The sequence below is a fragment of the Gymnodraco acuticeps genome, unplaced genomic scaffold (assembly GCF_902827175.1).
Source record: "Gymnodraco acuticeps unplaced genomic scaffold, fGymAcu1.1, whole genome shotgun sequence".
In the NCBI taxonomy this organism is placed as follows: Eukaryota; Metazoa; Chordata; class Actinopteri; order Perciformes; family Bathydraconidae; genus Gymnodraco; species Gymnodraco acuticeps.
In genome coordinates, this window is record NW_022991286.1 from 2,119,152 (window position 1) to 2,263,330 (window position 144,179).

The following is a 144,179-nucleotide window of genomic DNA, read 5'->3' on the forward strand; positions in this document are numbered from 1 at the left end:
TTAATTTTCCTCTGTTTTTTAATGTACTCTATATTTAAATGCTACAGAAGTATGGAAAGTTGAGTGAGAGAAAAGGGAATACATGGTGATTCAGGTATTTTTTCTAAGTACCTTTTATATCTACTCTCACTGTCCTCTCATTACTTCTCAGACTTCTCAACAAATTAGCACATTTTAACATGAAATGCCAGAATAAGATGCCAAACATTATATGCTACCTGCTTAGCATCAGCATTTAAGTAATAACAGTGTGATCAGGTTTGCATGCTGGCCTTAGCTTCCAAGCATATAGTTCTGGACTTTTACCATCAGAATTTGCCATGTTAGCATTCTAAAGTGTTCTAATGTGGCGTCAACACAAGGGCGTTCGAGGCTGATGGAAATTACAATAGTTTTACAGGTATGTGGTCATAATTCAAGGTATTGGACACATTGCAATTCAGACTTGATGATGGCACACAACAAAAAGATAACCATGGTCAGTAGGATGAACCACACAAAGTTTCAATACAGTCCATCAAAAGTTCTTTGGATACTTCTAGATCGTCGAAGAAGTGATAGACTGACCAACCAGCAGCTAAATACATTAACAGTAAAATTATACCTCAGGTCCTTCACCTGTGAACATTTGAATAAATAGATTCATGTCCAGATGCTGTACAACTCTTGTCAACACGGTAAGTTGTCAAACTTATAAGTGAAAGAGGTAACTAAAAACATAATCATTTTATGCTGAAGAAAGACATGCACCAGCAAAAGGGAGTTTACCGACTTGGCAACCCGAAAGCTGTTCTAAGAAATGTCTTATTATTTATATTGGCATACTGATCAAATGTTGGCCATTTAGTACTGGTCCATTTCTGAATGTTTAAAGCAGTTCTACTTATGTTTTCTATTAGTGAGTGATACATAATTCATTCAAAGATAAATGTAGAAGAGTCTAGCCTTTGTTTTTTGTAATGGCTGAGCCTTTTTCAGTACTAAAATATATAAATATTATATTGGTGATGGATTCAAGTTCAGGTCAAAGGATAAAGGCATTTTGTGTAGCAATATTCTTTGGAGAACATGTCGAGTTCACTGGAAAAGAACATGCAGACCACTTTATAATGAATCACATGATGTCACGCAGAAGGGGAGAGAGAGGTGTCTAAATGAAGTCAGCTGTCCAAATACAAGTTAATGGTGCTCCATATCTCATCCACATGGTACTGAAAAAGAACACCCTCTATTAGAAACACAAAACAAATCAGAAACATGCACGCACACACTTACAGTACAGAAACACACAAACATGCCTACACACAGTATGTGTGTGCTAATAGACACCTAATTAGCAAAATATTCACTCTGGGACTGAGCCACAGTGTGAAGAATTGACATGACATCAGCTCCACTTCATTTCTTTCACATCCTGAACAAATAAACAACCAATAGTTAAACGCCAATCACTTGACAGAGAATATTGTTTGGCCTTGCTGAGTTTTTGTCCATGGAAACATTGTGAAGTGCAAAACATCCACCCTCAAGAACTACAATTACCATAAACTATGTTGCTAATGTTGGCCCATACACATGGAAAAATAGCTGGTCAATCAGTATGATTCCGCTCCAAAATGATGGATGTGATACAGCTTAACTTATTACATGTTGCATGCTGCAAAAAAAGTATTAGCATCACATTTTCAGGACGATATCTCAAACCATTCAGCTTTTGGGTTTTGCTTTTAATGGTTTCAAAAGTCCGTATTTGTCAAACCTTAACTCACGACAAAGGCTTGGTTGTTCCTGGTAATGCGCCATAGCTTACACTAACAGTTGTCCCCCCCTGCTCTTGTAAAAATTTATTTTTTACGTAGCCATGAGTCTCTGGGGACCATGGGACTAGAGCAGGTTGTTACTGGACACTGTCCATGCCTCTATCCCCCAACAGCTGTGAAAACCTGCTGCTGCCTCACATCTGGCAGCATCAGCAAGCTGCGGCCGCTGTGACGTGGACCGGTGTGAGGTCACTGCTGCTGTCACCGAGAGTCACCCACCACCCAGCTGTCAATCACAGTCCAGGTGCAGTGTGTGATTGTGTGCGTGTGTGTATGTACTTATGTAATGTAAGTATGAAATTGTTAAAGAGGGCCTAATATGCTTTTTGGGTTTTTCCCTTTCCTGTTGTGTGTTATATAGGTTTGTGTGCATGTAAATGGTCTGCAAAGGCTTGAATCCCTGTGTAACCTCCAGAGGGTGTTTCTCTCCCACACACTCTCCCCCTTGCCGTAAATGCCTTCATTGGACTCCTTTGTTTACTTACGTACAACTTGTGGCCCCACGCAAAGTTATGTGACAAGGCCCTCTGACGCGAACGTCGTCGTCGACGGGGGGGGTGTGTGGTGCTAGTGGAGCACACGCGTGAACTGTGAGCGCCGGAGCCTCGCAGCGGCGAAACTGCGGCGCGCCTAATTGAGGCTCATTTGCGATTCAGATGAGGCTCCCTCCGCAAAATGAGGTTGTCTTTGCGAGGCAGCCTTTCCCCTCGTCCATCCTCTCCTGTTTTTGGTGTTGCTTCTGGAACGATAACCTATAAAGTGCCATGGTTTTTGGAACCTTTGAGCGTCTCTCCTTGTTTTCCTGTTGTGGCCAATGGGCCGGTCATAACAACTGGGGGTTCGTCTATCGTGAGTAGGAACCGGGAGTTAGTTGGGTTGTTGTGGTGTTAGCTGTATCTGAATTAGCCTGTGTTTGTGGCTAATTAGCCTGAGTTTATTCTGGGGGAGGTGCTGCCGTACAAGGCAGTCACCATGGAAATTCCTCGGGTATGGGAGCGTGGTCTGGTCGTCCATTGAGATCTGCTGGGCAAGAGAGAGGGTATGTACGTGGTGCACATGAACCTGACAATGTGTGCAATTATTGTCATAAGCAAGGGCACCGGAGAAAGGACTGCTATGCATTTAGGGCTAACGCTGAGCAGGCAGGGACTAGTAGTAGTCCCACGCCAGCAATGTTCGTGGCACCTGTCGCTGAGCAGGTGACTGGGTGTTTAGACAGTGAGTTGAAATCACAGGGGTCTAACCCAGAACTGCAGTCTTATTTGCCTTTCATGACTGAGGGTTTTGTTTATCTGGTAGGGAGCGATGAGAAGGTGCATATAAAAATATTACGCGACACCGGATCATTTGATTCGTTCATCTTAGCATCTGCCTTACCGTTTTCAGAGGACACATACATGGGGTTGTTCATTCCGACACTTGGAATGGGATTGGATGTTCTTCAGGTACCTCTCCATAAAATGATGCTGTTTTCGGATCTGTTTCAGGGTGAAGTAGCCGTTGGCGTTCGCTTAGGGAGAATGTTCTGATTGGAAACTGGGTACCTCAGTGGGAGTATTTAGCTGGTGAACCTGTTTACCAGATCGGGGTGTCTTCCAGGTTCCGGAGCAAGGAAGGAGAAAAATGTAACACGCTATAGTTAGCTGAACTAGTCAGTGACTTATTTTTATTTATTTCGTTGTTGTGGGCACTATGTTCTTTGTAAGGTATTTCGTTTGTGTAGGTGGCATAAGGGGGGTTCATTTAGGTGACAGGGTTCCATTAGGGCCTGGGGCCTGTGAGTGTGCAGGTGTGTTGCAGGTCCTGCGATGGGGTGGAGCTGAAGAGGCCAATCAGCGGGTTCGGGGACACCTAGCCGGAGGCGAGGTGCTATTTAAGCCCAGCTGCCCGGAGTCACATTGCCGTCATGACTCTCTCCAAGCCTGCTGCAGAAGGACTCCCACCGTGATCCTTTCCCCTCGCCCATCCTCTCCTGTTTTTGGTGTTGCTTCTGGAACGATAACCTATAAAGTGCCGTGGTTTTTGGAACCTTTGAGCGTCTCTCCTTGTTTTCCTGTTGTGGCCAACCGGCCGGTCATAACATTATATTTTTGTTGTGTTGTGTTTTGACAGCTAAAACATCATGATGTATGACTTCCTGTTGTTGTTTTTTATGAAACAAGCATACATTATAAAAAATCCATCTATTATCTCAAAATGATAATACTAGCTATTAAACTTAAATGTGACACTAATTACTAAATAACTTTAATTTACACTATAAGATGAACTGGATTCAACTTCCAACTCTACACCCCTGATTGTGTATGTGTATGAGTGACATGTGTGCACCATGTGTATGACTGGGGTTTCGGGGCATGTGTGTGTGACTGTGTGTGTGTACAGTATGTGTGTGTATGTCAGATTGAGGGAGAAATGAGAGACGGGGGGAGAGAAAATAAATCCCCCCTCGAGGCCAGACCCATCACATTAGTTAGTAACCACACAGCATGTTGGCCAACACTAACAGCTGCAATGCCTCGCTGACTTTAATGCTCAGTGAGACACCAGCATCCAACCACCACACCCAACATCTACTGCCTCCACCTCTCCCTCGGTCCATCTTTCTCACATTTTCAATCTGAACGTTCCAGGTAACGCAACACTAACAAGGCACACATGGATCCAGAGTGCTTGTTTTTTTCCGCATTGTCGCTTAGCGCTAACGGCGTCATCCACATTTACCCTGACAGGTCTGAGCTCTCCAAATATAGATGCAATACGTACGCTGCATTTGCACGCTTTTCCGGGTTGAAGTCAATTATGTCATAATGTTGTTGCCAATATGCTGGAAGCTGAGCACAGGACCTGAGCTAGAGCAGATGTTCTGCATTAGCATCTCAGCTAGCTAGCACTCCCATTAGGGCAAATACACTGTTTTTGAAGGGCCACACGGTTGTGTGCACTCAAAGAAGTACAGAACATGTCTTTTTACTTTACATTACATTTGTGCAGTGTATTATGTAACTAAAGACACGATACATTTGATATCTATTTGGATGGTGATCATTGTGGCGTAAAGAGTGCACAGTACAGCTCCAGGCTCATTATTACTGTCTATACTGATTCATAAGAAAAACTCCCTTTGCTTATGAATTTACATAATGCATATATATATATGTATATACATACACGAAATAGCTGGCTTCATGGGCCAAACACTGAAAGAAAAACCTCCTCCCCGCCTCTTGGACATTTCATTGTCATAGTGAGAAATTTCTCAGCACTTTGGCCGATGTATTGACCAGAATGGATGGGGACAATCAAGTCAAACAGAAGAGGAATGTTAATCTCATGAGAGAAATACTACAATGACCAATCATATAATCGGATTAATAGGGGGCAGGAAAGTGCTGCCCCGTATTAGCCCCTCGGTCTGAGCACGAACAAACGCACAACTGTTTGGAGACGTTATCATCAAAATGATATGCGTCCTCTATTCATCCACTGGCTTGTTGTCATGTGGCTTGAGCCAAAGCAAAGCATTGAAGAAATCTTCAGTGTGGGCCAAAGCAGGAACCTTTCAAGTGATCTTGAAAAGTACCTCTATGAATAATTCTCTGAAACTTTTAAATTTGAATATTCACTTGAGTTGCATGTGTTGAAAACGGGCTGCAGCACGATTCAACTGCTAACGTCTTCCAAATGTGCTGTGACATCTGAAAGATGACATCATGAATGCATAAACCATTTTGTGCTGGAGCGCTCGACACTGGAAAGTCCCTCTGTTTCTGGTGAGATCTGAAAGCAATGATCACAACACAGCGTAACACTCGCCTCTGACCTCAGCTACCTCCAGAGAGGTTTACCAATCACACAGGCAGGTTCCCACAAATCTGGATCTGTGTGTGCTTGGCTGTCTTGTGCGTGCTTGTGTTTTTACATGAACATTGGTGTGTGGACATACATGTATGTGTGTGAAAACCGTGTGTGTGTGTTCCCACCAAGCGGTCCTTGAGACGGCAACAGGTGCAGCTGATTAACTAATCCCCCTCTCTCTTAGAGGAATTTTGCAAGAGGAAAAACTCCATTCCACTCCTCTCCCAGTGGGAACATTTGCTTTTCGTCCATTTGGCTTTGGTCCAGATAGAAGAGAGATCTCAGCTGTTCTCTGGTTAGACACTTCTTCTCCATCAGCCTCCTGTACTCAGTAATGGAGTCCGTAATTGGTTTGTGAGCAGTTGTCACGCTGAGGATATTGAAGCTTTTCAATAAACCTGAGAATGACATATTTCAACAGGATGTGGTTTATGGTGCTTCGCTATCAATACCAACCCTTGTAATTGTAAAAACGTTTGTGCAATACACTCAACCAGATTTATTCAAATGTGTTTTTTGAAAGTCTGTTACAGATTTTTGGGATTGGATCCTGTGATCCAGCATGACGTGGTAATAAGAGTTCTATGGCTATGGAAGCACTTTCGCATCAATTAGAGTTAGATTTCCCTTTTACTGTAAGTCCCGTAGCAGGGAAATTTACAGTTGTAAAATTGGCAATGTTTTACAAATTTAACTTGTTCTACTTACAATAATAATAGTAAAACTAAGGCTATAATTAATATAATTCCTGTAATATATCACACTATGAAATTCCTTTAAGAATAACAAAAGGCTAGATGAGAACAGGGAAATGAATGGCTCTGCTGATAATTAGGGATGCACGATATTGGTTTTTTGAAACCGATACCGATACCGATAACTACCTGCTTCTCAAGACCGATACCGATAACCGATAATAAAAAAATCTTTACGCCACTAATTATTTTAACGCGATTAACGCATGTGTATTTTTTTTCCTCGGCCGCCCCGTAGTTTCAGAGCGCATCGAGTTTAAAATACCATCTCCAAGCTGATGCTGACAGCCCCGCTCCTGTCGCCCGCTTGCGGCAGACCACACTTCCACGCTCACCGGCAGGCACCGACTGGCTATCTGGAGGACCGGGAAGGTGTGTGTATGTGTGGCCCGAGCGAGCGAGAGAGAGACCTTACGTGCATTGTTGTTGTTAGCATCTGGTGCTAACTAGCTGCGCTAACGGATATACGGAGCTGTTTAAATGAAAACAGAGGATTGACATTTCGCCACAACTGCGCCGAGCAGTTGACTTTATGCAGGCAGCCAGACAGTGGGACATTGTACGAAAAGTGTGCGCAACATGATTGCAGCGTCCAGGCAGCTCCGGTTCGAGCATATGCCTTGAGTTGCGTCACAGCCAGGCATGAGTTAGGGAGCGCTGGATTTGTGAAAAACTCCCCTCTTCCTAAACCACTAATACCACAGTACTGGCAAAACGGGAGGAGCCGAGTGAAAAACAAGCGCCCCTCATCCCAATCCACCCACACCGCAGTATTTTTTTCTTTTTTTTTACCCAAAAAATATATTGTATATTATCGGGGCTATTAATACTGGTATCGGGTTTATCGGGATGACGTCATAATTCCTAATATCGGACCGATAATTATCGGCCCGATAATTATCGTGCATCCCTACTGATAATCTCTGTTCTGGGAATTACTAGACTAGCAGGGTTCCTCGACATACAAATGGATGTTAAATTAACCTACAGCCCTCATAAATCAAAGGGTATGTAAGGGGGAGTTTATTTTCTCCTCTTCTGTTTCCTTCTTCTTCCCTTGGCATAATAATGCCTCTCCTAGTTTCTCCCTCCCACTCCTTCCTCCCTCTACTTCTTCCTTACTTGTCCTAGTACAACTGGCGGTGATATTGTTACCTAAATCCAGCTGTGGCTCAAGAACACTCCCTCTGTTAAATATAATATAAACATGTTCTTGTAATTGCAGCACTGGCAACCAAATGATAGCAATATGCTTTCTTCACAGTGATTAGCTTTAGCAGGGAGAACAAGGAACGATGAAGTGGTCCTGTTGGCAACATATGCAGTGTTGATATGTTTAAGAGTCCGAAACTGCAACTTTCCCAGGGAAAACCGTCCACTGAGGTTTTATTGGAGTATTTAACAAAAGAAACCATGTCAGATCTCCCTCAGTTTAGCTTAATCAGTATCAGCTGTTTCTTTTTGTACGTGCCATATAAAGGATAGCGTATCATCAGCATATCATTGTCAGTCCAATTGTTAAACATGGATATGTTTGATGTAAACATGATGACAGAGACAAATGGTAGAATAAAAGCTGCAATAATTGATTTTTTATGAGCATGGGGCTCAAGATCAAGTTGAAAGACACAACCATAACATAGTGTTCAAGTCATATATAGACCTTTTGCATGCACATGTGCTGGATTGGTTTGACTCGGCGTGTCAGCCCAGCACAGCAGGGATTGGAGTCTAGGACTTTTAAAAGTTGGCTAAGGAGGTGGGTCGTCATCCCAGGCATGGATGGTCCATCGCAGGCGTGACTCAACAATATTTATCGCGTGTAACTGGTTCGAAAAAGAGAGGCATGGAAATATCCAGCAGTGAAACCACAACTTATGTTTTTTTTCCAAGGGCCTGAGTCACATAAGCAATATGCATGCACAGATCTTAGGGTCCTGAATTCAAATTGTGAAAAATAAGTTCCACCAGATTTAGTTAATACACCCATTATTTAAATGAGTCAGATAGACCTGGTGTCACTAGATAACCTACCGTATTTTCCGGACTATAAGTCGCGTTTTTTTTACCTGTCTTGGTGGTCCTGTGACTTATTCTCACAATCCTAATGTCATGTCACGTTTTTAGTTTAGTCTGTCTTGTTTTGGGTGTTATTTTGCTGTTCTGTTCCCACCAGTGTCTTGTTATCCTGTCGTTGGTTTCCCTCAAATCAAATCAAATCAAGTTTTATTTATACAGCACATTTATAAACTATTTTTGGTCGAGCCAAAGTGCTGTACATATAATAAAAATAGCCTACAGTAGAGACACTTTACAGCAAATACAATAGCACAGATTGTTCAGAATATCAGTATGAGAAAAAACGACACCCTCTATCCTTAGACCCTCACATCGTACAAGGAAAAACTTCCAGAGAAAACCCACAGTTTAAGGGGAAAACATGGGAGAAACCTCAGGGAGAGCAACAGAGGAGGGATCCCTCTCCCAGGACGGACAGACGTGCAATAGATGCTGTGTGTAAATCGAAGAGATAATACATTTTACAGCATAGGTAGTGCTGTCTGATTGTCTAATTGTGTTCACCTGTTGCCCTTGTGTTTCTGCCTCCCCTGCCCGGCTGTTTCTTGTCTCGTGATTACCCCTCCCTGTATTTAGTCTCTTCCTGTGTTCCTCTGTCGGTTCATTGTTTGTTTGTCCTCCCTTCACGTTATGTTTATTGGTTGTCTCGCCGGTCTTCCTCTATGTTTCTCACGGTCAGTTTTTGTGTAGTTGTTTTCTGTTACCGTTTCAAGTTATGCCATGTTTTGTTAATCAGCTTTTAAATAAAGCTCGCTTTTGTTTCAAGACCTTTTTCTGTTTTTTGTAGTCTGTATTTGGGTCCTACCTTTTTCCACGATTCCTAACAGAATAAACCGACCAACAATGGACCCAGATGATTTTTATTTGTATTTGGACTTGGTCTCCCTAGAGTACACTCTTCAGTGTCATTATGCTGAATGGAGTAGAACCTCGGCTAAAAGGGACAAAGAGGCTGTCCTCAAAAAGGCTCAAATGGAGGCAATAGAGTCTGGATGCAGACCGCAGCAAGGAGGCGGATCCTAAAGGGGGCGGATCCTATAGGGGGCGTTTCCTAAAGTGTTATGAACCCCGCCCCCCACGTATTTCTTAAAGGTATATGACGCTCTGTTTCTCATTTATTTTAATGCTTTGAATGAATCATAAACGAACTTTGAAAAATAATAATTATAATTAATTTGCATAAAGAATGAAGAGTATACAACCCACAGAGAAGACACATTCATAAATTGTAGGCATATCATTTTTTACTGTTTGTGCAGTGGTAGTAATTATTATTCAAATCAACCAACTACCTTTTATGGAAGATATTGCTGTATATCATTTAACAACATGAGTAGAGGTTTCTGTACACCTAAAATACTGAAGTTGAAGTTACTGTCCTGATGTGTATCATTCATTTGTTCATGTTGTGTCTGGTGGTAAGATTAATTAATTAATTAACGTATTTATTATTTTTGAAACATTACAATACACATCAAATACTAAACATGAAATGTATAGTACATACCAATACATTGTACAAAGGAAAATATACAGTACATACAAAGAGGAAAGTCTTCATTAAACATAAACATTTTATTGGGTGTTCTAATTCAGCAACCACAAAATATGTGCCCAGATTTAATTATCTCTGACTTCATCAACCAAAAGATCAATTTTGATATTTAACATGACATACTCAGAAAGAAAAACACACTGTCTGCCTTATACAACTTTTGTTGGTCATCTTTGAATATCATCCAAGTTTTGTAGATGGACAATTTTGCTATTATTAGTATAAGGTTTACACTAGGCTATATATGTCACTATGGGGTGTGTTAAGACCCAGAATGATATTTGGCTATTTCTGTGTAAATTTCACTTTGAACAGAGATAAGGGCAGCAACTTGAGTTGACTGCTAAAGTTTCAAATGTTCTCTTTAGTTCAGTTTCCATTGTCGCATAAGACTGATCCAGATCCTGAATGTTTTCCTATCTGACCATGGCTGTCCTCTGTCTCCTGCTATCTGTATATTTTGCGCAGTCTATCTCTGCTCACGCTGTTGCGTCGGCGTGTTCTCCTGCGTGTTGGCCATGTGTTACACTGGAACCAGACACCGCAAATACTTCAGCCGAGCACGTACGAACTGCGCATGCGTGAGTGGCAATAACTCTCCTTACCAGCAGGCGGCGGTAGTGTGTATTCATCATTCAAAATAGGCAACAACCGGAAAACAGAGAAGAAGAACAGACTACGTGATATAAACAAACAACGAATAGCTGTGCGTTAGCTTCACCTTAGCATGTGTTCTTTGCAGGTGTTTGTTGAGGTTTTATTATGACTGATTTTAGTAAGTAACGAAGTAACGAGTGTCGGGGCAATGTTAGTAACTGTAGTGTGATTACTGAATTATAAAAGTAGCGCGTTACTCTACTCCGTTACCGACAAAACTAATATTATTACAGTAATGCGTTATTTGTAACGCGTTACACCCAACTCTGAACATAAGTATCATTCAAACGAGCTACGCCATTACCCTCTCAACAACAAATAAATTATTATTATTAACAGACAGAACATCGTGACTAGGAACTCTCAAGTAAACACGTGTTTAGTTTAAATAAAGCCTCTCATTTTTGGTATAGAGCTTTGAAATAGGGCTTTGAATTTGAAACATTAAGGCTTCTACACAATTTCTGAACACACGATGGCAGCAGTTAATGCAGAAAAAAAAGAAAAGGCACAGTAAACCTGAGAGTCATTCACATCCCTAGAATGCGTGGGGGGCGGGGTTCATAACCCTTTAGGAAACGCCCCCTATAGGATCCGCCCCCTTTAGGATCCGCCTCCTTGCTGCGGTCTGCATCCAGACCCATCTCAATGGAGGTGGACAACGTGCCATGGTTGAGAAGCTTGTTACCTGAGTTTCTCAGAGTTTTTTCTCGAAGCCCTGAGTGCCAGTCTCCATTCTCTGACCCTTTCTTGGGATCCCGCCTGGCGTTTGGAGGTCCACAGAGCCTCCAAAAGACCTCTAAAAGACGCAAGGTCAGGAAGCCAGCTCGTACTCAGGTACCGGTCCCAGCAGCCATGGTCCCTGCTCCAGTACCGGTCCACACAGCCATGGTACCGTGCTCCAGTACCATCCCACACAGCCATGGTTCCGTGTTCCGGTTCCTTGCCCAGCAGCCATGGTTCCGGCTCCAGTGCCGGCCCATGCAGCCATGGTCCCTGCTCCAGAACCGGCCCATACAGCCATGGTTCCGGCTCCAGTTCCAGCCATGGTTCCGGCTCAAGTACCGGGCCCAGCAGCCATGGTCCCGACTCCGGCTCCTCGTCACCTGTTGACTCTCCGGCCGACGCCAGCTCCCCGAGTCCTGTCGGCGTACCGGCCGACGCCAGCTCCCAGTGTCCTGTCGGCGTACCGACCGTCTCAAGTCACCTCTCCAGTTCCCTCTCAAGTCTCCTCTCGAGTCTCCTCTCAAGTTCCTTCTCAAGTCCCCTCTCGAGTCCCTTCTCAAGTCCCCTCTCGAGTCACCTCTCGAGTCCCCTTTCAAGTCACTTCTCAAGTCCCCTCTCAAGTCCCCTCTCAAGTCTCTTCTCGAGTCACCTCTCAAGTCACCTCTCAAGTCTCCTCTCGAGTCCCCTCTCAAGTCACCTCTCAAGTCTCCTCTCGAGTCACCTCTCAAGTCTCCTCTCGAGTTCCCTCTCAAGTGCCCTCTCGAGTCCCCTTTCAAGTCACTTCTCAAGTCCCCTCTCGAGTCCCCTCTCAAGTTCCTTCTCAGGTCCCCTCTTGAGTAGGGTTGGGTACCGAGAACCGGTTCGGGTTCGGAACCGGTTCCAACATTTCGATTCCAACGGCATCATTTAGACATGTGAATTTCGGTTCCGCTTTTCGATGCCTGAGGAAATGTTTCTCGCCGCTCTCCGTAGCCTACTGTATGACTGCGGCGGGGCGGGAAAATGTAGCGTTGTACCCTGTACCCATAGATATATATAAACATGTGTTTATATCATAGGTTTATATATATATATCTATGGTTGTACCTACACTTCCTACAGCTTAACCTGAGACCAGGGCCGGCCCGTCGCACTGGCGTTATAGATGTTCGCCTAGGGCACCAGATCTGTGGAGGCGCTGGCTGACAGCTCTGGGAGCGAAAAAAAAAATGTTGACCGTTGGTTCTCATCCTAATTTTCGGCCTTGATGTAACAACATTCATAATTAAGTAAATGTAACACCCTTTTCATCCCGGTTACACTTTTCATTTGCCCTGTACAATGGGCGCTGTAAGTGATGAAAATGGGGGATGTTGGCTTATCTGGCACCCGCAGCTCACAGCCAAAGTGGGAGCGAGCGTGGGAGCGAGCGAGGGAGAAAGGGAGGGTGCACCAGTACGCGCTGTTGTTATTAGCATCTGGTGCTAGCTGCTCTAACGGAAGAAGAAGATGTTTCTACAATGATGTGGAGGGAGAGTCCTCTCCATTCAGACTGAGTGGCTGATAACTACAGCTCAGTGAGGTAAAGGACTCTTGAGTGTTTTGATAGTTCACTTTAGTCTAAGTTATCTCAGTGGGTCTCAAACGTTTTGATCACAATTTATGTAAACACATATTTCCAAGGCACTCTTTTAGAATTATTGGGATAAAACAGGTTTGAAATCATTCCAATGTATACTATAGGACAGTAAACCAGACATATCGTTTTAAACTGGAGAGATAAAAAAATATGCATAAATAAAATAGTAAAATAAGATATGAATGAACAACAAAAATAAAATACGTTACATGTATTTGTTATTGGCTATGGTAGGTTATTGGTTATGTTCACATACTTATTTAATTATTCAAATGTAAACCGATCTTTTTCATATGGGTGTTTGGAGTTGTACCCCCTAGATCTAGTCTCTAGTAATTCTGATTCAGATTTAAGCATTTTACTTCAAAATGTTCAAACATTTCTTCCCGGTATGCCTGAGAAGGCAGATATGCTTGTTTTTCTCAACAAGAACTGTTTTTAAATGGGGGGGGGGGGTTCCTTTAAAAGTTGGACTGTTACACTGTTGTAGCTTCAGTGGTTCTCAGGTTACAGTTACATAGCAGTGAATATAAACAGACTGATTAATGTGAATATTACTGTAAACTAACCTGTGTAAAAGTTTCTCGAATAAATGTAATTTTTTTGGTGGAAGAAGCATGTATCATTTTTTTACCCTGCCCCTCAAAGAATCGGAATTGAGAACCGTTAAGAACCGGAATCGAAAAGTAGAATCGGAATCGGAATCAGAATCGTGGAAATTCAAACGATACCCAACCCTACTCTTGAGTCTCTTCTCGAGTCCCCTCTCAAGTCTCCTCTCAAGTCTCCTCTCGAGTCCCCTCTCAAGTTCCTTCTCAGGTCCCCTCTCGAGTTCCCTCTCAAGTTCCTTCTCAGGTCCCCTTTCGAGTCTCTTCTCGAGTCCCCTCTCAAGTCACCTCTCAAGTCTCCTCTCGAGTTCCCTCTCAAGTCTCCTCTTGAGTCTCCTCTCGAGTCCCCTCTCAAGTTCCTTCTCAGGTCCCCTCTCGAGTCCCCTCTCAAGTTCCTTCTCAGGTCCCCTCTCGAGTCCCCTCTCAAGTTCCTTCTCAGGTCCCCTCTCGAGTCTCCTCTCGAGTTCCCTCAAGTTCCCTGTCGAGTCCTCTTTCAAGTCATCTCTCGAGTTCCCCTTCAAGTCACCTCTCAAGTCTCCTCTCAATTCTCCTCTCGAGTTCCCTCTCAAGTCCCCTTTCAAGTCACCTCTCGAGTCCCCTCTCAAGTCCCTACCCAATGTCCTGGTCCGTTGGAGGTTCTGCGAGGCCCCGCCTTAAATGGAGTGTGATTTCCGCCAAAGTAGAATTCCAAGTATGCTGGACATTGGAACAGTCCTTCGGCTGCACTCTATGACGTAGTATGCTTGAAATAGTGGCTCTGGAGCAGCCTTCCTCAATATTGAGAAACACCCCATGGATGTATCAAGCCCCCAGGAAGTGCTCCGGACTCTGAGGAAAAAAATGTGTGTCCAAACGGGGTACTACAATTTCCGTATCAGTCCGTGACGTCACCCGGCCCAGAAATACTTTTTCCCATTGACTAACATGGGGAATGAGACGTCTGCAAATCAGCGGATATTTTTTTAACTGAATAAACTACCCAGTATGAATTATAGCCCTTATTAGTATCATTAGGTCCTTAAAGCTGTAAAATGCACTAAAAGCCGAATCTAGATTTATTTTCTCTCTCCAGTCATTCTAGTGAGCCGTGAGTGGGAGCTTGGGGGGCGGGGCTTAAGGGGCGCATACTCTATGAGCACACATACGGGTTCTTCTGCTCTGACAGCCAGGCATGACGGGTAATCTGTGACGTTTCGCTCTCTCAGAAGTTGGGCCATTTTGGGATGTATAATAAGAACGGGGAGGATGCGTCACGTAACTTTCCAGGATGTTTTGGGATGGATCGAAACAGCATGGGCTTCAGTGACGACCGACACCATCCTGTCGGCATTCAGAAAGGTCTAATCGGAGCTGATTCTGATGGAGAGTCTGAGGACAGCCCGGAGCAGGACATGCTACTTCATCGACACCTCTGTGTCGCTGTTAAACACTTCCACCAGAGATGGTGGAAGTGTTTAAACAGCACAGGCAAATTACACAAACAGTTTTAGAGATAATTCTATAAGTTTGTCACCACAAGGACCTCTGTGACCCTTAACATAGTTATTTAAATAGAAAGCCAAAGAAAGTGGACTTAGGATGTGATCTTAAGGACATTTCACTCATTCAGTGGTCAGGTTAGATGGTAAGGTTCAAATCAATGGGAGTAGGCCTACTATGGCGCATTTCCACTGCAGCGGGTAGCCCCGTTTAAGCGTCCTTAACCGTCCTCAAGCGGCCAGGCCAGTTTTTGGTGGCCTTTCCATATAGCCTAGCACCGGCTAGCGGGTACTTTTTCCCTCTTTTTCCGGCCCCATAAAATCGTGGTTCTATCAGGCCAGGGCCAGGGCTGAACTAGTGACGTCAACACTCTCGACTGCTGAGAGAATCGTCACAAGATCGCGCGCGAGATCATCATTCCCTAGCGTCGCATATCTAGAAGCAAGCTTGCAGCATTTTTATAAACAGCATTTTTGTAAACGGAGGAGCTACAAAAATGGCAACGTCGAAGAAAAGCACACCGTGGTCGACCGAGGAGGTGACGACGTTCCTAAATCTCATTGGGGATGATAAAATCCAGCGGGAGCTCGACGGAACAACTCGAAATGTGAAAGTGTTCCAGGATGTCTCTGCACAGATGTCCGAACGCGGATTTTCGAGGACTTTCCTGCAGTATAGGGAAAAACTCAAAAATATGAAGAGTGAATATCGCCAAGTAAAGGACAACAATAACACGAGTGGTGCGGGTAGGAAACAATGGAAGTGGTTCGACTTGTTGGACCAGATTTACGGCCATAGACCGGCCAACGTTGGGAGGGAGGGAGGCCTGGTCTCTGCAACGGCTTTACTGGAGTCCCTGCAAGGTACGCTCACTTCTAACAAAGAAGTCTATTTTATCCTTACATTAATGTTCGACAACCCATGCTTTTATGGAGCCCCGAAGAGCTACATAGCTAGCTAAGGCAGATAGCCTAGGCAGATAGCCTTAGCTAGAGCTATTGTTTGCTAACACCATATGTGCCATTGTTTACGTTCAGTTTTTCTTTTCTATAGTTGTTGTTGCTATTTAGTATTGTGCTGCAGTAGTTTGTGGAATTAACAAGTCATTTTGCTGTTCTAGATGATTACATTGGGACTCGTGAGGAGGAACATTCCCGAACAACGGGTGATGGCAGTGTTCCGTCCACAACATCGTCATCGAATCCAGAACGGACCCCAGCTCGACCACAGACACCAGCCGAAGAACCGACACCAACTCAACCACCAACGCCGAGTGCCATCACGACACCGCAGCGTGTGGTTCGAGGTAAGAAATAGAAATGGCAAAACGACTGGAATTGTGTTTTGTTTTTTTAAACCTTGGATCATCCATCGTCAGTAATTAAAATAAGCTATACCACTGTGTGGAAATGCTCTGTTACAAGTAAAGTCTTAGCGAGTAAGCACCTAGTACAGTTGTGTGTGACATCCTATCATATACATATATTCATTATCAACAGGCTGGACATAATGTAATTCACTTTCACAATCATTGTAAACATCTAGGGCCAGAACTTTCTTTAGTTCACCTTACTGTTGTTCTGTTTATACATGTTATTCTTATATCCTTGTGTGACCTGTACCTGTCCTGTGTGTTTTCCTTATTGCTAATTATTATCTTATTGTCACCCAGGCAAGAGGAAACGAGGAGGAAAGGATCGGGCCCAGCAGAAACGGCACCATGAACAGCACATGGCCCAGCAGGAACGGCACTTGGACTGGGCCAAAGCGTCTGCTGAGCGGAGATGGGAGTTGGATGCGGCCTTGAGAAGGGAGGAGGCCGCTCAAGCAGAGACCTTCAACCTAGCCTTCCTGCGCACTCTTGGCGAGGTGCTAGGGGGACTGGACAGCCGACGTGGCGCGTCTCCTCTGTGATACTTCAAATAACCTTAATAGTTATTGTACATATTATATATTTTTTATCTAGTTATTTTTTAAATGCAACATTTGTACTTTCTTGTTTATTTATTGTCTTTAAAATGTTCATTTTATATTTATTTTTACAATGTCATCTATATTTATGCTGGCTACAATACAGTTTTACATTTTTTATTTGTATTGTTTAATGGCATGCCTTTTTGATACAACATTTTTTCTGTATTTTTATACAGCCATCAATAAAGTACTTCTTTGACTTATCTTATCTCTTGTTGATAATGAATTGCACCCAACAGAAAAAAATCAGATTCACATAATCTTGATTTAGAGAAGATATAAACATACATGAATTTATAAAGCAATAACAAACACCATCAGTTAGGAAAAAGCCCCTTAGTTTTAAGAGATTTAAAGCAAGAAATTGAGTTTGCTAGCTTGAGGTCCTCCTCTAAAACATTATTACATGTTTATTTTGTAATAGTATTAAGAATACATGATAAATACATAATACATGTAGTAGAAATTGCTCAATTGTAATACCCTCGTTCTACTAGACTCAAACAACACATTCCTTATATATTTCAAAGACGAGAGAACAAAAGAAGAAACCTATAACCCATTCAAGCAAGCTTTTAACATGTCTAGAAGAAAGATTGAGGTTATATTTTAATATATTATTTTATGTTGTGGATACTTTAGCCTCCATCCATGTTTACAATTGTCCACACTATTTTACACTTGCATTTATGAATATAGTTTTGCTGTGTTTTACACTTTAGTATTTATGTTTATAGTTAGCTTTGATATTCGCTTAATTTATTAGAAAGATTTTCTTTTCATGATCTGATATTTCCTCAAATGTTCTTATTATGGGGCAGTACTTACTGGTGCTTGAAATTCAAATATTTACTAAATATTCAATTCAGATAACAACATTTGTTTAAAACATTTGACAAAAAAGATGTATTTATGTTCAATACAATGAATACAATACAATGAATACAATACAATGCATATTTAGGTATTCAGGTAGCGTTCTCCACTTCGAGCGTTAGAACTATTAACGAAGCACTTTTATACTAATAAAGGACTGGCTTATCTAAAGCCAGTTGAGAAGCACTTGAAATGTTTGGCTCTATGAAACCTGATGTACTTATATGATTCTGTTTTCTTCAAGGTTGTGTCTTCCTGGTCGAATGTACTTATTGTAAGTCGCTTTGGATAAAAGCGTCAGCTAAATGCAATGTAATGTAATGTAGCGCATCAAACCCTCTCTGATGTCAGTGCCCTCCTCCTCTGCACCTTGTGTGATCCATCAATAGCACCTACACACTGTGGGAGCCCCCACCGGTTCTCAGTGTAGGCAGCCATTTCTGCAAACTTCTGCCGCGCCCCGTCTCAGGTCAACTATTTTCATTTCCTCGCTCCTCGGTCTCATCGGAAGTTGATTTGTCTGCGCCATCTTGAGTACCGTCCCATGGCTCTTATTTCTGCCGGAGGACCGAGGATCGAGGAGCGATAATGGAGGAGCGATAACCGAGGAACCACCAGACCATCCTCCGATGAAATCCTCAGACACTCGCCCCGCCCCCTTACTGTGTATCGCTCACTGATTGGACGATGCAGTGCATGTACTGATCTGATGCTTCTTGACATGAGAGCAAATGCGCCACGGCCTCGGACGGCCAGCGAGGCAGCCCGAGGCCTGAGCGAGGACGCTTACGGCCTGTCCACACTACAGCTTCAAAAAAAGCTTGGAGCTGGGCGTGTCTGAAGCTTGGGGATTTTATTCGAGCAACGCGACCAACAACCAATCACATGAATCTCCCGCCCCCGACATACAAAGCAAAAAACCCGGGGATTTTATGCGAGCAATATATATATAAACTCCCCAAACAGGCGAAAACCTACCAGTTTCACCCACTGTCTCTGCCACCTCCCTCTTCTTCCGGTTTGTATCCCGGTAGGTGAAGAGGGTCTGGTCATACAAAACCGGGTGATTTGCTACGGCGATAATTAGTTTCTCCTCCATCTTTTTTTGAAATATAGAAATGCTTAGACGCGGTTTGATTGGCTAGGGCTTGAGCTGTCAGATTTTCAGAAATGGGATTTGATTGGCTGGCGCTGGCTGCTCCGGCGTCAGAAGTTGAACATTGTTCAACTTCTGACGCCGGAGACGGACCGCTATGCTACCCACAATTCAGTTCGGCGAAAAGCGAGGCAACGTGACGTCACCCCATTCAAAGTGAATGGGCAGACGCGTTGGAAACCGTTTTTGAAGCTGTCGAAGCTGTAGTGTGGACGGGCCTTAGGGACGCTTAAACGGGGCTACCCCGCTGCAGTGGAAATGTGCCACTAGATGGATTACATTATAGACTTTCCTATTTCCACCTTGATGTGCAATAAATCGTAAGATACAGCCTTTTTCAAACCATTTCTTAGTGAGGGTATTTCTTGTCAGGGACTTGCACAGTGAGAACTGAGCTGAGTCTTGTCATGAGATTGTATATTGGAGTTTTTGTCTGGTCTCGCCTGTCTTCCCATCTTTCAGTAGAACTGACACAACTTCTCAGATGAGTGGTGAAATGTCTTCAAGCTTAAAACAGCAAGTCCACATGCACATACAGTATACAACGTGGATGACTGAAACCTAAAGACACCAGTGGCATTGTTACAGCTTGTGTTTCTTGACATGAAGCTTTTTTTCCCATAGCCTCTGTCTTTTCAGTTGCAAAGAGAACATTGTTTCTGGCTGATGTTAGCTTCAGGCTTTTAGTTGACATGATTTGCTGCCAATAAACAAGCCAGCATTGTGTGACTATTTTTGCTTAATAATGTGCAGTTTGTGTACTGCTAGAAGCTGTACTTTTAGCAACAAGAAACGAGAAAGATGTGCAATATATGGAAACAGTGGTATGCATTGATTCCAAAAACCATAGAGCATTCTCAGTTTTATTATCTTTCATCTGCTTTTGCGCTTGAATGGCAGAGTACTTTTCTAGCTGGACACATGTTGCAAATATTAAATGAGATAACTACGATTTCTTTCCATATATTTTAAAGGACAAATGCAAAGAGGAAAAGTTGTTTTCCCTCACTGAAAGCCAGCAATGGTGTTTTTTAAATGAATGCCAGAACTGACAACACTCATTTTATTTCTACATTTAGTTCAACTGCGTGTTAATCACAGGTATGACGTTGGCATGGTGATAAGAGCCGAAAAGTATAATTTCACTGACTGACAAACAGGAATATATCTTCTTCTTTTTTTACTTGCTAAGCACAGGAGTTACAAATAACAGTAATTATGTCTCTGTGCTTTTTGTTATGAAAATGGCTGCTGCTTGATGGCAAGCTACCTAGTTTGTTGGGGGACGGGACAATACACCATTTATATAAACCTCTTACATCAGGCCATTAGAGTTGTGTGTAACTGATAACATTATTAACAGCTACACACTGATTTACAAATACATTGGAGAGGCAGCTCTACCCATCCATCTTGTCCATGGTTATTACTATAATAATAATAATAATACATTTTATTTGGGGGGTGCCTTTCATAGCACCCAAGGACACATTACACTAAGGCAGTGCTTCTCAAAGTGTGGTCCGCGGACCACTGGTGGTCCGTGAGTATATTGGTAAAATTTCACATTTGAAATAAGGCAAGGCAAGGCAAGTTTATTTATATAGCACTTTTCAACACAAGGCAATTCAAAGTGCTTTACAAAAAATGAAAGACATTAAGAAAATAAATAAATACATTTAAGTTTTCCGCACTCTCGTGGGAATATCTCCGCAATGGAGCAAGCTTATATTTCACTTTCGATTGCATGATATAGCCCAGCGCAACACCTTCATCACACATGTTGCTACTTGTTTGTACAATTTTCAGGTGATTTGTAATCTTTTCTAGAAAAGATTTTGGATATTTGTGGAGTTAAGTGTTTTTTTTATTGGTTAAGTGGTCCTTGGTATGAAAAAGTTTGAGAAACACTGCCCAAAGGGCATAGGGTAATATAGGGGAAATTAAAACAGTGGATTTAATGAAATGTCAGCCGGGGTAAAACAAGACAAACAACAGGAAATGGACTACAAAAAGACACATGGTACAGTTTATAATGAGAATGCCAGTTTGAACAGGTGGGTTTTGAGTTGGGTTTTGAATGTCGTTATGGACTCAGACTGTTGGATATGTAGTGGCAGGGAGTTCAAGAGTCTGGGAGCCGAGCAGCTGAAAGCTTGAGCCCCCATGGTTTTGAGGCGAGAGCTTGGGATGGTGAGAAGTCCTACGGAGGAAGAGCGGAGGGTACGGGAGGGGGTGTACTCCTGAAGGAGGTCGGTGATGTAGATGGGCTAGGTTGTGGAGAGCTTTATATATGAGTAGAAGGTTTTTGTATTCAATACGATAGCGTACAGTATGCCAGTGTAGTTGAGTGAGAATGGGGGTGATGTGGTTGGATGAGTTGGTGCGGGTGATGATCCGGGCAGCAGAGTTCTGGATTATTTGCAGTCTATTGAGGAGTTTGATGGGAAGGCCATTCAGAAGTGCATTGCAGTAATCAATCCGGGATGTCTCAGAGTGACAGCGGCAGTGATTTACTGATGCTGAAAGGTCCTAAATGTATTCCTGACCTCTGAGTCTGTTGCTCCAAAGATGCCTTCAGGTCCTCGAGGTGATGTTATCTGAATGAACTGTAGAATATAAGATGGCTTTACAATGGCAACTACATTTTGAGTGAGTAAGACGTTAACATTTATGGCAGTTGTCAGAACACAGTAAGTGAGTAAAAGGAAAATGACACGAGATTAGAGGTTAGCCGCTTAGGGTTCTGACAGCTAACACCTCTGGTACATTTTTTATTGTTTTAATTATTTTTTTGTTTTTTGCAACTTTCAAAGTTTTCCACTTTCAAAAGTACCAATATCAATCTACTGCTACTGTGTGTCTTGCACACAGACATTTTAATTAAATACAGAATTTTGTAATGGCATGATGAGAAAATCAGTGTTTAAAGGATAGAAATACTGCTGGCGGACATCAACCCACGACCCTGCTAGGTATGCCAAAGGAGATGAGAAGACACACAGTAATGCATTCAACATCTGATGGAGCCACCCACATAACACACTTTACGTCACCTTGTCATTGATGTCAAGTTTGGAGCCGACAAGTGTTCAACACTGACTTCCGCAGATTATTTATCTGCTCAAGATCTCACTCAGGTTATCTTACATTCATATCAAGCCAACATGCTGTTGCTGCCATCAGAAACATAAATCATATCTCAAGTTGATAAGACAATATTTCCTGCTGATTACACATTTTGAAATAAAAAGGACCATGCCATGACACCTTTTGTGTTTACGTAATCACCAATAGATACTGTATTGACAAAGTCAATGATCATTTAAATGAAAGTCATGTTGAAATACCAGTTGCAGTGCATATCAGGTTACATTAAGCTGTCTAAGTCTAGCTGTGTTTACTCTTTAGGAAAAACCTACATCATCATGGGTTCAACAGATGCATTTTTAAGGACTTTTCCAAACAAAATGCTTTTTGGAAGACTCCTTTCTGAAGTTGGAACTGGGGGAGGCTGCATGCCACATTCTTTGCGAACAGACATCTGCATAAGAATACAGAATTGTGTCGGTGAAGAAGACAATATGTTTGTATTGGGAATGTTGTGGTTTGCATAATTTCATCTTTTACTTCAGTTCACAACCATTAATACTTTTCAGGAGAAACTGTCCAAAAGTGTGCAAGTAAGTTACATTTGTATTGCCACATTTCACAAATCGCTCATCTGTACAACACCCTCTATCTTTGACCCTCGATAATGGTAAAACAAAACCTTTAATGGGTAAAAAAAAAGTAGGAGAATTTGGAGAGGTCCCTCTCCAAGGACAGACAGACATGCAATAGTTGTCACTTGTGCATAATAGACAACGTAAAATCACAGTATGCATGACAAAATGATTTATAGATTGATAGATCATGAATAAAAAATTATCAAAAAGACATCAAGAAACTGCCAGGAGCTACTGAACAGATAGGACACGAGCAACATAACCTCATTCCACCATTGTGACCTAGAAAGACCACACAAAGACACAAGTGCAAAGTTCAAGCACTCTTTTAAAACAGGAGATAGGAGAAAGGGGACAAACACATAGAAAAAGAACAAGAGAACGGCAACAAGGGAGAGACAGAGAGAGGAGGGGGCTGAGTCTCCAGGAGGAAAAAGATCCAGATCCAAACATCTGGAATGAGGCCCCGACAGCCAAGAGAGAGAGAAGTCCCAGGACAGCTGATGGTCCGGCACAGAAAAAAAAGAGAGAAGAGTGGACAAAAAGGAGAAACTAGGAAGAGAAGGAGAGATGGGCCACAAAACCCCTGAAGATTAGACAGATGCATTCATTTTCACAACTTTACAGTACTCTCGTTGGTAGGCCTTATTCATTGAGACTGAGAACAACCTACCAGAAGCTAACATTGGTGTAAATCATCTTGTTCTGGTAACACTAGGGTTCTTGGTTGGTGAATTCAGGAAATCACACAGTTAGGGTTAATGCTAATTCAAAAAAAGGGTGTCCATGTAATGCCGGGCTAATCATGTCAGATTCAGAATTCAGAACCAGGATATAACGTTACATCCAGTTTTTGCACAGTACACAAAGCAGGCCTTTGATTTAATAATTTGGCATCATCCACCTTTACAAGCACATACAACTCAGAGTCATCACGGTAGGTAAAGAGGGAAAAGCAGAGAACCAACAACAGAGCCCTGGGGTACAACATCTTCATTTTGTTATGTTTTGGTTGTATTTTCTAGTGCGTTTAGGAGTATATGTTTATTAATTGTATCAAAGTTGTTGAATTTAATGTCACTGCTGGCTATGCTAGCTTTTCTGATCTCTGTCTGCTTTATTATTGGCTTATTTGCTGATATGGACGACAGACATGTCTCTCCAGAAGTGAAACCCTAACTGCGAAGGTGGAACAGTTAACAAAAAGCTAGCCTACTGTTTGGGCTAAGCTAGTTTCTTGCTAGGCTCCGTGCTCAGCTACCTGGGAAGCACCTACAGTAATGCTAACATTTGTATCCAAAATAAAAAGTAGCAAGTGTTATATATGATAAAGATTTATCAGAGATACAAGTAGAAAATCATCATTAGAAAGAGTGAAGGGATTTCAAACATAAAGATTAAAACAGCTGTTGTTGATCACATTTTAATGTGCATCTTTTGTTCTTTTGCCCTTCGACTTGTGTCATATAACCTAGTTTGTTATAAACAGCTTACTAGTGCCTGGTACATCTAATTATACAGAATATGAGTCAGGGCACTTTAAGTAGAAAAGTTGAAAGAAAAGTTCAGCACTTGATCTTATATGGAATTGTGTTTTCTGCATCATCACAGAAGCAATTGCCACCTACTCTCCCAGAGGATAAGATGAGATTTAACTTAATCATTTTTTGTTTAGAGAGAAGCAGATGGGCTACTTACTGGGAGATGAGAAAACTCTTGTGTTTTGCATAAATCACAACCAGAGAGATCGAAGTTGTGAATGATTAGATCTCAGAGAGCAGCTGGGGCCTGAAGGTTAGTAAGTGTAGCAATTGTTGTACTGGGAAAGAAAGCAAAAAGGAAAAAGACAGAGGGATACACAGAGAGGTTATCCATTAAAATGCTAAATAACATGCAGGCAGAAAGACAGGCAGGCGCTAACCATCTTGAAATCCAATCATGGCTGACTGCAAAATAGTTCAGCAATCCTCTTGTGATAATCTTGTTGAACTCAGTATCTGTCCATTTTCAATCTCAATCAAACAACTCTTATTTTAGCAAATTAAACCTATAACGAGGTTTGTAACAAGAAGATTGGCATTTCTCCTCATTATTACTTAAAAATATATAGTACGAATAAAGAGCACATGGCAGTTACGGGTTATGAATAATGTAATTTGCATCCTTGTAAATCCTATTCAGTTTAACAATCGGTGCAAGTTCAAACTTTTGGACTGCCAGATCAACCCGATCTACCATTTGTCCGTGTACAAAAGTGGATTAACACTGTCAAGTTTTAAAATATTCCTATTGTACTTTGATGGAGCTGATTACCACTTATCATACGAATCATAACAGCAAAATAGACCTCATGTGACCTGCACTATAAATAAACAGAATCACCATTTTGTATACATATGTTTACTGCATTGTAATGGTGCGTTCACACCATAAGCGAAGATAATTAAATGTAAAGTCCATGCAAAGACGCATATAGACACAAATGGGTGCTGGGCGGTGCGAATAATGTGATGATGAATGGGAAGAGTTACATTTGTTAACACAGATTCTGCTTCTACTGATAATTGTATGGACAGTTAGAGCAGAAAAAACTAATGGGAACATAACATTTATATTTTTAACAAAATGAATTTGGTGACATCAACTCGCTAACAGAAATGGAGGAACATAAGCATTCCCTTGGATTTATGCCTGACCATCAAAAGAAGGTTTCTAGAACCAGTACACTCTATTGTGGTTAAAACCAACTCCTGAGACAAAGCAGGCAACTATAGAGTAGGTTTTTTATAAACGTTTTCATTGAAAACACCTGCTGACCAAGGCCGGAAACAACGCTATAAGAGTGGTAAGTTGGAATCAAAAATGTTGCGGAAGGAAAGCTAAACAATAAGCTCTATTTAAAGCTCTATAAAGCCATGGGTAGGTATTAATACAAGCAACCCCTTTCACACTTACAGAGGGTTTCACAATACAATTTAATGCAAAATTAAATAAAAAATGTCAACACTTGTAATGTAGATCATTAAGGTAATATTATAAAGATGACAATTACACAAGACATACTGTAGCCTATATATAACAACATGCTACAATAGAGACTTTCTTGTGGTCTTTGAAAAATACAATCCTTAACATGTGTTATATTTAAAAAAAGAATGTTCTCTATATGTGACTGGAACATCACAGAGACAGATTGCTGCTAATTTTTCCACTCAGACCGCCTCGTTGGACTGTGTGTAAACATCACCTCCAGAAGGCTGGGATCAGACTGTAGCCTGAGGGGTCACACAGGGCTCAAGCCTTTGATCATCCACTAATACGAAGATCACACAGTCAGCTGCCAGCAGAGTCTGGAGCTGCAGGTAGTCCTATAAACAAAGAAACCCAGTCAAAACAGATCCATATAAGACCAGGAGAGGCCGGTTCACCTCAGCTACTGATGCAGGGCTGAGGTCAGTTCTGCTCCATAACATCCCAAGCAAATTCATTCAAGTACAAATGACATGATTATAGATTACAGTGTAATCTGTTACTGTCCAATGAATGGTGAAACCTTAGTATTATAAATATATAAAAGGAGAATATAATGAAGACATTTTCTCTCAGTTTATCGCTTTACTTTTCCCTCTTTCTGTACTCTTGGCTGTAGTCTTTCTCTGAATGCATTTTGTACCTTTAAAATCTGTTTTATTGAGCTGGTAGACCACTGGAGAACAACAAAGTGGTATTTTCTAATGTGTTCTGCAAAAAACCTGCTTTTAAGATCATATGCAAAAAAGGAATGGTCATAAATATACTATGGAGCAGACGTACATATTGTATTTAATCTTTGTTTAGTTTTTTGTGTTCAGCTTTAGTTTCTGCTAACTTGGTTAAGGTTGATCAAAATATATTAAGTGATGCTCAGTTTTTTCTGACTTGATAACTTCATATTGCCATTAAAACTCCAGAGAGTTTGCTAGGCATGATGTATAAATGTTATTCATTATTGAATTGGTCATATCAAAAACGACAGTATGTAACTTACATGTTATGGAAATGTCCAGTTTGTAGAGAGACATCTTTCAATTGGTTCACTTTTAGTTGATTGAGTTCAGTGACCTTTAGAGCCCTTCCTGCCATTGTATGTTGTATGTGATTGTCAGCCCCTCCCTTGATTGCTGCCACCTGTGTGCCATTACCATACTGTACATATAGTCCTCATCTCCCTTTGTCCTGTGCCAGTTCGTCTTGTTTCTTGTGTCGTCAACAGAGCTAGCGTTGGAACCAAGAATCTTTGTAGTGATATTCCACAGCCAAGTTTAGTTAGTTCCATGTTTTTGCCCGTTTGCTTTTCTGTATTTTGCCTCTTTATTAGTGATGTTATTGTTGAACTTTGTTTAAAAGTAAAGACATGTTTGATTTTGCAACCTCGTCTCAGTCGTGCATTTGAGTTCCACTACTGTCACGTTCCTAACATGGATAGCTTCTATTTTACACCTGTGTTATTAATAACCCTCTACAATATTGTTGCTTTATTTCAAACTATATTTCCCCTAAAAAACAACCTTTCCCTATAGCAAAATATTTGGCTTTCTTAAAGAGAATAGTCATTTTTTCCTTCTATTACCTCCCCTGGCAGATATACAGCAGCAATGAAGGATTATTTGTACGAATGAATATTAAAAGGTATCAAACTTATTGATTTATTGATGTTGCAATGCTTTATGATACAACTTGCTTGTCATAAAATGGTGATTCATGAGGTGTATTGACTTTGACCTCAGCGTTGTGCATCAGGTCAGATCTCTTCACGGCCCCCAGCCCACAATTAAAGGAGAGCATTTTAGGAAAGGATTTTAACGGCCCCTTTTAGGTGTGTGTGTGTGTGTGTGTGTGTGTGTGTGTGTGTGTGTGTGTGTGTGTGTGTGTGTGTGTGTGTGTGTGTGTGTGTGTGTGTGTGTGTGTGTTTGAGAAAGAAAGATAATGTGTGTGTTCCTCTTTGCAGATATTCCAATGTGATGAGCAGACTGTTCATTTGAAGTTCACACAGCATCACCGGAGCCAAAGAGCATACTTAATTGTCTAAGTTCTGAAGGCGTGTTGATGTGTACGCCATGTGTGTGGTTGTGTTTGTGGCTCACCACCAGCACTGCAACTGAGTGTGAAGGTGTGTCTCACCAGTCCCGTGTGTGTGCTTTCGTTGCCAGCATTGTAAAGGTCTGTGGAATGACAGTTTCACACGCACTATTCTTTTGGCATGAAACCATGTTATATTTCCTATTGCTCAGTAAATCAACAAATCATGCAACACAGAGAACTCTACAGACAATAATGTAAGTGATGGTGAACAATGAAGGCAATATAATGAAAATATGAATACCGTTTACATGGCAAGGCAGATACGTACCAGATAATAACAGACATATTAAAAAATGATTATTTTTCTGAGAAGATCAAGTTTCTTAACAAAAACAGACAATGTTTATATGACTTAGATTACTTTAAATTAATTAGAAGAAATATACTTTGCATTTGTCTCAGTCCCATGTCTGTGTAGTGAAGCCAAGAGGTGGTTACCCGAGCTTAGCGTAAAGTCTGGAAACAGCTAGCCTTTCTTTGGCCAACTTCAATAAACACCTAGAGTGCCTCTAAAGCTCCCATTAAAAATGTATCTTGTTTAACCAGTACACAAACACATTTTAAAAAGGACAATTTCCTATGTTGTGAGTGGATTTTCTTGTGTTGTGGACAACAACTGTTGTTGTGGAGGACAAGCTAGCTGTTTATCCATGTTGCCAAATTTGACTGATGGCAAAAAACCCAATCAGAGCTTGGCCACTTTTGGGGATGTGGGAATGGCATGGGAAATACGTTACATGTCTTTACCGGGGCCACTTTTGGTCCCATGCTTATTCTTCAGAAAACTGTTTTTTTTACTTCCAGTCATTTCTGTATTTTTTATCACAGAGCTACGTCATTATTTTTAAGGTAAAAACAACATTCATGCTGTAACTTGGAATGATCTACAATGTGGTCATTTCCAGGTTGTCAGTCTAGGTCAAGATGGGCTTAATCAACTCTTAATCAATCATATAACATCCAAACTAGGCCTATATCCTAAATGTTTGTGGTGTGGGAAGAGCCTTGATATAAAAGATGCCCAAAATATCTACGACCACCCCCATTGTTGTTGTACTTGACCCACTGAATAAAAGGTTGTCTAATCTGGCAGCACTGTAGAAGTAGCTTCAGGAAGAACTGCTTCTGGAAGGCCTTCTGTGAAGTTGTAGGCATCTGCGGTTACGCTAGGATTATAAAAGACTAAAGTCAGCATGCTAACATGCTCATGATGCTAACTTTATAATCTTACACAGGAATAATGTTTACCATCTCAGATCTATATGTTAGCATGCTAGCAATTGTTAATTAAATATAGCTGATGTACAATGAATGTCATTTGTTTTCAAGGTATTTTCACATTTGTGTGAGTTGTCCATCTCATTACACATTACATTACATTGCATTTAGCTGACACTTTTATCCAAAGCGACTTACAATAAGTGCATTCGACCAGGAAGATACAAACTTGAAGAAAACAGAATCATATAAGTACATCAGGCTTCATAGAGCCAAAACATGTTACAACATGTTAACCTAATTATATATTTCAGTCTTGACCAAAGTGGTGCTGACAAACCGACAGACTGATTCAATTGATTATGTTCCAGTCATGCTGCTAGCTAAGCTAATGGAAAACATTAAACATGATTTAGTTTTGTGGATATTGAGTGTATATTCTAGAAAAACAAATACAAAATATGATGTCCTTAATTATTGTTTGATACTTTCATTAAAGATCTTTCCTCATTTGTTGATTAAAGCTGTATTTCCGTGGATATATGTTTTCTTAAAATGTCCTTGCCGTTGCAAATGAGTAGAATGAACACACTTTCTAGAAGACAGCGTTGCTTCTTTCCAGTCTTTTCACTGAAACGGTTGCTGTTAAGTGGAATACAGCCTAAATGAATGTTCTTGTAGAAATATTGTTGGCAGTTTTAATTTCGGCTGAACACTGCTTGCATGTCATTGTTTCCCCACCTCTTTAATTCACCATGACCTCACTGGCTGTAACAAAGTATATGGGATAGAATCCAGAACAAGCAGTACTGTTAAAATCCCCTTTTAAAACGTTTGGTGTGGTTTGACAAATGAAGGCTTATTTCCCCATTCTCAAACAATAACAAATACAGAGAACACAGCCAATTATACAGGCAGTTGTAACGAATTAGGAAGGGGAGGATTGTGGGTGCAATTACAGCTGTGGTGGTTGTTTTGACTGCTCAGCGATTTAGCTGGATTGCAGCCAGCGAGGCGGAGAGCTGGTTACCAGTAAACAACTGGCTGGACTGGGAGTTAACCCCTCCAGCTGTTGTTGCTCTTCTCTTAACATGTTCCCTCCATATTCCTCTACCGGACCAAAACTCATTAATTTACATGATTTAATACAATTGTGTCGCATACAAACTGATGCATTACTTCAGCAGAATTTGTAATGGCAGTGATACTAGCAGTAAACGTTATTATTATTCATATTAAAAAAGAACACAGAATTGACTGCTTCATCCACAGCCTCCCTTTGCTCTCAGAGCAGTAACAGGTGGATCCCTGTTAGCTTAGCATGTAGCGCCTCCTTGTGGTCACTCTGAAAGTAGACCCTAAATCAGCTGTTTGGCTGTGTTGCCATCTAGAGGTGAAGGATTAACAAAGCCCGAACATTCCTATGAAATGCCCTAAATAAATAGCCAATGCCTTACATTTGTTTTATTATAATTGTGTGTGAGAGATTTAGAAATAAAGTGAAATGAATATTTCTGGATGTAATGACCAAAATACCATGAATATATCCAAATGGCAAATGGACAACACCCTACAGCTTAAACACTTTAATGCACATGCATTTGAAGATTAATTATGCATAAAACTTTAATTTAGATTTAATTATATGACATTGTAAAGCTTATGTAAGACACTTGACTGTGTTCAAAAGATGCTGTGAAAGAAAAGTGTTCGAGCCTATGAGCCACAAGAGGGCAGAGTATTGCAGCACAGTGTCCCCTTACTATTATTGAACCTTTACCAATATTTATTTTATCAATCTGATTGTCTGAAAAGTAAGTGAGATGACATATAACAGCTGCATTTTCACCTCCAGAACTCCAGAAAAAGGGACATTTGTAGACATAACACGAGTCTTAGAAATGTTCCTATGAAAAAGAGCTTCTAATTCAGGTGTCTCTGCTTCTCATTTTAGCAGAGAAAAGAACACAACACGTTCACTCCAAAAAGGACAAAAAGTTCTTGTTTCTGTCCTCGTTTATGTGTTACAGGTGTCTGTGTGTGCGTGTGTGAGCAGCCATTTCTAAGAATTTGCATAAACTGATTTCATTAGCTTGTACAGATTGATTTGAAAAAGGCAACTCAGCTGTTTCGTCTGGCTGTTCAGAGATGAATTTAACATGTTTTTTGTGTTTTTGTTACAACACATTAAAACCAAAATGGGGAATTCATCCAAATATCCTAGTGGCATATTTTGAAGAGCAGTTAATGAGGCCTCCAAAAAATAGACGTCAGGTCAGTGAAAATACGTTCTTTGGGTTGAGTCTGAGGTTTTGTCCTCTGAAAAGCAGTCAGCTCTAACTTATATGTCCTCAGAGCTGCAGGCCTGTGTGTGTGTCTGCATTTTATTATGTGAGAAAAGAAAAGTAAACAAGAGTTTGACAGGGAGCAGAGGTGGACAACAGCCAGAGACCAAAGTGTGTGGGGGGGGTGGTGAGGGGAGAGGATTGCATAACCTGTTGAAGAAGAAGAACATGTGGTTTCCATGTCAATCAGCCCGGCCGCAGACTGACGCTGACGTGAAAGATCTTAATTAATTTACTGCCCACAAAAACGGTCTGTATGCTGCCTGTCAGTCGGGCACGTGCAGTCATTTTTTATAACTAAGTGGGAACTTCTGTTTAATTGTTTCTCGATTTTTTTTGTATGCTGATGATCTAGTTATATTTCCAGAGCACATTGAGTTGTGTTTCAACAAGTGAGTTACATTATCACTCAATATTTGTACTGCTTCGTGTCTTTTCGTTTGTATTCACCAAATTACAGTGACAGTTTTTTGACAGCTCACACCAAAACATTCAGAGAAATGACACTACAGTAAAAAAAAGAAGGGATTTTGGATTCGTGGTACACTTTCCATGTAAGATTTATAATTAACTTGCATACTTTCAATAATCGTACCACTTGAATTTGAAATTGAGTGGCTTCAGTGGCATGACTGCATACAAGACAATGCATGTTTATATAATCAACACAAGTATGATTAAAACAAATAGATAAAAACATATCAAATGTAATACAATTTAATAAAATGTAATTCAATAATTATAATACAAAATATTATTATTATGTCATTAGATGATCTCTTACAGGAAGTAATAAAGAAGCTTAAAATGGGATGGATTGTCACCATAGCAATCTGTGACTTGCTCTTGACTATGTCAGCACCCCCCCCCCCCTCCTCCATGTCTGGGTGCAGTTCAGGCTTGGAATTTCGTCATTTTAGGGGCAAGGCCATTTGGCCTTCCCGTTCACATTTTTTTTAAGGGCACAAAGGCCACATGACAGGGCACAAAGGCCACATGACAGGGCACAAAGGCCGTTTGGTTAAATTACGCTGGTCAATCAACATGACTGAAAAGTGTAGCACTAACGTCAACACCAGTCGTTTTACAAATGGCTGAATAGCAATAGTGTTTCTTAAACGTATACTTTAAGTTCAGCCATAAACCACATAAGTCAGTCATGTATTATATCAAAACCGCTTAGCAAGAAAAATACTAGATTCAAAGGTGACAGCTATCTGCTAGCTTGTAGAAGCAACACTAGATGTAGACCCCTTGAAGGGAAGACGTTAGCGCTATCCAAACTAGCTAGCTATCGCTAGTTTTCATGACAACATGTAACGAGTCGACTTTAAATAGGCTAATACAATGGTAATTACCTATCAATAATACTTTCTATAAACACGTAAATGTTAAGTCCTTTCAAATACTATCACATACTTCAGTTAAATCATATCAAAACAGCTTGGTCCGCTTGCTTACCTGTGCTTGTCTTGCTCCCGCGGCTGAGGAGGAGGAGGCTGTCGGGCCCCTTCAGGCATTTCTGACGGAACAATCACAGCAGAGCAATCGCTCTGATCCACAGGCACGGGCATAGCCGCGGGAAGTAGGGGTGCTGTTGGCGAGTGGTGTACATTTGAAAAACTGAGTGACCACCTAAATACAAATGATTAAACTACATAAAATAGTTATGATTTTACTTAAAATAAAATTAGCTGTATACAGTAGCATATCATAGTCATAGTATATATTTGTATATATCAGGTGGCTTGAATTTATTTTCCAAATAAGTAAAATCCGAGTCATCTAGGTCGTAGGTCTTGGGAGAGTGACGTAATTGACGCGACACACACACTGCAGAGTGACAACTTTCTAGAATGGCGCAAAAAAGGATTTTGGATTTTTTTCTCCAACAAACAACCCAATAAAAAGAGTGGACCACCAGCTACTCCTCAGCCCACCACCTCTACAACTAGAGTAATATATATATATATATATAAATTATCCATTATCTCATTACATTTGCGCATATTTTAACACATTTCAGGAACCGAAATCTGAACTTTGGATAAAGCCAGGTTCAACATTTTCGTTTCATTTTGTAGTCATATTAGCATCTAAGGCTTTCACCGAAGGGATTTTGGATATCTCTCTTTATCACTCCATAAATCAGAAAATATTGTCAACAGCCCTAAAATATCAATTTTCGCCATGTTTCTAGGTATACAATCTTATATAATTCAGGCTATGAATGATATATGAACAAACCCTTCTGTAAAAGCCTTCATAATATTGATAGGAATATAACTGGAAGGTTTGGTGTATGTAAGTGCAACTGAAGTGGAAATTTCGGACTCAGAGTAGGAGAAAAAACTCATTTTGAGAAAACGAACTTTAAAGATTGCAGTGAGGCGCTAGCTAAACCCTCTGTTCTTTGGATGACAGCTTGCGCATCGACGCACTCCGTGAAGGTATTTCATGTTCGGGGTCATTTGTGTTTTGTATAACCTTGCTTCGTTTTTTTCGCCGTTCTTTTGCCATTTTGAGATTTACATTTCTAGTGGAAAGCTAACCAGGAAGTGTTTTAGCACACCACGTGATGCATCTGAACGAATCACCTTGTCAGAAATTGACACCAGCCAATGAGATTTCGTTTCTTGGTTTAAAGACCCCTTTGTGCTTTCACAATTGGTTGCTGATACAAAGGAAATTACCATATTTGGATCCGATGAGATCATTGTGCAGGAGAGACGGAGCTTTTCCAACGATGACATTGTGCAAACAGTGATCGCGGTACTTTATGTTACGTTAGAAATGCTAACTTTTGGTGAATTTAGGAGAAATATACAGATGCAAATAGACAAACTATAGTAAAATGAACACTTAAATGTGTATTTTGTACGTTTTCCTTCCAAAAGCCTGAAAGAAAACATGTTATGGAATCAAAATAGCACAACATCTCAAAATTGACCAGTGCATGAAAAACGATGTTTTTGCCTGCCGTGTCTCGCCTTTAACAAACAATTTATGCGGCTCGTATCGCTGACAGCCGGGCCCGGCCCGGCACCGCCTTTTTAAAAAAAAATTAAACGGCTCCATCCCCACTTTTGGCAGCACCCCCTGAGCAAAATGACTTCCCGCGGCTATGGGCACGGGACTATCCTACTGCGCACACTAGTATGACTTCACTAGCGTTGTTTACACTGGAACTTTTGACAGGGGCACAAAGGCCACTTTGGCCGTGAATTGCATTTTTTTTCACAGGGCATCACGGCCAAAGTGCGGGGCAACGACGGCCATGGCCGTCGTGGCCGTCGTGAAATTCCCACCCTGGTGCAGTTGCTACGGCGACCCTGAGAGTCGGTCTGGTCATGTGTGTGTAACGGCGGCAGGCCTGGCCTCTCTCCAACACAGTCCAAAAACACAAAGAGTGTTCAGCCGAGGGCATCCTGCCGCTGCGGACCGAGGAGAAGTCGATCCAGTGATCCAGGAATGATGCACATCTTTCAGACTTTGTCTTCAGGAATGAGAGGACAGTGCTGATGCTAGTGTTGTGTCATCCATGATGCCACCAGGCGCCTCCTTAACCACAATCACATTAAAGACGTCTGGGAATCTCATAATTACATTTTATTTCCATTGGAAATTGCATTTATTCATTTAATTGTGCAATATTGCTTTGGCGAATTATAGTACTTCTTTATTTAAAAGCAGTTATGGATCCCAGAGGTCTCCTGCTACCGAATGGTGGCCGGCCAAACCACTAAACAAACATTTCAGTTAACATTTAATGTAGAGGGATGCTTTTGAGGGTTTTCCACACTGATGAATAAAATGCAGGGAAAACACAGAATACTTTTTTTTGCAAATAAATGGTGCTTTATTTGAAGATAATAAAGAACATCACATGTTTAAATCACTTGATTTGTAAACAAGTGTCGGCCTAAGACGGATATAACTGTTGCCTTGTGTCATTGAGAACTCTGATCAGTAAGATCCATCTCTGTATAATATTCCAGGATTGATTATTTGCATAAGTCTGTTAACAATGAGATGTATGACAAGATGCAGTCATAATATGAGTACCAGTATGGTGAAATACTAACAGTCAAAAAGTCAAATGTGGAATATTTTTACTCCATTTGAATAGAATTGCCAAGTGAGTAAACAACTAGCAGATACATTGGTTGGACGAGAAAGCATGGTCAGATTCTCCATCCGGTTGCAATTATCCGCGAAGAAGAAGAAACTAAATAGAGTCAATAGTAATAAGACTACAAGTCTACAGCTATGTTAGCAGGCTGTATATCTAGGCACAGCATTGCTTGAGGCACATGCTAACATGCTTACAATGTCGATGCTGGTGTTAAGCAGGAATGTTTACCATGTTCACTGTTTGAGTTTAGCATGTTAGTATGCTAACATTAAGTAAACAAGCTTTGGCTGAAGAGAATGTCATTAGTTTTGCAGGTTCTAAACCAAAGTATTGACACATTTTGTATCAGATGGGGGCGCTCATCGAAGTTAGAGGACCTTATCATATCTAAATGACTTAAGTCTAGTAAATAAAATCTGGATCTGAACTTGAATCTGGATCTGAACTTGTATGAAACTTTGCCAAGGACTGACGTCCCATGCCAATTGGTCGTTGGTCAAGTTGGAGCCATGGTGACCATATGGCGCCCATGTTTTTGCGTTATGTCCTGCACCACCCTAACTTTTTGCCCTGGCATGCTTTGCCACTTCGACATATTGAATCAACAGCAGAACCTGCTGGCAACATCTATAATTCTGATTGTGCGTATTGCATAAGCGAATCAGTGAGCAACTAGAGAAAGAAACAAGAGAAACACTAGCGTCATCATTCAAGACACATACAGAGGCTCTTTTCAGTTTTCATCCTCATCTCATCTGCTTATTATTATACATGAACATTTTCACTGGAATGTAGCTGTAGTGAGACAAACGCTGCTTTATTGAATGTATGAATCCAAATACTGCAGTCGCTTTACCGCACCTTTGTGACGAAAAGGGAGCTGAGCCAGAAGGCAAAGCTCTCTGTCTACCGGGCCATTTTCGTTTCTACCCTCACCTATGGTCATGAAGGATGGGTCATGACCGAAAGAACGAGATGGCGGATACAAGCGGTCGAGATGGGTTTTCTCCGCAGGGTGGCTGGTGTCTCCCTTAGGGATAAGGTGAGAAGTTTGGTCATCAGGGAGGGACTCGGAGTTGAACCGCTCCTCCTTCACGTCGAAAGGAGCCAGTTGAGGTGGTTCGGGCACCTAGTTAGGATGCCACCTGGGCGCCTCCCTAGGGAGGTGTTCCAGGCACGTCCAGCTGGGAAGAGACCAAGGGGTAGACCTAGGACCAGGTGGATGGATTATATCTCTTCGCTGGCCTGGGAGCGCCTTGGGATCCCCCAGTCAGAGCTGGTTGATGTTGCCAGGGAAAATAAAGTTTGGGGCTCTCTGCTGGAACTGCTACCCCCGCGACCCGACCACGGATAAGCGGGAGAAGATGGATGGATGGATGAATCCAAACAGCTCTACACTCTATGTTTCTTTTGTTTGTGGCTTTAGTCACGTTGTGTTCGAATGCGTCTTTTTGGCCAACAGTCAGATACTACTTCTTGGTGTGTGCCTTAAGAGACTTTTATATTTGACGTTAAGAAATATAATTTATTCAATGTACATTTTCTTTAAGAATATAAATAATATCATGCAGGGATCACATTCATATCCCTCTGCGCTTCACTAATCTAAAGTGTTGCTTACAGTTCTATGTGTAAATCTGATTTAAGAGGATTCTTCTGCACTGCAAAGCCACCCTCCAAACCCTCAGCTCAGCTTTTGTTGTTAGAGAATTGGAGCTTACCAGGAACTGTTCCAAGAAATGGGTCTGATCTTGATTATGGGGTATTTAAAGGTCTTCATCCACACTTTATTTGTTGTTGTTGTTGTTGTTGGACGTGAACCACAAGTCGGCAGGCTGTAGCAAATGCGCGGAGAGATGATAGGGTATTTTGAATGGGGTCCATACAGACGGGTAAGAAAATAATAATATGAAATGTATAAATGACCACGAGGAGGCTCAGTATATTTCTGGTGAACCTCCAGACAGTTAAAACAAGCCTGGGATACATTTAAAGTGAAATCTCATAAAAGATAACAGAGCAACTCACCAGCCTCTTGTAAACTGCATCACCCACCGCAAGCCAAGAAAATAATGAGTGTAGTTGAAGGTTTAATAACTCATGTTTGGTATCTTTATTGTTTTTGCAAATATGTTCAGGAACACCCAGCAACGACTGTGAAACAATACGTGCTAGCAAATGGAGTTTCACAGTGTACAACACAATGCCACGTGTCCACAAGTGACAGAGGAGATGAACACCAGACACGGGACAGAAGGGTGAGAAAGAGTGTAAAGGTGAAAGAGAACAGGCTTACAGCTTACAGTTTCACCGTATAACGTATACCTATATACTATGCTTACTCAAATATACTTCTCAACAACAGATAATATCTATATGGTCAGTGTTTATAAAACATTGGCAGCTTTAAGTAACATTTGGCATAAATATGTAACGTTCCAAAGACAAACAGCACTGTGCATTTTTAACATAAGTAATGTGACATCTATAAAGCAGAAAAGTACGGAAGCATGTTGCTGCCATTCAAATTAAAATAAGTATTCGTTTTTGGTCACTTCTCGAGCAGAATTTTCCTAGTTATGTTAAGAAATGTTTCATTATTTTGACAACTTTTAATCTATTGCTACATACCAATTATTTTTTTCACGCTGTAACATGTTTTTTATCTTGCTATATAAATAAATGTTCAGTATTACATAAAATGCTCCATTAGGGCTAAACACGTTTCTTCTTATAACATAATAAGTTGGTATAATGTTGTAAAAAAGAGATATTGCAATCAGTCATTCTAAAAGTGTTTTATGTATTAAAAGTAATTTTTGAGAACTTCCACAAAGCTTATTTTCTAGATGTAGAAAAACGTTCATCACGTTGACATTGGTCATATTGTGGAAGTTCTCAAAAATTACTTTGGTGAACTTATGGATATAGCTGCGCGTAACAGTAGTGGATGAAAATGCATAAATGAATTTTCTTATGCAGATTTTCTGAAAATTCAGTGAAATATATTTAAATATGCACAACATTTAGAATGGAGTACTTGATGGGTGTTGTAGTTTTTTGTATACTTGCAAAGCATTGTTTATTCTAACTTTGTATTATACTGTGCATTGGCCGTCTCATCCCAGGCATTAAATACAACATAACCAAATATAATTTACTCACTGTCAATATTTCAAGTCAAAGCAGGCGACACCGTCCATAATATGGGCATTGCTTTGATTTCTCATTACAACCATGTACCAACTTATGTTATAACAAGCAAAAGTGATAAAGTAAAGACCAAGATCTCATTATCAGAAATATGCAATGTTAAATACAAGCATGATTATGTGTTGTGTCTCACATGGCAACATACATAGGATTCCTTCATGACAACACATGTCAGCAAGCAAAAAGAAAATCTTCTAAACAAATAACTGTAACATCTTTATGCAAATGTGATACATGATTTTTTTTAAAAAGGTTTTATTACAGAGAGCTGTAGCTTAGTGCTTATGTCCTACAGAGGCTGCAGGACAGGCAAAACAAACGTTATCAAGTCGCCTTGTGAGGCAAGATCCAGTTAAAAGCACTTCATAAACGAGGACGCACCTCTCTGTCAGTGCAGACACCTCGGAAAAGTCATAATTTAGTAAATCAAACAAATAAATAGGGCAATAAATAGGCTGAATCACAAGATTACACAACGGGAAGGAAACAAATTGGACCATGATACGAGTGCAAAACAGTGGAATGCAAAACTTGTTTTTTACTTCCAAGATGGAATGCAACATTTGTGGAACCTGGCATCAGAACTCCACATGATTGAACTGGATATGCAGATTCAGTCCCAGGAGACTTATTTGATATTTGAGAAAGTACTGCATATCTTAATATCAGCCTGACCAATCTGAACTCTGTACTCGTAAAAATTAAACACAAAATGATGCAGCTTTATAATGTACATAACAACCTGTCCAAATTCAAGACATAACATTTTGGAACCTTAAAATGTTTCCAGAAAAGGTTAACTCTCGATGATCCTTCTGGCCAGCTGCAACTGAAGAATGTTAAGACAGCCTGTGATAAGACATTATGGTTACACTGTAATTGATATAAAGGATAACCTGTATTGTAACATACTTTGGATATTCGTCAGCAAACTACAACAGTTTATTGTTCATTGTCTCTATCCAACTGAGAAATGAAGTGCTGATTGTTTGTGTAACCACCATGAAGGCAGTAAGACGGTAAGGCATATTTACAAAGTGCAAAAACCTTCTACAATATGTTGAACATTTCTCTTTACCGGGTGGTTACACCATTCAAACTTTTCACAAGGTTTCTAAGTTGAGCAGATAATGACCACAGTTATCAAACTGTATGACTTTGAAGAGCAAAGGTGGATGTTTGGAATGAGTAATTGAATATATCCACAACAGAATCTGTTTAATCCAGCCCATCTGTTTGCAGGGATCGACTGACTGATAGAACTGTATTTGCAGGACTTTGTATTAACCAGGAAAAAATAAATGATCCTTTTCCACTTTTGGAAAAGCTGCGGCAAATGACTCACCAATCAGGTGGATAAATTAAATGTGAGATGCAAAAATAACCATATAACTGCCGATCAGATCCAAAATGTACTTGTCTCTTGTCTCTAATAGCCAGAAGGGGGCAACTTCCCTGCCTATAAAAACAAGTATGAATGTATAGAAGTCTATGAAAATCGACCCTACTTCTCACTTGATTTATTAACTTAGTAATCATTCTCGTTTAAGGTCTATAGTCTCAATCACTAGTTTCAAGTCTTCTTCAACAATGCATGATGTTCACTTTATAAGTGATGGTCACAATAAGGGTATAATAAGACATTTGTTTTAGGGCCGGGCAAGTTGCTCCCATGATGTTGTCCGGTTTGGGTGTTGTCCGTGTTTCTGTCTTACAACTTCAACCCATTTATTGTTTGTTCCGTTAACTGTAACCTTTTTTGGCATTTAAATGTTATTTTAGCGTTTAGTTGTACCTAGCTCACACCCCTTCGTGTGACTGATGGTTCCAGAAAGCCAATATGCCAACAGCCAAAATGGAAAACGTAAGGCTTGAATACCGTAGCAAACAAACCATTGGTTTAACATCACGGGGACAACATCGACTGACATGAGGTATTTCATTTTGGGTATACACAGACATTTCTGGACTGGATAGCATGGATTTATAGAACTAAAAGTTAAGGGGAGAAAAAGTGAGGGAACTCCAGCAGTTCAATGTTCGCGTTGAGTGGACCAAAACCAATCCTAAATCCTTCAAATACCGGTTTAGTGGAGCCCAGTTCTTATATAATTCAGACATTAACTGCACATATCATTCTCAGAGGGACCTGTTAAAGAACTGTGACGCATTGTGAAGCCAGTCAAATATCTTATGGTCAACTCTTCACTACACCACAGTATGTACTTTTCCTACACCTGGGGAAGTAAAGAACAAAACCCTGCCAGATACATGCAATCCCTCAGGAAGGCTCAGATTTAGGATGTATAGATCACATTAAGTCATAATGACATGTCTGTCTTGATACAGAGCCAGTAGGATATTGTGGAATGGTTCAACAGAGAATAGAAATAGAGCATTTTGAGATTTAATTTGGGGGTGAAAAGCAAATCCTCCTTCTCGAGATTAGAGCAAATCTTTTTTACCCCAAAACTGCGAGAGGGAATGAGGGCAGAGCGCAAAGACCATCTGAAGTGAGTTTCACTAAAGCCAGAGAGTTTAGCGAGCAGGAAAAGGCCTGATGTAGAGATTGGAAAAGGCTTTGCCACATGTTTAGATCTGACCAGTACTTCAGAGCTGTTCTGAGATCAAACACAAACCAGGTGTTTCAATGGAATCAAAGCCGTTTCATCTGCAGTTTGTGCTATTGTGTATGTATACAGCCTTGTATGACGATGCATCAACACATAATTAAAGTCAGGCCTGAGGAAACTTCAAAGATTAAAGAGGGGACAGAGAGTATTTGGTCGACCAGAAACATTCACTGACACTCTCAGTCTTGCAGAACGTTAGCAGAACAGGAGCGGTCAACATTGGTGAAAGATCAGTCCAGATGATGGAGGTTTCATCTGGGTGTGTTGGTGTTCCTCTCATGCCAGCAGCTTCTCGGGGTTCTTGGAGAGACTGTGCAGGAGGCTCCTCTGGAAGCCCTCCATGGGTATTTCAGGAACCAGGAACTCCAACAGAAGATCAAATAGGCAGAAGACCAGATGTCTGAGAGAAAATAGCACTAGCAGTCAGCATCTTTTCTTTTGGCTCAGTTGACCATACAGGATTAATTCCAAATAGGATACGTTTTATTAGGATGACGTAATCTATGAGAGTAAAAACTAAGGTGACTTTCATTTTGAAGTTGTTCTTAATTTAGATGTTGTTTTAGATGATTTCAAGTTGAGGAAGGGTTAAATGAATCCTTGCTGATGCAACTCAGCATTCATTTGAACGAGACTTGGTTAGGAGACGCTATGCTATGATAGCTGATGTTAGGCCCTTTGTTTAGACTTGGCGCTCTGTAACCTCTTTGAGTTACAAACTTCCTCTCACTGGACATAATTCAATAAGGCATATACCTGTCTAAATAAGCTGAATTCACATTTAATGATATACATAAATAAGGTCATACGGTTCAGAAGGCTCAACTGACATCTCCCAAGAGCACAATGTGCTCCATAATCAATATCAAATGGAACAAGTTTATAATAAGTACGGTATGAGTTCTTATACCGCTCTCTGTCTTGCAGACACCATGAATGAGAAACCTTAATCAAATACAAATGTAAATGTTTTTTTTATTTAAAACATTATATGGGAAAAGTTACGATTTGTAACTGTTTGGTTTTGTTCATTGCATCCTGATGTCTGTCTGGGTTTGTGTGTAACAAATAAAAACACCACATGACAGTTTGTTTCTACATCTGTAAACCTTTATCCCCTCCAGCTGTTTATTCAACTTTTTGTTGTTTAGTGAATAAATCAGTCCACACTTCATGATTGCGTTTTCCTGTTCTGCTTATTTACAGAAACTGTAAATCATGCTTTGGGGGTTTGTTCTGCTAGATTTGGGATTGACCTTAAACTCAATTTTGTGTTAGAGAATCTACATCATTGACTGAGATAAGAATCTGAGAAGTAGGGGTGCAGAGTGACCACCCAGCGTTTCTTTCCCCTTCTCCATGCATCCCCAAAGCACTGATGCCCTGGGTAAATTTGCCTAAACTGTAAATGGTGATTGGCTGTAATAAAGAGGCCATTGAGTGTATAGTGTAATTAACCTGTTAATGTAGGGGTTTTGAAGAGAGTCCAGCGCAGTCTCCCAGCTCAGTTTGTACTTGTTTGAGCCCAACATGTCAGAGACCAGATCTAAAGACACAAAGACAAAAATGATTATTTATCACAGTGTAACCAGCTGTTTGTTGCCTGCGTCCTTCCCTTGTATAGGGAGGAACTAGTTGTATAGTTAGAATAAAGCAAAACAATTTCTAGAGCACGGCTGATACTTGAGTTTTGAGGCTTATACTGAAATTTGAGAATATTACATATAGTCTACGAAACAGTTTCTTATTTACCTCAAACATGTCTTTCAAGAAAAAGGTTTTTGATCATTATTAGCCTTCAAATACCCGATCATCATAAACAATATCAACGAAATTATCGATAATCTGAAATGGTGCAATAATACTGGCCTTGAAATTAATTGGTCTGGTACTAAAATACAAATGTTTGGGTGTACATGTACCTGGTAGGAGGCTCATCAGACAGTGTAAGGCTTGTTGCCTGGTGCTGTCCTTCTGTTGCTGGCTGCGTTCAAGTTGAGGGGCAGTGGGCAGGGCTCCTCCTGGCCACACAGACTCCTGGATGACCTGCAGGTACACCACCCAATATGCAGTGGCTGTCAGGTTGGCTACGCTCACATCCAGCCATCTGAAATTCACAAACACACAACAGCGGTCCAGAGTTAGAACAGTTGATGAGAAGTGTCTAGAAATGGCCACTTTCGAAGTCAGACATTTTTTTATGGGGTTCAACATCCTTGTTTTATCCAATTTTGGGATATATTTGCATTTTTTTCTCTAAAAATACGATCAGTAGTATTTAAACTTTACTGCAAACGTTATCCATCAGTGCACTTGCTAGAAGGGCATAGTCAGTTCAACCCCTAAAATGATGAACCGTTGTTTGGATCAATCAGCCACCGTTCATTAACATCATTTTTGTTGTAAATAGATTGATAGGCTTTCTCTATATATACCCAACAGTCTTCGTAGTCAATCTGATGACTCGTCAATTTGTTCGATCAGTGCACCCTTAGAAGCTAGCATTTTCAGATGTGCATTTTAAGATGTGTTGCGCTATTCAGTGTTGCTATCAGACTTAACACTGTCCCACAGAAAAAAAGGATTGGTTTTCTGGCAGTTTTTGGACTTATGTCGATGGTAAAAATATATCTTATGAAAACTGCTAATTCAGCCAAGCTCAGGAGGATAATTTCATCTCTTGTATAACCTTTATTCGTAGAAATTGTGTGCAACAGTTAACAGAAAGCCAACCAGTTATGTTAAGAAAACAACAGTAGAAAGTAAATAAAGAGAAGCTCTTGGAGATGAATTACTGGGCCAGCTAGAACGTTAGCGGTTAGCTCTTCAGATACCGCAGGTCACAAACAAGCACAAAGAACTTGTTTACAGTTGGTTAACTTCTTGACTTTAAGGTCACTCAGTCGGTCAGTCAATGTGGTGTGACCTTGCCATTTTGCCTGACCTCACCATTTCTCAATGATCCTGGTCTCAGACCGGCCAATCCCATCAACTTAACCCATGCCTCATTGCATTCCCACGCGGATTTAAAAAAAAAAAAAAATGCATCACAGGGGTCCAGCCTGGCGCAGTCTCACACTGGAAGTGATCTCAAACTGAGGCCATCACCCTCAAGCCTGCTATATAACTGGTGGATTTAAGGTCTTGTGATGAGTACATTCGATAGGCTCTGTGTAGCTCGGAAACGTTGACCCTGTGGTTTTGACCTGACCTTTGTCATGCCAAGATTTACCATCTGGGGGTTGAAAACACAGCCAGTCACAACCCAGACTGGATGAGGAGGTTATTAAAAGCACAAAGTAAAAGCTAAAAACAACATCTCGATGTAGCTCAAGTATTCAAGCATTGTACAGGTCTGGAACATCAATCTGAGGGAGGTACTAGTCATTTGGAATTAGTCAAAATAAAAACAAAGTTTGTATATATAAAATGAGGGTGTTCAAGACCAATACATCTTGAAAAATATCATTTAAAGTATTATAAAAAGATTCATAGGGCTAACGGACCCTAAAAACGTAACACCATGCAGATGCTGTTAAGCAACTATGTCCAAACCTCAGAGCTCTGTTAAAAAAAACAGGGACCTCCCTCTGGTCCTAATGTTCTGCTTCTTTTGCTCACTTCATGTGGTCCCAAATTAAGTTATTTCATTAGCTTGTTCTGGCCAGTTACCACGCTGCTGGGCTACTCTAAGAGAAGGATGGACAAGTTATGCCAGCCAGAATTTTAGGTTTCACTACTTTACACTTTTTTTGTTGTTCCATAGTGTTTTATAACAGCACAAGGGGTGCCAAATATGTAAAGTATTTTCTGATCCTTAAGTTGTTCAACTGCGGCGGAAAAACAGACGCGGGAGACATTTTCTCAGATAATGATGTATTCATTTATGTTCCGGGAAAAACAGATCACAACTTCAGCCCCAACAAACACAAAACAGGCAATTAGCAGGGCTCAGAACTCGTCAGATGTTTAGTCTCATTTGCGACTCAAGCACTCGGTGCACTTGGTGTTTTGATTTTACGGATAAAGAGTTGTTGAGGTAACAGGTCTATGTAAGTGACCACAGGTGGACCAACTATTGGTCATACAGCTAATGCTAACTGGACACTTTCTGTACGATGTGGTCAAATGAAAGTGCTAATGTTATCGATTTGGGATTTCCAAAACAGTTGTAAAAAAAAAAACGTTTTATCAGAAATCATAGGCTGTAAAACTCAAATAGTTCAAACGTTGACTTTAATCAAATGTAATTTGCCAAAAGGTTTCACGTAATTTTTTTAGGTTAGATAAAAGCAAAACACTTATGTTGTACTTAATATTTTTGCTTTTAACTAACCTAATACATGTATGTGGACAAAATAAAAGTAATTAAAGCCAAGTTTCAATTTCTTTGTAAAGATTCTTCAGTCTGTAGCCAGTCAACCACTGAAGCTAAACACTTATTCGAAATGCACAAATATTAGACAGACATGTATTCAAATGAGTTGAGTTTGTGTGGGTTTAAAATAACTTAAAGGGAAACAAATTAGGTTATAAATTCTTCCCTCACACATACACAAACACATTGTTGCAGATTACATGAGTATGTTGTCCACTGAAGTCTAGCCTCAGCCCCAGTAACAGTGTATTTTGGTCGAGGCTGGTTAAAGCTCAGCAGGTGGACAATGAAGATTGTCTGTTCACCAGCTCATACCAGTCAGAGACAAGCTCACTAAATCACTGGGTTATGACTGGCAACTGCAAACAGGAACATATGGAAACAGAGACCTACAGTCACTGACAGCATAATAAAGAGCTGAAGTAGCAAAATATTATTTGGACATTTACAGTTTGTCAGGGATTTAACCGTCTCTTAAGAGCTACAACTGTACATCCTTAAAACACCTGATGGTTACATGGAGTTACAGGAGAAAAGTGTTGATCATTCTTTAATGGGCTTGAAGGGCCAGTGACTGCCACACATTCATTTGAATGTTTTGGATTTGGACCGGAAGCAACTTTTCTAGTTTTACACTTTGGATATCCTTGAACAAAACAAGTCATGGGGCCAATTTTCCTGCATGTAATTGTACACAAATGTTGAGACATCATGCATTTGAGGGTATTCTCCTTAAAGGTTTCCTGCAGTGCAATTGTTGTGGTACCATGATAAAAAAGAAGAAAGAAGGAAAGCTAGAAGTGTACAGCGGGGCAACCAATGCAACCAGTCTGCCATAGTCAAGGTTGATAAAGACTCTGTGTAAAATGAAGACAATGAAAGCAAGTGCAATCACAGCTACACACAGTTTCAATCTGTCAAGACAGAAGATAAACTATCGGAGTAAATCATTGCGCTAATACAGAAAATCAGAGAAATCCGTCTCAACTGAATTGACCCTATCACACAATCGTCACGTAGCAAGCAAACAAGTGGACCTCGAGTTGAGATTGTTTTGTCAGCTGTGGTTTCAAAGGTCAAGAATGAGCTGCAAGCTTAAATTAAATTGTGTTAATCGTACAATGAATGGCAGGGAACATTTACACCTATAAATGGTCTAATAAAAAGGTATCCAATGGAGTTTTAGACTTCTAGTAACCTGTTTAGTTTGTTTAGTGCATGAGGAGGCATTTGCACACACACTTGGGACAAATTCCAGACACTTGCTCACCAACGCAGTGGTCAAGAGGAGGCGTTAACGTGCCAAGGTGTGCAGCAATCTGACAGCAAAGAAGGAGAAGAAGAAGACTGGGAGCTATTTAACATGGATATATCGCACCGGGTTTTGAAATGGTAAATTACGAAGGTACAAGTACATATATGGGCTGATTGACAGATAATTGCAGATTTTGCTCAGAACTGATGTAACATCATTTGAATAAGGATACTTTTTAGGGAATCTTCTACACCTGTAGTTTTTAAATGCCAAACACACTCCCAATATAGCATCTTGCATCACTCGGTGTCTTAGCTACTGTATAAACACATACAATGCAATGTGAAATTAACTTCAAAACTTCCGTCATGCTATGCAAAAAATGATTAGAATTGTCCCGAGTAGAAAACACTTCAAAAAATAAAAACATTACTCTCCAGAAGCTCTTGCTTAACACATGAGAACAATAACTTTGTGTGTGGTTAAATGTGGACAACATGAAAGTGTTTTGAAGACCTTAAAAAAAGAAAGCAAAGCAGATAAAAAATAGTGTTTGGTACCCATAAATTGTGTCTGTGTTAATGGCTGGAATGATGCACTATGTTCCTATAAATAACCCGCTGGTTAAAGACAGAGTGTCCCAATCTAGCTTCACACTTCAGTCTAAATTAACACGCTGACACAGTCTGGTCTGTGATCAGATTTAATTGAGGTCACGCAGTCCGCGGACTGCTCCAAGTTTCCATCGGCTGAGACCCATCAAAACATAATCAAGATAATGAAATAAGAAAATACCAAATTCTAGGCAGGAACACCTGGCAGCAACTTATCAAGGCCAAGCAGAAACTATTTATTATAATACTCATAGTTAAAGATATTAAGATGTTAAGTTAGGATCACAAATGTGCAACCTCTACTGCTGCATAACATTCCCGAGTGATAGCCAAAGCCAAATTGGGAATCAGATCAAATCCCCATTTTTTGGGATCTAAAAGTGGTCACATATAGCTTACTGGCTTACAGCATTTACTGTAAGAGGATCTCATATCGGCCACCAGCAGATCAGAGGAATAGTGTTAAATCATTGGTGCGCGCATGTGCATGCTCCAGCCCGTGCAAATGATCAACAAAGCAGGCAGCCACTCATGGAAAAACAAGTTCCATAGTGCTACTAGAGGTTTAGAACTATGCAGGGTTCATTTAACAGTTATCTGCACTGCTGTAAATCCAAACATTATAGAATCAATTGCTAGTAAGTTACTTTATTTTTTTAAAAGACAGACTCTCCAGGCAGAATGTGAAGTAAAAAAACAGCCAATAAATGAATAAACATGGTTATGGTCTACTGTATGTTAGTGCATTACAGCTCTCACACAGGCCTGTCAGTTATCCTAAATGACCTCCATATGGTTTTTCGCTGCAGGCTTTTGGTTTGAAGTTCTGTTTTAACAGAACCTGAAATGTATGTGAAAATATTAAATCCCAGGAAAAAGGCATTCTTTAAATGTGATAACTTAGTCTGTGAGCATCATACATTAAATACCTTTTAATGTTTAACTGACTAAAAAGTTCTGTGTGGTTCCTAGTAAAACATGGATGACATAAAACTCACCTACATTATTGAAAATACAGAGTTGTACTGATAGGGTTAAAAACATAAGGTCAGGGATTGTATGAATTGTATCGTTTCCAAATCTGCTTACCAAATCATTTTTTTAATCAAATCTACGTTTCGTTTCCAAATCGTGAAAAAAATACCAGAGGTCAAATGCTCAAATAAGAAAAAATATAGATATTTTGAGTGTTAACTAGCCATCTACAAAGTGAGTTTAATTATATTTACTGGTATTTGTGTCACGTACACAGGTCCTGCCAGATAGCTAGGTAGCGCCTTGCAGATACTGTCGATTCAAAAATGTTATTGGGTACTTTTGGATTAGCTTCTAATTTGGTACAGAGTTTCGCTTACCAACCCTAAAGATACCACATCTAAACTGGGCACATTAAGCTCTTTACTTCTTACACCATGTCTAGTCTTGGGTCTAAGCATGAGCCATTTCTAAAGGTGACATTTTACACAGAATTCCATATGGAAGAAAGTGACCAATAAGTATGAATTTCTAAATCTGTAACATGAACCTGATTTATCTGTGACCTCACTTCTTAGGTAAGTGTATGACGGCTGGGAAACCATACTGTTTACCCTGGTTCCCATTAAGACTTCCATTGTCAGTAAATGGTCTTACATCAGAGAGATGAACAGCAGGAGCACATGGAGATAATGAATACAGTTTGCATCCCCACATTACATTACATTGCATTTAGCTGACGCTTTTATCCAAAGCGACTTACAATAAGTGTGTTCGACCAATAAGATACAAACTTGAAGAAAACAGAATCATATAAGTACATCAGGTTTCATAGAGCCAAAACATTTCAAGTGCTACTCAACTGGCTTTAGATAAGCCAGTCCTTTATTAGTATATAAGTGCTTTGTTAGTAATTCTATCGCTCGAAGTGGAGTCGAAAGAGATGAGTTTTCAGTCCACATATGAGATCATTTGTCTGTAGCCTGTGAGCAATAAGGAGAAATCAAAAGTCATGATGTGGACACGGCTGTGTGGCAGACAGGAGTCATGTGGAAATTATCTTTGTGCAAGACCGTGACCAAAGATCTCCTGGGGAAATGGTCAGCGCAGAGTTTCTTCATAGGAACACACCATCACGTTTCATGAGCATAGAAGCTGTGCTGTAAGCACGGCTTCATTGGCTAAGACTAAAGGCCAATTTTGTCCTATTTTTTGTATCTTGAGTCTTCAGATCGGGAAATGAAATTAGCTTTCCCCAAGCGCAAAACGCAGATAAATTGTTAGGCCATCCTTCACTTTGGCAAGTAATTTGGCAATGGATAGAGAAACACATGTTGATTGTCTTGATACCTATATCCAGTGGCGTTTTTATATGTACAAAAGTGGTGGGGCACAAAAAACTTAGATGTCTATAAGCTTCTGCAGTGAGGTTCATGGCTGGTGAGGCACTGGCACTGACTCTTCAGGTTTACAAATATTATATTTTGACCTAAATCAAAATATAATATTATTTTCAAAAGCTTTTTTTGTCGGATGCTTCAATTAATTTTAAACAGACAGTTCAACAAAAGGATACCCAAAAAATGTGATTTTTATCATTTAAATATTGAATTGTTCTCTCTTAGTAAGATCCCATTTTCAATAAAATTGCAGTCTTACCTTGACTTGAAGATGAAGTCCATTTCCCTATCCTTCTGGACAAAAATCTCTATTATGTGGATATTATCCGGCTGAACAAAACGTGCATTTATCTAACCGCTACGTTTCCCACAGACCTTATTTGGAGCTGTTTTCTAAAATCCTATGGAGAAATCTCATTACTTTTTTGTTGAGGGAAGCCATGCGCAGCTTACTTCCGGGTTTTAGGACGCCTCACTGCAGCTCTCTCGTCTCCTCTTCACACACCACACTTTTCGCGGCACACGTACTTACAGCCAATCAGCTCTGAATTATGTGAGATGACGTATGGTGGGGATGGCAGCTCTATGCCCCTATGGTCATTATTTTGTTGCCACACACATTAAATAGGAAAATATTCTGAGCATGCGCAGTGTAGTTTTTACAGTCACTATTGACTTAGACAGTGAGAGGGAGGGGCAGGATCGGGTTTTGTCCCACATGGCTCTAAACAGCTCAATAGGCACACACTGTAGACACTAATTAGAAGAACACAGACTAAAACAGCAATGTACAGACGAATCAGATGATTAAACATAATCTTAAAATATATTTTATATTTTTTTTTGCATTTTTTTGTAATCATTATTTGTAATACTTTCTGCTGACACTAGGTGGGGCTGTGCCCCACCTGCCCCTAATGACCAGTCGCCACTGCCTATAGCCAATGTAAAAACTACAGATCTAAGGGAATATAGTCCATGTTTCTTCTAAGAGAAACTTGCTCGTCATGGCAAATATAAAGTCAGTGCCAGCTACTCACCAAAACCTGCTCTGTTCAATTTAAGAAGCAGGGATAACATTAGAGGCCATTCCATGTGATGAAGTGTTAATTATCCAGCATTTACAGCCAAGCTTTACTTAGAACAGTCATGGATATAGAAAGAAGAAGTGACTAAGATACAAATCACTACCTGTTTATATACAACTTGCACTATTTGAGAATATAGTAGCATGATGGTGTTTAAAGTCTTTAATAAACAAAATGACATGTGTTGATGGTGTTTTCAAGGGTGATGGAAGGTGGGATTTACATTTCGATGGTGTTTTAAAGCCCACCAGACCAACAATCATCTCTAAAAGTGTGAGAAACGCTATTCAACACAAGTTATCAGGAAAATTAAGACAGACATGCCACTAAGTCTAGTTTAAATAACATTTAAAGGGATTTCCTGATTGGTAAAATGATGATGTTTAATTTCCTCGTTAACCACCTAGGGCTGCTCCACTGAAAAGGTTCACATATTAACTCAACAAATAAATATGATCTTTTAACTTTGGCTTTTTTACTTTTCAATGAGATCATGTATATTTCTTGAAAAGACAAGGCTGGGTTGAGAGAATTGAGATTAAAGTTTGACATGCTAAGAATGACCAGGCTGATGTTGAGAGGGCATTGTTATTGACCTATTCTAACTAAGATGTGTGCTAGTTTAGTCATGAATATGAATATTCGCATAGATAAATACTTACATTGGAAAAGTGATTTTTATGGGTATTTGATATTTGAAATGTGAGGTTTATTACAGGCAATCTGAAAGTGTAAAATATATATATTATATATATAAGTATACATTGTCAATAAAGATTCAAAAACCATAGAATCATTGAACAAGTAGAAGACCAATACAGACAGAAAACCCATCCTTTCTATTTATCTTTACGCTCGATTTTCACTTTGAAAACAGCTTGAAGCACCATGTGAAGTAGGCCGAACCCGGACACAATCTGTATAAAACTGTCAAAACTCTGCCCAACCCATCCGTCTTATATCGTATCCACACTCTCGTGTACTGTACACATCAACCAAGGAAGAGCACAAACAGATGCAAAAGGCACGATGAGACCATTAGACCTAACACTAGTGGGCAGTGACAAGGCAAATATAATTACAGGAAGGTGGGTTTCTTCATCCTTCAACAGCCCACACAGTATTACTCATACTACAGAAATATCCATTCCTGCAGAATTTCCCTATCTAAGGACCAGACTTCCAGTTGTGAGGAACACAGATGTCGGCAGTGGGAACAGTTGTTTTCACTGTGTGATGTGTCTGCTCCCAGTGAGGCGTACACCTCAGTGCAGCCCTCCGGCACATTGCTCATCACATCAGCGCCTCCATTCAGGACATGGTGCCGTCTTACAGCCGCCCGCCCCTCTGTCTACAGTCAGCTCTGTTTCTCTGTGTATGTTTGAGTGTGCAGGTCTGGTTTTATAGGGACTATCATGGCGCCGTGTTCCCCATGGCTGGTCAAAACACAGACATGTGACGTTACAGACCTGAGCCAGAATCTAATCCCATATGGCCCACAGAGGTTTGCATTAACACCGTCTGGGTACCACACGTCACATCTTAGCACATGCTTAATGAGATAGGTCAGTGCATGAAAACATCAAGACACACACACGGGTCAATGTTCTTGCCTATGCTACACTAACATCCTTCGAACTTGCTGTCATCACCATTGCAGTCTTATGGCAATCACCGAAGAGATTACTTTTCCTTTTGGCCCATGCAACCACACACGGATTTAGACCCTGCACACACACACATACACACACACACGCACACACACACACGCACATGCACACGCACACGCACATTCACAAACAGAGTGCTTTTGACCAATTAGAGCTGACAAATGCCAAGTAATTCTATATGAGGGATTGTGGTCTGGTAAAGTTTTAGACTGTGTACAGCATTATTACTACCATGAAAACCACCAGTACTTTTCCAGCTACCCTTGTCAGAGAAATATTTTTCTAACTCACATTTAACTAATGTTTTGCTCTCTGCCTGGGGGATTGATGAGATTTAAATTGATCAAAAAACAAATTAAATGATCATTAACACACAAGTACGGATCTTGTCAGGACAAGTTTCCTAAGTTTGTCGGTTCTATCAGCATGAAGTTTAACAAACTTCACCCTCTTCACTGGCATTTAGTTATGTGAACAGCAGTTATCATAAAGAAAATAAATGTATATTACAGCTGTGGTTTTAAAAAAAATCTGAACAGTCTAGCAGTGCTGTACACAGAGTGGCCGACCCAAGACTGCTGGGTGAAAAACAAGCAGCTCACAGGAGAGGAGAGCCAGCTTCTCCCTGTGGTAATGATTACTGTGTTAGTGCTGCCAGGAAACAGATGTTTACAGTGCAGGTGACATACTGAGATCCTTTGGAGGAAAATACCCTCGAGCATTGCCCTTGAGTTTCCAAAGATACACAAGTAGTAGGCGTAGAGAGGAGGCAGTGCCAACCCAGGATGAGCTCAGAGGAAGATCCCTGACAACTCCAAATATGACATCCTCCTACTCCTTTAAGTCATCTGGACTGACTGGTAATACTTCTTACACAGTTTGTGAAACCTACCTGAGCTAGTTTTCCAGCTAAATGTCGTTCATTTACATAACTGACAGATTATTTTTTTTTAGACATTATTGCTAGTTTACAGCTAAATATTTGTCAAATAAATATCATGTATTTCTGTGAAAGAAAGGATAAACTGTAGATATTCTATTGTGCATGATTTTCCACTTTTCAAATCGGGACAAAACTGTTTTTGTGTCTCCGTCCCGTGGAAGTTTACTGACATTTGAGCGTTGGCATTGACACATTTTGTGGTGCAATACTGAGAATGTCATACTTTATATCACACAAACATCGCCAAAGGACATTTTCCCCCTCTTTCAGCAAGGCATCATAGCAATACATGAAATCATTATTCTAAGATGTCTTGTTTTTGCTGTATTATGATTGTTCTTTCAAATGTCGACTCACAAGAAGAGAAAAGTAACTTTTTGTATGAAACAAAAATATGAATGTGTTAACACTGCAGAAACATTGCAATTTTAAAAAGCCACCACATATATTCATGCTAATTTCTTTGCATTAGCATGTTCCTCTAGCTGTGACAACACATGTAGTCTTATGGCGCATTTCCACTGCAGCGGGTAGCCCCGTTTAAGCGTCCTTAACCGTCCTCAAGCGGCCAGGCCAGTTTTTGGTGGCCTTTCCATATAGCCTAGCTAGTACTAGCGGGTACTTTTTCCCTCTTTTTCCGGCCCCATAAAATCGTGGTTCTATCAGACCAGGGCCAGGGCTGAACTAGTGACGTCAACACTCTCGACTGCTGATTGGCCAGAGAGAATCGTCACAAGATCGCGCGCGAGTTCATCCCTAGCGTCGCATATATATTTAGAAGCAAGCTTGCAGCATTTTTATAAACAGCATTTTGTAAACGGATGAGCTACAAAAATGGCTACGTCTAATAAGAAAAGCACACCGTGGTCGACCGAGGAGGTGACGACCAGAGATGGGGTCGTTACTAAAAAAAAGAAAACATATTACATATTACTTTTTTTTAAAAAGTAATATATTACACTACTTCGTTACTTTCTAGATAAAGTAACTCGTTACTTTACTCGTTACTTTACTCGTTACTTTACTCGTTACTTTACTCGCAGGGCCCGCCCCTCCCTACAGGCAGATCACGCAGACTGCGGCGCACCTACAGTGTAAGCGCGCCACAGTTTTGCCTCTGCGAGACTCCACTTGCCCCCCCAATTACTATTGCTTTAAGGAAGACATAACACAAGTCTTTCTTTTGATATGCTCTAAAATAGGCTACCAGCCACACAACAAGCTAACAGTCTGTGAAACGTCAAGACACTAATTAAACCAGTTCAAGACGCATTATTCTTATCATTCTTTATGAGCGCATAACGGTAAGGTATCTAATTACTTATTTATTTAGTATTCCATAACTTAGTAACAGAGATGGTCAAACTAAAGTGGTAGAGACATGGCAGAATTCCTACAATGAAGCGGGGCATTGAACTGTTCACCCGTGAGAGGGCGATCAACAAAAGAGAGCGAGCGGCCCCGTTGAGGGAGTTTACAGATGAAAAGACTCAGCCATGTTTATGCAGCACTGCACGTGGAGATGTGGTCTCGCAAATCGCGCAGATTACATAGGCCTACATGTATATAAACCTGCGGCGGAAACCCCTCTAGTCTGTCAGTGAGTGTGATTATTTTATAAAAGTAACGAAGTAACGCGTGTCGGGGCAATGTTAGTAACTGTAGTGTGATTACTGAATCATAAAAGTAACGCGTTACACTGCTCCGTTACCAACGGAAGTAATATTATTACAGTAACGCGTTACTTTGTAACGCGTTACACCCAACTCTGGTGACGACGTTCCTACATCTCATTGGGGATGATCAAATCCAGCGGGAGCTCGACGGAACAACTCGAAATGTGAACAAAAACAAAGCCGATCGCCCCGCCTACACTGCGTTGCTACCCCAGGTCCTAAACTGTAATGGCAATGCGCCACGGCCTCGGACGGCCAGCGAGGCAGCCCGAGGCCTGAGCGAGGACGCTTAGGGACGCTTAAACGGGGCTACCCCGTTGCAGTGGAAATGCGCCATTAGCCTCAAAAAGATCCTCACTTAAAGTCCTCAGATAGAGTCCAGTTACCCTTACAAGCTCATGGGTCTGAAGGAGTGATTCAATGAACTACAGGGCTCAACTCCAACAATGAAACTGACACAATCAATGGCAACCAAGCTAAAAGAGGAAGAAAGATACTTCGATGACTTGGCAGGAAATCAATAACATGTGACGCAAGAGAATCCAAAAAAATCGTAAAACATCAGCTGAGCTGGCGCACAACTATGCATGTGTTGTAGTGGGATTTATTTGAGTTACCATCTATGGTAAACACTGACAAGCTTAACCAGGTCCCATTGGAGCTAAAATAAGCCTACAGACAGTTTTCGACAGACAAGATGTCATTGCACAAGTATGTCCCGGGAGACAGAAGACGAACTCTGGAGCCACATCTCGGGTCCCCGGGCTCAGGTGAGCGGGGAAAACAGACACCAGAGATGTGAAGGGTCGCTTATCAAGTTCATCATGCAAACATCCGTACGGTGTTCAAGCACACGACACTTGTTCTTCATCTAACCTTCCCAAGAGTGTGGATAATAATGAGACATAATATCCTTCATGTCCTGGGGAGGGAGGATTTTGTCATCCTTTCAACTCGCTGACACTAAATAAGGATAAATGAACACAGAGGCTGGCAAGCTTGAGCTGATGGCACCCAGGGGCCCGGGGATAAGTATGTTTCATAACCTTGACGAAAAGTGACCTAAGTATTTGACCTATTATGTTCCCTTGAGAGGATTACATAGGTCTGTAAGAATTGGAAAGCAACTGCAGACTACTATTAGCCTGTAATAGAAGACAATATTTATTCTTCAGAAACGCTTGTAGATGTAAAAAGGGAATAATTCCTCTAGCGAACGTGATAGTGCCATGACACAGGGCACACGTCCAACTGAAACACAGGGTGAGATAGAAACCACTTACAGACTGATCCCACTTTACGGGGTGAGTCTGAATTTGTCTCCTCTCAGGGACAGCCTGTCCAGGGTCGTCACACTGACTCCACTCAACAGAGCCTGATAGATAGCCCAGCTCCATTATGTAACAGCCTCTTTCCATCCAACACTCCCTCCTCTTCTTCCCACCAATACCAGATCTGTCTTGTGTAGCCCACCCGTCTGACCACCAGCACACTGGGCCTGAGAGTGAATTCCTGCTGACAGGAGAAGCTTGGAGCTCCCAGCAGGGTGTTCTGTTTACACCACACGCCTGGCCCCGGGACCCATATGTCAAGGAACAGGAAAACGGCGAAGGATATAACCTCCTCACTGTGGAAACAAGCAGCAGTGTCAAGAACAATCCAGAGTGGATGGTTTTTAGACGAATCCAAATACCTAAATCCCTGGATTCCCCACATCATTGAGAATAATAGGGTCTTTAGAGTATTCATACTGCATACTGCATGAGGTTTTCTGTTATGTAAGGACATGACAAAAAAATCAACTCTGGAAGCCAGACATACGTGCCAAATTATACACAATGTCCAAAAGAATACATTCAGGGAACGCTTACTAAAGTAATAACTATCGAAGATGTATAATAGTCTTCAAAGCCAGACACGTATGACTGTTTTCTTCTACTGTTAATACCTCAAACTAAATATCTGCTGATACATATTTGCAGATGTAGTAATTTCAGACCACTGTGCCTTTACCAATTAGTTGTAATACTCTTTCTTTCTCTCTAGTGGAGATGGCAGCATGCATCAAACTTGGATGAACTTAAGCTGGGTCTAAATTGTACTGACAGGAGAATGTGGAACTAAGTACATTACAATTGACTTTCATATTCCTCTAAATGTGACAATCATTTACTTTCATTTTTTGAGATGCAACTTTTTTTTCATATCATTAACAAAACCAATCGTAGCGCAAGGTTTTCTAACCAATGTTTTCTGCATCTTTTACCTGTATTTCCTAGTCTTTTTCATTTGGAGTTTTTTGCTCAATTGTCAAAGAGATCACATCCTATCTCTTACTGAGTGACAACTGTATATATAAATAATACATGTTATAGATGTGTTCTATTGTAATTGAAAATTGCAATATTGATGCGTTTGATTAATCACGTGCAAGAAAGGAAAATTACTGAATGTTCTTTTGCTGTGTCTTTTTTCTCACAATGCATAACCCTAAAGTAAATGTACTAATACAGATAAGTTGTTGTTTTTACACTGTTTAAGAGTCCCAACGATTCTGTGTTTCTAAAAGCTTACGAAGGGCAGATAAAGAGCATCCTTTCTGCAGAAAGCCTATTAAATACTGAAAGACAATCTCTTGACTTGAAGACTTGATTCAGTAAGAAATAAAGTCTGCTGATACTATGAGATACTCCTTTAAAAAAGCTGAGAACAAAACTAGTGCGAGGCTCATGTGTTAATATTGTTCGGCGAAAAAGCCCTGATTATGGTTTTACAGTGCCTTAAAAACCACTTTAGTTTGGAGATGTTGGTATATGGCACAACGTAATCTTCATGAGCCTGAAGTGAAAACCCTAGAAAAGACTATATTAAACCAGATTAACATTGAAGACTGTTGTTATTGGATATACCCCGAACCAATGCTCTGAGAGTGAAACTGCCAGATTTAAACATTGAAAAACAAAATTATGAAATAACATGCCAGTGGAGTCATAGTGAATAAAATACTACTTATAAAACCCAGTGTTTTGTATTTTGGTAATGTTGGAGTTCTGACCGCGTCTTCAGAGTTCTCTCCAAATGCCACAATGTGGTCACGAGCTAAATAGTGCAGCTATGAGACCAAAACCACCTTCCTGAAGCCAAACAACTTGTTGTTCACCACCGCTGAAACCCAAGCAGGCCACTGTATGTCAGACAGAGATCCCTTGGTATTAATTAACAGTGTAGCTGAAGCAGAGAGGGCAAAATACAAAGATTGAGTGAGTGAGAGCCTTCTATATGACAACTGCTGACAAGCTTCAAATCCTCCATGCTCCCTTCATCCTCACCTCCATCATCACGCTGTCAGCAAGAACTTGTGCTACCATTTGATTTGTTTATAGAAGTATTAATATACTGTATTAGTGAGTACAAATAAAGAATCATGTCATTGTGGGACAGGTGCAGAAAAGATGGGCAGAATGGAGTTGCCACATGGAAATGATTGCGTTGAAATGTCTTGAAAAGCAATAAGGAAGCCGGTCCAACTTACAGACAACCGACTGCAAAACAAGAACAAAGACAGCAACAGCACTGTAGAGCAGGTGGACTCTCCAATAAGTTGGAGTGGTAAATGTGCCTTGTCCATCAGCCCGAATGACGTCAACTCACTCAAGGGAAATGTTCCAAACTTAGTGTGTTGCTAACCACAGCCAATGGCAAAAGAGCTTTCCAAGAAAGTCTGAACCACTTGATGCAATAAGATTAATTACAATCATTATATTCTATCATCATTGCGACTAACTGTCTTTCTCCACCGCATCGCTACAGCCAGGGTTGTCTGGTGCTTGTAAGTCAATATCAGAGACTCTGAGGGCGTATTTCATTCTGTAGTAGGGCAACCTAAACACTCACGCAAGCATTTATGGAAATTACATCACACATTTTAAAAGGCTGACATAATTATCAGCGCTCTGAATTTTTCAATGACTTATTTGCATTATTGGTAGTCGTGTCAATGGATAAAATAATTGAAATTGCGTTTAGTATTTGCTTTGCTTGTATTTATCATGGGGGGTTTTCTTACTGACGCTAACATATTGCGCGCACTGTCTTTTCCTACAATGGTGACTGTGTCCCCCTATCTCCTCCAGTACAACTTCAAGAAACTGGCTAGCGCATGTTTTAGCAAAAATATTTTTTAAATGTGATGTACTCAAGTCAGTGCATTACATGTTACGGGACAAAAGTTGGGTCAAATTGGTAACATTAATAATAAGCGATACAAATGTTTACAGATTAAACGCAAGTGCATTAACTCGAGGTGATTTTCGATAAACCTTTTTATTTGGCAAACGAAGGAAGCATTACGTTTAACTTAAAACCAGAACATGAGGGTTCATAATAATGCTGGTGATGTTCACATAGAGTGGCTGCTACATCTAGACACTGACAACAATCTGGCTCCAGCTGGATTTTCCATCCAGACTGCTGTCTAAGAGAAAGAGACTATATTCATCCTAAACTTTCCCACTTTCCAGTCCATAAAACTCAGACATCTCCCAAACCAGAGCTTTGCCTTGGACCCCATTTATAGGAGCACAGAGCCGGCTTTTCCAGCCAGACCTGTCACACACACACACACACACACACACACACACACACACACACACACACACACACACACACACACACACACACACACACACACACACACACACACACACACACACCACACACACACACACACCACACACACACACACACACACACACACACACACACACACACACACACACACACACACACACACACACACACACACACACACACACACACACACACACACACACACACACACACACACACACACGGCCTGTTTTGTCCTGGTTTTATCTCCCACCAACAAACATGGATATGGTTTCTCTCTGCAGCTTCTACTTGTCTCCCACCAAACAACTGTCAGATTATATTATGAACAAATATAAACTTCCCAGCACTTTAAATAAACTGCTAGTCCCACTAAAAAAACATTAAGATTTGTATGGAACCCTAACCCTGTGGATCAATTTATTAAAAGGAATCGCTGACCAAAACTGAAACAATGAAGGCTCTCTAACCAAAACTCTTCAGTGCTGTTGGATTGCATGTTAGAATAAACATTCAGGTGGTTGCTACTTGTGTTGTTCTGTTTCACCAGGGAGGTGACTAGTATCAGAGTGTGAATCTGTAGTGTTACAAATTACATTTTTGAGCTGTTGATGGTGATGACAGGGCTGGCCCTGGCCAACTTGTGGCCCCACGCAAAGTTATGTGATGAGGCCCTCTGTGTCGCGAGCGTCGACGAGCGTCGACGGGGGTGCTAGTGTAGCACGTGCGCGAACTGCGAGCGCCGGAGCTGTGGTGCGCTTAATTGCGCCGCATTTGCGCATAAGCTGAAGTGCGCCGCATTTGCGCATAAGCTGAAGTGCGCCGCATTTGCGCATCAGATGAGGCTCCCTCCGCAAGATGAGGCCCGCTCCGCAGTCTGTGTGATCTGCGTGTAGGGAGGGGCGGGCCTGGTCCCAAATTAAATTTCAGGGAATCGACAAAGTCGTTAGGATTCTTCCACTGGGAGTCATGAGTGTCTGTGACAGACTCCAAGGCAATCCATTGATATTTCAGTCTGGACCAGAGTGATAGATCAACTGACCAGCCATTATTCCCACCCTCGAAGTCACGCTGGCATGGCTAAAAACAATTTTTATTAGAGGCTAAAATTCTTCTTGAATTGGACCCAAAATGTGTTGTATGTCTTAATCAAATGGAGGAAATCCCAAAATAAAAAGGCATATTTTCTATTAAGCATCAGTAAATCATGGCTTAAGCCCAAAGGTTGTGGGTCGAGACCATGGATGTATAAAGAGAACTGAATACAGCGTTGGAGGCCAGACCCCGTTCATTCCTATGAGAGTTACAAAATGGCCTGAAAATACTTCCCTGGACCTTCCGGAAATATTCTATAATCATTGGGCCCAAAGAGCATGGTCAATTACGTTTTCCTTAAACCCTGCCTCCAAACCAAACCCTCACGACAGCATCACGTCCGGTCTCAGTTTTGTCAAACGATTGGAAACTGAAAACAGCTTTGCATTTGGCTTTAAGCAAATTTTACAACTTTTAGGTTGTCAAACTAGGTTGTTTGTACAAGGTAGTTCATTTAGCGTATGTCAACAGAAGTGTCTTTCCAAATAAAGTAAATGGCAAAAAGTTATTTGGAGCCCAATGATATCACGGGACTGAAACGGAAGGTGTCCGAAAATGTGCTTCAATGGCCGTTTTTTATACTATTTTAGATTTAAACACAAGCAAATGCTGCTTTTGAATTACATTTAATGTTGTACTCTTCATGTTCTTACCATATAATACCACTTTGCATTTGTTTTAAACTTCGTTGAAAAATGATACATGAACAGAGCTATCTTAGTGACACAACTGCAAAGGTAGTGTTTCTGTAAAGAGCCGTCCAGAGCATCTCGTCTCCTTCTCACAGAGAAACCAGTCGATGAGAGGAGATACCTGCCACACCGAGAGCTCTCACTGCAATGTTGACAGACGGTAGCCTCATATAGACAAGGCCAAACAAAAGGCCTTTCATACTTGGCTGGTGGAACTTCTTAAAATAGAGGGCCCAGTATCAATGTGAAGAAACGATATTGCGGTACTGACACCCCGGGGAACGTGAGGTCACAGCACTGACACCACAAACACTAGAACCCGAGAACATTGTCTGCATGTTCAGTTTACTGGCAGTCAGAGCTATACCTATCTGCGACAAATGTTTGGGAAGTTGCTGTCAGGCATTCTTTATAGTGCCAAATAGGTGAGCATTCATGCACGTATGCACATAAACTATTAAACAACAAGTGTAATAATAAAAATACCACATACTGTTTAGCAAGAGCAAAGTTCTCTGATTCTTTCGTTTCTGTAAGTGATTAATACAGTGCATGGCAAGTGATGCTCCTTTTTAAAACACGGACCACTGCAAAGACTCGTGGCCAAGCCTGAATATCAACTCTCTTGACTTGTACATGAGCCAGAGTCCCCTCTCCAGCTCATAAACAGTCCTCTCTGTGGAATCTCCACTAGGAACCATTTGTTCTCATGTCCTGACCTGGCTGAGTCCACAAAGTCCCACTACGTCTACATTTCCATCACTTCTTAGCAGCCTAAAGCTCGTAGCATAGAAGCTCGTAAAAGTACTTTAAGAAGACAGAGTCAACCAGAGGCTACTGCTGTTTGCATTGTTGTGGCAGCGTCAGCCAGGTTCACTTGGAAAGATCTATATTAGTAGGTTTCAAATTGGTACCAGCATCTGCTTATAACAAGTCACTGAGGATGGGGAAAGTGTCTGCATTTTCCAAGTTGTGTCTCAGCAATATTACATAAATAATATCCATTATCATTAGGATTAGCAAAACATTTAAAAGTGGATAGCCATAAAAGTGTCATTATGACTCAACCAAAGTGTTTTTTAAAGACCTGCGAACTCCAAAAAATGGGGTTGTCACAATACCAAACATGTATTAGTTGCTTCCAATACCAGTGAAATTCCATGATTCTCGATAACCAATTAAATACCACCATGAGAAACATTTCCGATAAATCACTGTATTTCACCACACACATATTACCGTTTGTATCCTGTTTCTTTTGCTGGGAAGTTAAAAGGTCATAGTTCCCTCTATTGAATCTATTATATATTGCCGTGAAAACATCTTCTTGAACAAGATTAACTAAAAACTAAATTTCACAAAATTCTATTTGAACACAATAAAATCTGTTTTAGGTTAATTAACCTTCACCTGAAACAGAGTTTTACACAATAGAGCTACTGCCGGCTGCTAGCAGCTAACAGCTAACAGCTCACGTTAACTAGCTCTGGTCCTGCCAAATTCAACACAGATTTGTTTTTAACCATGTAGATTTATCAGGAAAGATAGTGGATAGTGAGTTTAGGCTGGACAATACGATGCCGTTGGTCTCAAGACCTGATCCCATTAGTGTTACTTAAGAACAAAGTTAAAACAAATGTATTTTGGTATTGATTTGCCCAAGTATCGGTTCTTGCGACATCCCTATTAGAGTAGTGAATACAAAGATAAGAACAGGTAAGAGGGTTCGGAGGCATTCCCTATAAAAAAATGTCAGCGATTTGAATACGTAAATAAAGCCTTTTGGATAATTTAGGATTAGGATACAATCAAAAATCAACATCTTGCATTGCCAAAAATATCTAAACTGTTCTTTACTTTCTACAGTCTATATGTCATATAGTTATTGAATATATGTCAGTGTTGCTATTTTCTTGCAAGAATACTGGAACCTGTGCTTATTGCAACTTTCTTTGGAAAAAAGTTGGAAACATAAGGCTGTATTGTTTGGATTTTTTAAATCAAACTTACTCTTGCTGGCTTCTCCAATGTTACTTATCCAAGCTTTAAACATGGTTTTGGGTAAAAAACCTTACTTATAGTAACTTTTTGTGGCATTCTACAACAAATGTATCACGTCACCTGTTGATAAGGGTCCCGAACAGCAGCCTGATGGTCCTCTGAATGTTTTCGGTGCACAACCAGCTCCACTGCTCCTTCATCAGCAGACACAGGATGTTCAGAGCCACCTCAGCCAGCTCCATCTCAGAGGCTATACCACAAAATGCAAGACAAATTAAAAACTCAATATTACAAGATAATGACTTTGTTAAAGACAAAGATAATTTTTCTACATTCAAATATCATACTCAACATACTGTATGTCGGTTTAGCATGCAAGCAGCACTTGGTAGACAGATGGAGGGACATGAATGTATATCTAAAACCTAACATAAGTAATCTGTTTAAAGAGCTATTTTGATTATGTTTGCATCTGATGAACATGAAGGACCAGTAATATCATCAGCTTCATATATTTAGTAACACTGCCCTCATGTGGTCACACTGAGAAGCTGCTGGTTCTGCTAAGAGCAATTATTGCACTCTGAAATCAACCACTCTTCCTTAAATCTAGAGGTATTATATGTTTCTATTGCCGTCTGCAGAATATGTAGTTTTAAGATTTATCTAATAGATATCACAATGAAACTTCTCCAGTTAAATGCTCACGTTAGGACAATTAATGTTATACAACAAGATTTCTGTAATTGTATTTCTAAATGTGAACATGTCATTTGTATCACTTCCAGTCATTCATCCGTATTTTGCGTTATAAAAGTGACCTTACTGTACAGAAGTTAATTCCATTCAAGCTTGAGTGCTTGGTATATGAGTTTTACAAGCTCAGTCCAAAAAAAGAACTGTAGTTTTGGAATATTTTAGTACGGAATAAGTTTCATTATTTGATATTGGGTTGTTTTTAAAGATTCAACAGATTGAAAATGCACTAATTGAAACATTGAGGTATTCAGACATCTATACATCTCATGTGAAAGCATCCAATTAGTTCTCAATAAACTATCAGTCCAGTAACTTTTATAGTGGAACATTTCAGGGTCTGGTCAGGACCACGCGCTTATTCACTTCTCATTCACCTTGACTGTCTGGAAAAAAAATCTGTCCTTCAAAATGACAATGACCAGATGGCTAACAAGGAAGAAATGCAGTTTGGATTCAATTAAACGTGGAATGTTTTGAATTCCAATGTCTAGCAATGCAAAGACAGTTCCCATATGACTTTAATGATAGCATGCATTTTTCCTATGGAGATTCCCTGTGATGGAGAAAGATGGAATAGTAGTGATAATACGTGATGCAATATGGTGGATGGTGAGATACAATCTAGTTAAGGACAGCTGACAGTTAAGGGATACGGTTAGGGCTAACAATGGGCAGGGGGTCACTTCATAAGGAAAACATTTATGTGTGGAATTAAAAAAATAAAATATATCTTGTTCTACTGCTTTTTATGTCATACTGTTATAGGAGGGCAATGTGAAATAGCAGGGTACTTCTTTAATGCTTCCTGTGAGTTTAAAGAATCAAACATGAATTGTCTGAGAGATTTTCAGGGTACGTGGTGTGAATGTCCTGAAAAACCCGATCCCCCACTGGCATGGAGAGGCATCCTTTAGTTTAGAGACACACCAACCCACAAACCTGGAAAGTTGCATGAAGCGCTGTAGACCACAGGGGGAACTGAACATGGGGTTCTATTTGACTTGTCCCTAGGTGTAGTGCTGTTTTAAGGGCTGTACACAGTACCCATTTTTTGTATTCAAAGCTTCTATGGAGATTTTTTAGAATAAAGGTTTAGATTTTATGTCATCACCCAAAGATTTGGGTCTAACAAACAGTAATAGCCTGTTACAACAATGTCGAGCCTCCCATTTGAGCGACAAGCGGTAGAGCAGGGTTTAGAAATTATAACACCTGTCCTTTTCTCAATAGAATTTGACTTTTGGACATTCCAACACTCAGAAGGAAATGTTTTAATCACAGGAGAGGGGAACAATGCAGTCAGCACCGGAATATATATTTACAAAAAGTGTAATACTTTATTATATTATTTATTGATAATATTAGGGCTGTCCTTGTCCAAACAATTTCTCAGTTGACTTACCCCCCAAACAATCTTGTTGACTAATCGATCAAATGATTTGAGTCTCTTCACAAAGAATCTCGCAAATGCACTTCTTTAAATCTTGTGTTTACCAGAGATGTGTTCGTAAGTATTGGAAAATAAGTCCTTCAGCATGGAAAAATCATGAAATCATCCAATTGACTGAATACATCTTTGTTGACTAACACCAAAAAAAGGAATTAGTCAACTGAACCACTAAAATGTGTTAAGTCGTAATTGACAGTGTAGCCTTCAAATGTGGAGTATTTAAATGTTGATTTAAAATCTTAATGTCACTTATTGAAAGATGCTGTGAACTGTTCGGCATTCTATACTTTTACCATTTGGCCAAAGTTTTAACCCATGTCAGTGTTTGGTGTTTAATGGAAGCTTTTGAGTAGGAAAGGAAAAATAAAACACTAGGGCTTTCAAAATATGAACCCAGTCTGAAGAGTCTGATTTGTGAATATGGAACAAGCCGGTTTCTATCAGTTATTCCTGCTGTAATCGTGGTGAGATACTAAATGGAAACCGGTAGAGTTAAGCAGACACCAGGAAAAGGACATCAGACAAAGTTGAGTCGGACATGATGATTATGTAGATAACTAAAGTGCACTCAGTAGAGTGCAGATAACCGCCAGGTGCGTCTTCCTTTCCCCCCCGAAGATTACAAAGCAGGGATTTATTCAACTTGTATCGTGCCTTATTTAAGGGAATTCTTACATTTCGGGTATTGAATTAATCTGGAAAAGATCTGGTTCAAGGTCAGACTTTTCAAATAATGACAGTTTTTGATCCAAGACAAAGGCCAAAATGTAAAAGTAAAATACTAGGTAAGAGTTTTTTCTAAGCCTAGCCAATGGTCTGATATTCCTTTTGTTACTGAAGCTGTTGTCAATCATTTGTGATTGACAACCACAAATGATAACCATCACAACCACAAGATCTCCTTGAGCGTACGGTCATGCATTCTCACAAAAGATATTAGGCTGATGGGACGAGTGGTATGCAAGATTATCCGTGGATGGACAAACCGATACACACACGCACTAACACAACCAAACCCATAAACCTGGCGAAACAAATATTTTTCTAATGACTAGTAGAATTAGATAAGAAAGGTAATATTAGATAATAAAATGTTTGATTTAATCCATTTAAGTAGAACCCCTTTATTTTCAATTGTAATTGTTGTTTGGGTGTGACTGTGAGGATAGGCTGTTTAGTTTTGTTTGTCTTTTCAGGTCTGTCCTTAATCTCTTTAAACATACCAACAGCCGCTTTGACACATGGAGTACCAACTAGCAACCTGACTGAACTTGAGATCAATCACAGTGAAAGCTCCTTTCTTACCAGGTTCCTGACTGTGATTCCTTCTCATGCGGTCACAAATATCACCTCCGAATTCTCGTCTCACGGGACTGCCCTCCCTCTCTGATTCGATTCTGACAGACAGTTTTTCTTGATCAGTGATAAACGCTTGCAAGTCTCCAAAAGACATCCCGCTAAACACCTTTGAGAACAGAGAGGAGAAAGCATTAAATGAATAAGCCAAAAAGGAATTTGATTACCTAAATGTCAAATAGGTGCATGTCAACACGCTAGTTACACTACTTACTGTGCTAATTTGGTCCCAACTGAACAAGAGCGGAGGTCTAATGTCTGAGCCGTTCATAAAGGGGATGCTTTTACTGGAGAACTTCAGACGAGACCTGGGATCATACAGACATTAATATGCACATAAATCAAATCTTTTGTTTGTCATTTGTGCAATAATTAAACATGTAATATGACTGCATGAGTTCACACTGAAACAGTCATCATGTAAAGTATAAAACACGCCATAAGTTGGAATACATAACACGGTGAACACATGGTTCACTGAGAACTACACCTGCACACACTAGTCTGTGTTGGATGTGGCGTGTGTGTTAGATGTTGTGATCATGCATGTTGCCCCTCGTTTCTGTTATGTGATTGTGATGTGCTATATGTCAGGGGTTCCCAACCTTTATTGTGCCAAGGACCGGCAAATACATTAAAAAAAAATCGCGGACCGGTTGTCAATTTTAACTGATTTTAATATTTACTCACCACCAGCAGGCAGCAACAGAGGCTAATTGTATGTAACAGCCTGAACAAATACTAGAACAATGTGCATCCAAAACATATTAACAACGTTTAAAAAAGAACCGGTGTCGTTTTTTGGTTTTTCGGAAAAACGGAAAACCGACGTTATTCAGTTTTTAAACCGGTCGCCAGGGTGTGTGTGTGTGTGTGTGTGTGTGTGTGTGTGTGTGTGTGTGTGTGTGTGTGTGTGTGTGTGCGTGCGTGCGTGTGTGTGTGTGTGTGACACTGGCATTTGTTTTCAGAAGATATTATGATAGTTACGTTCGTTCCGATGCACTCCGACAGCATTTAGCACTACATCGAGATTAAGATTAAACTAACTTCTCTTGGGAACACCCGCATATATGTTACCTATGGAGTTAGCCAGATGTGTGTAAATTACTGTTCATGGTCATTTGAAAACAAATGCCGGTGTCGGACAGACACAAACACACCGAACACACAGCTGAGCTGAGCAGAGCACATACACACACACACACATCATGCGCCTTGGTGACCGGACATCTCCTTCATAAAACGAATAAAAGGGGGAGTAATCGGGCAGTTTGATGTGTGTAGAGATGTGTGTAGAGGTGTGTGTGGTTAACACGTAACAGCCTGCAGTCACTCTTAAACTGTTCTGATGAAGGTAAACACAGCGAAGGCGGTGCGTAAAAAGGCACATCTTTACCCGCTGGTGCTGCACTTCTCAGAGGCGGAGTTACACGTCTCGCTGCCTCCTGATGCTGCAGCCATTTCATGAAGTGAAGGAGGTTTTCCTTCTATAAAACAGCTGCGGGCAGCACATACCGTGAGGACATGAATTCATAGATCAAGGCAGACTGGTTTACTCTCCTGTTTTGCCAATCCGGTGCTTAAACAAATAGCTCTACACCCCTGGCCGACATGTCCTTAAAATGAAGTCCGAGTTTGAAATATATCTCAAATAATGTATGCACTGTAATTTCCCCACATCAACATAACAGTCTGCAATTAAACGGTTGTCTCCTGTGCGCTCCTCTTCCTACTTAGCGCACCGGTAACTTTCTCGTGCGCACAAGAGGCTGAGACCAGGCTGAGCCGCCGAATCCCTCGGAATTCATAAAAGCCATTTTCAATGGTTTTCTGGTGAAAGATTAACCAGGCTACTGGATGAAATAATATGACTGGTATAGGTGCGAACATTAAACACTTTTTAAAAAAAATATTATGATAAAATATTTTTATATATTTATAATTCTGCAAATATTACGATACATTCACAGCTATTTCGCGGCCCGGTACCGGTCCGCGGACCGGGGGTTGGGAACCCCTGCTATATGTGACATGTATGTAGTAGCGTGTGTTGTTTGCATTTTATTGTTCTCTTTTATCCGTTCGCCTGCATCTACTTGTCCTTTTTTTATAACAAATGCGGTTGATGTATTGCGATTTTAAGGGTTTCTATTATCATCTGGCCGGGGACAACAGCTGGAAATTAGCAATGTTTGCTAAAGCTGCTCCATTTACTGTTTTTGTGACAGTTGATCAATGGGCACTGTCCACGACATTATAAACAAATAAATTAAACGAAACACTCTGCTTCAAGAAAAACCCTGCTTCTTTTCACCTGCCAGATCGGGGCTTGGCAAGGATAACTCAAAGGAAGTTTTACGCTGAGTAGTCCCGTCCTAGACCCTTCCATGTTGGTCATGACCCCTCACATCCAGTGAAATGGTCAGAACTTGAGGTTAAAACATAATTCTGTTGTCTGGACAAGAAGTCTTTAAGTGCTTGATAAAAACAATAAGACATTTAAAAAAAAATTCCTTAACTGGGCAAAATCCATCTGCTGAGGAAGTTCATGTGATATTTTCTGCAGCATCAGAACATCAATTTATTAGATATTGAGGTTCTGTCAAATGATAATATTGTTTTTAAAACACATGACAGAACTGGCAGCATTGCTATTGGGATCAAAAGCTGACTCAAAGTTTATGGAGCAGAGGTAAAGCAGGGGCGAATCGGCAAAAACTCGAGCCACTCCGACCGCATTTTCTGGGCTATTTTTTAGGAATGTGGATAAAAGTTAGTCTCTGGAGTCATACCTCTTCTTGTCTGTACTCATTTTCCCTCCATCCATCTCTGACTCGTTATCCTCTGTCGGGCTCTGAGGCTCAGAACGAGGAAACGCTGTCTTCAGAGTGTCCACGATGGCATTCACCACAATCTAAACACACAAAACCCATGAACAATGAACAAGCATTAAAACAAATTATCATGTGTATATTGGTCTTTATGACTTGAAGAAAAGTACCATAACAAATCTATTGAGGATCAAACCTTGTCTATGCGTGACACAATAAAAGGTTTCTTGACAAAGGCAATCCTGGCGTCTGTATTGAGAGCCAGAAACTCCTGCATCTCCACACTGTTGGCGATTTCAGGGATGGAACAAAGTTGCTGAAAAAGATGACAGAATGCTTTTCTACAACTTTAAAACAAAATGACATTGTACATTTGGCGTACAAATACATTCAAATGGTATAAAATACCAATCCTCTAACCTTAAGAAAGGTCTCCAGAAGTCCTTTCCTGGCCTCTATCTTGTCACTGTCCATGTTTCCAAACGGCATGTCTGGAAAGACTTTCTTTGGACCTTTCACACCTGAAAGATAACAATCCTGGATGCTAGCTCAAGTAGCAAACATTTATTAAACTGAATTTCAGCAGTGGCCAAGATTTGAACCAGGTTTGTTTGTAGATTTCTTTTTTGCGTAAAACTATCCAGATCCTTCCTACCTTTGATGAGTTTCCGTACTTCAGTTTTCTCTTCCAGTCGTGTTTGCAGGTTGAGGAACTCGCTGTAGCGTCTGTTGACCATGTGATAGGCCACCTGCTGAATGGGCGATGGATTCTCACAGCCTGAGGGGGGTGCTTCAGCCTCCTCAGAGCCCAGCTGGACCCCTTCTGCGTTCTCACAGCACATTGCTGTCTCGTACTGAAAACCAAGACAACAGAGTATAAGACTTGTCACATGTTGCAGAATCCTGTGATACTATATTGGGGTCAACCCATGTTTTTGTAAAAGAAAAAGATATGTGTATTTAAACTCCTGCCAATTACTGTCAGGAGTTTAAGTACACGTACCAATATTCAATAGTTATCAAATTTCACAATTTTAATGCAATATACAAATATATTCAAATGTAGAAATGGGATCAATATCCAAACATAAAATGGTTCCTTTTTTCATATTTTATAAATCCTTTTTTTTACATTTGATATTCAAATTCTTTGAGACTCATTTATGTAATTGTAGTTTAGAGTGAAAGATATTTCAGCTCTGAGAAAACACAGTTTAAAGTGAACACAACCTTTCTTTCCCTTCTGTTAAACATTGGAGATAATATAAAACCAAATGAACAATAAATGGTGGCTAGTCTCTGCTTTGTTATTTCCTATACGGAATATGATTAACATTGATAAATCTGATTATTGGTAAGTTGATTGGTAGAAAGTTAATTGGAATCTGTTTTGATAATTGATTATAATTTTAGGAATTTTGCGGACTTGTTGCTTTTCTCTTCTTCTTTTATTTCTAATGTAAATATCTTTTGATTTTGGACAAATTATTGGATAAAACAGACAATTTAAATATGTCACCTTGGGCATATATCACAATTATTCTTCGAGGTCTAAGCTGGTGCATTGCTGTGTTGTTCGTACATTTCCACCAACAAATCTTCGCCGATTGAATATCCTAAAAGCAATAGGAAGTGAATCAAGGAACCCTGGTGCTGACATGCTGTTTATAAAAGCATTTGTGCTGCTTGTGCAGAAATCTCCAAAGGCTTCACATGTTTAACAATTCTTCATTTGCAACTTTGAAATGGTCTTTCAGTCGTAATCTTTGGGCGTTACATCAGCTTAATGCCACCATGGAACAACTGCATGACAAAATCCCCAGAATAATGAAAAAATGATGAAGAAGCAGAACTAGATTCTTCTTACTTTGATAGTGTAAAGGGTGTAGGGGTGTGATCCGGTGCCGCGGTGCTCTTTGGCTGTGATGGTGCCAGTAATGCGAAGGTTCTGGATCATGATCGGTCCATCAGGGCTGCTGAGGGGCTCAAAACTGAAGGACTGTATAGGGGAGGAGCCCTGTAACGGACTGACAGTCAGCTCATTGGGATTCCCCAACCCAGGCGTCTCTAGTCCCAGAAGAAACTCTCTGGCTGGATTTACTAAAGGAGAAATGCCCTCCTTGTCCACGTCCTGAAGTCTACCGTTACCAGGAGTCCCCTCTGCCTTCCTAGCTGACGACAGATCATAAGGATGCCCCACCGGTTCTGAATTCACCAGGACTTTAGGACAAGAACTATCCACTGGACTGGGGCAAACATCCTCCAGGTCCCCACCATTACTGTTGTCCTCTAGGCTGATCATGACTAGGGAATCAATGGAACTTTGCTTATAGTCAGCGGAAGGAGAGTCCAGGTCAGAGTCGTTCTCCTGGTAAAATGGGTTTGACTTGGTTCCTCTCGTGAAACGCCTCAAAAAGGGTAGAGTGGGTTCTTCTTCTTCAGTTATATTCTCGTTCATCTCCTCGGAGTCAATCACATCATAGGCTGCCAGCTCAGGCGAGGCCATCTCTGTGTCTTTGACAGCTTCAGTCACAGAAACGTAATTATTCTTCTGGGGAACGTATGTGGTCTCTTGCGGTGGAGCAAGCTCGGATTCAGCAGGCGGTGGTGGTAGAGATGGGGATGAAGCAAGTAGCTCTGATTTAATTGGCTCCTGTGGTTTGCAGGAGTTGTTGAATATGCCGATCACGAGAAAGTTTAACCAGTCCGGGTCCGACAGTTTAGCAATGAGAGGGAGCATAACGTTGCAGGTGATGAGTTCTCCGACAACGAAGCGGCCGGTGCGGGTCTCTAAGTGAGGAGGAGGAACCAAAACATGCAGCAACAAATCTGTGACCGCTCTGGTGTAGTTGACTTCCATCGTGTCGCTGCTCATGGCGAGATGAGGCGTGGTAACCATGGAATACGCTTTCCACAGCTGCTCGCACTCACCGCTGTACTTTGCTGTCCGAGGCGTTTCAGTCAGCAGCTCTTTGGCTCTGATGTAGTCCTGCAGGTGGCAGCCAAACAGATCCAGGATCCTCTGGGTCAACTCCTGAAGTCATCCAAAAGAATATAAAACCAGTATAATTGTATCTAGTTAATCTGGTAACAGTTTCTGTTATCTGTTACCATTATTGTGCAATATACAGCATATATGATATACACATGATATATTCTTTGTCTGACAGCTGCAAAAAAACTCTTTGTTGCATGATAGAACTATTTTTATAAATATCATAATATATATATACACACATATACTGTGTATATATATATATATATATATATATATATATATATAAATATAATAAGCAGAAGACATGGCGTACATAGCAATACACTGTCAATGATTAGACTTCTGTAGTTGATACAAATTAATGTGTTTAGGTATTTATTTCCTTTCCTCTAATTTCATTTTAAAGAACAGCAATATAAGGTGGATGTAAGAAAGTATAAATGGTGTTTTGCTGATGCAAAGAAATAGGTAGTTTAAAATGTTGAAATTATAATTACTGTAATGTTTCCAACTAAGCAAATACTAAAAGGAACTGTTGACACTGAGTTTTCTTTTAAATAATCAGCCCCCCAGGCATCTTAAAATATTTTAAAGAAGACTGAAAGAGAAACATGAAATGTTTCAATAAGCTAATAAAAGCTGTAAGACGCAAAAAGCTGTACGATTAAAGAGATCATAGTCAGAACAGACAGATGTGGCCTTGTGCATCTGATCACAACGCGTTGATTATTTAAAATTGATTTGAAACACACATAACTAGTGATGTATCCGCAGGGAAGCCGCATAAAACCCTGAATACCTAACTCTATTCATACATTGACAGTATCGACAGCATGTTAACCTCCTAAACATTTATCAAAATCAACCTAATTGTTTTTTTTCCAACAATGAGTTCTTGAATCAAATTACCTTCGTGTCGAGCTGTCTAGCACGTATTTTCAGCTCCATGGCCATAGAGATCATAGCCTCTTGAACCTCTGTCTCGAACCCACTCTCAGAGGACACAGTGGAGTACCAGGAGGTGACAAAGTCTCTGATGATTTTCCACACAGTGTTGTGAATCTCCTGGTCCAATTTGTGCTCATCCTCCACAGCTGGTGGAACCTGAAATTTAGCGAGGACAAAGTGTAAATTATGTAATACTGGAGTGATAATACACCGTTGCCCAAAACACGGGAAGTCAAATTCACATGTACCTGTTCCATGGTGATGAACCTCTCCAGGTGAACCACACTGTTGGACTCCAGGACGGCCTGTGACCCGAGCCAGCCCCCGAGCACCACCAGCAGGCTGGTGAACACGCACAGCAGCCATATGTTGACCAGCAGGTGGAACAGCACCAGCCATGCCAACACAACACCAAAGCCCAACAAGCTCCTATGTCCTAACACCTCAGCCATGGCACTACGGGGGTTACTGTCCGGTTTGACACCCTCAATGGGAGATCTGGAGATCATTCATGCCAGAGCAACATGTCAAAAAACAATAGAGAATACAGATTATGTATATGTGACGGAGCGGATCACAGAGTGACTGACTCCGCCACTGACAGCCGTAGCGGCGACACACACACACACACATACACACCAAACATTTCCTGCTCTCTTCCGTTCATCAATAAATCAGGTTAAATCATCACTAAAACGTCCACCTTTTCCCCTTCCTTTCTGTAGCGTGACCACAAGTGCACGCTTGTGAGTCTACAATTATTTCAACATACATTTAACTATATTACACCATACTTACGTGGGGAGTGGCGGGCGGAGTTTCACCGCCGTCTCCCCAGCAAAGGGAAGGTGGAAAAGACGGAGGCGCATCACTTCCGTGAGTTAAATAGGATGCAATTTATTATTTATTTTGTGTTTATTAATTATGGGGAATGACTGTTAAGAGGTAGTTAACTTGTGTATGTTTGGTGCAGATAGTTTCCTCATGTTTGAGGAAATTACATTTATGTTGACAATGTGGTTTGGAGATGATTGTGTAACCGGTTGACGGTAAGCCTGTGGGGAGGGGCTATGGGTACAAAAGGGACGGTGTTGGCCCTGGAAGAATCATTCGGGAGATTGTTGCAGTGAAGGCAACAGCTAGAATGTGTTTACTCCATGAGTAATAGACAACCAAATTTGGTAACTTTGATTTTGTTTATTTAAGTTATACTGTTTCACTTTGATCAAACAGTATATATTCTTTTGTTGCTGTTATAAATAAAGTTTTGGAGCTTAAATCATCCGACTAAGCCTATGTTTTCAACGGACAAATAGAACCCCGTCACATATGGTGTCAGAAGTGGGATGGCTAGTCGGAAAGTGCTGGGCCGCGTTGCGAAGCAGCGCACAGGACGGCGTCGGCAGCAGGAGGAGGCTGCCAAATCAGAGCGGGGGTCTCCATGGGAGACAGATGAAGAGGATGAAGACAGGTCTGGGACGGCCCCAGCAGCTCCTATGGCCTCAGGGTCAACCAGTGAACCAGGGGCAGAACTACTTTCACTGATGAAAGACTTTCTATCAGGGCAGCAAAGGCGAGAGGAGTTCCTGTTGGCAGAGCTCCGATACCTGAGGACTTCTGGTCCAGCTGATAATCCGTTGCCTCAATCAGACGCCGATAGCCAGCCTGATCAGCCAACGCCTGAGTGGAGGCATTATGCGGAGCCAAAAATCCCACCGTACCAGTGCGGTGAGGACATTGAGAACTATTTATTGCGGTTTAAGCGCATTGCCAAAACGTGGAGGTGGCCAGAAAGGGAGTGGGCATGCCGGCTCGTTCCACTGCTGTCAGGGAAGGCATTGGAGGCCTATACTGCAATGGACGAGGAGAGAGCCCACTGCTATAGAGACCTGAGAGAAGTGTTGCTGACAAAGTTCGACATCTCCCCAGAGACGTATCGGCAGCAGTTCCGATCCATGGTGGTACCGTCTGAAGAGAGCCCCATTGAGACCTACCATCGCCTTAAAGGTCTCTACCGGCGCTGGATTCAGCCAGAGCAGCACACCAAGTAGGAAATTGCAGAGGCCATCATCGTGGAGCAGATGCTTCGGATACTCCCACCGGAGGTGAGGACCTAGGTGAAAGAGCATGAGCCTACAGAGGGTCTTGCGGCTGCCAAGCTGGCGCGCCAGTACATCAACGCTCACAGAGGAGGACCACCTGCACGCTCAACCACTTTCACACCCCAACCAGCATTCCAGCCCAGGCCGGCAAAAAGAGAGAATCGACCAGAGTTCTCCGGATATCCTAGCACTGCCCCAAACCAACAAGGAGCTGGTAAGGATTTAATTTGCTATTACTGCCAGCAGCCAGGCCACATAGCTTCTGTGTGTCCCCTACGCAAAGCTAAGGTCACAGGCGCTTGCTATGCACCCCGGGCAGAGTTGGGGCCCATTGGGGATCAAGAGGAACGTGTTCAATGTTATAAAGCTGTCACTGTTAATGGCAAGCAGGTCACTGCTTTGTTGGATACTGGTAGCTTCATGTCTCTAGTGAAGCAAAGTCTTGTGCCAATTGGAACTATGGACTACAGCAGACAAACAGACATTTTGTGTGTTCACGGGGATAAGCATCCGTATCCCAAAGCGGACGTTTCCGTGATCATTGATGGACAGTCGTACCTGTTGAGGGTGGGGGTGGTACAGAATTTGCCTGTTGATGCAATCCTGGGATGGGATTTACCAGTACTCTTGGACTTGCTGCATGAAAAAGAACTCTCTGTGAAAACTGACTCTGGGGAAGATGGGAATGTAAATGTAAATGTTAATGTTTCTGGCCCAATGGTAACTAGAGCCCAAGCGAAAGCTGGAGTCCAACCACTCCCAGACTTAGACAGTAGTCTGTGTGAGGGTGGCACTAAGGGGCCAAGAAAATCACGTCGCCAACGCCGCTTTGAGAAGCAGCTAAGGCCAACGGCTCAAGAAAGGGATGGTTTACAGACGGATAAGATGTGGGTAGTAACAGAAAATGTCGCTGTGTTGCAGAGAGTGGATGACACACTAAAACCTTTGTTCACTAAAGTGGTAAAGGAGGGAAATGAAAAGTGTGTGGGAAAGGAAATATTTATGGTGGATGAGGATGTTTTGTACATAGTTACTGATGACCACAAACGTCTCGTTGTCCCAGCTAGCTGTAGGTCACTTGTCATGCACCTAGCACACACAATCCCATGGGCCGGGCACCTTGGCCGCCATAAAACCTATCTGCGTGTCAGCGCACGTTTTTATTGGCCCTCCATGTATACTGATATACAGAAATACTGCACCACATGCCCCACATGCCAGAAAACCTGCATCGCCCGCAAGTCTGACAGAGCATTCCTGCAGCCTCTGCCTGTCATATCTACTCCTTTCCGCAGGATTGCCATGGACATTGTCGGCCCTCTGGTGAAAAGCAGTGGGGGACACCAATACATTCTTGTTGTGTGTGACTACGCCACCCGGTTTCCCGAGGCCTTTCCCCTGCGTACCATCACTGCCCCATCGGTTCTGCATGCGCTGGTACAGCTGTTCTCCAGAGTGGGGATACCAGACGAGATCCTGACGGACCAGGGAACAAACTTTACCTCCAGGTTGATGCAGCTCTTCTACAGACAACTGGGCATCTCGGCGATCAAGACTACGCCGTATCACCCGCAGACTGATGGCCTGGTGGAAAGATTCAACCAGACACTGAAGAAGATGCTGCAGAAGTTTGTTGATGACACTGGTAAGGACTGGGACCGCTGGCTCCCATTCCTGCTTTTTGCCTACCGAGAGGTACCCCAGGCTTCAACTAGATTATCTCCGTTCGAGCTGCTATATGGATGGGAGGTTCAGGGCCCATTGGACCTACTCCGAAAAGGCTGGGAGGCTCCTACGACCACTCCAAGTGATAGAGGAGTGGTGCAGTTTGTGCTGGAGATGAGGGGTCGGTTGGCAGGATACCAGGAGGAGGCTGAAGTCAACCTGCGTTCGGCCCAGAAAAGCCAGAAGACCTGGTATGACCAGCAAGCTCGGCATCGTGAGTTCCAGCCTGGCCAGAAAGTCCTTTTGCTGCTGCCCTCATCCAACAGCAAGCTTTTGACGAAGTGGCAAGGGCCATATGTCATCACACGGAAGATGGGTCCAGTCACCTATGAGATCAATCACCCAGAGAAGAAAAAAACCAAACAGACCTACCACGTGAACTTGCTGAAAGAGTGGAAGGAACGTTCTGTCCAGGCTCCTGAAAAGGCATTGTTGGTGAGTGAGGTGAACTTGGATGAGGAGGAGGAGGTCGAGAATGGGTTGGATACCTTAACTGTGGCTGCCGTTCCTGTTTTGACGCACCTTGCACCTGAGCAAGCTGCATGGATCCTCCAGATTTTCAAGGAGGCTCCTTCACTCTTGGCTTCCAGCCCGGGGAAGACCACCCTTGTTGAGCATGTCATCCGACTAAAAGATGGACAACCAATCCGCCAACGTCCCTACCGTGTCCCACAACAACTGGTAGAAGAACTGCAGAAAGAGGTAGAAGAGATGATAAAACTTGGAGTGATTGAGCCATCCAACTCAGAGTGGTGCAGCCCGGTGGTCATCGTCTTCAAAAAGGATGGGTCTCTACGGATCTGCATGGATTTCCGGAAGCTCAACTCCATCTCAGAGTTCGACGCCTATCCCATGCCAAGAATTGATGACTTGCTGGAGCGGGTTGGAGCTGCCAAGTACATCACCACCCTGGATCTGTGTAAAGGGTACTGGCAAGTGCCGCTGGAGAAGTCAAGCAGACCATACACAGCCTTCAGAACACCAACAGGGCTGTTCCAGTTTACGGTGATGCCTTTTGGACTTCATGGAGCACCAGCTACTTTCCAGAGGCTGATGGACAGAGTCCTCCAGGGTTGTGAGAACTGCAGCTCTGCTTACCTCGATGATGTGGTGATCTTCAGCAACTCGTGGGAGGAGCATGTCCAACACCTTTCAGAGATACTGGGTAGGATCCACAAAGCTGGGTTGACACTCAACGCTTCCAAATGTGAGTGGGCACGACGGGAGACACGGTACCTAGGCTACCAACTGGGACGAGGAGAGGTACGGCCACAAGTGGATAAGGTTGAAGCTATCCGAAGCTGCCCTCAACCTCGCACCAAAAAGGAGGTCCGGTCTTTCCTTGGATTGGCTGGATGGTACAGGAGATTTGTGCCTCAGTTTGCCACCATCGCAGCGCCACTCACAGCACTGACCAACAAGGATCAGAGGAACCCAGTAACCTGGTCAGAAGACTGTGAAACAGCCTTCCGCACCTTAAAAGACTACCTGTGTTCTTCACCTGTCCTTAAAAGTCCAGACTTCACCAAAAGGTTTCTGGTACAGGTGGACGCCTCTGCAGTAGGCCTTGGAGCAGTCTTGGTCCAAGGGGACCTTGGAGAAGAACGACCAATCCTGTACCTGAGTCGTAAGATGCTACCCCGTGAGACTAGATATTCCACTGTAGAGAAGGAGGGTCTAGCCATTAAGTGGGCCCTAGAGAGTCTGCAGTACTATCTGCTTGGGCGTGAGTTTGACCTGGAAACCGACCACCGGGCCCTCACCTGGATCCAGGGGCGGACTGGGACTAAAATTCAGCCCTGGAAACTGACCCAGTCCGGCCACATGAAATATCAAATGTTAGAAATTCGCTGTTTATTATTTAAAGTTTTACGTCCGATTCGCTCCTTTTTTCCTCTCTGTACACAGCTCCAGTTTGGGCATTGGCCTGTCATCAGATTTCATTTTTTAGTTGCTGCTGTAGCAGAAGTTTAGTACAATTATTTGTTGATGAAATTCTCCACCCTCCATAATTGCAATTGCTTCAGTTGCTTACTACTTTTTAAGGGTGGTGATGACAGTTACAGTACGAACTGAAGTTGATGCGATTTGATTGGATTGTGAGGCATGACGTGAGCCTCATCTGATTGGTCAATCCCTCAATTTCTTTTCAACAAGGGAAGCCAATTTTGGCTAGCCTCCTCTCGCAACAGAGTGCAATCTACTGTTTCACCATAACATCTGAGGGGCGCTGTTTCACTCTTTGTAAATACTCAATGAGAATGGGGGAGAGATGGGCCGGCAGCATAATTACCGAAACTAAACAAGTGTTTTTATTTATTTATTAAAATTATAACTACAATCCAAAAAAACAGGGGAGCCTGGCTTCCCTTGGCCTCCAGGAGAAAACGCCACTGAGTTCAAGGGATCAATCTCACCCACCTCTTGCTCTTGCCCTGCACGTGTGCCAGTTGAGCTGGTTCTTCCAGCAGCTCAACTCTGTCCCTCATCATGAACGCAGGAGGCTGGCTGTAATATCTGAGACTCGCGCCCTCATCACTCCATGAAAGATCACAACAGCCGTCTTACCCGTTGGTACCTCTCACTCCAACCGTTCAAATTCATTATCCGTCACCGATCTGGCAAATCGAATGTAGTGGCGGATTACCTTTCCAGGTTGCCGCACATCGCCAACCTCGGGGAGGGGGAGAATAATGTGACGGAGCGGATCACAGAGTGACTGACTCCGCCACTGACAGCCGTAGCGGCGACACACACACACACATACCAAACATTTCCTGCTCTCTTCCATTCATCAATAAATCAGGTTAAATCATCACTAAAACGTCCACCTTTTCCCCTTCCTTTCTGTAGCGTGACCACAAGTGCACGCTTGTGAGTCTACAATTATTTCAACATACATTTAACTATATTACACCATACTTACGTGGGGAGCGGCGGGCGGAGTTTCACCGCCGTCTCCCTAGCAAAGGGAAGGTGGAAAAGACGGAGGCGCATCACTTCCGTGAGTTAAATAGGATGCAATTTATTATTTATTTTGTGTTTATTAATTATGGGAAATGACTGTTAACCTGTTAAGCCCGAAGGTCCCCGCCGGCGGGGACCCTGGGTCTTTTTTTCACGATACTGTGTCTCAGGGGATCTTAATATTTAAGAACCTATTAATGTGTTATACCAGATTAACGGAAATAATCTCAGCTAACTGACGATACAAACCATGTTTACCAAAACAAAACACAAGTCTCACAAGAAGCATCTAAATTACCCCTGAGCGAAAAATGCTAACGGACATTGGCACAGAACTCAAGATAAAAGTACCCTTATTACTTATCATAGCTGCACATACAATATATCCGATTAAAGCTGAGACTCCATAGATTATGTAGGTATATAGTATCATCACTGAGTGATCCGGACTCGCGACAGGGGAAGCAAATACAGTCATCACAACACGTACCTTTACCAAGCTTCTAGGGAGATCGTCTCACAAGTAGCTGTCAATCTGATCAAAGTACGTGTTCAATGGCATTAAAATGAGAAAAAACGCTGCTGAATCGGTTAATCCATAGGTTCTTAACGTCCATGTATAAAAAACTGATTGAATTTATAATCCATAATTCCATTTGTATGTAATAATCGGGGAGTAAATGCTAGCTGCTAATGGTAGCCACCACAGCTAGCTGCTGCTTCCGGTCTCGGCGATGCAGCAGTCTCACACATACACATGACCAAATAAGGACTATGTGGGAGTTCCCCTCGATTCCATTGGCTCTAACGGTCAGAAAGAGATGTCACATGTCAAAATCGAGCAAGGGGAGCCAGAGATATGGAAAATCCACCCAAATGGCCCCAGAAGAGGGTTTTTTTTGCTAAATCTGTCTAAAAAGGTCAAATATCACTTGTTTTGCATCAATCTTGATACAGGGTACTTATTATATGTTGTACTTTGGATTCCTAAAGCTTTTAGTCTACTAACCCATCATCCAAGGTTAGTTTTCACTATAAGTGCAAAATATGTTTTGGACGGACACTATAATTTACAGTTTTTTACCATGTTCAATCTGAATTTTCTTTAAAATAAAAAACATCTATATTGAATCTGACTTTTCTACATCCAACTCACAGGTTTATCATTACTTTGAGAAAAATGATTATTAATTTAACCCTTTTAGAAGGGAAGATATGGTCATTTGTTCTGGGAATGTCATTTTCGAGCCTGAAACCTGAAAAACAGGCTCAGGGTTTAACAGGTTAAGAGGTAGTTAACCTGTGTATGTTTGGTGCAGATAGTTTCCTCATGTTTGAGGAAATTACATTTATGTTGACAATGTGGTTTGGAGATGATTGTGTAACCGGTTGACGGTAAGCCTGTGGAGAGGGGCTATGGGTACAAAAGGGACGGTGTTGGCCCTGGAAGAATCATTCGGGAGATTGTTGCAGTGAAGGCAACAGCTAGAATGTGTTTACTCCATGAGTAATAGACAACCAAATTTGGTAACTTTGATTTTGTTTATTTAAGTTATACTGTTTCACATTGATCAAACAGTATATATTCTTTTGTTGCTGTTATAAATAAAGTTTTGGAGCTTAAATCATCCGACTAAGCCTATGTTTTCAACGGACAAATAGAACCCCGTCACAGTATAATATTAAAAACATAAGTTAGGCTAAATAGAGTGACATTAAGTCATTTCTACTGACCCCTTTTCCTCAAACTAGTTTTTCATGAATTATGAGAACAGTGTTGACTATGTGACCCACACAGTGTGTGATCACAATTGTATGTTTATATTTAATATCATTTTAGAAACCTGTTTAACAATGGACAGCAGGGGGCAGTAGATGGCAGGGTAACACTGCCGTAAAGGGGTTTGTTGTGATTTGCGCCTGCCGTAAACGGACTGATGTGGAGACCAAGCGGCAAACTGTGGGGTTGAGCCGGGAAGCCAATACGGAAGTGCCACACACTGCAGTTCATATATTGGCCGATAGGCGATGGCTGCAGAAAGGAGCAATTTCCATAGACCCCCATGTTAAAATGCCCAATTTTACAGCAGAAAAAAACATGTTTCTACCCCTGGCTCCATACATTTTTATTATCGATATAGTTAGATTCCACCTTCATGATTATGGATCTGTGAGTGAATTGTTTTCTAATGCGACCCTTTTATTTATATTAGGTCTTAAAGTTTGTGCATAAATTAGGGCGTGGTCACATTGAGTGACGGCTCTGTCAAGTGACTGCCGCTGTTAGCTTCTTGTCTTTCTGCTAACTGCTCCATGAAGCTAGCTACAGGGACTCTGCCTGCTCAGCTCATCCAGGAAACACAACTTGTAGCCGGCCGTGGTTGTTTGTTCTTCATGCTTATATATCGGACTATTGTGACTCGCTCTGCGGTTAAAACAGACGGTGCATGAATTCGGTAAGTGAAATTCGAGTGCTTTATTTATGTGTTAATGATTTTAATCAGCTACGTAATGAATGGTAAGGCTTGGGTTAGCATGTAAGCTAGTGGTAGCTACATCGGTGCCAACGATGCTAATCGTAGCCTCCAAGTTAAAATCATAGACTGTATATATATAAAGGTTAAAACGAAATAGACAAGTGTTAAGCGTTAAGTGGGATAATACTGTTGAACAAACGGCTTCTGTTTGAGGTTGATAAAATAAGGTTACATCCTTGTAACTTAGAGATATTTTATTATGTAGATAGGAACTGTATGCATCTAAGGTTAATTTAAATTGGCTATGCTCAAGTATGTAGACAAGCTAATGTCGAAGTAGTGTATGTGAAATCAACCTCACAATAAGATGTGTGTATATTACAATTATTAATGTCATATTTCAAGATGATTACTTAGATATTACAATATGGTTGGTTGAGCTGGAGTTCATTATCGAGCTTACACGTTAACGTCACAGTCATCTGAAGAACGAACCCAAACCTTGTTGTTTTTATTAATTGCATTACCAAATGGATATCAAATAAACAGTAAGCATTGGTAACACAACTTCCAAAGTTACAGTAAAATAAAAAGGACCCTGACTCGGACAATACACAATCCAACATGTTCAACAGAAGAGAATCAGTTATATTGTTTGTACACATGGTACTTTACATATATATATATATTAGGGCTGTCAGTCGATTAAAATATTTAATCGCGATTAATCGCATGATTGTCCATAGTTAATCGCGATTAATCGCAAATTAATCGCACATTTTTTATCTGTTCTAAATGTACCTTAGAGGAATATTTTTCAAGTTTGTAATACTCTTATCAACATATGAGTAGACAAATATACTTTATGCTAATGTTTATTATCATTTGTACAATGACAAATATTCTCATGAATATTAAACACAACAACCTCTGAACATTACAAATATTCGCCTCAATTCAACCTGGAACCTCTCTCATACAATACAAATGGTGTGTGTGTGTGTGTGTGTGTGTGTGTGTGTGTGTGTGTGTGTGTGTGTGTGTGTGTGTGTGTGTGTGTGTGTGTGTGTGTGTGTGTGTGTGTGTGTGTGTGTGTGTGTGTGTGTGTGTGTGTGTGTGTGTGTGTGTGTGTGTGTGTGTGTGTGATGGATCGTTGGAGCTATGTGCAACTCAAGGCATATGCTCGAACGGGAGCTGCCTGGACGCTGCAATCATGTTGCGCACTATCCATGCTGAGTGTGCTGACTTTTCGTACAATGTCCCACTGTCTGGCTGCCTGCATAAAGTCAAGTGCTCGGCGCAGTTGTGGCGAAATGTCGCTCCTCTGTTTTCATTTAAACAGCTCCATATCCGTTAGCGCAGCTAGCTAGCACCAGATGCTAACAACAACAATGCACGTAAGGTCTCTCTCTCGCTCGCTCGGGCCACACATACACACACCCTCCCGGTCCTCCAGATGGCCAGTCGGTGCCTGCCGGTGAGCGTGGAAGTGTGGTCTGCCACAAGCGGGCGGCAGGAGCGGGGCTGTCAGCATCAGCTTGTAGATGGTATTTTAAACTCGATGCGCTCTGAAACTACGGGGCGGCCGAGGACAAAAAATACACATGCGTTAATCGCGTTAAAATAATTAGTGGCGTTAATTTTTGTTTGCGTTAACGCGTTAACTTGACAGCCCTAATATATATATATATATATATATATATATATATATATATATATGTTTGTTTAAGGTGCCCAGGTGATGCAGACAGGCTGGACCAGAGAGTGTGAGACAGAACTGGACTCCTCACAGCAGTGAACTTCAGCAAAAGACACAAAGACTCTTTTTTCATACTGTACAAAGAATCAAGAAAGATATTGGTTAAAATGAATGAAGTATTGACTTGAATACACTGATATACACTGAACAAAAATATAAACGCAACACTTTTGTTTTTGCTCCCATTTTTCATGAGATGAACTCAAAGATCTAAAACATTTTTTATCTACACAAAATAACCATTTCTCTCAAATATTGTTCACAAATCTGAAAAAATCTGTGATAGTGAGCACTTCTCCTTTGCCGAGATAATCAATCCCACCTCACAGGTGTGGCATATCAAGATGCTAATTAGACAGCATGATTATTGCACAGGTGTACCTTAGGCTGGCCACAATAAAAGACCACTCTGAAACGTGCAGTTTTGCTTTATTGGGGGGGGTCCGAAAACCAGTCAGTATCTGGTGTGAGGGGTAGGGTTAGGGTTAGGGTAATGTTGTGAATCGAGTGGCCCATGGTTATGGTTATGGTATGGGCAGGCGTATGTTATGGACGACGAACACAGGCCACTCGATTCACAACATTACCCTAACCCTACCCCTACCCCTCACACCAGATACTGCCTGGTTTTCAGACCCCCCCAGACCCCCCCAATAAAGCAAAACTGCACGTTTCAGAGTGGCCTTTTATTGTGGCCATTCTAAGGCACACCTGTGCAATAATAATGCTGTCTAATCAGCATCTTGATATGCCACACCTGTGAGGTGGGATGGATTATCTTGGCAAAGGAGAAGTGCTCACTATCACAGATTTTTTCAGATTTTTGAACAATATTTGAGAGAAATGGTTATTTTGTGTATATAGAAAATGTTTTAGATCTTTGAGTTCATCTCATAAAAAATGGGAGCAAAAACAAAAGTGTTGCGTTTATATTTTTGTTCAGTGTACATTCCATTAAACAATACTAAATACTAGATCACCTACACATCAGTTAAGTTGAGGGTTTTTTCCATGCAAAAAGTTACATTTAGATATTTAGCAATATGACTTTGTCAGCTTTCTAATTTAATGTATTGAAGGCAAAGATATTTAACACATAGTGAGAACTGCTACTATTTATCTCTCAATATTGTCTGTAAAAAACGTGGTAAAAGTGATTATTTCAGTGAGGCAACAGAGCAAGCTTCTACAGTTGCACTACGTTTTGATAACAGTTCAATATTATTTTGATAATAACATATATTTGAATGTTGATGAACTTCATACTGTTCATTCATAATCTGATTGTCTTTGTAGCTCACTGTTAAAATAAAAAAAAAACATTACAATTACAAAATAATTATATCTACAGCCCCTAAACACACAAACACACCGCTTTCATAAATAACACACTTCTGCAATAATATGTTTTATGTTTCCTGTCATTTTTGTTAGGAAAGGACATGCCTGAAAGACACAACATTTTCTCCTTCTCTGAGGGTCAAGAAGAACATCCAAGAGGAACATTAAAAGCTGATGTTATGAGATTTTAAGACCAGTACAGGACATTCACTAAGAAACTACTTTTATTGTAAAAACAGTCAGCTGATCGAATGCAGCCATTTCCACATCTACACTCCATCCGCTGATTATTTCTATTTGCCTCACTTTATGAGCTTCACATCACTTGTGCCTTGTACCGCAGAGTTTGCAACGTCACAAATAAATGGGGCCAATCTTCAGTCAGATGTAAATGTGTAATCTAACATTTTCAGTAAGAATAATGGACAAAAGGAGTGCAAATACAAAAACAATTTATTGAAATGTGAACCAAAAGTTAATCAAATGTTTTAAATAAAAAGCACATATGGACAGAAGGTGTAAACCTATTAAATGTATAAGTAAACACATTTAGTCAAATAAAGTGACAGACTAGGCCTGTGCAGTTGGTATCAGCTGTGCCCAGCATGGGCTCCTTCATCAGCCCTGGTCCTCCTCGCAGAGGAAATACCCTCAGTCCTCCTCGCTGAGGAAAGACCCTCAGTCCTCTCCAAACCAACAGACAGGACGTCCATCACACAGAGGTTTCTCCCTGAAGTCTCTGCAGCTCTCTGGACACCATGCTGTCTCAATCCGTCCGCACTGAATATGAGAGGGGGAAAATGAAAATAATAAATGCTTTAGACAATAAGAAACATAAAGTTGACTGTTGAGTTGCTCAGTTTTTTTAGATTGTCAATACTATTACTGTATAACTAATATCTCAGGTTAAGAGGCACATTCAAATAAAGATGGGTCTTTAAATACATTTTGTCTTTTGAATTGTTTGTCTAAAGTCAAGGATCTAGAACTGGTACTTAGTTTTAATGATACAGTCTGGTTATTATGCTGTTTGGAGGAGGCCTCACAGGTAAGAGCACTAACTAGCTACCATCACATGTACCTTAGCTTGACTTAAATGTATTAAACGTATAGTTAAGTGATATCAAAATATAAATAACTAATGTCATGCAAACATATTAATATTTGCTTGATTCCAGTGTTGAATTTAGCATAATTGCATACAAACGTTAAGGGGTTTTAAGATTCTGAAGTATTATGCTAAAAGCTCAATAACTTAGATTATTATTTATAGTTTTGCTGAATAGTTTCATGTCCGCTTACCTTAGAAACGTAAAATGTGACGGCAGCGTGCAGATGGGGAGCATGTTAGCTTAGCTTGGTAGCTTCAGCTAGCTCTGGAACTTCCAGCTCGGTGGCAGGAGGTCCCGCCTCGGCTCCGCCTCTTTGCCCTTATTTGGAGAAGGCGGGAGTTGAACTCTGACGTCACTGTTGAGCAGTTAGTGGCTGACTCCGCCTACTAAGGGCTTCACGGCAACTCTGCAGAATCCTATGGGTGACGTCACGGACCCTACGTCCATTTATATATACAGTCTATGGTGGAGACGGAGCTGCCGTTGGCTTTCCATTCTGGCAAGACCCGCCAAACGAGCAGCTAAGAATTTGGTTGTTCATCATTTCTCCTGATTTGCAGGTCAGTTTTGTGTACATATTGTCACAAGTGTTATAAGAATCCACGGTAGTGTTGTGTCACGATGTCCTAGTGTTTGAAGTGGTGTTTAGACGTTATTTATTGTCTTCAATGCTGCGTAGGAGACTGCCTCGTGGTTGCTGTGTGTGTAATGGCATTCGCTATTTTAATGTAGCATAACTGAGCTTTGATCAAAGTGAATGTAAGTAAATGTAATTGTTTACAGCTCCTATACATTTTGTACTTACATATTTTCCGGGTTTATATCCTAAGTATTTTGTGTGTGTGTTTTGTATTATCTGTATGTGTTCTATGGTCAGAGTTAATACATAAATGCTTGTTGAATGCTAATGCTAGCACAGATTAGTTTCTGATGCTTTACCTGGGAAGGTATTTAAAAGGGTTTGATTACAATATCAATATCTGAATAGATACATTCTTATTTTAAGTCATGGTGTTTATTTCAAATATATTGAAGACATGAATATATATAGACAAGTGTTTATATTGAAAACAGAAAAGGGCATTAACAATTGTGTGTGTGTTGTGTCAAATGGTTAAGGGCATTAACAATTGTGTGTGCCAAATGAATAATAAATTCTGGCAAGACCCGCCAAACGAGCAGCTAAGAATTTGGTTGTTCATAATTTCTCCTGTTTTGCAGGAATACTATCTGTCATCGCGCCCTGCATAGCGGGGCCTGTTATAGATTATTGGGGGCTCGTCCGGTATCAGCATCGTTCGAGACGACCACATGCTGATCCAGTGATATTGGACCGAAAGGACCGGACTGACGACGTGTTGCCGGAGTGAAGGTGCTTCCAGTTAGCGACTCAAGAGGTAGAGAGACCAGGTTGAAGGGGATCTACGCCTAGGAGTGCAGAACTGTTTGCCACAGTTGCCCACAACACACAGGATGGCTGACAACAAGAGGTAGAGACTAAGCTGGTCCATCAAGAAAATATTTCATCAGCTAACAGCAGATGAAGCGTATGAAGTTGCCACACACCTCGATCCAGTGGAAGGATTTGACTCATCAGAGCTAAACAGGGACGACGAGGAGGGCTGTGTTGAGTATATTGCTGCGAATATGAACAGTATGACTACTAAACCTAGAAGATGAGGGAATGTCAATGTTGTTGTGTCTACAAGATACTGTTGATTTGATTATTGCAAACCGTAGCAGTGGTACCGTGTGTTCCAAAGAGGGTGAAATTGATACTTCTGTTAAGTCACCTCTGATGTTATCTGCTACTGTTAACGCTAACCAACAACTTGAGCCATTAGACAATCCAACTGAGACTGGCATTCATTACATTGCATTTAGCTGACGCTTTTATCCAAAGCGACTTACAATAAGTGCGTTCGACCAACAAAATACAGCTTGAAGAAAACAGAATCATATAAGTACATCAGGTTTCATAGAGCAAAAACATTTCAAGTGCTACTCAACTGGCTTTAGAAAAGCCAGTCCTTTATTATTATAAAAGTGCTTCGTTAATAGTTCTATCGCTCGAAGTGGAGTCGAAAGAGATGAGTTTTCAGTTTGCGCCGGAAGATGTGCAAGCTATCTGCCGTCCTGATGTCAATGGGGAGCTCATTCCACCATCCTGGAGCCAGGACAGCAAACCCACGTGTTTTCGCCGTTGGGAACTTGGGTCCCCCTCGCAGCGAGTCGTTTGGCTGATGCAGAGCGTAGTGCACGCGCTGGGGTGTACGGTTTAACCATGTCCTGGATGTACGAAGGGCCAGATCCATTCGCAGCATGGTAAGCAAGTACCAGTGTCTTGAAGTGGATTCTAGCAGTTACCGGAAGCCAGTGAAGCGAGCGTAGGAGCGGAGTAGTGTGGGAAAATTTTGGAAGGTTGAAGACCAGACGAGCCACTGCATTCTGGATGAGCTGCAGAGGTCGGATGGCACATGCAGGTAGACCAGCCAGGAGGGAGTTGCAGTAGTCTAGGCGTGAGATGACGAGAGCCTGGACCAGAACCTGAGTCGCTTTCTGTGTCAGCTGAGGACGTATCTTCCTGATGTTGTAAAGTGTGTATCTGCAGCAACGGGTTGTAGCAGCAATGTTTGCAGTGAAGGACAGGTTGTTATCTAGGGTCACACCCAGATTCCTTGCAGTCTGAGTCGGAGAAACAACTGACGTGCCGATGTTGATTGTTAGGTCAAGAGTGGGACAATCTTTTCCCGGAAGGAAGAGCAGCTCAGTCTTGTCAAGGTTGAGTTTGAGGTGATGAGCAGACATCCACTGAGAGATGTCAGCTAGACAAGCAGAGATGAGTGCGATGACCTGGGTCTCTGAGTGGGGAAAGGACAGAATTAATTGGGTGTCATCAGCGTAGCAGTGGTAAGAAAAACCATGCGGGCTAATGACTGATCCGAGCGAGTTTGTGTACAGGGAGAAGAGAAGGGGACCAAGAACAGAGCCCTGAGGGACCCCTGTAGTTAATTGACAAGGGTCGGACTCAGACCCTCTCCAAGTCACCCTGTAGGTACGGTCTTTGAGGTATGAGGTGAGGAGGGAAAGTGCAGAGCCTGAAACTCCAAGTTTTTGGAGAGTGCGAAGGAGGATCTGATGATTCACCGTGTCGAATGCAGCAGACAGGTCCAACAGGATGATGACAGAGGAGAGGGATGCAGTTTTGGCAGTGTGCAGTTCCTCCGTGACAGCAATGAGAGCAGTTTCTGTGGAGTGACCTGCCTTGAAACCAGACTGGTGCGGATCCAGAAGGTTGTTCTGATTGAGATAACAGGAGAGTTGTTTAAAGACAGCGCGTTCAAGTGATTTAGACAGGAACGGGAGGAGAGAGACAGGCCTGTAGTTTATAACATCAGACGGGTTGAGAGTGGGTTTCTTTAGGAGAGGGTTTACTCTTGCCTCCTTGAGACTGTTTGGAAAGTGACCAGAAGTTAGAGAAGTGTTGATGAAATGGGTGAGAAACGGTAGAATATCAGGAGCGATAGTCTGAAGGAGGTTTGAAGGGATAGGGTCCAGAGGACAGGTGGTAGGGCAGGCAGAGGTAATGAGGGTAAGAACCTCACTTGGAGAGAGAGGGGAAAAGGAGGTAAGTGTGTTGGTGGAAGGAGGGTCTGGTGACCCAGCGGTGAGTAAAGGTGAGTCAGAAAAAGAAGAGCGAATATCATCAACCTTTTTTTCAAAGTGGGTAACAAAGTCGCTTGACAGAAGTGAGGAGGGGGGAGGAGCTTTTGGAGGGTCCAAGAGGGTGGAGAAGATGGAAAATAGTTTTTTAGGATTGGAATAGGAAGATTGGATCTTATCTTGAAAGAAAGTGCTTTTTGCCTGAGAGATCGAAGCAGAGAAAGAGGAGAGGAGAGCTTGATAGGTTAGGAGGTCGTCACGGTGTTTGGATTTCCACCATTTCCGCTCTGCTGCCCTGAGGACGGTTCTATTAGCACGCAGTGCATCATTTAGCCAGGGAGCAGGAGGGGACTGACGAGCCTGCCGAGATGTGAGAGGACAGAGCGAGTCCAGAGTGGATGAGAGAGTAGAGAGGAGAGTTTCTGCAGCAGAGTTTGGAGGCAGGAGTTGGAACGAGTCAGAGGAAGGGAGGGCTGAGAGCACCGACGAGGCAAAGGTAGAGGGGGAGAGGGAGCGAAGGTTACGGCGGACAAGTGCAGGATGAGAAGAGATGACACAGACATACAGAAACTGTTAAGGGGCTTAGAAGAGGTGCAAAACAAACTTCAACACTGTGTCACCACACCTAGTTCAGATACAACGCAACCTCACTCTAGCCAACCCAGTAAGCAGCATACACCTAACTAATCACATACATTTACAGAAGGACTCTCTAATCCCACCCGAGAGAGCATGATTATTGGATGGAAGGGAGTTTAAGATTCATGGAGGGCAGATAACTGACACTTCATCAGACATTAGCTTTAACAGCTTATGTAAACAGATTGAGGAAGGCTGCAGAGAGCAACACACTGATGACGAGATCATTAGAGGGGTGTTACGCATAATAAAAGGTGGAAACTTTAAAGACATGCTGACAAACAAGGAAGATCTTACAGTCACCGAGCTGAAGAGTTTCCTGCAGTCCCACCTTGGCGAGAAGAGCAGCACAGAGCTCTTCCAGGAATTGATGTGTGCTAGACAGCATGAAAATGAAGCTCCACAGCAATTCCTATACCGCATGATAGGACTGAAACAAAAAATAATGTTCACCTCCAGGCAGGCAAATGCACTTATTAAGTATGATGCGTCTACACTGCAGGGTGTGTTTTTGAATGCAGTCTATCAAGGCATGGGAGAGAGACATGAGGATGTCAGACGGGAGCTGAAACCACTGCTTGCTGACCCCACTGTGTCTGATGAAGCTCTGTTAAGGCAGGTTATCAAGACTACGATGGAAGAAAGTGAAAGAAAGCGCAGACTGGGACGCAGTTCCAAGCACAAGTTAACTCAAGAACACAGCATACTCGCTGAACCTGAAGAGATACTCAGCAGTGTGGGAGAGACTAAAGTAAGGATAATGTCATCCAGAGATTGAGTGCTCAGGTTGAGGCTTTAACACAGGCAATGGAAACACTGAAACAGCTATCAGCAACAACCCAGGTGCCTGAGGGGCTACATCAAACCACCCACCAGTGTTGCTCTGACAAAACCAGACCAGAGAAGAAGACCAGGAGACCGTATGGGTGCCCACAATGCATAGCTCAGGCTCAACCAAACTGTAGCCACTGCTTTTTCTGTGGGGAGGAGGGTCATCGTGCTATAGGCTGCTTGAAAAGACAGAAGCAGGCGGGAAACGGGCACCGGTCAGGGCAACGGGACGACCACTGACCGACCCAAAGGAAAAGTCCCACCCCCAGGAGATTGCAGCAGCAAGACAAAGCACTGGTCATACACCTATCAACACGCAGAAAAATAACGAACAACACCCAATCAAAAAGATAGCTCCGCTAATTGGTCGAAAGTCGCTATTGAGATGTAGCATGAACGGTTACGCCATAACCGCTCTTTTAGACTCTGGGGCCAATGTGAGCATAATAGACAGTGCTTGGAAAGACTTACCTGGACAATATATTAGACCCCTCAGTGAACTCATGGAGGATGATCTCTACGTGACGGCTGTCACAGGAGATGCAGTACCTTATGAAGGATGGATTGAAGTGGTAGTAAACCTGCAGGAAAACGATGTTCCAGACTTACCTATTCGAGTGCCTTTCCTAGTGAGTCGAATAAAAATAGACAGACCGATAGTTGGTTTTAATGTCATCCAGGAACTCTTTAGGAGTCATGAAAGTAGACCCAAAGTGATATCTATCCTTGTCAACTTGCTTACGGGTGCTTTGGAGATTGACAGTGCAATGGCAGATGCTATGGTGAGTTTCATAAAGACTGAGCAAAAACAGGAACAACAGAATGCTGCAGTAAAGATAGGCAGGAAATAAGTCACTATTTATCCTGGCCAGGTAGCTTATATTAAGTGCAGGGTACCAGTAGATATTAGTGAATCTGATTCACTTGTGCTTTTCGAACCCAATCTAGAAGCTACACCACTGGCACAGCTGAGTGTTGGAGAAGGACTAATGGCGATCCAACAGACAGAGAGACCTTTCGTAAAGGTGCCTGTGTCAAACCATTCCAGAAGTGCTGTGACTCTGCCCAGCTGTACTGTTCTAGGCAACATCGAAACCATTGATAGAGTGATAGAGGCAGACAACCCAAGCAGCAAGGACAATCAAGCCCAGGCAAATATAGCCAGTTCTTCCACATCACCACACTCAAACCCACTTCTGCACTGTGGCACCCACCTGTGGATGTCAGCCACCTGAGTGATGAGCAACAGATGAAGGTGGAACAGATGTTACACAAGGAATCGGCAGCCTTTGCTAAAGATGATGGGGACATAGGTTGCATTCCCAACCTGCAAATGTCCATCAACTTAAAGGACAACATCCCAGTTCAGCGCACATACAGTGCAGTGCCCAAGCCCCTTTATAAAGAGGTTAAAGAGTACATCCAAGACCTGCTTGTAAAAGGGTGGATAGTTAAGTCCAAATCTCCGTACTCAGCTCCTGTTGTCTACGTCAGGAAAAAGGATGGGTCCCTAAGGTTATGCATCGATTATAGAATGTTAAACCAGAAAACAGTACCAGACCGTCACCCATTGCCTCGTATCCAGGAACTCATCGACACCAGGCTTGGAATTTCGTCATTTTAGGGGCAAGGCCATGTGGCCTTCCCATTCACATTTTTTTTAAGGGCACAAAGGCCACATGACAGGGCACAAAGGCCGTATGGTTAAATTACGCTGGTCAATCAACATGACTGAAAAGTGTAGCACTAACGTCAACACCAGTCGTTTTACAAATGGCTGATTAGCAATAGTGTTTCTTAAACGTATACGTTAAGTTCAGCCATAAACCACATAAGTCAGTCATGTATTATATCAAAACCGCTTAGCAAGAAAAATACTAGATTCAAAGGTGACAGCTATCTGCTAGCTTGTAGAAGCAACACTAGATGTAGACCCCTGAAGGGAAGACGTTAGCGCTATCCAAACTAGCTAGCTATCGCTAGTTTTCATGACAAAATGTAACGAGTCGACTTTAAATAGGCTAATACAATGGTAATTACCTATCAATAGTACTTTCTATAAACACGTAAATGTTAAGTCCTTTCAAATACTACCACATACTTCAGTTAAATCATATCAAAACAGCTTGGTCCGCTTACTTACCTGTGCTTGTCTTGCTCCCGCGGCTGAGGAGGAGGCTGTCGGGCCCCTACAGGCATGTCTTACGGAACAATCACAGCAGAGCAATCGCTCTGATCCACAGACTATCCTACTGCGCACACTAATATGACTTTACTAGCATTGTTTACACGGCATGTCTGACGGAACAATCACAGCAGAGCAATCGCTCTGATCCACAGACACGGGACTATCCAACTGCACGCACTAATATGACTTCACTAGCGTTGTTTACACTGGAACTTTTGACAGGGGCACAAAGGCTACTTTGGCCGTGAATTGCATTTTTTTTCACAGGGCATCACGGCCAAAGTGCGGGGCAACGACGGCCATGGCCGTCGTGGCCGTCGTGAAATTCCCACCCTGATCGACACCCTAAAAGGCCAAAGCTGGTTCAGCATTTTAGACCAAGGCAAGGCCTACCACCAAGGCTACATTGCTGAAGGATCCAGACACATGACGGTGTTCATCACCCCTTGGGGGCTGTATGAGTGGGTGAAGATACCTTTTGGACTCTCCAACGCCCCTGCTGCTTTTCAGCGCAGCATGGAGGAAATGTTGGACTCTCTGCGTGACAACTGCTGTATCCCTTACCTCGATGACATCCTCTGCTACTCCGACTCCTTCACTAGCCATATTGAGGGAGTACGTCAAGTCCTGAGAGCCTTGCAGTCCCATGGTGTCAAGCTTCGACCAACAAAGTGTGAGCTGTTCCAGAAAGAGGTCAGGTATGTTGGGAAGCTGGTCTCTGCAGACGGTGTCAGGATTGACCCAAAAGACATTGATGCCATCATGACCCTGAAAGAGAAGAGGCCAAGCACAGTTGGAGAAGTGCGGAAGTTACTGGGTTTCTGAAGCTACTATAGAGCCTATATTCAAAACGTCTCAAGCATTGCAAAACCAGTTTATGATCTGTTAAAAATTAAAGGAAACTCTACCGTGACACAGGGGAAACATAAGGTGGGAAAAGGAGCTCAGCTGCCCTCAAGGACACCTGTCCTGTGGACTGATGATCACCAAAGGATCCTTGAACAGCTGATTGACACGCTTTCACACCCACCTGTGTTGGCCTATCCGGATTTCGAACTGCAGGTTTGATGTCAGATACAGGCCAGGAAGAGTGAACTTAGACTAGGGCTGAACGATTAATCGATTTTAAATCGAAATCGCGATTTGAAATGATGCGATTATCAAATCGCAGAGCCTGCAATATTTTTTAACTTTTTTTTTAACAATTTTTCTTTTTTTTTTATTGTGTGTCAGTCATCCACACCAATCAGAAGTGCTGTGCTCCACATGTACCAGCCATTGTTAATCAATCAGAAGTAGCCCATGATAGAAGGTGATAGACAGATTGATCCAATCACCTGCCAAGTGCTTCTGAAAGTGCCTGCCCTTTCCAAATGGCTTCCAATGGAGCTTTAGATGGTTTGGTGAAACCAACCATCTGAGTCAGGTTAGTAATGCTCCATCACATGTTTCTATTACAGGGTGAATCTCAAACTGAAGCTTGACTTTAAAGCAACCCAACGGAAGTTTCATGTAAGTTTAGTTCTTTCACTCGTAGCTCGGGCTGCGGGGTGCTAGAGACGGGAGCACGTTGATACGACCTTCCTAGCCGGAGTTATGGCCGCATTTTACAATAAACTTCCGTTGGGTAGCTTAAAAACAAATATCGCAATTCGAATCGCAATCAGAATTTGTCAGAAAAATCGCAATTAGATTTTTTTCCCAAAATCGTGCAGCCCTAACATAGACGCAGACACGCTCTCTCGTCTCCCTCTTGACATTGACACCTACATCAGAGTGTACTGAGGAACTCACAAGAGAAACCATCCAAACCACATGGGATGGTTGTGAGTCTGCAAAGAGGCAGGATGTTGCTTATGTTGCTGCATTGGACCTGGCTTCATGCTCAGAGTCACCTGTGAATGTGTCAGCCCTTACCATTGACCATAGTGAGCTAGTCAATGCCCAAAGGGAGGACCATGCAATCGGTGAGCTTATCAAACTTAAAGATGCCAAGGCAGTATTGACCAATGAGGACAGGAAGAGAGCCAGTGGTACACTCAGAAAGCTCATGCACGAGTGGGGAAAACTGCACATGGAAAATCAACTGTTGTACCGGACGGCCAGTCAGCGGCAGCAGCTCGTCTTACCATCACGATACCACCCCCTGGTACTAAAGCATCTCCATGACGACATGGGACATGTTGGGGCTGAGAGGGTCATCCACCTGGCTCGAGACCGTTTCTACTGGCCTTTCATGAAAAAGGACATTGAAACCTATGTAACCAGAAAGTGTCCCTGTATCAAACAAAAGAAACCTGTGACACACGTCAGAGCACCAATGGGCAGCATCACTTCATCTGCACCACTTGAGCTTGTGTCTATAGACTATATGCACCTGGAAACTAGCAAAGGGGGCTACGAGTACATTTTAGTAGTTATTGACCATTTTACCAGATTTGCTCAAGTCTACGCAACAAAAAATAAATCTGGCAGAACAGCTGCTGAAAAAATATATAATGACTTTATTCCAAGATTTGGCTGCCAGGTTACACCATGACCAAGGCAGAGAGTTCGAAAATGACCTGTTCAAGACCCTGAGGCATCTGGCTGGAGTTGCTCATTCGAGGACCACCCCCAAGGAAACCCAGCTGAGAGGTTCAATAGAACACTGCTCCAAATGTTAAGGACCCTGGGAGAAAAAGAAAAGAGCAACTGGAAAGACCACTTATGCCTGGTTGTACATGCATACAACTGCACCAGGCATTCCCCACTACCTCATGTTTGGACGGCACCCGTGTCTCCCAGTAGATTTAATGTTTGGCCTGTCAGCCAAAGGTCAGACTGAAACAACACAGGGCTATGCTAAGAAATGGGCTCTGAGAATGAAAGAGGCTTACCGGATTACATCTGAAAACAGTCAACACTCCAGTGCAAGAAACAAGAACTACTATGACTGTCACATCAAGGGAGTTGTTCTCCAACCTGGTGATAGAGTCCTAGTCCGCAACATGAGTGAGAGAGGTGGACGTGGAAAATTGAGGTCCTACTGGGAACAAACTGTGTATGTCGTCAAAGAACAAGTTGGTGAAATTCCTGTGTACAAAGTGTGCCCTGAGACAGGTGGTGATAAGATCCGTACCCTCCATCGAAATCTCCTACAAACTTGCCTGAACTAACAGGAAATCCGCTACCACCTAGAGGGAAGAGCAAGAGTCATCATGTTGAGAAACAACAACAGAGAGAGACATCACAAAGCAGTGACTCAGAAAACTCTGATGATGAGGCACCTAGAGTACGATACTGGCTAAGAGTACCTCCACAAGCTGGACTTCACTCACAGAATGTTGAACCTAGCTCTGGATCTCAGCGAAACACAGACGGTCCGAAAAGGGTACCTGAACCACATAGATATAGAGTGCCATCGAGATATCATACACCAGAACAACATGGAGTTGTTACACCTGAGAGAGAAAGCAGACAAGAACAACCAGAAGAACGGACTGATGAGGAAGACCTGCCTGTGGATTCTGAAGCACCGGAAGAGCATGAGTATGTATAAGTACCCTATGGCTATGACCGACCTGTGACACCTCAGGATGAGCCAGTGAGGAAATCCACACGGGACAGGAGACCTCCTCAAACGCTGACATATGACTCCCTTGGTCAGCCATCCTCCAGATCATGTGGATCTACAGACCCAGCGGGACTCTATACTGTACAAGCCCTGCCATTCTGGGGAATGCAGCCCGTTCCTATGCCACATTACACTACACACCAGACACTGCCTTACACTGTAATGCTACCATACATACATGCATATTGAGAAGGAAAGATTGTTACACCCACTCTCATACATATTGTATTCACCTGTACATTTAAAGAAGTGCCCTTGTGAGAGTGTTTTAAGTTCAAAGAGAAGGGGCGCAAGTTAAGAGGTTGATGGTTAATGTCGGGAGCCATTTTTCTTTGTCGGGGAGTGTGTGATCACAATTTTATGTTTATATTTAATATCATTTTAGAAACCTGTTTAACAATGGACAGCAGAGGGCAGTAGATGGCAGGGTAACACTGCCGTAAAGGGGTTTGTTGTGATTTGCGCCTGCCGTAAATGGACTGATGTGGAGACGGAGCTGCCGTTGGCTTGCCATTCTGGCAAGACCCGCCAAACGAGCAGCTAAGAATTTGGTTGTTCATCATTTCTCCTGTTTTGCAGGTCAGTTTTGTGTACATATTGTCACAAGTGTTATAAGAATCCACGGTAGTGTTGTGTCACGATGTCCTAGTGTTTGAAGTGGTGTTTGGACGTTATTTATTGTCTTCAATGCTGCGTAGGAGACTGCCTCGTGGTTGCTGTGTGCGCGTGTGTGTAATGGCGGTCGCTATTTTAATGTAGCATAACTGAGCTTTGATCAAAGTGAATGCAAGTAAATGTAATTGTTTACAGCTCCTATACATTTTGTACTTACATATTTTCCGGGTTTATATCCTAAGTATTTTGTGTGTGTGTTTTGTATTATCTGTATGTGTTCTATGGTCAGAGTTAATACATATAGTGGGGCAAAAAAGTATTTAGTCAGCCACCAATTGTGCAAGTTCTCCCACTTAAAAAGATGAGAGAGGCCTGTAATTTTCATCCTAGGTACACTTCAACTATGAGAGACAGAATGGGGGGGAAGAATCCAGGAAATCACATTGTAGGATTTTTTATGAATTAATTGGTCAATTCCTCGGTAAAATAAGTATTTGGTCACCTACAAACAAACAAGATTTCTGGCTCTCACAGACCTGTAACTTCTTCTTTAAGAGCCTCCTCTGTCCTCCACTCGTTAACTGTATTAATGGCACCTGTTTGAACTCGTTATCAGTATAAAAGACACCTGTCCACAACCTCAAACAGTCACACTCCAAACTCCACTATGACCAAGACCAAAGAGCTGTCAAAGGACACCAGAAACAAAATTGTAGACCTGCACCAGGCTGGGAAGACTGAATCTACAATAGGTAAGCAGCTTTGTGTGAAGAAATCAACTGTGGGAGCAATTATTAGAAAATGGAAGACATACAAGACCACTGATAATCGCCCTTGATCTGGGGCTCCACGCAAGATCTCACCCTGTGGGGTCAAAATGATCACAAGAACGGTGAGCAAAAATCCAAGAACCACACGGGGGGACCTAGTCAATGACCTGCAGAGAGCTGGGACCAAAGTAACAAAGGCTACCATCAGTAACACACTACGCCGCCAGGGACTCAAATCCTGCAGTGCCAGACGTGTCCCCCTGCTTAAGCCAGTACATGTCCAGGCCCGTCTGAAGTTTGCTAGAGAGCATTTAGATGATCCAGAAGAGGAATGGGAGAATGTCATATGGTCAGATGAAACCAAAATAGAACTTTTTGGTAAAAACTCAACTAGACGTGTTTGGAGGAGAAAGAATGCTGAGTTGCATCCAAAGAACACCATACCTACTGTGAAACATGGGGGTGGAAACATCATGCTTTGGGGCTGTTTTTCTGTAAAGGGACCAGGACGACTGATCCGTGTAAAAGGAAAGAATGAATGGGGCCATGTATCGTGAGATTTTGAGTGACAACCTCCTTCCATCAGCAAGGGCATTGAAGATGAAACGTGGCTGGGTCTTTCAGCATGACAATGATCCCAAACACACCGCCCGTGCAACGAAGGAGTGGCTTCGTAAGAAGCATTTCAAGGTCCTGGAGTGGCCTAGCCAGTCTCCAGATCTCAACCCCATAGAAAATCTTTGGAGGGAGTTGAAAGTCCGTGTTGCCCAGTAGTGCTGTAGCGACGCGTCGACTTCAAAATATCGTCGACGACATATTTCCGCGTCGACGCGTCGCTACACACACGTGGGTCACCCAAAGCAACAAGCAGTTCGCAATCGCACTTCAAACACAATGGAGACTGAAACGGCTACCACCTCCTCCTCACAGGATTGCGCACGAAGCCCCCAAACGAAAACATCTCGCCCTAGGTCTTCAAAAGCATGGGAATATTTTAAAGTTAGTCCAAAACGCAAAGATATTTATATGTATATCTCACTGAGACTGCTGCATAGCCTAGCAGAAGCAGCAGCTAGCTGTGGTGGCTACCATTAGTAGCTAGCATTTGCTCTCCGATTTTTACATAAAAATGGAACTATGGATTATAAATTCAATCATTTTTTTATACATAGACGTTAAAAACCTATGGATTCACCGATTCAGCCGCGTTTTTTCTCATTTTAATGCCATTGAACACGTCTTTTGATCAGATTGACAGCTACGGTGGTGAGACGATCTCCCTAGAAGCTCTGCGAAGGTACGTGTTGTGATGACTGTATTTTGCTTCCCCTGTCGCGAGTCCGGATCACTCAGTGATGATACTATATACCTACATCATCTGTGGAGTCTCAGCTTTAATCGGATATATTGTATGTGCAGCTACGATAAGTAATAAGGGTACTTTTATCTTGAGTTCTGTGCCAATGTCCGTTAGCATTTTTCGCTCAGGGGTCATTTAGATGCTTCTTATGAGACTTGTGTTTTGTTTTGGTAAACATGGTTTGTATCGTCAATTAGCTGAGATTATTTCCGTTAATCTGGTATAACACATTAATAGGTTCTTAAATATTAAGATCCCCTGAGACACAGTATCGTGAAAAAAAAAATGTTTACATTACGTTTTTTTTACATTACGTTTTTTATGAATTGAACAACAGAAAAATAATCGTTAGATTAGTCGACTAATCGATCAAATAATCGCCCGATTAATCGTTTTCAAAATAATCGTTTCCCCCCAGCACTATTGCCCAGCGACAGCCCCAAAATATCACTGCTCTAGAGGAGATCTGCATGGAGGAATGGGCCAAAATACCAACAACAGTGTGTGAAAACCTTGTGAAGACTTACAGAAAACGTTTGAACTCTGTCATTGCCAACAAAGGGTATATAACCAGGGCTGCACATAACTGGTGCGCATGCGCACCTCCGCCAAAAAAAGAGCACCGGGTCATTTGAAACAAAGCGCATTTGCGTACCAACATTGAGAGAGGGAGAGAGAGAAGGGAGAAGAGAAAATAGAAAATAGAGGAGAGAGAGAGAGAAGAGAGAGAGAGAGAGAGAGAGAGAGAGAGAGAGAAAGAAAGAAAGATATTTGCGAGTTGCATATGAACCATGATATGAACTCAGGGCCGGCCCGTAGCACTGGCTAGATGTTCGCCTAGGGCGCCAGATCTGGGGAGTCGCTGCGCTGGCAGTTCTGGGAGGGAAAAAAATATTTTGACCGTTGGGGCTCATCCTAATTTTCAGCCTTGATGTAACAATATTCATAATTAAGTAAATGTAACACCCTTTTCACCCCGGTTACACGTTTCCTTTGCCCTGTACGATGGGCGCTGTAAGTGATGAAAATGGGGGATGTTGGCTTATCTGGCGCCCGCAGCTCACAGCCAAAATGCGAGGGAGAGAGGGAGGGTGCACCGGTACCAGCGCTGTTGTTATTAGAATCTGGTGCCGTGCTAGCTGCTCTAACGGATATAAGAAGAAGATGTTTCTACAATAATGTGGAGGGAGAGTTCTCTCCAGTCAGACTGAGAGGCTGATACTACAGCTCAGTGAGGTAAGGACTCTGAGTGTTTAGATAGTTCAAACGGTTTGGTCACAATTTATGTAAACACATATTTCCAAGGCACTCCTTTATAATCATTGGGATAAACAGGTTTCAAATCATTCCAATGTATAAGACAGTAACCAAAAATATCCTTTAAAACTGGAGAGATAAAAAATAAATAAATGTTAAGGTAAAATAAGATATGAATGAACAACACAAATAAAATAAGTTACATTCATTTGTTATTGGCTATAGGTTATTGGTTATGTTCACATACTTATTTGATTACATCCACTTGTCTAAGATGACAACAGAGACTTTCGACCCAAAACCAGCTGTTGACTTGTGGATGCAAGCAGCTAATCGCAGACTCAACCAGAGAGAAAGAAGTAGGCCTACATCATCAGCTACCATGTCTGACAGAGAGGAAGACAGTGAGGAGAACAGTCAGGAGGGTAGTGATGACAGCTTGTAGGATTACTGGTCATGCTAATGTTGTCTTGTGTTCACCACTGCATGTGTGTTCTGTGTTCACCTCTGCATGTGTGTTCAGTGCCGTGTGTCTGGCAAATAAAGTCAAGACCCCCTCAAAAGTTACGGTTTATTTCATTTTAAGGATGAGCACCAAGCAACATCTCCAGGTGCTCCTTTGAGAACCAGGGCAAAAAAGTGATGTGCACCCCTGTATATAATAAAGTATTGAGATTAACTTTTGTTATTGACCAAAGACTTATTTTCCACCATAATTTGCAAATAAATTCATTAAAAATCAGACAATGTGATTTCCTGGATTATTTCCCCCCATTCTGTCTCTCATAGTTGAAGTGTACCTAGGATGAAAATTACAGGTCTCTCTCATCTTTTTAAGTGGGAGAACTTGCACAATTGGTGGCTGACTAAATACTTTTTTGCTCCACTGTAAATGCTTGTTGACTGCTAATGCTAGCACAGATTAGTTTCTGATGCTTTACCTGGGAAGGTATTTAAAAGAGTTTGATTACAAAATCAATATCTGAATAGAGAAATTCTTATTTTAAGTCATGGTGTTTATTTCAAATATATTGAAGACATGAATATATATAGACAAGTGCTTATATTGAAGACAGAAAAGGGCATTAACAATTGTGTGTGTGTTGTGTCAAATGGTTAAGGGCATTAACAATTGTGTGTGCCAAATGAATAATAAATTCTGGCAAGACCCGCCAAACGAGCAGCTAAGAATTTGGTTGTTCATCATTTCTCCTGTTTTGCAGGAATACTATCTGTCATCGCGCCCTGTATAGCGGGGCCTGTTACACCTACAAATGGCAGGTTTTAAGTTATTTTCCTTAAACCACAGAAACCAACTACTGCTCATGCTTGATATTTTGAAGGATCGTTTTATTAAAGACAAATGTAGCTAAACAAAGACTAAGACATCACTGGTATGCAATATGTACCTAGTTAAATGTAGCCTACATATTCCCAGTTATTACTGGCTTCCTTCTTTGTTTGACAAGAGAAATTATGTAACAAGACTCCGTAAGTATCTCTGTGCAATATATAATTGTACCTCTGTTATCTAGCTTCTACCACACTACATTCTACATGTTACACTTTATTTTATAAATGCTGCTGCTACTTTTCTACCCGAATGTGTACTTTGTAAATTGAAATAATCTTTATTATGAATGTGTTTTATTAATTGTAATAACAGTTGATTTTTCATTTAACATGTTATGCGAATTTCTTATCAATACCTCGTACACACTTACCAGACATTCGGTTGGCCTCATTGATCATAAATAACTAATTTAAATGGACAGCCTTTGCAAAGCCAAAACAAAATAAATAGTGCAAATATTGATGATAGCTGTCTCGGCAGCTAATGTGTATTAGCTTGACTATACATTAGCACAACCTGTATTTGGCACACATTTATTATTTTTAGACTGTATTTATCATTTATTATAACGCCACCATTTACCTAACGTGTCTGAATTAGTATAGTCCTATCGCTATCATGTTGGTTGATAAAACGCGCCACCAAAGTCCACTTACATATTTGACCATTTACTCGGTGTTTCTGGCATGGCGTATACGCAGGGTCGGCGTCATGGGGGGTCATTCGCGGGCCATGTAATTTCCATGTCAAAAAAGTCACAGTTTGTCGTAAAACTGTTGAAATATAAGACTATGAAAAATACGCAACTAGAAAGACTACAAATCCCAGAGTCGCGTAAGTGATGTCACAATTGTTTTCCTCCACTAAGAGATAGCTAAGATCAGCGCCATATAGATATAATCTATCTATATGGCGCTGGTTAAGATAAGATAACTTTAACAAGATGCCTGTGTGCTTAGTACCAGGTTGTTATCATAACAGCAATGGGTCTTGCTCGTTCTTTCGCTTCCCGTCTGATCAGGGTCGGCGTCATGGGGGGTCATTCGCGGGCCATGCCCCCCCAAATGAGTCACTGTGCCCCCAAAACGCAGGGTGGGCAAGCCTTGCCACTTTGCCGTTTTTTTTTTTTAATCATATCAGTAAAAACGTTTCCACTAAAGGTTTTTTGTGTGAAATACATCATAAATAAAGAATACAAATATAAAACACAGCCTGAGGTGTGCTCACTGCTGCTCTCTGATTGGTGTGTTGCTTGACCAATGACCCCCGACCTTTGTTTTGTTATCATTACGTGGCTGTGTGTTTAGATGAAAGCCCAGTGGTGATCTGTTCATCTGTTACACTGATTATACAGTAAAGCCATCGAAAATAATATGATATACAGTAGAGTACAAGTAGCCTACTTCTGGGTCTCTGTGTTTCATTCAAGCTCGGCTCTGTGTGTGTGTGGCACGAGCGCATTTTGTGAGTGCGGGAGTGGTAACGTGGAATGTTGTTGTTAGCATCTGGTTAGCTAGCTATGCTAACGGATATAAAGAGCTGTTTCTACACCAAGGTGGAGGAGAGTCCTCTCCTGTCAGACTGGGAGGATCGTATAACCTCAGCTCAGTGAGGTAAGGACTCTCTCAGTGTTTAGATAGTTAACTTGAGTGTAAGTTATCTCAGTGGGTCTCAAACGGTTTGGTCACCATTTATGTAAACAAGTATTTGCGAGGAATACCTTTATATGATCATTATAGTTATTAAAGAATAAGAGACTAAATGAAAAACGGGTATGAAATAGGCTACTATAGGACAGTAACACAAGAATACAGTTTAAAAGGGGAGTGATTAGTAAAATATCCATAAAGAAAAAGTTAATCTGTTTACAGTTCTGTTTCATATGGATGCTGAGAGATAGGCTATAGATCTCTTCATTTTGCTCTCAAAGTGCACCAGATTGATGCTTTTAACTTCAATATTTTAAAAATAATCTTCCCGGGGGAGCTTGCCCCACGGACCCTCCTAGAAGAGGTTAGGTCCCCCCCCACCTAAAACATGTTCACATGGATAGGATACTAAATACATTTGCACACTTTTCATATGGTGGCCTATGTCCATATGTTTCTGTTTTGGTGGTCGTGCCACAACCGTGCATGTATGCACAAGTCATAGTACGCTATACAATAGCACTACACCCCTGCAATGTGTGTGAAATACACTTTACAGCATTTTTTTTAATTGAAGTTGCGTTGGTGTTTGTGTGTTGGTTGTTGACGGCAGTATGTGCCCCCCCCCCCCATGATAAATGATTGCCCCCCCCATTCGATTTGTTCTGGAGCCGACCCTGCGTATACGTCGGGAAAACATGTTTTTTAACTGATTTGGCTCCATTATATGCAATAGAAGAACGTAACTGCACACAGATGTTTCGACATGGAACAATATATTTCCAAATGATATCTATGTTGCGATTAATTTGACGTTGTAAGCCTGCTCCGTCTACACATTGGTGTTAATTCATTACTAGTGGAACAGGACTCGATGTAAATCAAATACAACTATGCCTTTTTTGTGTGCTGAATGCATGCCGAAACGAAAAAAAGATTATGAGCATTTGTTTGAGGTCTATAGTAATGTCGTTTAAAGTGTGCCTTCTTGCCAATAATCATGACTACCTTAAATTGGTACATGTTTGTCTTGAGTTTGGCTAGGACCCAGCTAGCTAACGTTACAACTTTGCAGAGCACATCGCAGGCACCGTGTAAAGTCCTGCTTAATGAAGCGTCATCCTTTCCGATATAAATCTGTCCATAGCTATCAATAAAATAAATAATAACAAACCTGCACGAGCTGTCATGGCACGGGATGTGAGGTCTCATGAGCGTGATGACAACTGCTTCTCTGGTTTGTTTACTTCCCGTATCATGACGTATGTTAGAATGAAAAAAGCCTCCCCGTTGCTCCAAACCAACCGCAGTGCTTTAGAAACTCGAAAGATTAGGTTTAAAGATAAACAAAAGAAAAAATGTAACCTAAAATGATGACCTATGTCCGTTTAAAAAGATAAATGACAGATAGTTGTGTTGACATTCAACAACTACAGCTCCCATGATGCTTTGTTGGCGGCTGAGGTTCATGGGATATGTTGTTCAATGGTAAAAAAAAAAATTGTCATACACACACATCACTGTACAAGTCAGTTTTGAAAAAAACATCCGGTCATAAAGGCTTTTATCATATTTTACCAGCTTTGATAACCACATTAATGCATCCATAGGCTACATATAATATATTATTCTGAAATGGGCCAATTTGCATAATGAGTACTTTTACTTTTGGTACTTTACGTATATATTTGTGTACTTTTACTTGAGGAACATTTTGATTGCACGACTTTTACTTGTAACTGAGCCCCCTTGGTATGGCATTCAATAACTACCATGAAGAGTATAAAAGAATAAACCAGTCACATATGCAGAAAAAAAACTAAGACCTCTACCCTAATGGACCAAGCCTCTGATGATGATGCAGAAAATTAGGGATGAAGTCCCTAAACATTAATGATATGTTATACCTGCCGTGTGTAGAGCAGCATAAACTGATGAAGTTACATTTAAACTGTAAATATAAGGGAAAATAAGTATCCTGTAAGTCATAATGACAAACTATCTGAAATATGATGACAGCACGAGCTTCATTAGGCAAGGTGTCTGTCTCCGAGGCTTCAACTGGACTTGTATGTCTTATATCTATTTGCAAAAGTAAAAGAATGAGGAAATATTTGTATTAAAAGGGACAAAAGTCCTTTTGAATAAAATATTTCCTCGTTCTTTTACTTTTGTCACTTTTAATTTCCATAACAGTCGTTTTTCTGCCTGCATAAACTTTGAACACAAAACCATTTCAATGTCAGCTGCTTCTGTCTGGAAAATAAAACTTGGCTTCTTTTTTTCTTGCTTTTGCTTTTTTTCCTACAGCCTATAAAAACTGTTTATTTGCCATTCTCTGCTGACGGATTAAGATTAAGTTAGATGAGTGCTTTAATCTGGCAAAAATACTACACAGGTAAAAAGTTAAATCAATTTGAATGTATTATTTGTAATGGCAAAAAATGTTGCATTTTTAAGTTTAAATTAAGTTTCACATTTTTAGATACCAGTACATTTTCACTTTCAGGTCAGATATTAAGTGAAGATGGAGGAAATGAGGTATGCTAGTGACTAGTATACCCTCACTAATCTGATTTGTTCAGTGTGGTTGACTCTTGAGCCGGTGTGGGAACATTTTTCTGGAAGACCTGAGGAGCCACTCAGTCCCTCATTAGAATTGCGTTGTGTGGGATTTCACACATACCACGCGTCCGGGTTTTCCAGGCTTTTTATGGACGGAGAGACAAAGACTAGAAAGTTGAGTTTTAGCAGGGACTCAGTCATTTCTCCTCAGTCATGCATAGGCTTATGACAACCTACAAGACATTACCTTTGTCAAAGGTGAGTGGAACACAGAGATAGTCCTGTCTGAACTAGGAGAATTTCTCACCCATTTAAGATGATTTGCGTATGAGATGATCGGAGAAGAATCTAGAATTCTCTAAGAAAAAAACAGTTTCAAGTGAACACATTTACAGTACTACTATGAGATTTGTATCTAGTAATTGCTTTGACAGTACTTCCTGAACATTTATCCACTTAACTTGCAACATGTCGTCTTTGTTAGGCTTCCTCTAATAGTGTCAGTATCAGAAGGAAGAAGTGGAGTACAATTCTCAAGATGATCCCTCACATGGCACTGTGTAAATTATGTAAGTACTAATTAAACTGCTATTACATTACATTAATAGTGTATTGTATATATTTTACAAGTATTATTTGCCATGGATTTAATCATTGAATCTACATCTTGAAAGTGAGATATTTTGCCAAACAGGTGGATTATTGTGAAGGTGCAATAGGAATCAATGATTGGTCATACATCCGTAGTTCTGCTAGAGCTGTGCTGTGTGTTGTGTTTATGAGCTCAGGATTAAGGAAAGGAAACTGGAAGTTGGACGCTTTGTTTCTTTTTTCAGTGCAAGCTGTTAAATTCTGACTTTTACAGCATGGAAGTATTGTTCCATTTCTGAATTTGCCTCATGATTTTTGGAATTCACTTGAATTCACGGTTTATTGTTCCATCAGTTCCTCTGGTTCTCATCGGGCTTGTGGTGTTCGCTGTGAGTGGGATATTTGGAGACCCTATATATGAGTGCCTACAAGACACAGACTACAGTGAGCTTCTGGACATTGTGGATAAAGGCCTGCCTCCCACTAAGACACCTCGTCACATAGCAATCGTCGGCGGGGGCATCGCTGGACTGACTGCTGCAAAGATCTTAGAAGATGCCGGACATAAGGTAAAACAAAGACATTTTTCCGAGGGGATAGCCTGGTGATGATACCTGGAATATGGGTTGAGAAGATGTGTATTCAATAGTTGTTTATGTGGACCAAAAGGTGACCATAATAGAAGCCAGTAACCGTATTGGAGGACGTGTGGAGACCTTCAGGAATAATAGAGAGGGCTGGTATGCAGAAATTGGCGCCATGAGGATCCCCAGCTTTCATAAGTGAGTACAGTGATGACCGGGGCGTGTCTTACAACTGTCTGGCACGCCATAACTTGATAGTGACATATAAATGTTGAAGGCACTTTGTTTCATCAGCAAAAGACTTAACCCTAACCCACTATCCCCAACAATATAGATAACATATGTAATTCATATTTGCAATTACTCTCTGCTAAAGAAAAATATCAAGCAAGTGTCAACTATGATAAAGTTATACTTTACTTAAAAAAATATGTTATATTAAATGTTTGTATAATTTTTCTTTGAGTAACTTTTTTTATGGTTCAATTTAAGCCCACCACACAAAGGTTAAGTTCTCAAGAAGAACCTAATGTAGTACCTTACTCAAGTACACGTGTAATACTCATCATTTATACTTTGTCCTCGCTAAATCTCAAACTTCAAAATGAAATTATTTTTGAATTCACTAGATTTACTTAACATCTGTCAATATCTCATGTATGGTTATTTATAATTTCCTGACGGCTAATAAGTTGTTGATGAATGGATTCTGGTCTGGAATACGATGAATGGATAGACTTTATCATGACGTTTCTGTGCAACAACCTCTGAAAACCTTCTGTGAAATCCATGTTCCCCACAGTATACACGCATCCAATTAGAAGCTTTTAAAATGGCGGACAAATAACTATATGTTCTATGTACTTCATCTACAACTGATCTTGCCACAAAATAATAATGTTAAAATTGTCTTACAAGTACAACATATTTAATATGAAGTATCTATTCCCCAGAATCCTGCTTTCCTTTGTCTCCAAATTACAAATTTCACTTAACCCCTTCATCCAAGACGACATCAACACCTACTATTTGATCAATGGAGTGCTGCAGAAGACCACTACTGTGGAAAACAACCCTGGTGTGCTCAACTATAGCTTGAAAGAAAGTGAGAGGGGGAAGTCCGCTGCTCAACTCTTCAGTGAGACACTCTGGAAGGTTTGTACACATCCCAACCCTTAAAGTCATCGTTACTACCTTTGGACACATTTGTTTTTTTAATTGCACGACGACATTAATGTGTTTTTTTCACTATTTAAATCCGTGCATAGGTTAAGCATGACCTCAATGCCATTGGCTGCAGTGCCATGTTGGATAAATATGATTCCTACACAACAAAGGTAAAGATGATTCATTTTGACATTGTCACATATAACACAGTTTGAATCTGAATGAAAAATCACATGAGACATTTTCCATTGCTGACAGGAATATCTGGTGAAGGAGGGCAACCTGAGTCCTGGAGCCTTGAGGATGATCGGGGACATCCTGAATGAAAGCAGCCTCTTCTACACATCACTCATAGAGATGCTGTACATACAGTCCGACATCAATGACAACACTGAGTGAGAACTAATAATGTTACAGTTTTCAGACTTAGCATTGGCTCACCGGTGGTTGTTAGACGTAGTAGAGCATCTCAGCAGGAGCCGGAATAGCTTTTTTCAGGGTCCCTCAAGGATGCCATTTATATACTATCCCCTTTTAGGTATGAACTTGTAGTGTCATGGCCTGGCTCTTGGCCATAACAAAAAGCGTGGGAAGGACAAGAATATATATATATATAGGAAAAGGTGTTTATTTGGCAAAACTCAATGTGGCCAAAAAAACAAACAAAAGGGCAAGGCAAAAAAGAATAAGCGACGCTGCTCTCCGAGGTCCGGTCCTCTGGGGGGAGAGCGATCGAGGCTCTGGCATCTTAATCCTCCGGTGCCAGCCGTCAGGTGTCCTCAATCAGTGAATCAGGTGTCCTCAATCAGTGTGGGCACAAGCAGAGGAGGAACATAAAAGGGCCATACACACCACAGGAGACCTCAAAGCAGGGGTCGTCACAGTAGCTATACAATGAATTATCTTCTCAATATGCACCTCCCCTCTGCTTTTTACTGCTTTGCTTTATAGTGAGTTTAAGCTGATTGGAAATAAATGAACCAAACTAAACAGTAACAGCAAAAGTTAATAAACAATACAATGTGCTGGAATACAGAGGTGGGAGAAGTACTCAGATATTGAACTTGAGTAAAAGTAGAAGTACCAGAGTGTAGGAATACTCTGATACAAGTAAAAGTCCTGCTTTCAAAATGTTGCTCGAGTAAAAGTACAAAAGTATCAGCATCAAAATATACTTAACGCTTGTGTTGTGTTCAAAAGCTGTTACCGTTCACGGTGTTCGCGGGTCAATTTTGACCCAGGATTTATTTCAGTCCAAAACGCAAAAAAAGAATGACTATCATCCAATATTGTTTTAACTACATCATAACTAACTTATTATGCATTGTTTGTTTGTAGCCTTTATTTAACCAGGTGAAGCCCCTTGAGATCAAAAGATCTCTTTTTCAAGGGTGACCTGCAGCACATTAGTTACACATGTAACATAAAAACAACAGAACAACAATAAGGATGACATACAACATAAATTACAGGGTACAGTTTACAAACTCTATTTACAGTGACAGGTACCATGAGTATCAAACAGCATGTCATCCAGCCGAGTTTTAAAATGATGCAGGGGAACCAAAGTGCTCCGTTTTAAACATGTTTGCTGACTGTTCCATGTTAGTGGAGCTGCACAACTAAAAGCTTTCTTCCCTAAGACAGTCCTAGCACTTGACACATTTAATAAAACAACATCATGAGATCTCAGGCAATATGTACTTTCAATTCGTCGAGAGATCAGAGAGCAGATATAAGATGGTAGTTTATCCAACATGGCTTTGGATGAACATGTACCAATGACTGAGTCTCCGTACATTAAGTGATGGCAGACCTGCCTTGGCATACAGGGTACAGTGATGTGTAAGTGCTTTACAGTTAGTAACAAATCTCAGAGCACTGTGATAGGCGGCATCTAACTTTTCCAGGCATTGGGCAGGTGCATTCATATAGATCATTTATAACCGTACAATCCTGTTGTAATTGTATTGTATTGTATGGACCCAAAACACATTACACCACATTATTGCACACGTGCATGTGTGTGTTCAGGTTCAAGTGTTAGTGTACATATTCTTTGAGAAAGGTTGAGTTCCCGTGGGGGGAGGGGGGCGGAGGGAGGGGAGACCAGGTGCATGTTGCGAAAAATTATTGTTACAGTGGATGAAGGGGGCGGGGGCTGGGGTGTCTAAAGTCAAAGATGAATCTTGATTGGGTCAAATTTGACCCCGGGTCACCAACAACAATGCTGCCGGGTCTTCCCAGACCCGAACACCAAAATATACACTTTTTTTTAGAGACCTTCAGACTTGGCTAAAATGGTCAACATCAGTTTATATCAGTGTTTATATAGCTGTTGTGGAGGGTATCATGAAGCCTTGTTCCGATAAAAAAAACTAGAGCGTAGGTCAGGCTTGGAATTTCGTCATTTTAGGGGCAAGGCCATTTGGCCTTCCCGTTCACATTTTTTTTAAGGGCACAAAGGCCACATGACAGGGCACAAAGGCCGTTTGGTTAAATTACGCTGGTCAATCAACATGACTGAAAAGGGTAGCACTAACGTCAACACCAGTCGTTTTACAAATGGCTGAATAGCAATAGTGTTTCTTAAACGTATACGTTAAGTTCCGCCATAAACCACATCAGTCAGTCATGTATTATATCAAAACCGCTTAGCAAGAAAAATACTAGATTCAAAGGTGACAGCTATCTGCTAGCTTGTAGAAGCAACACTAGATGTAGACCCCTTGAAGGGAAGACGTTAGCGCTATCCAAACTAGCTAGCTATCGCTAGTTTTCATGACAAAATGTAACGAGTCAACTTTAAATAGGCTAATACAATGGTAATTACCTATCAATAGTACTTTCTATAAACACGTAAATGTTAAGTCCTTTCAAATACTACCACATACTTCAGTTAAATCATATCAAAACAGCTTGGTCCGCTTGCTTACCTGTGCTTGTCTTGCTCCCGCGGCTGAGGAGGAGGAGGCTGTCGGGCCCCTTCAGGCATTTCTGACGGAACAATGACAGCAGAGCAATCGCTCTGATCCACAGGCACGGGCATAGCCGCGGGAAGTAGGGGTGCTGTTGGCGAGTGGTGTACATTTGAAAAACTGAGTGACCACCTAAATACAAATGATTAAACTACATAAAATAGTTATGATTGTACTTAAAATAAAATTAGCTGTATACAGTAGCATATAATAGTCATAGTATATATTTGTATATATCAGGTGGCTTGAATTTATTTTCCAAATAAGTAAAATCCGAGTCATCTAGGTCGTAGGTCTTGGGAGAGTGACGTAATTGACGCGACACACACACTGCAGAGTGACAACTTTCGCAAAAAAGGATTTTGGATTTTTTTCTCCAACAAACAACCCAATAAAAAGAGTGGACCACCAGCTACTCCTCAGCCCACCACCTCTACAACTAGAGTAATATATATATAAATTATCCATTATCTCATTACATTTGCGCATATTTTAACACATTTCAGGAACCGAAATCTGAACTTTGGATAAAGCCAGGTTCAACATTTTCGTTTCATTTTGTAGTCATATTAGCATCTAAGGCTTTCACCTAAGGGCTTTTGGATATCTCTCTTTATCACTCCATAAATCAGAAAATATTGTCAACAGCCCTAAAATATCAGTTTTCGCCATGTTTCTAGGTATACAATCTTATATAATTCAGGCTATGAATGATATATGAACAAACCCTTCTGTAAAAGCCTCCATAATATTGATAGGAATATAACTGGATGGTTTGGTGTATGTACGTGCAACTGAAGTGGACATTTCGGACTCAGAGTAGGAGAAAAAACTCATTTTGAGAAAACGAACTTTAAAGATTGCAGTGAGGCGCTAGCTAAACCCTCTGTTCTTTGGATGACAGCTTGCACATCGACGCACTCCGTGAAGGTATTTCATGTTCGGGGTCATTTGTGTTTTGTATAACCTTGCTTCGTGCAAGTGACAATTGTTGTTGTCTTCTCTGTGAATGTTTTTTTCGCCGTTCTTTTGCCATTTTGAGATTTACATTTCTAGCGGAAAGCTAACCAGGAAGTGTTTTAGCACACCACGTGATGCATCTGAACGAATCACGTTGTCAGAAATTGACACCAGCCAATGAGATTTCGTTTCTTGGTTTAAGACCCTTTTGTGCTTTCACGATTGGTTGCTGATACAAAGGAAATGACCATATTTGGATCCGATGAGATCATTGTGCAGGAGAGACGGAGCTTTTCCAACGATGACATTGTGCAAACAGTGATCGCGGTACTTTATGTTACGTTAGAAATGCTAACTTTTGGTGAATTTAGGAGAAATATACAGATGCAAACAGACAAACTATAGTAAAATGAACACTTAAATATGTATTTTGTACGTTTTCCTTCCAAAAGCCTGAAAGAAAACATGTTATGGAATCAAAATAGCACAACATCTCAAAATTGACCAGTGCATGAAAAACGATGTTTTTGCCTGCCGTGTCTCGCCTTTAACAAACAATTTATGCGGCTCGTATCGCTGACAGCCGGGCCTGGCCCGGCCTTTTTTTTTTTAAACGGCTCCATCCCCACTTTTGGCAGCATCCCCTGAGCAAAATGACTTCCCGCAGCTATGGGCACGGGACTATCCTACTGCGCGCACTAGTATGACTTCACTAGCGTTGTTTACACTGGAACTTTTGACAGGGGCACAAAGGCCACTTTGGCCGTGAATTACATTTTTTTTCACAGGGCATCACGGCCAAAGTGCGGCCATGGCCGTCGTGGCCGTCGTGAAATTCCCACCCGGGCGTAGGTATTATATCATTTTAACTTCAAACGGGTCACGGGAGACCCGAACACAACATAAGGGAGGACCAAAAGTAAAAGTACATATTGGTCCATTTCAGAATAATATATATTAAGGTTTTGATTATAATGATTGATCATTAAAGTGTTCTCAAAGCTGGTAAAGGGGCAGCTAGTTTGAATGACTGTATACTGCATGTAGCTTGTGAATGTACTCCAGGTGGAACTAAAGTCTGATTTAAGTGGTGAATATCTCTCAAATCATTGATCAAAATCTGCAAAGTAACTAAAGGTGTTTTTTTTACATTTACTGCAGTAAAAGTACTCGATTGACCTCTGAGTTGTATAGGAGCAGAAGTACAAAGTTGCATGAAATGGAAATACTCAAGTAAAGCACAAGTATCTCAAAATGTTACTTAAGTACAGTACTTGAGTAAATCTACTTAGTTACTTCTCTCCTCTGCTTGAGTAAGCTATAATTTCCCCCAGACCTGAGGACACCTGTAGAATCAGGTGATAACTTTCTGTGAGTTGTCATTATGAGGGCATTTCATGAATTAAAATATGTGTTATTGCAGCTTTAATGATGAACTGTGATTAAACATATTTATATTTCCCAGGTACTTTGAAGTGACAGGTGGTTTTGAACACCTGCCGCAGGCTTTCCAACGGGTGTTAAATGCCACGGTCCTGCTGAACTCCAAGGTCAATCTGATCAATCAAACAGGCAGCAGTAACGTGACAGTAACGTACCAGGAACGGGGCAACACAGGTTCCCTGATCAGCATGACAGCGGACTATGTCCTGGTTACCACCACAGCCAAGGCTGCCATCTTCATTGACTTCCAGCCGCCTCTCTCCGGGGACAAGACGGAGGCCCTGCGCTTGATTCATTACATCAGCTCCACCAAGGTGGTCCTCAGCTTCAGGGAGCGCTTCTGGGAGAAAGAGGGTATCAGAGGAGGGAGGAGTGTCACGGACCGGCCTTCTCGCTTCATCTTCTACCCCAGCCACAGCTTCCCCGGCACCGCCGCAGGGGCCCTCCTGGCGTCCTACACCTGCTCCGACGACTCCACCCTCTTCCAAGGGATGAGCGAGAAGAATCTCATGGCTGTGGTCTTGGAAGACCTGGTGAAGATCCACGGAGAGGACATCAGGCCTCTGTGGACAGGGGGACTGGTGAAGAAGTGGGGCTTGGATCCTTACAGTTTGGGAGCCTTCGCCTTTTTCACACCCTACCAGAGACACTACACCAGAGAACTGTTCCAGAGTGAGGGCCGCGTGCACTTTGCAGGAGAACACACAGCCGCGCCGCATGGCTGGATAGAGACTGCCATGAAGTCTGCAATCAGGGCAGCTAGAAATATCAATGGCCTAACAGTTTAGTTTTATGTGTAGCATATATTTAGCTTACATTTCTTCCTTAATGATCAATCTTATAGGATGTGCCTGTTGTGTTGGTTAAGCAGTATAACTTGTAAACACTGATGTATAAGTGTGTATCCACCTGATATGATGTCAGGTACATTTGAGGTACATCTTTTGATCAGCAGTATAAGGTCTTTCTATTGGCAAGTCCAACATTTGCATGAATACGGTTAAATTGTTATCCTGTATAAGGCTTTAGACTGCAACTAACGGAACGTGGTGGAACTAAATGTTTAGTGGTGAATGTTCGGGATTTGAAACAAAACTACTTAGTTAGATTGAAGCAGGTTTCGAAATATAGCATGGTGTTGGTTAAAATATGTTCTTTGGGTCCCTTAAGTTATGTATATGTTAAGTTTATTATATTATCTAATAATAATAATAACAATGGCTGAGTTTGGTGGGGCTTTACTAATGCATGGTCTATGTGTTTTAGAGAATATTTAATCATTTGATTACTGAATTAGAGCTGAAAGTTAACTCTGTTTTCAGTCAACTTTTAAATTGTCTAACTCAAATATGAAAGTAAAAAAAGTCAGTGAAATTTTCAATTTTCCCCGGTAACAAAGTTTTAAATGCACAAAAATCAAAGAGCAGATGTTTGGCATGTTGTTTGAACGGTGACTCAAGGATTCATTTGTTTATTTATTTTCTAATTAGTTGAAATAGCTACATTTGCATTTGTTCTGGAAAACCTTAACAATAATACATGTTGTTTCTGTAACAATTTGTTTTAAATGTTTTATTTCATTTAAGCTACTTTGTATACTGTATTTCAGTTATTCATAATTTTACTTTAGGCTGAAGAAATTAAAACGTTTTTTTTAATAAAGTACTTTACATGTAAATAAAATGTGCTTTGAGAAAATGTGTAAATATCCAAGATAAAGCGGATGACTTCTGAGATATCTTATAGGTATAACATATGACAGACTCCCATTGTGTAGATCAGGGGTGCCCACATATGGTGAGCTACTTTTGAAATGACCAGCTCACCGAGGTCTACCAACCAAAAATAAAATCCCAAATTGCAAGGGTTGCTGAATAACACGTTTTATTTATACATGGGATAATAGGGCTGCAACAAACGACTAATTTGATAATCGATTAATCTATCGATTAATGAAACGATTAATCGACTATTCGGACTATTACTGTATGCCTTGCACAATTTCTCAAACGCTCTTATTTATCCATCAACTTTTAGATTTAGCTTGAGGTTGTTTTAGGCATGTGGAAACTAACAATGAAGACAATAAAGATGAATACTTGATTCAAAAATACATATATTATTAAATTAACTAAACAAATTGTTTACAAAATTAACATTGCTTTTTATTTAAATTAAATAAATAATATTTCACATAAAAAGAAACAACAATGTTTTAACAAATCGTATTAAATAATCTGACAGAACTGTAAACAGAATAGCTGAAACTTTAACAAAATAAATAACTCAGTTACCTCTAATCATTAACCCATGTTTGTATAATGGAGTTAACTCCGTGTGTTGCTGCTAGCATACATAACACCTGACGTGGAAACGTTACTCGCTACAGAGCTACTAGAAAGACAGTGGAACCCGGTGCATTCCTCCGTCTGAATGTGGAGCACTTTTGCTAAATGTTTAGACAAATTGCTCGTGTTACCGCCCTTACATGCTAAACACTCTTGGCAACGAGCATTGTCCGCCTCAAGACGGCGGGTAACATTTAACCACACCTTGGAGCGCTTCTCTCCGCCATCCCCGCCGTGTGTTGCTGCATGTAGCAGCTAGTGATGTGTCGGTCGCGAACGAGCCGGCTCAAAGAGCCGGCTCTTTTAAGTGAACGACGGGAGCCGGCTCTTGCCCGGGAACGAGCCGTTTTTTTTGTTTTTTTTTGCGGAGGGATCTAGATCGGCTTGAAGGCACATTATGCAATGTGCACTGTGAACATTATCCCGCTTATTACATGGCCACATTCTCAACAAAGTAACGACATGACTCCCAATATTAATTTAAATGCTTTTATGGATTTAGAAAATGATTTTATTGATTTAAAAAATAGTTTTATGTATTGATTTAAATTGACATGCATCCGCTAAGAAAAGTAGTCCGTTGTTACTGTTTGAACTAACGTAGCAACGGCAGGAACTGCTTCGATAGTGTTTTTGAGGAGCTTTTGATTACAGATTTGAAAACATTGTTGCTTGCTTTAAAAGTAGCACAATTCATGATGTCAAACCTTGGAAAGTATCTAGATATCCCTGCCCTAATGCCAAAGTAACTGGCAACTGAATATGTGTCGCCGTTTGATGTCTATGTCTGGGCCGCTGCGTAAAAAGGAGGGTTTCTGCCCCATTACTTCTCTTCTTACTTCGATAAGAATAAAACACGGAGGACGTCGGAGATCTCTTTTTCTCCCCCTCTTCTGACAGCCCAGCAGCTGATCTCAAAGCACGCTCCCCTCTCCTACAGGGGGGCGTGGTCAGCTGCAGCTCACAGAATCAGCCCTCTGCAAAAACAGCGCTGGAAAGAGCAAATAGAGCGAAATGAGGCATGGCTAAAATGCAGGATCTTTTATATAGGTCGATACAGTAGCCCCTTTTTTTAAATAGTTTTTATAGGTGTTGCTATCTGTTTTGTGTAGCGTGGTTCTACAAGCAAGTCAATGCATTCATTGGGTGGTATCGGAGAGTTACACGGGTCTGTAAATGCAATTGGCCACAGCAAATCATTTATATTAAACATGTAATTTTTACTTTTGAATACTTCAGTACAAAGGTTGTATAGTGATATATGTGTACACATATAATTAGTCAAAACAGGGCTACATTTGATTTAATTAAAAGGTATAATATGTGGTAAACTGAAGAGCCGTTTGGGAGCCGAAAGAGCCGGCTCTTCTTGGTGAGCCGAGCCAAATGATCCGGCTCACCAAGAAGAGCCGGAATTCCCATCACTAGTAGCAGCTGCGTGTGCAGTGTTGCCAACTCCATAGTAAGGAAAGTAGCTATTGGCTGTCCTGAAAAGTCGCCAGAAGTCGCTAAATGACGTCATCACCTAATTTGCATATCATGTAATGGCGGCTGTAGGCAAAAAACGTTCCCAACCCTTCAAGGATCAAAACTTGAAACCACCGGAGTTAAATCCAGACGACAGTAGATCAGAAATGTCTTTGCCTTTTGAGTATGTTTTGGGGTTTTAACATGACAGTTTGGCATAGAAATATCCCTTACAATAAAGGCAGTATGCCCATGTGTCATCTCCAATAAATGGCTTCAACCATCCTTTATACTCAGGGTTTGATTCCCACTCCTTTCTGTATTTTTGAGAATACAATTTAGACTGTGCCATGATGTTTAGCTTGTCACAGAGAGGCACACACACACAGTGGACGAGGTGATTGAGTGACTGAGGCTGTGTGCAGGAGCGGCGGGTGCTGTAGGCTAGGGAAGGCTAAGCCTTCCCAAATATTTATGTAACTGCATCCTGGTAAAATAAAAATATAATGTCTTTGACATTAGCACTGCTATGCAGCCACCTGTGCCCTGTACCACGAAGCCAGTTCAACAGACCCTGGATATGCTTGAGTTATCTTAACTAACCCTAACAAACGCGATCTCGCTAAACGGTCCTACGGCGCTGGTTATCAACTCGGTAAATCAAGCCAGGGTTTCTCTCGCCAGCTGAGAACGCGTTCACGTGAAAGGGGCGGGGTTAGCTACATTTGACCAATCACAAACAGGGACAAGTGTACTGACAGCGCAGTGTCATACTTCATTAATGAAAAGGAAACTAATATTAGACAAATATGAACTTTAAACATCCATGATGACTTAAACATATAATCCAGGATACAAGCCACATAGTTGCACCTGCAAGGAGAATACAGAACAACTCGTTAAAAAATAAACTACCGAGTGTTTGAAAGCGTACAACAGTTTTATGATACTGCCCCATCTAAAACACGAGGGGATCTGACTTTATTACATTTGAGTTGAGTGTTTCGTCAACTTAATGTGTTGCTTAAAATAATATGTCTGCATACAGTATATGTGACAATGTAACTAAGTGTTGCACGGCCAGATACGGCTCGAGAAGCTGACTCAGATAAGGAAATATTGTGATATCGATGTGAGATCGATGATCTGATTGATGATGTGATGTCAGTGTGATATGAATGATAAGTGTGACACGTCGGCGTCTTCTCTGCATACGGCAGTTTAAACTGCATTTCCCTTTTCCTGTAATATGACTTGATAGATTTAAACTCCGCACACTGAGCTCTGATCGGTCAGCAGGCGGTGCTTTCACTGAGTTGATCTCTTTTCTATAGACGCCGGAGGCGGGCAGCGTAAGATGAAAAAAAAGTTATTTAGCCTTCCCAAACCTGAGCCTCACGCGCCGCCTATGGCTGTATGAGGCAAAGCAAAGCAAAGGCAGTTATTTATTATAGTGTGAAAGTGAGTGAAGAAACATTTACATTCAACATTTAAATCCCGCTCAAAACCAGGACGGCTTGGCAGTTGGCGCATGCGCAATTCATTTGCAGTCTCGACGCGGGGGAGTGTGGTTGTCTCCTCTCTGCTCTGACTGCAGCAGCAGCTCTGCTGCGGCCAGGCAACTGTCAGTCTGAGCGCCTGTGAGTACTATGGGAGGGAGGCGGGGCTCACGGCAGCACCCGCGGCTCGTTAACTGCAGAATAATATGTGAGTCTCCAAACACCAGAAAAGTCGCTAATAACACCATTATAAATCGCTAGATTAGTCGTTAGTCGCTTTTGACACAAATAAGTCGCCGGAGGGTTTGGAAATCCGCCAAATTTAACGAGAAAATCGCCAAGTTGGCAACACTGTGCGTGTGTGTAAACTGCCCCGCCCCCCTCGCACACAGACGGGGGAGAGAGAGATCTCGTCTGGATCGGAAAGATCGAAAATACACCGACCATAGATGCATTTGTTTTGTCTTTTTGCATGTTAGAAACGAGTTGGCGACACTAAGACTGCGAGATAATGTTTGTGTAGCAATAATACATGACCTTTCTCTTTCTCAACTCGCTACTCGGAGGGAAGTCGCTGTCATATGCCTTGTGAACACTCAGTGTGCGAAAAAGTACACGTCCCACCGTCCGGGACGTGTTATTTACAATATCGGACAAGTAGATCTGTCAATTGACTTGTCCGGCGGACAAGTGACGTTTATTGACAAATTATTGATACATTCAGTTTACAAATGGCAGAACTCATTCGCAAATTGTACGTGTCCGCCAATGTTCGTTTAGACATGTTAGTTTCGGTTCTGCTTGTCGATTCCTAACGAAATGCATCTCGCGCTTTCTGTACAGTTACGGCCCCTACACACGGCGGCGTGCGTTACCGCTTGGCGGTGGGCGTGTCTGAAGCTTGGGGATTTTTTACGAACAACGCGACCAACAACCAATCACATGAATCTCCCGCCCCGGACATACAAAGCAAAGCATTCACGCTACATCCATGCTGGCTAAATATACTGTCTATGCTTGCTAGCTGTCCATTCAAACAAAGTACACTGGATATAAACTCCCCAAACAGGCGAAAACCTACCAGTTTCACCCACTGTCTCTGCCACCTCCCCCATGCCTGGCTCCTACGGTTTGTATCCCTGTATGTAAAGAGGGACTGGTCATATAGTACCGGGTGATTCCCTAACGCCACGATAATTTCCTCCTCCATTTTTTGACATGGGAAATAACTGCGGTCTGGCTGAGGCGGCAAAAGTAGAACATTGCTCTACTTTTGCGCAGCTCTCTCATATGCTCCGTATCAGCTGATCGCTGCACGGTGCAGCTCAGTGTCTCTCTCTCTCTTTCTACACACAGCGGATCCGCTGCCCGTTTAACAGCCTCATCTTTGTCAAACTTTCTTATGTTCTTTCTCTAACACGTAATGAAGGTTATTAATCGTTTTAGCTCCTGTGTTGTTAATATTGACCGCCATTTCCTTTATGAAGTAAAGCAGCCTCCCTGTCTGTGTCCTCGCGCTGTCCTCACATCCCCGGACCCCCAGACTCGGAGCCGCGCAGGGATGTCAGTATTGTTTATGAAGCAGGGTATAGAAAGTAGCTACATTATTGAAATGAAAATACTATTTATTTACTTTTACAAACAGTGAGCAGCTGGGCAGCTGCAGCATGTGTATTGCAGGACATGTGTAAGAGTGCAAGCGTCTTTGAGTTGTAGAAAAGCGCTAGGCCTATAGGCTATACATATAATGTATTATTATTATTATTAGGTTATGTCCTATGTGTTGGACATGTGTGGTTGGACTTTGTCTCACAGGCAGGTTGCAGTGTAACATCAGAGGACACTGGGCCAATTGTACATTCTCAAACTGCACCACTTAGAACTAACTAAACAATGCAGAGATTATTTTTATATAATTGTATTCAATAACCGTAAGAAATTAAACAGTATGAAGTGATTTGTAAATAGGAATACAGATTTGACTTAATGTTTTCATAAATATATTTTTCTCCCAGTTTGACTTATTTTTACCCTCTCAAAGAACCGGAATCGAGAACCGAAAATAACCGGAATCGAAAAGCAGAACCAGAATCGTTAAAATCCAAACGATACCCAACCCTATGTGTGATGCAGTAAAATCTTACCGCTCACTTACGTTAGCGGTGTCGTAAAAACCGTGGGAAAATGTAAAATACGATGACGAAGAAGAAGATTCCAGTGGCCCCAATTTTTGTCCATTCTGGACAAGTGAACAATGTATTCGGACAAGTAAATTGCCAAACTCACTTGTCCATGGACAAGTACTCTCTAAAAACTTTTTCTCACACTGACACTCCGATAATACCTCTCCACGTTACCTTTCTTTGGCAGAGCGACGCTTTCTTTACAAATAAGGCAAATAACCTTTGAATGTGACATCACAAACAAATATTCTTCCTCCCATTCTGGGTGGAAGTGGTATGTTTTTAGCTTTTTGCTCGGTCCCGCACTCATTTTGTTGTTTGTCTCTTTGAGTTTTGAGTTTGAGTCTTCTTCTTCTTCTTCTTCTTCTTCTTCTTCTTCTTCTTCTTCTTCTTCTTCTTCTTCTTCTTCTTCTTCTTCTTCTTCTTCTTCTTCTTCTTCTTCTTCTTCTTCTTCTTCTTCTTCTTCTTCTTCTTCTTCTTCTTCTTCTTCTTCTTTAGTGTTTATTGGCGGTTGGCAAACCAACTTGTAGGTGCATTACCGCCACCAACTGGACTGGAGTGTGGACAAGAGACTATGCAGAAAACAAGAAACAAAATAAACAAAACAAAGAACCAAAACTCTAGATTATTTTAAATGTATCAATTTCTCTTAGAAACGTAATAATCTCACAATATATATTGCCTGATTTTTTCCCCTAACAGCCCTGATAGCGACAAGTCATGGAATTTTGCTTTCTTGAGTGTCTGGAAAAGCACATTTCTCTGAGTACTATATTTCCTGCAAAGCAGTAAAACATGCTCAACAGTTTCTGGCTGGCTACAGTGTGTACACTTTCCGGTTGGATGCTTTCCTATTATACTTAATGTATGATTGAGACCTGTATGATCTATTCTCATCCGAGAAATGACATTTTCCTCCCTTCTTTTAAACCCCACCTTCCTTCCATCCCCCACATATCTTTGAATTTTATAAAGATGTCTTCCTGTATCACTAAGGTCCCAATGTTCTTGCCATGTTGTTTGTGCATATTTCTGTATGCATGTTTTAACCTCCGCTTTGCTGAGTGGAACTTCTATGTCTATGTTCATAATTCTGAGTGTTTGTTTGGCCAGAATATCCACCTGTTCATTATCCTCCACACCAACATGAGCAGGAACCCAGATGAAACGAGTTGCTATGCCTTTGTTTTGCATTTTATATAAAATTAGAAATATTTCATTTATTATGTCCATTCTAAATGAAGATCTGCCAGATCGTATACTTGATAATGCTGAAAAGCTGTCAGATGCAATTATACTATTATGTATTTATTTCTCTTCTATCCATTTCAATGCCAACACCAATGCCAACAACTCTGTGGTGTATACTGACACATGGTCTGTTACCCTTTTCTTTATATGTGTATTACTCACTGGGATATAAACTGCTGCCCCTGCACGCCCTGTCTCTGGATCTTTGGAACCATCTGTAAATATGATTGTTGAGTCTGAGAGTGATATCTTGCAAAAATAATTCTGGACTATGCGCTATACTGGTAGTTCTTTCTTTTCCTTTAACTCCTCTCGTATATTGAGGTCTACACTTGGCAATGGGAACAACCAGGGTGGAATGGACGAGATTGGAACTGTGGGGCAATACTGTCTTTGATTCAAACCTATACTTGCTGCTTTATCGCCAATCCATCCAAAACTTGTTAAATGTGACTCATTGTGCTCCCAGCAATCTTTCAAGATACTTTTCGCAGGATGACTATCACTATGCCCCTGAAGGTTTACCCAGTATGCCAACATTAACTTCACTCTTCTTATCCTTAAAGGCATTTCTCCCATTTCCACCTGTATTGCTGATACTGGAGATGTTTTAAAAGCTCCACTACATATTCTCAGGGCCTGAGCTTGTAGGACATCCAGCTTTTTAAGGTTTGATTCTGCTGCTGCCATGAAAGCTACACACCCATAATGAAATACAGGTCTCATGAGTGCGTTTGAGTTTTCCCGGCACTTGACTGATTTTGTATCGCTTTGCATTCTGGGTTAACAGACTGGAAAGCGATAGGTCGCTTTTTCTGTCAATCAAGTAAACTCCTGAATTAAGTGACAGGGAGGCCAAGGGAGGAGGGATCAAAACCTGTTTTGCCTATTCTAACGGAACTGGATTTTATTTTTTTATGAATGACTCGCGATCTACCAGCATTACTGGGCACCTCTTTTATAGGTTACCATCATGGAAACGTATGAACAGACTATTGATTAGATATTAGATCGATTTCATGAAGGCTTCAGATAAAAAAACAAGTTGTGTAAATTCATACAGAAATGGTTTTCTACTGAATGAATACACTTAAAGATCTGCTCAAATGGTACTTACGTTTTTTGTTTTGTGCCAACACGTTTCTAACCCACTGTGTTGTTAAGATGCATGACACGGGCACTTTGTCAACCCTAAGAGGGTAGAACACTAACATAAGGGTACAAAACAAACTGTGTAATGCTTAGCTATTTAACACATGCATTAATGTGTATCATAACTTACTGTTGCTAAATGTGAGTAATTATATACTGTGTTTTATGATTTTAGATGAAGTTTTATTGCAACAATAACAAAGCCATATGACATAACTTCAGTAAATCAATATTTGGCATTCTCTTAACAGTAAATCTAACAAAGCAGACGTCTAATGCACAAGTACTGCAGCAACAAGAGATTCTAGACTGCATACTGTTGGGTACTTTTCATATCATACTGGCCCATGTTGTTTTTCTTTGTATTATAAAGCATTGTATACTTTACTGTATTAATTAGCAACATGTATTTATAGTTGTATTCTGTCAGGGTAACTCCAACATGGAATATTCATGAATGCCTTGATGCGTTTCACAATTTATTTATCATTTAATAAACATGTATATGAAAACAATGTTGTTGTGGGTGTCTATTTATGAAAAAAGAAAAACATCTCATACGTGTCATCTCCTTGTACAATGATATTACTTTTGCTCCTCTGAAGTGAAAAATCCAACTTGACACTGAACCAAGATCTGTTAACAGTTTCGATTGGGACACTGAAATCTGTTCCATTTTGTTAATGACATAAGGATCATAAACATTTGACTAATGTCACACGACATGACCTCATTTCAAACAGGTACATCTTGCAGCTACAGCCATTCAGAGTTTCCATGTAATCTTCCAGAAGCAGCATTCGAAAGAATATGCAGTAAAAAACATGTCTTCTTCACATTATCTTCCATAAGAATGTTTGGAACACTAAATATTTTATTGATGTCATTAGACAGTCCGACTGGCATCGTAAGTCCATTATTAATGAGCACCCTTCTGCACCATCTGTGTGAAGCGGTTGGTGATGGTCAGGGTGGTGTCGATGAATCGCTCCACACAGCTCACCAGGCACGTCTCCGTCCGGTTGTCTAGCTTGGAGCCCGGACTGTCCACACACTTGTCCCAGCAGACGTCAGTGAAGGTGTGCACCTGAAAGAAATATAAAAAAGTAGTTCAACAGCTGATATGAACTATAAGGGGGGCAGCTGTGGCTCAGGGGAGGGTCTACCAATCGGAGGTTCAGTGGTTCGATCCCCATAGCCTTCAGTCAACATGTCAAAGTGACCTCAGTCAAGACAAATAACCCCAAATTGCTCCCTTAGGCATGGCTACGTGTATGCAGATAAAAAAGACTTCAGAAGGATGGTCTTGTTGTGTATCATCACTACTTTGAACAGCACTTAAGGCAGGGGTCGGCAACCCACGGCATGCGGCCCTTTAAGCCCTCTGCTCTGGCTCCCTTGAGCTTAGACAAAAATAAGAAGGAAATAAAATAAAAGTATTTGTTGGACTATTTATATTTTGTTGCATGGTTGAAAATGTTTCGTATCTTGTATTTTGAGGTGATACTGTGACACATAAATAAAAAACAAAACGGTTTTAATTAGGTCAACTAAAATATGCGTCACACCCTGCTACGGTCCCGCGCGAACGCCTTTTCTTGGAGGCGAATAACCTGACCCCCGGCTCAATGAGCGAACTATGGATCAATCAAAGAAAAGTACCGGAGGAACACAGGATTTAATTCTGTGTGGACAGAGTTATCTGCTTTCACAGCAAACGATGCTGGTTTACCGGTATGTCTGATATGTAGAGAGAAGTTGTCAACGGTGGTGCAGCCTTTACGTATCGAGGAACAACAAGGGAGAGGAAGACAGCTGACGATCTTCAGTCATAATTCAATGGGGTATGTAATTTATTTCAGAAAACCCTTTTTGTTATATTCCATGGAATGCTCTTAACGTCCCGATAGCAATGAATATATTAAATGCTTTGACAATAAATACATACAAAAAGTAATCTCTGGAAGCCTTAGCGCTGTAAAAAGCACGACCAATCATCTGAGGCTAAAATAACTGGATGGCCTACCTGCCTGTCAGCCTTCAATCTGTGCACAAACTTATCTCGTGCCCTCATTGGTCATGTGCGCGTTCGTGTGTGTTGGAGGAGGGGCTCTGTAAGAAAGTCTGAAGGAAGAGGCATATTTTTTCCGGTTGTGTATTTTCAAATTCTAGCGCACTCGAGCTGGTTTCTCCATTCTTACCTACCTTTAACTCTTTTACGGTGCAGCTATATGTTTTATTTATTTCAAAGTGGGCCCATTTTAATAATATTTGTTGTTCCTTGTGCAGAGGAGGGTCACCCTCCAAGTGCTGTGTTTAATTTATTTTAAAGTAGGCCTGTGTATTATTTGTAATTCTCCTTATAAGAGTTATTTGTTTCTTATTAGAGGTTAACAGTTTTATATCATGTAATAAATAGCCTAATAAATGCAAAAAAACTGTAGTTTTTGTCTGATATAACAATAAAAAACTATGAAATATGTTTTGCGGCTCCAGACAAAAAAATGTTGGGAAAAAGGAGTAAAATGGCTCCAGTGTTTCCCATACATTGATTTATTTGTGGCGGACCGCCACAATTAAATATGGTCCGCCACAAATGGATCTCATAAAAAAATATATATATATTATTATTCTTTTTTTTTTTTTTTATTCTTTTTGGTGGTGGTCTAATACAGTGGTTCTCAACTGGTCAGGCCTCGGGATCCACTTTTTCCTTAGTCAATAGATCGCGACCCGAAATGTTGAACCACTCAAATCTATTCAACAAAAAATTCTGCAGTAATATATACGCTTTGCCGTATACAATGTTAATTAAAGTGAAGTACAGTGCATATATCCCTTCACAGAACAAAATAATGCTTTTAAATAAGGTTTAATGAGATGATGGAATCAAAGCTGAACTGTACAACATAAAAAGGCACACGTGCTGAAAACCCAACCCCAGAAGGGGGGTCTGGGGGGATTCTCCCCCAGGAGATTTTTTGAAATACTAACAAACTACCCATTCTGTTACACTCTGAGAACAAAATAAATAGATGTATTACGACATATTAATAATATTGTATGCCATTGTTTTTTTTTTTCACTCACCCACTCGAAACGGGTCCGCGACCCACTTTTGGGTCGCGACCCACCAGTTGAGAACCACTGGTCTAATAGATAGTGAGGTGGGCTGATGATCGGAAGGTTGCGAGTTCAAATACTGCCTGGAACACCACTTGCCCTTGAGTAAGGCACTTAGCCCTCGGTTACTCTAGGGAGAATGTCCCTGTAGTTGGTCATTGTAAGTCGCTTTGGAATAAGTCGTCTGCTAAATGCCTGAATTGCAAATTATATTTTTGGGAGAATAAACCCCACAGATCCTCAACTCCGGTGTGTTTCACTCATTAACAACGCAACACAGAGCAACAAGAACGTTGTATACAGTAGCCATTAACTCGCATGTATTATCTTATTTGAGGGGGGGTGGATGCGTGGGCCACCCGAATAGGTTAAGGGGCCTTTGGCTTTTCTTTTTTTGTGCGGTGCCCCCACAAATAGAATCAAATTCTGTGGGAAACACTGGGCTCTTTTGGTCAAAAAGGTTGCAGACCCCTGACTTAAGGCATCAAGAAGACATCCATCGTTATGGCAGACCAGATTTTTTACTGGGTCATTATTATTATTATTTGTTAAAGGGGGGCTTAACACCTAGCCCGTATGAAACAAGCTCTGGTGTGTTTGCCTTTTTGGTGAATTCTTTGAGCTATGTAAATATATAAAAATAGCTATTACATAAGGTATCAAAAAAAGATAATTTTAGAATAGTCTTAATGTGTGGGATATGGTTTAAGCAGGGATAATTCAGATATATACTAATTTAGGGGTATTTTACAGTTGTTCACACTTTCCCAGACTTATAACTGTTTTAGCACATTTATATGCATTTTCTGAAGTTAAGTCAAACAGCAAAATTAGGCTATGCTGGCTCTTTGATTGGGTGTCTATGGGATTAATAACATAATCATGATCCAATAGGCATTCAGGAAAGGAGTACTAAGTCATAAGAAACAACATAGCCTACTTAGAAAGGCTGCTGTTGTAAATCACTTGATAATGTAACAATGTAATGTATATTCAGTCACATTCACAGCAGACATGTTCTTACTGTGGTCCTTACAGTAGCTTTACAATTGTGTTAGCCGTTCATTCATTCGTTCGCACATGTCAAACTGAATTTCAAAACTCTATTACTCTAGTCATTTTGAAATGATATTATCTTTAATATTTGACACTTGCTAAGCGGTGGGACCCGAATAAAGGAAACCTTGAATTGTAATACGTGTTAAGATTAGTACTTTTCCTAACAGAGAGTTGCCCTGCTGCATGTGGACTGGCCTCCCCGTCACAGATGAACTGGAGATGTGTTAGCATGGTTAGCATACACACCTGGGCCTGGAACTGCGCCTTCTGCTGCTCTATCGCGATCATACGCTGCAGCTCCGCCGCCTCGGCTTTGTCCGACGAACTGAAATTTTCAAAATTGTCCATTGCGTTTTCAAATAGTTACAGGACGAGTCTGTATTCCTGTTGACAAGAAGCTTCTGAGATGAGGTGACCTTCGGTTTCACCGCAAGTGAGCACTGCTGCGTGTCTGACACCACTGATCTACAAACCGTGGGATGCGCTACACAGAGTGGCGCCTGTTCTCTGAGTCATTTGTAAATCAGCGTGCAAAATCAGCAGGAAGTGACGCATGCAAAGATGTTTTATAACGAACAGGATCCACCTCTGAAGAAAGAAACTGTGACCAGAAGCATTTTCAATCAACCTACTCCTTCACAGATTTTTCATTCGGTTAAATTCTTTACAAATTAGACCAATTATACTGGGGCCAGTTATTTTATGAGAGGGGCACAATAAATGCGAGTTAAAAATACAAAGACAGTATAAAGTAATTGCGTAAAATGAACATAAAATACAGTAATTTGTATTTGATTCTATACAGTTATCTATTTCAGTAACTTTAAGTTAAAGTTCTTTGTTTCAGTAAAGACATTGTTTCAGTAGCTATATTTTTTATTTACAGTATTTGTTTTAGTAACTTTAAGTTACTAAACTTAAAGTGTACCGCTCTAAGGGGTCCGACTAGAATGCTGAGTTAGCACTATAGCAAATAAATCGTAATATTGTGAACCTGTCACTTGGAGAGGGGCCACAGGTCAGGGTTAGGGGCCCCTGTACATATCTCACAAGCAACCTTTAGAATTTCGAATATTTGTCATTACTTTATTTGAATCATTTATATTTTTCCAATGGGTGCTCACTTGTTGTATACTCGATATATATTGTATCGAAGTTGGAGATAAAAAGAGTCAACTCAAAAGCGTTGTGATGCTCAGTCCATGTCAGACAACACCTTTGAGGTAATGCAGAGCCTCTCTTTGCGCATGGATGAATACACTTCTAGGTAGGATTTAATGAATGTATTTACATGAGAAATTGTATTATGACTTACTATATTTGATTGTATTGTTTTATTGTATTTGTATTGTCTTTTCTGTTGTATCTTAATTCACTTTTTTATATTTATATTTTACACTCTATCTTGTCATTTCATTATTTTCCGGTAATTTTATTGTTTACAATGTTGTTGTTTGTTTTGGTAAAGTCCACTGAGACAGACGTGTTTTGTGATATTGGGCTATATAAATAAACTTTGATTTGAGTCAATATTATAAATGAATGCATTTATAAAACCAAACAGAAACCAATATTAAAAAAACACATTGTAGAAATTAAGTCGGTGGATAATTACATTTATTTCACTTTCTTTTTCATCATTATTTGAACTTGTTTTGTTTTTTGTGCTTGACAGGATTTCAAACGTAAACCTAATTTTGTAGTTTTGCACAGAGCGGACTGTATTTACACCCCTTTAAACCATTATATCATATGAGACTTTTGGGATTATGTAAACCATAATCAGATTGTAGGGCCTAAAGACTAAGTTTGATTTGAATGAGGGGCCCCAGTGCTGCATGATCTTCTGAAAAAAGGACGTATCCATGATCTCCTCAGTCCTCTAACATCTTTGTCCTGGCGACTCAACAACTACATCCGGGTAACTGTGGTGACCTTGGTTGGTTAATCATCATGGCGGCTATTGTCAGGTTGAGTTCTGTGTTTCGCAGAGGAGTCAAACGTGAGTACTTCTGCCTGTTTTCACTGTGTCTGTCTTTTTTTAAACATATATGCTTACTATAGGGTAGTAGTCTGATAGCAGGGCGATTTGACAGACGGGAGGTCGAACAGTAGCTATGTACGAACACATCATGTCTGGCTAATATTGTTACTTTCAAGTCAAGCCATAAGTTACAAAGCACGCCTTTATTGTAATGTTAAGTATATTCTTCTCCACATCACTGGTTAGCGCCAGTTATTGGCTATGACAATGTCTTAAACAGTATTGTGCACTGAGGGGGAATTGAAGACCATGATGACATCAGATGTCCATGACGTTATTACGCAGACCTGCACGCCAAACCCTACTTAAAGTTGTACTAACTATAAGTTAACACGCTTATTGATCCACTTACATACAAGGTAAAACTTTCCGATAAACCTTTGATAAGATAACACGACTCTGTTTTCAATTCGGCATATATAAGATAAACAAAAAAGCTTTGAGTATATTACTTATTCTACATAAGTAAAAGTTCATCTGAGGTTAAGACTGCTCGCCACCACCCTCCTTGGACTGTCTAGTTACCAAGTGTGAACATTTTTTTTTTTTGGAAGCCAGTTTTTACCACGTTCTGTGTTTTATTTTTATTTGAACCTATCTCTAATGGAAACACATTGACAAACATTATTTCAGAAACTTAAAGCAAACATTTTATAACTATAGTTTGGACCCTAAATCAGTTGTAATGCTGCTAGAGTGACTGGGTGAAAAAATGGGTGGAAGTCAGAACAAAATTAGGTTAATATAATAATTTATTTAACATGGATGTACATGATTTACTAATTTTTGTTGGCAGATTTTTTCCGGTTGTGTATTTTCAAATTCGAACGCACTCGAGCTGGTTTCTCCAAAATGACCTACCCCACCTTTAAGGGACCCAAAGAACATACTTATTTTAACCAAAACCATGCTATATTTCGAAACCTGCTTCAATCTAACCAAGTAGTTTTGTTTAATTTGTTCATTATTCTAGTAAATGGACAGAACAGTTAATTATGTTATAATAGTTGTTTTTATCTTAAAAGATGTGTTGTGTGCTGAGCTGAAATGCATTAAATTAAATACTTTATAGCTGTGTATCATGTGGTATGTGGTTAGATTTCCATATTTTTGTCCATTTGATAAAATAAAAAAAAGTTGTGGTCTTTTCTCTTCAGCTCTGTTCTACCAAGGCACTCTGTTGGCCAGGCCGCTGGTAGTACCACACAACTACCAGGAACAGCCCCACCAGCTGACAGCAAGGATCCATGCATCACAGGCTCTGAACGGTCAGTGTTGACAGATGGATATATGCAGTGAAACATAAAGAATAGACCTGGAGTTTAATACACAACTGAGGTAAACCTCGTTATATATCGCAAACCAATAACATCAAATTAGTACTGGTTTTCTGCGATTCATCACATTGGAATGCGCAAAATTCAATAATGAATTCAAAAGTAGTATTTTTTTGTAAATCTCAACTGCAACATGAATTAATGTAATCAAATCCAATATAAAACCAAAGTTATTTGCCACTGCCAGGGCATTAACATTTTATCTAGTTTGTTTTAGAGAAACAAGTTACCCTCAGAGTCCAGTGGTAATACAATTAAACTTTCAGTGGTTACAAAAAACTCTGGTCCTATCAACTCCGCCGTCTGGATAAGATTTAAAATGTCCATGTAAGAGTTCGGTACCTTTCTCCATTTTCACCATGATCGGGTTCATGTGAGCGCTGCAGCAGTCTAAGGCCCGCCCCAAATGCTCTCATTGGTTGAGACACGTGATGACGCCCATCCAAGCCAATACTGATCCAGGGATGCAAACTTGTCACCTTTCGGCGAAATTCGCCGTTTTGAATCCAAAATAGGTCATTTGTGTGATTCATGTAGATCTGCAATAAAATATTTTTGGGGTATGGGGGGGGTCTGGGACCCGGAGTAATCTGCGGCCGCGAGCTGTTATGTGCCATCATGACACGCATGGTGTTCTTTTTTTATATATTATAATGCAGCACGAGCTGTGTGCTCGAGTCTTCCTGCCTGTCGGCTCTGCTCATGGATGTATAATAAGGCTCTACTGCTCCGCGAAGATGGTCTAGCTTCAGCAGCTACATTACCTACGGGTGCGTTCGTTAATATTAACTGTGTGGTCCGGAGTCACTGTGGCACAGACTGGACCGCTGGTGAACAGCTGTTAGAATGGGCCGTTCAGGTGTTCAGAGCAGAGCTCCCTGTCGGAGCGGCAGAGCGTGATGTGAACTGAAAAATGTTTCTGTCGCAATATTATTTAAGGAATCGTTGAGCTAGCTAGCTAGCATACATTGTCACTATCTGTTAACGTTAGCTTTAGCCTTTGTTTTCTAATAGTTTTTTTTTTTCATAGGCTATAAACGGAGGTGGTATAAGTAGCCTATAGATATTGTACTTGAGTAAAAGTAGAAGTACTCAGATCTTGTACTAGAGTAAAAGTAGAAGTACTCAGATCTTGTACTAGAGTAAAAGTAGAAGTACTCAGATCTTGTACTTCAGTAAAAGTAGAAGTACCAGAGTGTAGGAATACTCTGTTACAGTAAAAGTCCTGCATTCAAAATGTTCCTCAAGTAAAAGCAAAAAAGTATTCTCATCCAAATATAGTGAAAGTAGCGACAGTAAAAGTAGTCGTTGTGCAGATTGGTCCATTTCAGAATAATATATGATATGTTTTATAATGATTGATCATGAAAGTGTTCTCAAAGCTGGTGAAGGTGCAGCTAGTTTGAATGGCTTTGTATACTGCAGGGTAGCTGGTGGATTTACTCCAGGTGGAACTAAAGTCTGATTTAACACTTGATTATATTTACCATCATTCATCCACATCTGTGAAGTAACTGAAGGTATTAAATACATGTAGTGGAGTAGAAGTACACCATGTACCTCTGAACTGTAGTGGAGTAGAAGAACAAAGTAGCAAAATATTTAAATACTTAAATAAAGTACAAGTATCTCAAAATTGTACCCACGTATAGTACTTGTTGAGTTTATGATCTTAGTTACTTAACACCAGTGGCTATAAAGATAGAAAGACTAAGCCTTGCAGAGGCATGACAATACATTTTCAAAATGCTCAACAGTGCTGCCAGAATGATAAACTGACTGCTACACAATTAAAATAAATGCTTTTATATATTTCTATTAGATGTGACTCTTTGGCGTTTCTGTTATTATTACCTGCTGCTTTAGTTGTTCTGACTGCTAACATCCTGTTATTCCTCATTTTAAAGCCGATATTCCGTGGGGTCGGGGGCTCGGATCCTTGTCACCTTTTTCATACCTGATGAGTTTGCATCCCTGTGATCAAAATCCCACCCCTCCTGTGACCCATGGTTTGTCTGTATGTGTATTCAGAGCCAGTGAGCAACGGACTTTCAAAATAATAATAGCAATAAAAATAAAACTGTTAATGCGCGGAATTTTCTTTTTGAATGAATCATGCGATAATAACAACACGTTAACTTGCCCAGCCCTACATCAAATAAACAGAAATGACCACTTGTTGAATCGAAACCAGTGCCACTGTTTCGTGAACAAGCTAACGCCATCACCTGCACTTTGTCAACCTTGTAAATGAGAATTCATTTAACCAAGTAATGCTTTGTCCAAAGGTTATGTGATCAAATGGTCAGAGTCAAGCACATTATGATACATGCAGAGAATGGACCAATATTAATACCACTGAACAAGTAAAGGTGTCTAACTTGTGTCAAATGAAATCATTTTGATACTTCTCTTCATCCTTTTTATTACATTTTATTTGAATGTGTTGCTTTTCTGTAGAGCAGGGGTCATCATCTACCTGTGTCAAAGGGCCAGAATTTAACAAATACTCACTATAGGTTGGACGTTCAAATGATTAAGACATTTTTTATTTATGCCTAGCTAAGCTCTAATTGTTCAATATTTTAATGTATTACGAAACTTAAGTTATTTTTTTAGGAACAGACTCTTTAAAAAAAAGTGTGACATCAATAATGATTACATTTTTGACATTAAAAGTGCTCTGCGCACTGAGGAATGTGATGACTAAAATGTATAATTAACAAAATGTAATTACACAGTTCACTCCTTAACTGTAGGTTGTGCTGGTTTAAACAAAGCAGGTACAACAGACTGACTAAAATGCACATGGAACACGTAGCAGGGCACCATATGTATTCATTTAGTATTTTCTGTGATTCAGGGTGGATGTGGCACTCGGCCCAGTTGACGACCACTGCTTAATAGTGATGTGTTTATGTCTCTCTAAACTAGCACGGTGCAGGTTTTCTGGTTTGACCATAGACTATATATAAAAGGTTTGACCTGAAAGCAGGTGGCTGACGGCCTTTCTGATGTAGCTCTGGTGTTTTGTGGTTCATTTATAGCTCCCTAAATACTCGAGTGGTGGCTGTAATCTGACACCTGGTTCATGCAAGGACTGATTATTGCTAACCGGTTTTACCGCTCTGACCCACTATTCGGGTTAGGAGGTCAGAGAAATCCATCTGTCAAATACCAAAGTGTTGCTCGGCTTCGCCCGATTCTTAATCGTGTTTACCAAGACTTTGTTCATTTAATACACCAGGCTTATTTTAAGGAAATACATTTTTTAAATTGGGTTGATAACTTCTTTACACTAGATACTGAAGTGTTATTGAAACGTTAAAGGAAATGGCTATCGTGTGTCATATAGGCACGAGCATCCCTACATTTTTTGAATTCAGAACACTACAATTGTTACCAAGTTGTTACAACACTTTTTGAAGACTATCCAAAAATGTGTTTGCAGCATCAAGAATCAAAAAGTGTCAAGTGTCACGTTCTTTGGATTATGTGCTTTGATATAAACTACACCAACAAATATAATATAATAAGTTTCTTTGGTACACTCCTTCTACTGTTTTTACCTTTTGGCCACAGATACTGAGGTCTGCTGTTTGTTTCCCTCTACAGCGGGCTCTGGCTCCAAAGCCGCCTCTCTGCACTGGACAGGAGAGCGAGTGGTGAGCATCCTGCTGCTGGCCCTGGGACCCGCAGCCTATTTCAGCCCCTGTCCTGCCGTCGACTACTCCCTGGCTGCTGCCCTGACCCTGCATGGACACTGGTGAGACAGGCAAACACTAACCCAAACCTTGGTGGCATTATTTGTGAGGATGAAAGTTGGCAATTGCTCTCATTAATAACCATATTGCAGTTTTAAAACCGTCAAAGTTTTGTCCTAAAGTGTAACGTATTGAATAGAACACCATACTCTCCATTTCTAACTAAGCCCCCGATAAGTGAGCCAGGTGTTGAAGCACATTTTTGTAGTGGCCAAACGTTGGAACTCAATGAGCCCTTATTTAAATAATACGGTCCTTAAAGTCTTAAAAATGTGCTAAATGCCAAATTGAGTTATTTTTCTTCATTCATTTATTTGACTGTGCCAAGATTGGGCGTGAAGCAGCGGCTCGGAGGCGGGCTTAATTTTGTTATTATTATTTAAATTCTGTTCTATTTTATCTTATTTTTTACCTTGTGTGAATCATGTTTTTCACTCTGACCCTGTTGCTGCTATAAACGCTTGAATTTCCCCACGGGGATAAATAAAGTTCCATCTTATCTCATTAAGGATAAGATGGACGAGAGAGCACGCTCTATGGCCTTCAGAATATCCAGGGAAGATTCCATCAACATCCCAGCATTTTGGTTCTCGAGAGTCGAGACGTGTTGGCTTCATGCACCACTGATTCTTTAAGAAGTATCTACTTCTCTAAACTTTGAAATGACATAGTTTCACTTCCTGCTGACTTGGCAATTACACACCAAAGATCAGGTTTGGCCAGTCTTGTATATCTCTGTAAATTGCTCTATTGACAGCCTGTTACCAACTTATTAGGTGCAAACATCCTACTTTCATGAAGATTATAAAGTTTAGTTTTTGGTAATACATTTTAAAGTAGGGCTGCTCAATTAATCGTATTTTAATCGCAATTACGATTATGGCTTGCAACGATTACGAAAACAACGTAATCTAAATAAAACGATTATTTTTTCATTATTATTATTAAATAATAATAAAAAATAAATTCTCCAATAAATTGATGTTTTCAAAGTAAATGGATAATCGTGATATCAATTATTGACCCAAATAATGGAGATTATGATTTTTGCCATAATCGAGCAGCCCTATTTTAAAGTAGTTATTTTGAGGGCTGAAAGGGTGTTTCTGACATTGAACAGCTGAAGCCTCCAGAGGGACCAGTCACTGAGTGGATCATAGACTTCCCTTATCCTGGGAAAAGGTGACGGGTAAATCCCTTCGTCTCGAGGTTCACAGGGAATTGTAGTCGAATGCTAATAGGGTATTAATTCGACTTGTCAGCATCCCGGTCACAGCCCTCCTCACCTCTGTGGTCATACACCAGCAGATTGGGATTTAACACAAATAGAGCGTATGGGGAGTTGGAATGAAAGTTTCTTTGAACCCTCCACAAACTTATTTCGTCTCTACCCAGGTCATAGAATTAGCTTGCTCACTGACCCTCACAGGACAAAATGCAAACGTTATGCCATGGGGCTTTGTTGAGGGGGGGTTCAGCCATCCTGCCTCGGCTGTCAGCAGCTATTAATTCAGCCTCGATTAGGCCTGGCTTTGTTTGCAGACTTGAGAGAGTGGCTTTAGCTTAGCGTTGCAGCGATGTGTTCTTCCGTCAGTTTGGGCGCCGACTTAACAGCCTGGCAGGTGTAGGCCACAAATCCCAGTCATGAGTAGTGATAAGTCAAACAATGCGTTCCTCCAAGGGTCCTGCCAAGTCCTCTGTGTCCAAAACCAGTTAACATGATGCTGCGATGGGCATTGTTGAAGGCCCGGGATGAAGGTTGGAAAGGTTCCTCTTTTTTGGCTAGTACATGTAGGCTGTGCCTGACAGGATTATACAGCACTAAGGAATGTTGGAACTGAATGCCTTTTAATTAGGCAATTTCATCTAAGGAGGTAGAGGCCTGGCCAATTCATCAACCAAGCTCTCATATCAAATCTGTTATTTATTAAAATAATTAAAATCAAATCTTTGACAGGAAAGCCTTTGTACATAAAGCATCAATTATAAATCCCAAGGTGCATTGGGCTCAAAACATTGAATTACCAAGCTCTGCTACTTGGACCATTATCTGGTGGAAGTTGAAGATAACGCTGTTGAGACAACACATTTTACATCTGCAGTTTATATCAATTTACTCTTAATGTACTCTAAACTGTGCACATTTATCTGTTCCTAACGGCAACAACAAAGTGTCTTAAATTAGCTATTGTATTGAATTGCATCTCTGACGTGCCGTAGCAATGGAGGATGAAGTCTCAGAAGTATAGACCAGGGGAGTCAAACTCAATCAGCATTACGGTTGCCCTTGTAATGGAAAAGCTCTGGAGCAATGGAGTCATAACACAATGGAACACGGGAGAGCTGCAACTTGATTGCAAACAGCTGAAGGTTTATTTGAAGTTACAGCCGGAGAATTGACAAAGATATTTGCTGCAGCCACGAGGTGACACAGAGGTTTCCCAAACCAATTCTGAAGAATATTTCCCCTAGTCAGAGATTTGAACTAGTTCAGAAATAATAAATAAACATTCTTCATACTAAGACTAAACAAGCAGGGCAATAAAACTGTTTCTGCAAAACTTAAGGGACTTGCACATCTGATATGCTGGACCTCCAGGGCCCAGGAGCTCAAAACTTGTAATCCCTATCTGATCAGCTCAGATTTAGATTTTGGGGAGTTCAAAACCAAAAAACAGGATTAGGATCACTTTGATATCCGATCAGATCAAGAAATCCAATCCAAGCTTTAATCTGGATCAAATCTTCAAACCGACAACACAGGATTGGGATCAGTTTGATCCCAAACAACTGGATTATCCTGATCCCACCAGAGGGGTGGGTTTCCAGTGGATTACCAGAGCAAAATGTGCTGTACAATTTATTTAAAAATATGTTTCAATATAAATAAGATGGCAAAGTTTGTCAACTGAAATAATACACCATTTTTAGCCTTCATGGGAAATACATTTTATTTTTCCATTTTTGCTCACGTTTGTGGGGGCCTATTTTGTTTTCAACCAAATGTTGATGACATAAATGTTTATGCTCATAAAAGTATCACAACAAAGATTGTCAATCACAAATGTAATTTAGATTATCTTCAACAACAACAAAAGTCCATCATCTGTCATCACCTTTCAAATGAACAAATATAGACATTATAGATGTCTCTGCAATGTAGTCTCTTGTCTTCCATGTATTATTTTTCATATCCACTAGATGGCGATCGGTAGAATTAAAAGGATTAATTTCAAAATCTGATTGAGATTAAAAGTGTTGAACTCCTGGGCCCATGTGTCCTTGGACAATACATCTTGTGTGAGATTATGATTTAACTGTCAATAGAAAGAGCCAGAGCTGCCTCTATGTGAGAGAGATAACAGCAACTCTACAGGGTTCATGCCTGAGCCATGAGAGACGACAAACAGAGGTTAAAGAATGATGATCTAGGTCAAAGGCTAACACCTAAGCAAACATTTTGTAATATTCCGTCCCAGTAGTTGGCATCGTTAGGGCTCCCTCGGCAAAAAGCCAGCGCCATTTTTCAATCGGATTTTTGCAATTTTGCAAACCTGTCAAACACACGTTTGACACTTAGACGTTTTGTCCAGGACAATCTCCACATATTAACAGCACATTTATACATAAAGCGAAATGCAATTGAAGCTAAATGCAATCTCCAAAAGCAAATGGCTAAAAGTAATTAGCTATCAACAAACTTACGTAATGTTATAAAAAGTGTTTTGCTTACTAAAACGTTTCTGCGTTTGCTTGTGTCTGTCTCTAGGGGTATCGGGCAGGTATTAACAGACTACGTTCATGGGGACGCAAAGATCAAGATGACCAACGCCGGCCTCTTCCTCCTGTCCACGGTCACCTTCGCCGGTCTCTGCTACTTCAACTACAACGACGTGGGCCTCTGCAAAGCCATCGCCCTGCTCTGGAGCAAATGAGTTAACTGTGGAAGCTTGGAGGACCGAGACACCGGGAGAAGAGAAATCTTGTCCTGGCTGATTGTAAAAAATTGAAGGTGTTCTATGTAAATTGTTATAAATATATCATGTTGACGATATAACAGTGATTCACAGGTGTGTAACTGTAATTAGCGTCCATCAATTCAGGCTTGGTCTCTGTTTTAAGTTTTCCGTCAACAACTGGCATCCATTTTCTCTTCTAAAATGTGGGAGATATTCAGATCTTTTAGTTCAATGTGGACTTCTAGCAACGTTCCCCTGTAGATTTTCATCATAAGCAACAAGAATAACTACAAATAGGAGCTACCAGTTTCCTCGCATGTAATCGTTATATTTACTGGGTACATGCATAAACCGCTACAACTTCAATTAAGTCTTACACAAAAGTGCTGTCTGTTCGGGTCTTGTATGTTGCTCATTTGTTAAATGTATTTTCTTTCATTCACAATGTGTACATACTACCTTTTGCTCAAACTCATCAGGGATAGCATAGCAGATCTGCGCGCCCTCCACACTAACCCCCCCACCAGGAAGATCCACCTACTGTTTCTTTTGTTGCTACACTCTTAGCCTTTCCCTCACCTCGAGTTTCACTGTATGCTGATGACAGACCGCTGTTTGCAGATCTCCAGCTGTTTGTTTTTGTTGAGAGCAGACTGCCTTTGCTTTCGTTAGCTAACTGCTGCCCTATTGAAGGTTCATTAAAGATAGGCAAGAACGGAAGTGCATCCTTAAATCAAGCCAATCCTACATCACCAACACAATGGCTTTAACGTTTTTGCAGCGTACAAAAGTATAATTCACACGTGGTTTCTGCAATGAACAAAAGAACGTAGCATTACCGCGCCTGTAACTTCATTTGTTGAGTCGTACTTCATGTACAGTATGGATTACAAAGCGCTTCCGCTGTAAGTGAGCAAACGACAAAATAAAAACATGTCGAACTTGAAAATATTTCACACAAATGTATTGATGGCAGTTGTATTTATTTATTACCTCTTGGGGGGAAACATAGAAACCTCATTTCACTGTTCCTTCATCAATGTGAGCCTATATAAGATTCAATATGGCTGACGAATCAAACTCCTTCATTTATTCCAGCTATAATCTTTAGTACTGCTTGTATGGGTGTCGCCGGTTGTGTTGGCTTTAAAACCGGTTTGTACTTCATTTGGTTGTCTCAATGCTCACGCAGTAAATGTTTGAGAGCTTACACGTTTTGTCTTGGTCTGTTTGATTCTTCCAAATTGTTCATTTGTCATTTCTGTGAAATTTTTGTTCAACTTTTCAGATTATACGCACAAAATCCGATGTGGCAAGAAAAATGCACTGTTCCTGCCTCAGCAAAATAAAGTTTGCTTTACAGATGTTTTCATATTTTGACATTTTATGACCTAACAATATATACAATGACAGAGTACAAAAGGTATGGAACCATATTATAAAACATTCTGATGTAATTTATAAAAAAAAAAAACATACTTCATTTGATATTGTAATATTGTAATCATACATTAATTACAATACATTCAATTTATACTCCGGCAGAAACTAATGCAGTAAACAAGCTGGTCGTATCTAAGGTACATCGTTTATTGAGTCCATTATATTACACTGTAATGCATCAACCAAACTGTTCAATAGTACATCAATAAACTCAAGCTATTAATATAATGCAACAAACCAAATGCATGTCTTTGGGGGGAAATGCCATTATTATATAAAAACAGATTTAAAATGTTTTGAAATAAAAGAATGCAGTTATTCAATAAGAAACATGTCTTAATATAACACTAAGAAAATACATGTTCAAATACTATTTCAGAATTTCCCAAATTATTTTTGATTTAGATATTAAAAACAATATTTATCATGATTATTTTAATATGCCTTTGTGGTTTGATACTATAAGACTTGTGGGTCCCATAAGCTGTTATTAAATTATTAAGTTCTCAAAAACAAGGTAAAGTGTATGTAACAGCACATAGGAAAAACAATTACTGCAGGTAGTCCCCAAAGCCATTCACCCTTAATGAGACAATCAGGGTGGATTTTTTATGATTACATTTTGAGATCGCTTTTGCAGTTACACACACGCCACTCACACTTATTATCCGGTTCCTTGCTCGTCTTTAGCACCAGTTTATTCAAGTTAAGGTTTGCATCGAGCACAAATCCCAGGTATTTATTCGGAAACTTGGAGGACCGAAACTTGTACATGTGAGATGCTTGGCTTTTTTCCATGTAGAACAATTTGTCGCTGGTACTTTCATCAATCTTCTTTGGAAGATCCTTCAATTGAAAGAGACACAGCAAACCGGATTTAGTTATGCATTCAGTTAGTTGAATAGAGTTGACAGAATGAAAAGCTGAAGGAGTATGGGATAAATGTTAAGGGAAATGATCATTTGTAAATCAATGACTCTCCCAGTGTTCCTGTTTTTCTTGACGGAAATTAATTTTTTGTCGCCTTACCATTTGAAACACTACCAACAAAGGCAGCGGTCATTTTTAAAGTAATTTTACTTTTTGTACTTTAAGAATATTCCCAAGCCAATATTTATGTACTTCTTAAGTTTGATTTCAAATGCTGGACTTTTACTTATAACGGAGCATTTTTACACTTTAGTATTGCTACTTTTACTTACTGTGAGTAACAGATCTAAGTACTTTTTTCATCCCTGGAAACAACAAATGAAACCTGATCACAGTCAAGGAAGAGAGTGGATCTTCACCACACATTGTAAATAACTGTACATTATTTGTGAATACTCACAATTTGTTCAGAAGAAATACTATCTTGCTCGCAGCGCACCACCATTTTATCGCCACCGATACTCGCATACAGCATGATTGGCCTTCCCTTTGGTCCCCCATCAGTCTCCATGTCATTGTAATTCTGGATTTTGAATTGGCAGTCTAAAAAGTAAAAACCAGAGGGCAAGAAGCAAGAGGAAACAGCAGCACACTG

General features: G+C 41.0%; 5 protein-coding genes across 13 annotated transcripts in view; 2 read left to right on the top strand and 3 right to left on the bottom strand.

Annotated features, from left to right (window-relative positions):
• Positions 1–37,790: 37,790 nt before the first annotated feature.
• snx19b (sorting nexin 19b) lies at positions 37,791–107,036 on the bottom strand. Of its 3 annotated transcripts, none has more exons than XM_034239944.1 (14): positions 106,912–107,036; positions 74,561–74,810; positions 74,274–74,468; positions 72,234–73,400; positions 71,022–71,220; positions 70,787–70,887; positions 70,563–70,682; positions 70,328–70,449; positions 67,750–67,843; positions 67,485–67,644; positions 64,091–64,220; positions 43,477–43,661; positions 43,013–43,100; positions 37,791–41,954 (listed from the first exon to the last, which is right to left on the bottom strand). In XM_034239944.1, exons 1-14 carry the CDS (start codon positions 106,947–106,949, stop codon positions 41,831–41,833), a joined length of 2,973 nt encoding a protein of 990 aa, XP_034095835.1. In that variant the 5' UTR covers positions 106,950–107,036; the 3' UTR covers positions 37,791–41,830. The 3 variants fall into 3 exon arrangements, with proteins under 3 accessions (XP_034095835.1, XP_034095836.1, XP_034095833.1); XM_034239945.1 differs by lacking the exon at positions 106,912–107,036 and adding an exon at positions 102,982–103,000; XM_034239942.1 differs by lacking the exon at positions 106,912–107,036 and adding an exon at positions 95,072–96,296.
• Positions 107,037–108,840: 1,804 nt separating this feature from the next.
• Positions 108,841–116,813, top strand: il4i1 (interleukin 4 induced 1). The gene is made up of 7 exons (XM_034239946.1): positions 108,841–108,871; positions 109,248–109,462; positions 109,563–109,675; positions 110,431–110,632; positions 110,746–110,814; positions 110,903–111,039; positions 116,048–116,813. Exons 1-7 carry the CDS (start codon positions 108,841–108,843, stop codon positions 116,811–116,813), a joined length of 1,533 nt encoding a protein of 510 aa, XP_034095837.1.
• Positions 116,814–126,086: 9,273 nt separating this feature from the next.
• On the bottom strand, positions 126,087–130,630 carry timm8b (translocase of inner mitochondrial membrane 8 homolog B (yeast)). The gene is made up of 2 exons (XM_034239896.1): positions 130,354–130,630; positions 126,087–127,012 (listed from the first exon to the last, which is right to left on the bottom strand). The coding sequence occupies exons 1-2, from the start codon at positions 130,453–130,455 to the stop codon at positions 126,845–126,847; spliced, it is 270 nt and encodes an 89-aa protein (XP_034095787.1). The 5' UTR covers positions 130,456–130,630; the 3' UTR covers positions 126,087–126,844.
• Positions 130,631–131,999: 1,369 nt separating this feature from the next.
• sdhdb (succinate dehydrogenase complex, subunit D, integral membrane protein b) lies at positions 132,000–142,575 on the top strand. The gene is made up of 4 exons (XM_034239962.1): positions 132,000–132,109; positions 133,309–133,419; positions 137,104–137,254; positions 141,022–142,575. Exons 1-4 carry the CDS (start codon positions 132,061–132,063, stop codon positions 141,185–141,187), a joined length of 477 nt encoding a protein of 158 aa, XP_034095853.1. The 5' UTR covers positions 132,000–132,060; the 3' UTR covers positions 141,188–142,575.
• Positions 142,576–142,780: 205 nt separating this feature from the next.
• LOC117562137 overlaps positions 142,781–144,179 on the bottom strand; it is an 8,215-nt gene continuing 6,816 nt past the window's right edge. For 4 of the 7 annotated variants that reach the window (XM_034239955.1, XM_034239954.1, XM_034239958.1 and 1 more), the window contains 2 exons: positions 143,985–144,127; positions 142,781–143,500 (listed from right to left, as the gene is read on the bottom strand). In XM_034239955.1, coding sequence (XP_034095846.1) covers positions 143,270–143,500; positions 143,985–144,127 — 374 coding nt within the window. In that variant the 3' untranslated portion in view covers positions 142,781–143,269. Of the gene's footprint in view, positions 143,501–143,856; positions 143,890–143,984; positions 144,128–144,179 lie in introns of all 7 variants that reach the window. The other 3 variants (XM_034239961.1, XM_034239960.1, XM_034239959.1) reach the window with 2 other exon arrangements.

What these genes read in the sequence shown, in the direction of transcription:
- il4i1 (XM_034239946.1), top strand. Translation starts at nt 108,841, where the DNA reads ATGATCCCTCACATGGCACTGTGTAAATTAT. An exon ending in AGGATCCCCAGCTTTCATAA is followed by an intron (nt 109,676 to 110,430) that starts GTGAGTACAGTG and finishes TCTATTCCCCAG; the next exon opens with AATCCTGCTTTCCTTTGTCT. An exon ending in ATGATTCCTACACAACAAAG is followed by an intron (nt 110,815 to 110,902) that starts GTAAAGATGATT and finishes CATTGCTGACAG; the next exon opens with GAATATCTGGTGAAGGAGGG.
- sdhdb (XM_034239962.1), top strand. Translation starts at nt 132,061, where the DNA reads ATGGCGGCTATTGTCAGGTTGAGTTCTGTGTTTCGCAGAGGAGTCAAA. An exon ending in TGCATCACAGGCTCTGAACG is followed by an intron (nt 133,420 to 137,103) that starts GTCAGTGTTGAC and finishes TTCCCTCTACAG; the next exon opens with CGGGCTCTGGCTCCAAAGCC. An exon ending in CTGACCCTGCATGGACACTG is followed by an intron (nt 137,255 to 141,021) that starts GTGAGACAGGCA and finishes GTCTGTCTCTAG; the next exon opens with GGGTATCGGGCAGGTATTAA.
- timm8b (XM_034239896.1), bottom strand. Translation starts at nt 130,455, where the DNA reads ATGGACAATTTTGAAAATTTCAGTTCGTCGGACAAAGCCGAGGCGGCG. An exon ending in AGGCGCAGTTCCAGGCCCAG is followed by an intron (nt 127,013 to 130,353) that starts GTGTGTATGCTA and finishes TATTTCTTTCAG; the next exon opens with GTGCACACCTTCACTGACGT.
- snx19b (XM_034239942.1), bottom strand. Translation starts at nt 95,127, where the DNA reads ATGCCTGTAGGGGCCCGACAGCCTCCTCCTCAGCCGCGGGAGCAAGAC. An exon ending in CGGGAGCAAGACAAGCACAG is followed by an intron (nt 74,811 to 95,071) that starts GTAAGTAAGCGG and finishes AATGATCTCCAG; the next exon opens with ATCTCCCATTGAGGGTGTCA. An exon ending in GTTGGGACCAAATTAGCACA is followed by an intron (nt 67,645 to 67,749) that starts GTAAGTAGTGTA and finishes CTGTTCTCAAAG; the next exon opens with GTGTTTAGCGGGATGTCTTT.